General features: G+C 47.7%; 1 protein-coding gene across 5 annotated transcripts; it reads right to left on the minus strand.

Moving 5' to 3' along the window:
• Nucleotides 1–18,979: 18,979 nt before the first annotated feature.
• On the minus strand, nucleotides 18,980–98,869 carry NF2 (NF2, moesin-ezrin-radixin like (MERLIN) tumor suppressor). 5 transcript variants are annotated; one of them, XM_059140836.1, is made up of 17 exons: nucleotides 98,259–98,863; nucleotides 71,047–71,172; nucleotides 68,988–69,110; nucleotides 66,640–66,723; nucleotides 57,837–57,905; nucleotides 56,955–57,037; nucleotides 55,017–55,092; nucleotides 50,784–50,918; nucleotides 47,748–47,822; nucleotides 44,650–44,763; nucleotides 41,966–42,088; nucleotides 40,820–41,037; nucleotides 39,362–39,467; nucleotides 36,424–36,551; nucleotides 34,479–34,644; nucleotides 32,599–32,643; nucleotides 18,980–21,872 (listed from the first exon to the last, which is right to left on the minus strand). In XM_059140836.1, the coding sequence occupies exons 1-16, from the start codon at nucleotides 98,370–98,372 to the stop codon at nucleotides 32,608–32,610; spliced, it is 1,776 nt and encodes a 591-aa protein (XP_058996819.1). In that variant the 5' UTR covers nucleotides 98,373–98,863; the 3' UTR covers nucleotides 18,980–21,872; nucleotides 32,599–32,607. The 5 variants fall into 5 exon arrangements, with proteins under 5 accessions (XP_058996819.1, XP_058996818.1, XP_058996820.1 ...); XM_059140835.1 differs by lacking the exon at nucleotides 32,599–32,643; XM_059140840.1 differs by lacking the exon at nucleotides 18,980–21,872 and having other exon boundaries at nucleotides 25,300–32,643; nucleotides 34,472–34,644; nucleotides 98,259–98,864.
• Between the last annotated feature and the right edge of the window lie 16,027 nt (nucleotides 98,870–114,896).

Consider the following 114,896-nt stretch of genomic DNA (forward strand, 5'->3'; position numbering starts at 1 on the left):
TCCAGCCCCTTGGCCCGCCCCCACCCCGCACGAACAGAGCAGAAAACTGACGACCTGGCAACGAGGTGAGATGGGCCCCAGGCGCCTGGGTCCTGGAGGAGAATCATACAGTATTGGTGCCAGGAGGGGCTCCAAGGTGGGGAAACTGAGGCTGAGAGAGAAGGGCGTTGACCAAGGTCATAAGCCGCTGGTGGCAGGCAGGAGCTTGGGACAAATCTGGGGCAGGCTCTCCTGCCTCTGGCTGAAACTTGGCGGCTGACCTTGCTCCCCCCCACAGTAGAGCCCCAGTCCTGGCTCCTTTCCAAGCCCCCACCACTCTGCCTGGGGAGCTGCCAAGGGTCTGCTTCATGCCTCTCCCCACCCGCAACTCAGGGCACTGAAGAACAGAGAGGTGGCTGGGTGCTTGTAGGGCCTGGTGTGAGAGCCTGTCTGTTCACATGGCTGGTTAGACCCATGTGTGCTCAAGACTCACCCAGGTCCCAAGGCACGTGTGTGCATCGAAGTGAGGGGGCAGGTGTTTGTGGGAGCAGCATGTGTGTGCATATATCTGTTACCCAGGAGGGTGTGTTCATGTGTTTTTGAGTCCACACGCAGATGGATGCATGTTGGGAGTGTGTATGGAAACCTACGTGTGCCAAGGTTGTGAGCTGGCAGGGGAGGGGAGGGCAGGAGCTTCTGGGTAGGAGCCTGTGGGTGTGGTAGGGGGGTGGTGTGCAGACCCATGGACTAGGAGTGGCATGGGCATGGGAACACAGATGTGCATGCATATATATGGGGGAGGGCTTGACCCCCTGGCCTCTCCATGGCCCCAGCTGCTGGACCTGTTCCTGGAGGCCCTACTGGAATCACCTTCAATCAGCCAACAGCCCCAGCGGGAAAGCTGATTGCCACGGCCCAGCCCAGCCCTGCCCTTCCCAAGCTGATTACATTTTTCTGTTTGTTTCTGCTTTTGTCGTTGATTAATCACAGCCCTATCTTGGGGCCTGGGGAGAGGGGGCTCAGGGACAGATGTCAGCCCTGGCCCCCAGCACTCCTCGGGCATGGCTTGGGAGGGAGATACCAGCAGCGTCCCCAAACTGCAGAAGAGCCAGGAAAAACCTCAGCTCTTTGTCTGTCTCCCCAGCCTCTATGGATCAGCTGGGTGCCCCTTAGAACCAAGGGCCAGGGGTGGGAGAGGCCCCACAAAAGCCCTACCCCAAAGCCCTCCTCATCCATCTGTCTCCCGGTCTGACGATGTACTGTCAGACTGGAGTGTTTTCAGTTTCCTAGGTCTTCTGGTGCAGCAGAGGAGTGGGGAGGAAAGAACCCAGAACTTGGAGCCAGGCAGACCTGGGGCTCCTGTCTCTACCACCCCCTTGCTGCCATGGGACCTTAGTCACCTCCCTTAACATCCCGGGGCCTTGGATCCCCCCTTCATGAAGTGAGGGTTGGCAGTGCCACCTTCCAGGCAGTGGTAAGGATGGAGTGATGTAACATGGGAGAGGTGCCTGACAGAGTATCCCTGTAGCTCTTGGGAGTTTTCTATTAGCATGAAAATTCCCCCCAAGGAATATGAATTAATAATAATTATAGCTGCTATGTATTGATCAAGAGCTTGAGCTACAGTGGCTCTCTTTCGTTTTTTCCTGAGTGCTCAGGCTGCACCAGCCCAGGACAAGTAGTTCTAAATCAGGACCCCCGCACCAAGGAAGGCTGGGCTGGAGCTTGCCAAGGGGCTGATGGGAAACCCGGCTCCCAGCGGCTTCAAGAGGGGCTGTTAGAGAGCACGTGGTCACCCGCCTGACAGAGGGACAGTGCCAGCTATATCCTCTGTAGCTCCCAGCCCAGAGGAGAATTTCCAAAGGATGGGGCAGAAAGGGTCCCTGAATAAATTAAGCAAAAATCAAGTGAGTGGGTCTACCCAACACAGCCCAGTCCTGAGAATCTGCCCTGAGGGAGGGCATGAGTGTCTAGGGAGACAAAGCCCTCCTTCTGGTCTGTAGATAAGGGTCAAGTTCTACATCTTGTGACCAGGCTGCTTCCTCAGACTCCCATCAGGCCAGAGGGACAGGACCTGATGGGGTTTATAGCCCCAAGGTCTCGGTACGCCCCACCGCTTGGGCCATCCCTGACATCCTTGTCTCTGGTGACTCAGGCCAGTCCCTGTGTCTCCCCTGATCCAAAGCCATGACCCACAGAGCTGACTGTGGGCCCAGGCGACTTCCATGTGTCACCAGCCTCACCTGTCCCCCTTTCTTGATCTGCCCGTGGGTACTTGGGCTATGCACATAACCTGAAAGCCATCCCCCGAACCTCTGAAGGCAGTTTGTCCTTGCCTCCATGTATGGTTGAGGGAAACCCTGCTAAGGGACAAGGATGGGTCGTGTATCGTTGTGAGGCAAGGCAGGGGTTTGAGCCCAAGGCAAGAGCTGGGTTAGGGTAAGGGTGAGAGCTTCAGGAACCAGGCTCTGGGTCATTCTGATTACATCCCTCGGGGCTCGGAGGTTGGCTGCCTCTGCCGGGAGCCATCACAGACCTCCTCAGCCCTCCAGCACTGTTACCCTCAGGTCACGGGGCAACCCCTGGGTGCTAGGTCCTACAAACAAGTCAGGCCAGGAGTCAGAGGATGAGAGGGAGTTGCTTGTACCCGGAGCTCACAGAACAGCATCAGAATGTTGAGCAGCGTGGTCAACCTGGCAGCTCGTTGTCTGGTGAAGGGCGGGGGGAGGGAGGGCAGCTTGTGTAGAGGAAGGTCACAAAACCAGCTTGAAAAACCTTGGACATAGAGTGGGTGAGGCAGTGCCACAAGGTCGCCTTGAGAACCCAGGCCTGGGCATATGCCTTTGGGTGACTATACTTACCTCTCTGAGCCTTAGCTTACTCACCTGTTAAATAGAAACTGATCTAGTTCCCAGAATGAATGCTTAGATCCTTCATGTGAAGTGTTCAGCGCACAGTACTTGATAGTTCTTACTACGAGTCAAGGGAACTCTAGGAGGAAAAGCCAGGGTAAGCAAAAGTTCAGAAGTGTGAGAGGACCACCCTTAGCCCTGGAGGGCGGGCTCTGTATGCCCCAGATCTGCTGTCTGGCACATGACTCGACTGGGCTTGGGAAATTGACAGGGGCTGCCTGAACTTCTGCCGGATGAATGAAGGAGAGAACGAATGAATGAATGATCACCCACCAGCCCACCAGCCCTTCGGCATTGCAGCCCCGTCCTCTCCTCTGCACGTCACTGGGGAGCAGATGGCGTGATTGCAGGGTGTGAATTATGTCTGTCGCTCCCCCATCTGGGGAAGGTGCTGCCGCCATCACACTACACTCCCTGGGGTGCCATCGGGAGACTCAACTCATGGGCCCCTCCAGAGAGGGATCTCCACAGACTTTGCCCACAAGTCCTTGGCTCAGGCTGCTAGACGCCAGGAGAGGTGAGACCCAAGAGACCCTGGGAGAATCCACCCAGTGGCAGGGAGGAAGGGGAGAGGAATGGGGACCACCCTGTCCAGAGGCTAGGTGCCTCCCTTCCAGAGACTGGAGCCCTCTCCTCTAAAAACTAGCAGGCTTGCCACCCTCGCTGGCTTGGAAGCAACTCCTCCGAGGCCAACATTCTCTTGCCACCCACGTTCAGCACCAGGGAGAGCTCCTGGCAAAGCCCTGGGCCCAGCCACGTAGGGTGCAGTTGTGGAGGCATGTACAGCCTGACACGGCAACAAAGGGGCCCACTGTCCAGAAGAGGATATCAAAGTGGAGGGAGGGCAAGTGCCAAGCTCAAGGTCAATCCGGGACTGCTAACCACAATGCTGTCCAAACTGTGGGGCCTGTGGGGGGGAGCTGCTGAGGGGAAGGGGGTTTCCAGGGAGGGCAGAGGCTCTGGCCTCTGCCCCTTGGCTAGGGAGCAATATTGTTCCAAGAAACCTCTGGGGACAGTGTCTGGAGGTGAATAAAATATTCATCGTCTAGGCAAACTCACACAGTCACTTGATGAATAATGGAATTTATAGACTTGCAGAGGCCGACCCAGCTAGGAGGGTGTGTGGGCCAGAATCTAGGGGCCCCTGTCTGCTCTGATCCCGCCCTGCCATGGGCACCCAGTCTAAGTCTTCAGATTTCCAGCTGCTGTAGGTGACAGGGGTAGACAGGACAGAGCACGAGACAGAGCCCATCAGAGGGACGTAGAGCAAAGGGGACAGATCCTTGACTTTATTGCTCCTTGAGAGGAAACTTGGTGATGGAAAAAGAGCACTGGACTCAGAGTCCGATGTGGCTGAGATGAATGCTGACTGCTGTTACCAGTTCTGTGTCCTGAGTATGCCAGTTCTGCCTCAGTTTTCTCTGCTGTGAAATGGGGTTGACGCAGCCACCACACAATTAGGGTTGCTGAGATCTGATGGAGTGAAGAAGGTGGCGGTACCTGGTGCCCCTGTCCCTGGCACACAGTACTGAGACCTGTTGCTGAAAGGCTGGATCTTTAGAACCTCTTTCTCTGGCCCCAGACTCTCCTGAGCCCAGGAGCAGTCTAGAAGGCAGAGAGAGGCATGGCCACAGAAGTAGACAAGCTTCTAGTCCTCAGGGCAGGGTTTGCTGTCAATATGTGCAAAAACTTGGCCCAGAAGAGATGGGCACAGGCACTCATGCAGGCCCCCACCCCACCTCAAAGTCAGCTTCCACTGGGCTGGGCATGGGCCTGGGCAAAGATATTTTTAAAATGCTCCCTGGGAGCTTCTTCTAAGGTATAACCAGGGTTAGAACCACTGCTCCAGAGGACGAAGGCCTGGAGGGGAAACAGTCTAAACAGGGATAAGAAGAACTTGGGAATGTCCCACCCAGGAAATGACAGAGATCCTTGTCCTTCATCCCCTTTGGGCCTTTGGCTCCCCTTTTGGGAAGTGGGAGCCTATGCCCAGGGTATGGTCAGTCTGCTGGCCGGGAGTGGGACATGGGTACCTCTGGTCCAGACCCTGCTCCAGCCCTACTTCCTGAGTGACAGCTGTGGCAGCTGGCAGGAGACAAGGTGCTAGCCAGCTCCTAATTGCTCTGGGCTCCCAGTTCCCTGCCTCAGTCTGTTGCCTCTGATGAGACACTCAACTGACCTGCCCAGGGCGGCTGCTTCACCCAGAAGAGGCCCCATCTCTGGCTGGCCCTGGCATCATGGGGGTGGGTGGCAGAAGTTACCTCTCCTTGCAAGATCTTGCTACCTCTGGAGTCGGGTGAGGTCGAGACCCTGCAATTCCCCATGGGCCTGCCCCCTCCTCTCTGCCTCTCTCTGTGCAACATGAAGAGCTGGGTGTAAACTTCCCTTTGAACATCAGCTACACAGGGCCTGTGGGTGAGCTCTGCGGCCTCACCTGGCAAACCCCGCCCCTTCCAAGGGGGCTGGAACATGTCCTCTGGGGTCAGACACAAGAGAAGAACTGTGTGATCTCAGGCAAGTCATTGGGACTTGGAGTCTTGGTCTTGGTCTTGGCGCATTTATCTGTGAGGGTAAGCATGGCCAGAGAAAGGCACGGAAGGCGCTGAGCCCTGGGCCCGGGGTCCTTGAGATGCTGCAGACCGGCAGCCTTTAGCATACCCCCTGGAGCTGAGTTTTTAGGTTCCTTCCTACCTCTCTCTCTGGTTGCCTGGACCCCTCCCACTGCCCCCTCCCTGGCCCCTGGCTTTCTCTTTCTGCGGAAGCAGCTCTAGGGCAAGATGTGGAGAGCAGAGGACTGAACCCCCTGGAGATTCTCAGACCCTGATCTCTCCAGTTCTTTCTCAGATGGACCAAGTCATTTACCTGGTTGCAGCAATTGAGCCCCAGGCTTAGCCTTCCCCATGTGTAAGCTGCTGTCTCCCCCTGCTGCCACATGCCAAGTGGTAGCTGGTGTTTGCACACCTCCAGGGACAGGAAGCTTACCCCTCCTCTGAGGCAGAGCCACCACTTGCCTATTCCCTGGGCTCTTTGTCCTCCCAAGATCTCCCCTGTTCTGAGGGAGAGGGGCCCCAGAACTGTCATCTGGAGACAGTACTGACCTCTGAGCAGCTCATCAGAGTGGCACCCCTGCCCCTACAGTGGGGTCATGGAGTGAGAACGGCACCCCAAGCCTGTGGGCCAAGGAGAGGGCTCTACGGTGGCAGAGAGGGGGCAAGGGGAGTGGGGGCCAGACTTTCCGAGCCCCTCCTGCCCTGGCCACCACGAGTTCTCTAGGAAACCAGGCTGTGATCCTCTCTGATATTGAGAGACAGGTCTGGGACAGGGTCCCAGGATGCCGGGGGCGGTGGGTGGAAGACTTCCTTCTGGGTCTCTGTCCTCCAAGGCTAAACTAAGCCTCCTACCCTGGTCCCAGCCAGCACCTCCACCCAAAGGCCTCCTAATGGGCCTCTGTGGCCCACAGTGCCCTGGTCCTGTCGAGCCTAAGTGATGATAAAATCGACAGCAGTTTAATTGGTAATTTTAATCCTGGACAGAGCAGTAATGGCGTTACTAATTGGATCGTTAGAGATTTGTGCTTTATGGCTGTGTAATTAGAGGAGCTGTGGGGAGCCGGGGTGAATTGGGGGGCCATGTGGGGCCAGGGGCAGGGAGCAGCAGGCGGGACCCTTTCCCGGCTGGGGCTGCGTCACCACTGGGACCTCCTCCTCGTCGACTGCTCCTTCCCAGCAGGGCCCCTGGGGTAACTGGGTGAGGTCCCAGTGTGGGGGACTTGTGCCCCTCCCATGCCCCATCATGTTAGGAAGAGGAGGCCTTGGAGACCACTGCACAGAAAGACCCCAAAGCTCACACCCCAGCTCCTCATAGAACAAGCTGGAGGGGTTCCCACAAGCCCAGTCCTTCCCCATATCCTCATATGTGTGTTCCCGAAGCTCATGTGGGCTCACGTGGTTCTGTGCAGCCTTACCCGTGTGTTTACTGCATGCACCGAAGTTCCTGTCCACGCAGGTAGAGCCACAGCCCTGTGTCCTTGCGGTCTGGCCCCCAGGACTCTAGGTAGCCACAGAGTGTCCTCATTTAACATAGGGAAGGGTCTTAGGTCCTCTGACCCTGCTCGTTTCTCATACAGGGAAACTGAGGCCCGGGGAGGGGAGAGGACATTCTGCCTGTGTTCCATGCTAGTCTCATCCGTGCATGTGAGGCTTCCCTGCCCTGAACACCAGTGTTTGGTAGGTTTTCTGCACACGTGCCACTGTCATTCTGCACCTGGGTGAGGGACACGTGGGCTGACATGCGGGCCCAGCCCCCACCCCAGGCACCTGGGGCAGGCGTGGTGAAGTGTTCAGGGGAGGCAGGATGTAACGTCGTTTGGATTGAATTCACAAAAGGTTAGAACTGCGCCTGGTGCTCCACAAATATTTGCTGTATTAATTAATAAAGAAAAGAAAGAAAAATAGAAAAGAGAGGAAGGGATGGAGGGAGGACAGGGAGATCATGGGCCATGGCCCTCGTCACATGGTCCCTCTCCTTGGTCCCTAACCTGCCACTGTTTGTCCTTCTAAACTCTGGCGTGGTCCCCTTAAAACCCCACCATGGCATCCACCTTATTCCAAGAGAGAGTCAAAGTCACAAGGGGCCCAAAATGCCTCGCTCCTTAGCTCCTGGTCCCCACCTGCTCCCCGGCTCCCACAGCCTTACCCAGGTGCTCCCAGCAGAGTGCCAGGCCCATGCCTACCCCAGAGCCTTTGCACTGGCCGTGTTGTTTGCCAGGAATGCACTCCCCCTAGACATCTTCATCACTTGTGCCTTAAACTCTTTACTCAAAAATCACCTTCCTAATGGGCCTTCCCTGATCACCCTAGCTGAAAACATTTAAACACACACACACACACACACACACAGAAAGACAAATGGCACCTATCCTCCACAGCCTTGCTTGTCCAGGCTTGCACGTACTACAGTGTACCATATTGTGGACTCTTCTTTCTTGCCTGATCCTGGATTCTGCTCACTGCTGCATCCCTAGTGTTGTGCCATACAGGAGGTGCTCATACATAGTCGTTGGATGAGTGAAGGAAGGAAGGAGAGGCTCCCTCCAGACTCGGCCCTGGAAGCCGAGGGCAGGTTTTGGGAAGTGTGCCGGCTGAGGGGGCAGGAAGCCGATGCCAGGCGGAGAAAATGGCCAAAGTACCCCTAGCTGGGAGCCCTTCCCTCTGGCTGGCGCAGCCCCCAACCCTGTGCAGTATCTCAGTTAGGAGATGGCGCCCTAGTGACCCACATCAGCAAATGAGGCAGGTGGGCATGGGGGAGACAAAATGCTCTGCCACGGTGTCCTCCACCTGAGGGCCGAAGAGACAAAATGCTCTGCCTCAGTGTCCTCCAGCTGAGGGCCGACGGCCCAGCCTCCCCTCCCCTCTCGCCAGGTCATCCCATGATCTCTGACTGCCTCCGTCATCCTCCCCCCACAAGAAGCGACTACATCTGGGGGAAGAGGCTTGGGGACTCCCAGGAGACCTCTCTTCTGCTGGCCCTAGCTCCCTGTGCCTGAAGTGCCACCCCAGCCCTGAGGTGGCTCCCACATGGGCAGAGCACGGGGGTCTGAGCTCTCAGCAGTGCCCCCCCACCCACCCTGCCCGGCTTCCTTGGGCGTCAGGTGATGTACGGCCCACTGGCCCTGCCAGGAAGTGACAGCAGATGGATGGGCACTGCAGAAGGGTGGGCTCAGAGCCAGGAGCAGGGGGGAGGGGGAGGTGCCTGGCTCCAGAGAAAGCCATTCCCGGAATGCCACCCTCCCTGACTGAGGGCGGGACTGGGAGTACCGGAGTCCTCTCAGGCATGGCTCCCACACAGGGGTCCTTCTTGTGAGGAAGTACAGGAAGCTGGGGGGCTCTGGAGGCTTCAGGGCGCCTCTCCCCAGGCCTCAGTTTCCTCATCTGTAAAATGACAACAAAGCACCCCTGGGAGGTGGCAGGCGCCCCTAGAGAAGGCACACCAAACACAGTCCCCAGACTCGGGGTGCTCTAGTCACCACCCACCCACCTTGCTAGGCTTGTTCCCTAAAATTCTTCTTCCTTCTCCCAGTATCTTCTGACCTGACCCTTTTCCCCATCTTCTCTCTCCTGGCCTTCAGGAGACTCGCACAGCCAGAAATGTATAGGATCTTGGCAAATTTCTAGTTTGACTTCCCTCCCATTTTCGAGAGGGGAAGACTGAGGTCTGGAGAGAAGAAGAGCCCGCTCAGGGTCGGTTAGGAGGGCCGGTAAGGCTCACCATCCCTTGCGGTGATTCCTGAAAGAAATACTTTCTTCACCATGGACCCAGGAAGGTGGTGAGTTGGCAGTGGGCGGGTCAGGGGGAGCTTGTGCAGCTGCCAGCGGGTGAGAAACGGCTGGCAGGACAGGGCTGGGCACAGGGAAGGGGGCTGGGGGGCGGGGGTGCAGTGCCGTTGCTTCGGCCAAGTCCGGAGGCGCCAGACGCTGCCATGGGCTCTGTCTGCGTCCAAGGAGACCAGGACACTGGGCGGGCAGACGGCATGTCCTTGCTGGCTGGTCCTGGAGGAGGGATGGGGAGTGTGTGGGGGGGTCATTCTGGGAACCTGGGCTGCCTGCAGGGCCAGGCAGCATCTCCCAGCATCTGTTCACCTGCCCTGCTCCCCAGAGCAGCCTGGACCTCACATGGGTCTCCAGACAGTTGTGGCCACGTGACCCAGATGTACACACGGCCAGGTCCGGTGGACATGTGAGGGGGTGTGGGCATGCATAGGTGCACATGGGCATGTCGGCACAGATGTGTGCGTCTGGGGCCAGGTTTGTGTGCATGCGTGGGGCTTGATATGCGCGTGCAGGGGTCTTAATGTCCCGGCCCCAAAAACCTGGGGCATTGCACGCACCTGCAGGAGCATTGCACTTTGCACGCCCGGGCCTCTCCACACACTCCGGCGTGGATGAGAGGATGGCATGGATCAGTGGGTATGAGGCAAGACGTGTGTTCAGTTGACACCCTCCAGGTCCTCAGCGTCAGGCAGAAGGAGCGGTGTCAGCCCCCCATTGTCAGTGAGGAAACCAAGGACAGCAGCCTGTTTAAGGCCACTGGGGTTCCTGCCTATAAATCCTCCTTACCAGGTGGGGTTCAGACAGGAAAATGTCCCACCCAAGTGGGAAACGGGTTTGGCCCCGAAGAAAGGCTCTGCCCAGATCACAGGCCCTATTCTGGAATGTGAGGCTTGCTTTGGACTTGCTCTTCTGCGTAGGGACAGGGCGGGGGGCCATGGAATCCTAGGGTTGGATGGGCTTTTGGGGTCACTCAGGGCAGCCCTCTGCTGCTAACGTGGGGGCTGATGGCCAGGACCCTTGTAGAGGAAGGAGCCCCAGTTGGAGGGCCTCGCTTCCCCTACTCCTTGGAGGCTGCTTCCTCACCTGTAGAAAGGAGCTCCCCCTCTACTCCTTTGGGAGGGGGTGCCCTGCTGGAGGGCTGAGACCCAAGGTCAGCTCAGGGACAAGTGGGTGGTCCTAGCCTACTCTCCTGCCGGTCTGGAAGGGGAGATGAGCTGGTGGAGTCGTTGGGGGGCGGCAGGAAGAAGGAGACTGAAGGGTTCTGAGGCAGGGAGGCAGGCCTTCCAGTTCAGTTAGTGAAGGGATTTGTCATTTTAATGATGTGATATTTCTTGCCTGGCTCTGGGCCGTGGCAGCACGGAGGGGACAGCTGCCTCCTTGAATGAGGAGGCGCCTGTGGTGGGGGCTGTCCTCAGGCTTCTGCGCTTACCCCAGACAAGGTCTGGGGACAAGACCCGGATACCGGGGGTTGGGGGACCATTGACCATCACACGACCCCATCTCCAGTCCAGCTCTGCTTCTCCCTTCCTGGGGGACCTGGACGAGCCTTTCCCCATGTCTGAGGCTCAGTTTCCTCATCGACGAATTGGGGCCAGTACTGTCACCCCTGGCTCCCAGCACTGACCACCATTGACTCCAGAGGCTTTCACATCCTCCCCTTTGCTGTCTCTTCTGGTCCCAACACCCAGAACCCCTCTGCTGCCTCTATATTTCTGCAGACCCTCAGTAGGTCCCCTCCCCCAAGACAACAGGGTCTTTTGGAAGTGCTGACCTGGCTCCCTCTCCCCCTGCCTCCCTGGCCCCCTACCCCATCCCAAGTCCATGCGTCTGCCTCCCCTCCCTGGCATCTCTCACAGCCACCGTCTATTTGTCACATGGGAGAGTGACAGCTGGTTTCCCATTCAGTCTTGCCTGCCCCATGTTCCGGCACATAGTAGGCTCTCGATAAGTGTGTGTTTGTGGAACGACTGGAGGGGCCACGCAGCTGCCCTCCTGCCCCTGGTGAGCAGCGGCGAGGTTGAGGGCTGTGGCCGCAGCCAGTGGGGCCCGGTGGGTGGCCTATCCATCAGCTTGGCTCTGTGCCTGACCAGATGGCACGAGCCCCTGGGGAGGGGAGAGGAAGAAAAGATCCATCACCCAACCGGCTGGTCTGCGGGTGTGTGGGTGTGTCGCACCTGCCCCCCCACGAGATCCCCCATTCATCATGCTGTCCCTGGGATGCTGGGACAGGATGAGCAGGTGACACCCACCTCTGGCGGGCTCTGTGGGGACCCGAACCTTCAGGATGTCATCAGAGCTCTCCTAGGGCACGGGGGAAATTGAGGTCTGGAAGAGGGTGGCTGAAATTAAAAGTGGGGAACCTGGGGCCAGAATGACCAGTGTTTGAGTGACAGCTCTGGGACCCACTTCTGTGACCCTGGGTAAGTTCTCTGGCCTCTCAGAGCCCATGTCTTCATCTGTAAAATGGAGACACAGTAGTGTCCCCTCACCCAGAAGAGGAGAGGCTTCCCGGAGATGAGGCCCCCCGGCTGTCTCTTACCCAGCTGGCCCCCGCTCCTCTGGCTGATGGCAGAGGGGGTAGGCAGTAACTGGCCCACCAGATTCAGGTGGGACCCGCTCGTTGTCTGGGCATCAGGGAGAAGGAGACATTGATGGATGTCCCTCTGGGCCAGAGGGGCTGGGGAGGGGGAAGAGGGGCACTGAGTGAGGACCAGGTCCCTGGTGATTACAGCTCAGCGGATGGGACCAGCTGGCTAGGGGACATCACGCCCCAGACTCTCTCCCAGCCCCCCCTCAGCTGGTTTGCTGGGAAGTCACAGCCGTCCTCCTCCTCAGCATTTTAATGACAAAAGCAAACACTTTCTGAGCTAACCTTTCATCATAATCGCATAGCAGCCTAGGGAGTAGGGTAAGATCTTGGGCCTTAAGAGCTTCATTGCACAGACAGGGAAACTGAGACCCTTTCCCTCACTCAGCAAATATGGACTGAGCTCCTGCCTACTCAGAGCCAGGTACTGCGCTGGGCACGGGGGAAGTCGGACCAGGTTTTGGCCACCTGCTTGCAGCCGGGTATTCTGGAAGTTACAGGTGGATCAGGACTGAGTTTGGCATCAGTGAGGATGTGGCGGCAAGCAGCCCTTCGGGTAGCAGATACTGCACCCGGCAGTCACGGGGCGCACTCGGTGCCTGGCGCCTGAGGTGTATTGTCTCATTTCCTCATCCAAGGCAGGCACTGGCGACCCTGTTTTTCAGCCTCAAGAACTGGAGCTCCAAGAGCTGATGTGACTGGCTTGGAGCCCCCCAGCTGGGATGAAGCAGAGCCCACCTGTGCACCCAGAACTTGGGTTATTTCCACCCTCCCCCCGGGCCCACATATCTGGGCCAGGCCTGGCTCAATCAGGAGCTGCCAAGTGGGGGACTCAGGAATGAACTAGCCCAGGCATCCTAGCAGAGCTAAACCCAGCCCGGAATCCTCAATTCCTCCTGTGCCTTGGGGGGGCTTCCAGAATGTGATCCCACCCCCAGACAGCCCTTCCCACACCTGTCCTGTCCTGGGCTTGGCCCCACTGCTGGGTCCCTTCAGATAGCACATGGCCACCTGGAGGTAATGTAAGGAGGGGTGGGGGCTCTGTTCCATCCACTCTGAGCTGGGCCAGGGGGAGGAACTCTCCTCTGAAATTGAGAAGCAGAAAGATCCCGACGTGGCCCTCCTGGGGGCCACTGAGATTAAAGAGAGAAACCCAGAACGCCAAGCCAAACACAGATCAGTGCTATCCTTTTCACACTCCTTAGTGTCTGGCCAAAGCAGGGTCTCAGAGGACCCTGTGGCCCTGACCCCAGGCAGACAGGGTCGGTCACTGCTGGGATGGGGTTTTAGAATTTGCTCTCCTGAGCCAGACCTGGTGCTGAACAGGCCCGAAGGAGGTGGGGGGCTCTGGGAGGGGGCTGTGCTTGGCCTGTGCTGACCTACCCAGCGGTGCAGAGCTGGCTGTAATGAAGTGGGCTAGCCCCAGGCTGGTCCTGATTTCACGTCTCGGTGGCCACTTCCCAGCCTATAAATGTCATTGGAGAGAGCAGCCGTGGCACCTGGCATGGGACTGGTCGGGGGTGGGGGTGGACAGGCTGCCAGAGGGGCCGGGGATGCCCGTGGAATGCTGATGCTGGCTCGGGGTTCCCAGACCCTCCAGACACCCCTCCAGGTCCCAAGGGGCTGTGCCAACCAGCTGCAGCTGTCACCCACTCAGGCACCTTTACCACCACCAGCGCCTCTCCAGAGTCAATCTACAAATGGCCTGAGCTCCAGTGCTGGGAGGGTTCCCCCCGACCCCCACCCCTGCCATTGGCCCCCTCCCTTCCCCACCCCACACTTCTTTGGGGTAAGCTCAGGAGGTTTGGAGAGAGGCACAGCTGCCCAGGACGCCTGAGTGAGAGGCTGAACTCTAGGAGAGCCTCTTCCCGCCCATGACAGCCCCTGCTGCCCTGAGCCGTCTCCTCTGATCACTGAGTCTAGAACAAGCTAATAGTAAAGGGCTATAAACCACACGGTGACCGGTCTTGTTTAATAAACTCTCGCTGCAGCAGGCACTTGCTCAGAACCTGGTGTCCGTGACCCTGTTTGTCCCCCACGATGACCCTGTGGTCAGTGGGAACTGATTCCACTGTGCAGGAAAAAATGTGAGAGAGCTAAGGAATGTGCCACAGGAAGCAGGATCCCACCCCCTCCAGCTCTGCTGTGCTACCTGGAGTCCTCGAGGCACCCTCCCTCTGCTCAGCTCCCCACCCCAGAGGAGATGGGGCTGTCTGCCTCGCATCGTCTTCATCTCCCCCTGTCTCCTGGGGTTGCCAGGAAGCAGGAGTGGGGATGGGAGGTAACCTGCTGTACGGCTGTTCCACCGCTCATCTTGGACTCTGAGCAGCCCTCAGCTTCGAATCCGGGCCAGTGAGTGCTGTGGGTAGGAAGACGGGGCGTAAGTCCCTTCCAGGTCTGAACCCAAGGAGGAGCTGGGCCTCCTGAAGGACTAGAAAGCAAGAAGGGCTGATGTGTCACCACTTACTGTTCTCTGCCCCGTCCCTGTGTCCCCTTTCTCTCCTAGAACCTCCTTTGAAAAACCACAATCTGTCCAATCCACACCCAACCTAGACTCAACATTTCCTGGGTGCACCCACCCTAAGTTGCACAGATGGGATCCTGGCTGACAGGACATGGGGGTGGCTGACGCCAGCCCTGCTGCTGGAGGGTCTGGGACCAGTGCGCCTGGGGCAGACATGTGGCAGCCCCTGAGTCAGGCGTGCCTGTAATGCTGTGACTTCCACATCGTGACTTCTGGGGCCCTTCAGCCCTGTGGGAGCCACCCCCCGAGTTATCTGTATTTCCTGGCCCCCTTCCCTGCCCAGGGAGCTCCTCCTCTGTGGACACCTATTGCCTTCCCAGGCCTCTCCACCCTACACCCAGCACTGGCTGGCCCCAGCAGAGAGTGGCGGATGGGGGTCCTGGCTTTGGCTCAGGGAGGGGGCTGTCCCTGGCACGGGGTGGTCTCTCAGAGCGGGGGATTGGGGGGTTAGGGGGCAGCTCACAGGCCTGCTTTGTGGGCAAGCGGTGCCCACTCCACCTGGCAGCTGGTCCCTGCTCCCCCTTCCACCGGTTCCCTGGACGCTCCCACATGGGGCGGGGAGCCCTGGCATCCCCAGCCGCTCTCTCTCTTCCATGGGAAAGAGGAGGGAGGAGAGAAAAGCCGTATTAATAAAAGAATAGGATACTGCGGACTAACTCCGCAGCGTGTGCCGCTCAGAATAGCAATGTGCTTTCTCAAGGCAAACAGAACTCCCCAGGTGTTAATGCAAATTCACTCCAGTTAAGATGAAAGAGGGTTGTTTCCCCCTTTGCTGGCTAATATGAAGGACTTAATAGATTCAGCTTCGGGAACTTCAGGCTGGGAGCAGGAGGCTGGGGGAGGGATGGAGGCGTGGGCGAGGAACGGAGGTCCCCATGGGATTCAGGGCACCGCGACTGCCACAGCGCAGCGGTCCGGCTCCTGCCGCCTCATCCTCTCTCCCTGAAGCAGACAAGAGCCCGGGCTCAGGAGGAAGCCCTGGGAAAGCCCAGGGAGCCCTGCCCCGTGCCCGCTGCCCTTCATATTAACTTGGGGGCTTACACCACAATCGTCAGTCCTTCACTTGTGCCAGAGGAACGTGGAGCTTGGAGAAGGGACCGACTGGGGCGAGCCTGGCCAGCTGTGCAGGGCACCCGGTTCCAGGGTCCAATCCAGCTCAGTTGGCTGTGACTGCCCCTGTGGGAGAGAGGGTCCCTCACTTCCCATCAGGCTCCCTGGGTGGTGAAACTGGTTTGACAGGGCCTGGGGAGACCAGCCTGAGGAATTCCTTTAGAAACACGCGGTTTGAAGACTATTGGAACAAGAAAGGGCTTCACCAGAGTTCCTCTGGCCCAAACCTGACTTTTTATAGCTAAGGACTTGGAAGCCCAGAGAGTAGAGGGACTTACTCAAGGCCACACAGCTGCAAGCAGAGAGCCTCTCAAGGACCATACTCCAGACTCTGCTCTCCTGGAAGCCTGAGTGGCCCTTGTGGCACACAGTCTGGGGGACTCCACCAGCCACAGGCCCCTTCATCCCATGACAGAGGAGGGGAGAGTGGGGGCACCCTTCTCCCGCCCCGGGCTCCCTGGGCTAAGCTGCCTATCCCAGACCAAGCAGATTTGGCACACAGATTTCCCCCAGAATCATCCTCCATTGAAAATTGCCCGTGGTCCCAGCTGGGCCAGTCCAGGGAGGGGAACAGGGACACCACACCGGGGCTGGTCTGAGGCTGGGACCCTGAGAGAGTGTCTCCTGGCTCCGCCGGGGACAAAGGGCAACTTCAGGGAGATCAGGAGGGGGAGGGGTAGTGGGGGAGCGAGGCTGCCCCCAACCTATCCTCTTCTCTCATCTGCATTTGACTCCTTTCTCTCGGGGCAAATGGCACAGCAGGTTCCCGAAAGGAGACACCTCCGCAGCCTTTTCCCTTTTGTTTACGGACTTAATTCCTTCGGATCAAAGAGTGCCCCTTCCTCCCCTAGCAGGCAGGCGGGGGAATTACATTATTTATATTGGAAATGGGCAAGACTCCATGGGGACTTCTTCCTTATGCCTGATAAGAGAAAATCAGGTCACTGCCATGCCTCCTTGGTGTCTGCGGTTAGGTTCTGACAGCTCGGGCACCCACAGGCTGGGGAAGAGCGCCAGGTGCGGAGCCGGTGTGGCCCACCCAGCCCCTCTCTTGCCTTGAGCCTCCGGTAAATTATTGACCAGAGCAGCGGGCATTAATGTAACAACACTAGAACATCCTTTCCATGCAGCCCCAGCCTGGGTTATCTATCATCTCCAGGGCTTTGCAGCTGGCACTGGGCAAACACAGCGAGGACAAACAAGCCAGATGCAAGTTCATTAAAGCTCCCGGCACAGGTGGAGGGACGGCTCCCCCCACCCCCGACTGGGGGCAGCTGGTGGGCTTGACCCCTCGAGCCACAGCTTCCTCTGGTCACCACTGCTCTTTTCTCTGCTTCCTCCTTACAATGCCCACCCCAGCTCCCCCAACCCCCCTCCCCAAAGAGCCACCCTCAACCAAGTGGCACCGTGCTAGGAGCTCTCTTATTAATCCCCACAAAAGCCCTGTAACTTGCTTAGGGCCACACGGCTGGCAAGTCGCTGAGAAGGGATGGGGACCCAGGTCTGAGTTCCAAGTCAGGAAGGGCTGAGCCCTTCAGCTCTATGGTTTCCTTAGCCCTCTCCCCGGCTGGGTGTCAAGGAAAAAAAAAAAAAAGTGCCGCTTCTATTACTTGTAAATAATGGTGACACTGCCCCATGTCCTCCCTCTTTTTCTTAGAAATCTGAGTACTGCTCAGAATCTGCTCTTCACGTTATTCAGACAACATTCCAGAGGTACCTAGAGAGGTCACTGTCAACCCTCTTTTTAGAGGGGAAAGCAGGTTTGGAGAAGCAGAGCCCCTGGCCCAGCAGGGACGGCAGGGACAGGGGAGCCTCTTCCCGCTCTGAATGCGGCACTCCTCACAGGTCTGGATTTCTTCAGCTTGGAGGCAAGATGCCAGGTGCTATTCTGGGGCTGCCGCCCCAGTGAGACGGGCATCAAGTGGGCACCGGGAGAGGACGAGGCGAGGGCTCCGCTCTGAGTCAGCTCAGGGGCTGGTGGCGCTGATGATCCGCCCGAGCCGGCTCCCTGCAAGCGAGCTCCCGACTCCCCAGCCCATCGGGGACTGGACTGCGGCCGCAGCCACCTGCCATAATGCAGTCATGACAGGCTGCCAGGGAGCCCCGTCGCGGCGGGCCGGCCAAGTAGGGAGAGGAGAGGGAGACAGAGGATATGCGGACGGCTCAACTCTCCCTTCCCCGGATGTGCAAGAAATTGGATTTGACGCAGTTGCACCAATACCTTTCCACCCAGCGTCCTGCGGCCAGGATTCACCGTTGTATGTGGGTGGCACGCTATCCATTCCTCCAAAGCGAAGGCTTATGGGGCAGGCAGCTCTAGGAGCAGCCACCAGGCACTTGGCTCTCAGGCAATGACCAAAGGCAGACCAAGTGCTGGCAGGGAGGTCAGAAGGGGCCACTTGGGGACCCCAAGGGACCCTGCTGCAAACGCTTACCACTGAGCCCTTGAGGTCCGGCTAGCGGCTTTGGGTTTACAGCACAGTCAAGACAAACAAACAAAAAAAGCAGAGTAGAACTCAACCGGTGTCCCCAGTACCAAAATACCAGGTAATGTTATTGCTCTCACCCCATTTAATGGAGCTTTCAGGATCTGTATGGGAATATTACTATCTTTAGGAGGTTGGCTTTAAAAGGTCAGGTAAAAATATCGTCTGGGCAGCTTCAAATGACCAGTATTTACGAAGTACTTTCTCTGGCTCACACTATAAGGGGCAATCAAACTATTTCCAATCACTGAAAATAACAATCTACATTTTTTAAGAAGTGAAGCACCTCCATATTATTTAAGTCTAATTAGCTACTAATTTTATAAATTTAAAACAAAATAAATATTTTTGTGCCACATGGCTCGGCATTTCCTGGACTTGGAACACACACACAAAATAAATAAAAATTGTGGCCATTTTCTAATTCTATGCCTTCAAACATATCTTTCCAAAATAGATTTTAAAAACTATACTTATCTCCAACTCCTGAAATTTTTGTGAATTCTGATAGCTTATTTTCGGGATTGGCCTGTACAACAGAGACCTGAAATGTATTCCGATGTGTGGCAGGCCCCCGAAAAGGCCCGATAAGGCATTGTGCTGCCTGAATCTTTCATTTTAGGCTGCATGGTTTGAGATAGAGCTGTCCCATGGTAGTTGCAAGTCCTTATCTCCCACCCCCTCCTCTAGCGCCCAGAATGGGGACACCTGGACGCAGAAGCACCTGAAGGGGCTGCTGAGTCTAGCACCCTAGTTGTCAGGTCTGGCATTGAGGACAGGCAGGGAGGAAAGGAACCACAACGGGACCCTGTCCAGGGCCCTCTCCGAGCCACTGAGTGCCCCACGGGGTGTGGTAGGGAAGGAAGGGCATTCCCAGGTGAAAGTACAGTAAGGGGTGATCTCGTCGACCCGGAAAAGGTGATCCTTCTGTTACAGGTGAGGTCCCTGGGGCAGGCAGGGAAGGTGGAGGCCAGGTTTCCTCAGCGCCCACAAGAGCGAGCCCTGCCACACCCAGGCTGGGGCAGCAAGCAAACCAAAGAAGCCCAAGACACTTTTGACAGCTTAGAATTTTTATTAAAACAATCATTTAAATTACAACAATCCCCCGGAATAGAAAATAGCCTTCCGTGGTCAGGCCCTGACAGGAAACGAGACTCAGACCTCACTGGAACAAGTGTGGTCTGACATCTTTGAAAAGGGATGGAGATTCCCTGGAAGCCCACGGGGGTAAGGGGGGGGGGCTGCCTGGCCCCAGGACAGCTGGGAGGGGCTGTCCCCGCACTGAGGTGGCCCCTGCAGCCGCAGCCCTGGCGGCAGCAGCGAGTAGCACTCCGTCCCAGTCCTGGCTGTCGGCTTCTGGATTTGCTGTTCTGATTGGTCAGAGAGAAGAGAGGGAGAGAGAAGCCTGTCCCCAAGATTACAAAACACTATCACTTGAGAAGTGTTACATAATGGCACAGGGTGTTGTCTAGCGGGGCCTGGCAGGTACGTGAATAACTGAGTGGACACCACAGGTCAAAGCGCTGCTGGAGCTGACATAGGGCCCCGGTCAGGACGGACGAGGTGGTCTGTGCACAGCAGCAAAGGGCCAACGGCGTAGCCACAAGTAGTGTCACCAGTGGGGCAAGGACCGTCAGCAGCGGCCGAATGAAATTGCTGCGGCTAGGGCCCTGCTCTCAGGGGGGCTCAGAGGCCTCTACCTAATAAGATCCCATGCCCCCAAAATGTTCACTCGAAAAGAACACAGTCACCTGAGCCACAGGCACGAGTCCCTGAAAACCACATTCCTCTTTCATTCCTTTTCCTTCTGCTGTGGCTCAGGGCCTTTCGGAGGGCCATCACCCTCTCCGCCCACCCGTCTCTGGGAGGTACACGCCAGCTCCCGCCTCCAACGAGGGCTGAAGTGTTCCTGGTTGAGCGAGGCTCTGCTGCCCACCGCACCCCCCCCCCCCCCCCAGTCTGCTCTTGGGCCCGAGGGTGCTCCTGCCACAGCTCAGATGCCAGCTGGCTCCCTTGTGGCCACATGGCTCGGCATTTCCCGGACTTGGAACACACACACAGCAATTAAATAATAAAAAAAAACAAAGCCCGACAGCATTTATATAAACCACTACCATGCTCCTGTGCCCACAGCCACTGTTACAGATTCAATTTGCAGGTCGGAAAGAAAGGAACTCGTCATGGAAATTCAGGGGTGGGTGGTGAGGCCAGGGAGACAAAGCCTCAACACGAGAGCCAGGCCCTTCCTACATTACGAACGCCTCAGGACTCGCTTTACTGGGACCACATCTAGGGGGAAGAGGGTTTTGAGGGACAAGGAAACCCTGTCAGCCACAGCCATCCACACTTAGCACTGGAGGTGGAGTTCTACCCTGCATGCCCCAAGCTTGAGTACACACATGGTTGCCTTCCTCAGGGCAAGGGGGTCCCAGGTGTGTGTGTGTGTGGGGGGGGTGGCCAACAGGGGACACCATCAGGTCAGCCTGACTATGTAAAGAAGGCAGGATCTTTGTGAGTTTCTTGAAACCACAGAGGACAATCACAGACGCCCCCCTCTCCCAGGAAATCTCCAGACCCTCACTCACATGTCTACACTTAATAAGCCTCTTCTTGCTGGTTCTGACTTATCTCCTACTCTGTGTAATACCCCACTGGAGGGATTTGAATGGCCAGTGGGTCACAGCAGCACCACCAAACCAGAGAAGAGAAAGTGGCCCCGAGCTGAGCAGCACGGTGCCTGGGGTGGCTCTGGGACCTGCTGCTGCCCAAGCAGCAGAAAGCCATGCACAGCTGATGCAGAGCACCAACAGCGAGGGGACACCTGGCTTGTGCACCTGGCTTGTGCTGGGACCCCGTACGGCCCAAGGGGGAATATAAGATAAAGCCTGGGCTGCAAGGGCAACACCAAAAGGAGGCCCAGTACAATCAAGGCTTAGGAAGGGCTTGCTGGCGCTGGCCAGGACAGGTGATCTGGGTCAGCCGCACAGACGGGGGGCTCAGCAAGAAGTACCTGGGGGGACTCGAAGCCCTAATGGAGCCTGGCTGGGCTACCAGGGGCTAACTACCAGTGACCAGGGAGCTCCCCAGCCTGCCACAGGCAGGAAAGACTAAGGTTGAAGGGGGGTGAGGAAGACACACAGCTCCCGCCTGTGTCCCTTGGTCTGTGAGCGCGTGTTCTGTGGAGCAGATTCCCACAGCTCTGCTGGCCTCCCTGCCCCACTGCTGGCAGCCGGCCCCGTCATCACAGCCTCAGCCTGAAGTCTTCCCCCCGTCACAGCTGTCTTCCCCCTTGCCCACCAGCTGGCAGCCAGAGCGCGGTCTCGGGGGTGCCTGGGCTGAAGACCCATTGTGTGGCCTGTCACGAGCCACACGCCAGCTCGCCGGTGACATGCAGCAGGCAGGCCGCTCCGGGCCTGGGCCTAGGCAAGCCACACTTCTTTCCATGCCAGTTCCTCACCAGTGGAGATGAATGTTCTGGGACCCAGGGTGGGGTGGGGGCAGAGGCACCAGCCTCCCTGTCTCTGGGGCTCCCATGCACTGCACTCCCTACAGCCACTTCCCTGGGTTGGGGAGGTCAGCACTGGACAAGGACCCACATGCCCCAGGGTGCCTTTGACAAAGGAAGTATGGAACCCCACATCAGATGAGGAAAGACAAATACTTCTTTAAAAATTTTAAAAAGAGCTAGAACCCCATAAGAGAGCTCTCTGCAGGTCACAGTTCAAGGCAATTGCACATGAAGGGGGTTGGGCTCTCCACTCAGCTGGGGAAAGTTCCAGAGCTCCCACAGAAGCTCCAAGCCAGCACACCTACGAGGACTCCCACGGTGTCTGACCCATCCCTCTGGCGCCGGGAGCAGCAGACGTGACAGATCCTGGGGTGGCTGGGCACCTGCTAGAGCTCTTCAAAGAAGGCCACTCGGGACTTGGCGCTCTGCAGGGTGAGCTGCAAGGAAGCAGAGAAGAAGTTGAAAGGCAGCTGGATTCCTGCTTTCGTGACAGGTGCCGTCCTGCCTTGGGCACTAAGGGGTCCAACCTCAGGGCTGGTTTGGAGTGAAAGGGAAGACTGCTCAGAGACACCGAAGAAGCTGGCGGGCAGTCCCAAGTAAGTTTCCAGATTTGCCCAGGAACTCAAATGAGGAAGTGACAAATGAGGACATGCCAGGAGGGACGGCTGGTGGACAGAAGCATGTCAGCAGGAAAATGTCGTCAATGTCATCTTTTCACAGAGGGCAGGAGCTCCCTGGACACTGTAAGAGTCTCACGTCCCCATCTGCAGGAGTCTCTAATGTGCCTCTGTGGGGCCCTGCCTATGGTCATGTCAGCCTGGGATGCTCATAGTCTCCAGGGCTCAGAGGACCAGCTCGGCAGCACAAGCCTCAGGCAAGGCAGGCCTGTGTCAGACAAGGAGGTGTGTGTCCCTTCCACTGCTGGTTCCCCTGGTGGCCCCAAAGCAGACTTGCCCGTGACCCGGCAGCTCAGAGTGGGTTTCCATCTACAGGCTGGGAGGCAATGATCTTTCTAGCTAAGGCTGGTTTGGGCAAGGAGGATGGTGTCCAAGGGGCAGTGCTCTGTCTGGAAACTACAAGACCTTCCCAGGAAGGCTGCTGCCCTGAGATGCACAGGGTGGGGAAACAGCAGAAGGGAAGGGGAGGATCAGGGGTTGAGCTCTTGGCGTGCTGGCAAAGGCATGAGAGTTTGTGACCCCCTGGACTGCTGAGCCCCTATCCCCTGACTCAGGAAGCCACCTCCCAGATCTCCCCCAACAGAAGCATCCGACTCCTGACATCACCCACCTGGGTGAGACTGTGCTCTACATCCAGCTCCTGGACTTGGCAAAGGGGGTCTTTAGGGAAGGGGGACACTGATCACCTTCATATCCCCTAAACCCAGTTAGCTTACTGTTTCCTACCTAGTAGCAGCTCCAGTGTTTGCTGAGTGAATCAGACGTAGGCTAGAAAGGGTGGGATGCACAGGAAAGGCAAGAGCTCCACATGGGGCTGAGAAGATCTGGGCACTAATTCTCCTCTGTCACCAGCTTGCTGTGTGGCCTCAGTGGACCTCTCTGAGCCTCTTTCCGCTGGAGTTAAACCACAGAAGCCAGCTGGATGGTCTGGCCATTGCCTCGAGCTCTGGCAGTCTCTAAATCTGAAAAGTCCTTGGTACTATCTCTGCTCCCTAAAGGTGGGGGAGGAAGGCTCGAAACCCATCGCTTCGCCATCAAACACAGGCAGCGTCGGTGTGCTCAGATGAGACAGCTTGAGAGCCGGCTCTTTAAACCCTGCCAAATCTTGTGGCCTTGAAGTTCCTGACTAACAAGCTGAGTGTAGGGAGGCGTCTGAGCTGTCTTCTTTGGTGGAACCAATTTCAGAAGCCCTCTGGAAGAGCCGGCTCTAATAAGACTGGAGAGAGCTTTCATTTCTTTGCTTAAATGGAACTCCCTCTAGAAGGGAGCCAAGTTTGGATGGGTTTCTCCCTAAATGCAGTCAGAGGAGAACGGCCAGGAGTTATGTGCTCTCTGATAATGGGACTCACAATGGTAACCAGGAAAGAACGAGAACCCGAGTCTCACTGGGACAAAATCCTCTCAGGGGAGAATTTAAATCAAAAGGTGTGAAACCAGGGGCGCCTAGATGGTGCACTCATGAAGCGTCCAACGTGGCTTCTACTTGGGTCCTGATCTCAGGGTCCTGGGATTGAGCCCCGTGTCAGACTCTGCAGTCAGGATGGAGTCTGCTTGAGACGGTCTCTCCCTCTCCCGCTGCCCCCTGCCTCCACTCATGCTCACATGCATGCTCTCTCACTCTCTCAAATAAATAAATACACTTTTTTTCCCCCCCTAAAAAAAAGGTGTGAAAACCCAGTGTCTCCACTGAGGTTTCTTAGACCTCAGGTGGGCTCCTCAGTGGGACAGGGAGACACCCACAGCCCTTCCCCACACTGAGTCACACACAGGCACAGCCAGGCTGCCTGATCCAAAGGCACTGACCAGCTGGGTGGCCCTGGGCGGGTCACTCACTCGCTGTGCCCTCAGCAGTCGGCTGTGAAGAGGGGTGGTGGCGCCCCTTCCTCACAGGGGGACACACAGTTACTGGGAAGCACCGTGAGGCACTCAGCAACATGCGTGAGGTGCGCTGAGAACTCAACAGCTGTTGTTACTCATCACGACACCCCGCTTTCCCCCAGCTCTGGCTCCTCTCCTTCCAGGGGGGAGCAGGGCAGAGTGCAGGCTGGAGGTGGTGCAGGAGAGGGCAGGCTCAAGCTCTGTGCCGGCCCTCACAGCCTCCAAGATCAGGCACGAGGCTGCCCCCAAGAGACCTGGCCACTTCCCCAGGCAGGAAGCCCAGGCTGCGGGGGCCTCCGAGAGCCTTCCGCTCATTTGTACGATGTTGGCTCCAAGAATTCCTGGATCCTCTACCCAAGTTGCATGCTGGCTGTCCCCTTGAGGTGCCAGGGGAAGGTTTTGGCAGCTCCGGCAGCACCACATTCCAGTTACTCAAGCCTGTGTTTGTTGGGATGCAAAACCCTGTTCCGGTGGGCCAGAGGCTTCCCTAGATCCGCACCTGACACTGCAGGCCAGGGACTCGGCCTGACTTCTTATCTTGCGAGAGCAGAAGTGGCACCCCAGTCCGAGGAAGGGTTTGGAGTGAAGTCAAATACTCTGGCCACACAGAAGTAGGAAAGCACCGTAGACCCATGCCCTCAGCAAGAGGAGAGAGCACCACGGTCTTCCATAAGGCACTAGGCTGCTACAGCGACAGGCAGACCCACCAGACCGAGGTGGCTGACCACACTGCTGCCACTGAGGATGCTAGGAGCCTCCCGCATCGGGCACAGGCAGACTTGACTGTTGTGTGGCTCCTGGCGGTCCTAATTCCATTAGGGACCCTGCTGTCTGAGGAAATTACCTCCATAAGCCCACTTATCTGCTGCTGGAACCCATCCAGTCACCACCCTGGCCTCTGCCTGCTCCCCCTTTAGCAGCATTCTTTCTCTTAGACATCAAAATGTCCTCCTCCTGAGTCAGCCAGCCAGTTCTCCCTGTGCTCGTGCAGGAAAGCAGGTGGGGGAGGCAGCCAGTGAGAGAAGGGTCTGCAAGGAGAAGCCCTGGGGTTCCTTCCTCTGGGCGGCAACTCAGAAGCCCAGGGGCAGAGGTCAGGAGGGCCTCCTGGACACTGCCAACAGCAGCTCCCAGCTGTGCTCCGGCCTGCTTCCTCTCACCTGTGGGATCTGTCACCACCTGCTATTTCTAGAAACCTCACTGACTGTCACGTTTACTGTACAGCTACAGGCAGGAGGTATTCATAAGAGAGAAGGGGAGGGTTCAGAGGATCACAGCACAAAGCAAGCCCTTCAGAAAACAAACGGCCTCTGTGTGTCTTTGTGTGCTCATGAGAATTGGCTAACAAGCGTCCTGGTTTCCCTGCCACCCGCTCATGCCCTAAGGTGTATGAGCCCACATCAGTGTTTGGTCTGCCTTGTCGCTCAGTGACAGGACCGGCTCTCTCCTCACAGCACCACGGAGCTGGCCTGACGAATGCCCTCACCTCGCTCCTGCGGGTCAGCTCCCATGGGTCACACTGTGAGAACCGAAGCCAGTTTCTCAGCTCCCCCCCCACCACCCTGCACTCTTTAGCGGCCCAGCGCTACCCCTCCTCACCCTCCTGCTTGACCTGCTACGGGAGGGGGGAGCACTGCCTCTAGGAGCCAGGCAAATTCCCCAAGGGGCGTGGGCTCTATGACCACACCACCACGGCTTATCTCCACATCTGACCAGGAAGAGGTCTCCTCCGAGCTTCAGTAGGTGTTGAAGCAGAAAAGCCTCAGGATGCCTCGCAGACAATGGCTGCATCATTCTGGAGTGGGCTGAATCTGGTCCGCCTTTTCAGATTCTTCCTGAGTACAGGCGGCAAGAGCTCTGTCTGAACACAACTAGTGACCATGTCTGCCACGTGCCATTCAAAAGTCACACTGACTCCAGACAAGGGCCAGCCACGGGGCTCTTGGAGGTCATGCCCAGTGCCTCGGGGAAGCAGTAAACCACACAGGCCCTGCGCAAAGCCCCCAGCCCGCAGTGCTCTTGCCAGTTCCCTGAAGATGACTAAGAGAACATGAAGTTTCCTCACCAGGCACTGGGCTGACCCGCTTCTCTCTTCCAGCTGTCTCTTCACATCTGATTAAAATCAGCCGTGTGAATAATACAGGAGGAATTAAGTTCTCTCTCGACCGAACCGGCTGTTCAAGTCTGTCACTAATCCAATTCCACTCGGAGGAGACAAACTTCCTCTGCTTTCCCTGCCGCAGATCTATACAGCTTGGTTTTTATCTTACAGGGGCTCTGATCCACCTGTTGGGCCTGGACCCTTCTTCCTGCCCAGCATCAACAGCTTCGAGCCCGGTAGAGTCCCCCTCACCTCCTGCTCATTCGTCCCTCAAACTGCCAGTTGTCTGTGGCCACCAGGCTGGGAAAGGGCAGGAGAGGAAGCCACCCAGAGAGCTACACCTCTTCAAGCAATCACAGGTGTGTGTGGTGTCACCACGTGAACACATCCACGGTACTCCCAAGTTCAGATTCGGCAGACATATATGCCTCCTTAAAGAGACAGAGGAGGCTAGCTGCTCTCAAGCCTTGGCAGGACTGGGTGCCCAGCAGGCGCTCCCTAACCTGCGCATGCAGGCCAGATGCAGACTCAACCGGTTCCTGCTCAGGTCAGCATTTCGGGCAGCCCCTTGGGATACAATGATCTGGCACTTGCTCGCTCCTGAGAAATGGCTCCAGGGTCTGGGGACACCAAGCCTGGAAGGCACCTGTGACAAGCCCAGGCTCACCACCCCCCCTCCCGGGAAGGCTCCCAGCTACAAAGGATCCTCCAGCATCATTCCCAATAGTGCCCCCTGCTGGAAAAACACAACAGGAGGCGATCTGCCAACTCTCCTTCCAGCTCTCCTCTAAAAGTCCTTTTGGGGGAATCATTTCCCAAAGTGATGGGAGGGTAACGAAATGTATTCCGGCACGGAGCCTGCAGCAGCAAGGCTGCTTGATTAAGAATGAATTACACTTTCATCAGCACATAGGGAAAATTGATTCACAAGACTGCATTGTGATAATCTTGTTCCTAAAGCAAAAAGGGGTGGTGTGGGGGTGGGCAGGACACAGAGCCACTTCGGCTATCAGTGACGAGAGAAAGGAAGTGCTACAATTAAGCTGGGAGAACAAAACTAATCAGAGCGCCAGGATTCATCCAACTCGTCTCTGGAGGCCTTGCCTCTATCCACGCATCCCCAGGGAGGAGAAAGGAAGGTGGGAGGGGGACCGTCTAATTCATTTTCAACAATAAGACCCACAATGCTGAACCCATTTTAGATACTAACCTAATAACTCTAGGCTTGGAGACTCTGCTTGTCCCATAAAAATGCAGTGGAATTGAAATGCAAGCCCTAAAATCATGTTATACTTCCTCTCCGCCACTACATATTGAAAATGAAGGAGCGGGGGAGGGCACAGATTCAAAAGGACATGCAGATTCTCTGGCGCTGGGATCCTCCAGGAGAGAGCCAACTCTGGAGCAGAAAGGTGACAGCCAAATCCAGCAGCGGCAAATTCCAACATAATCTTTGGTTTCGGGTATAATCAACATTCCCCCTTCCAAATCAGAGCTGAGGGAGCAGGGCCAGGGAAAGGGGACAGTTGCTGTAAGGTGGCCAGATTGAGCATTTCTGTCATCTTGCTAGTGATGGCTTGCACCCAGATGCCATCTGGCGATGTGCACGGGGAGAGAGCTGTGCGCACACTTACCCCTAAGCAGGGGTGGGATGAAAGGCCAAGTCCATCCCAATTAACACATTCATTCAATTTGCTATTCGTTTCTTCATCTGCTCTGGAGAGAAATTGGCCAGAGAAAACCCTGAGGGCCTCTTTCATACACTAATCCTTTAGGGACCTAAAGCAGGAAGATGCCTGGAAACTGATGCGTGCCTGTGTCTTGAGCTGCCCGTGTGATGCTGGCAGGGCCCTTTGCTACCCCGTTCCTCTGTCTGGAAAATGGACTAATCAGCCTGATTGACCTCCCTGGGCAGGTAGAGGCTAACTCACAGCTAAGGCATACTCTGAGCGCCAAGTACCTCTGCAAGAAGTCGCAGATATCCTGGTGTTGTTTTCAAATCGCCACTATCAGAAGGGAAATCACGGCAAGGATCGTAAGAACAGAACCTCCAGCCCGCAGAATGAGTTTGCAGCCCGTCTCTTCCCTCCCACTGTTGCAGTAACAAATCAGGTGCTGGAGGAGAGCTGCACTGAAACACATCTCCAGTGCTGAGGGACCAAATGGGATGTTTTACTGCATCAAATAAGGCCCAATAATGTCCTCAGGCACTTCCAAATGGTTGTAAAATATCCTAGGAGGGCAAAGCAGGTTTTGTAGGCTCCTCAACGCCTCCCAAAGGGCAACTGCTTGACGGGGTAAAGTCTCCCCAACCAAAAAGAGGAACTAGGTCATGGTCTTTTGGAAGAGAGGTTGACAGAACCTTCTACCTAGAGAGCTACCTGAAACAAGCAAGAGAACAGTAAGCCCACCCCAATGGAGAGGCCCGTGCACATCTAGTTGGTGCGTGTATGAGGTAGGAGTGGCCCTGCTGGGGGGGTGAGCCCCGGAGCATCCAGGGAGACCACATTCCCTGAAACCAGGCTGAGCTTCCCAGCGCCTTCCCTGGGCTTCCCCCAGAGTGGGGAGGAGTTCGCCACTGCCCTCTCTTCCATGTGTTTTCTATCCTGCCTGCTGCTGGGCCTTGCTAATCCTTGCTTCCACCCTGTGCCCACCCCCCTTTCTTCTTCTGCCCCGCTCCAGCCTCTGCCGCCCTTCAACAGCAGCAACAATAGAAGATTCTGGAGCCAGGGAGCCAGTGCGCTGCCTCTTATGTCAGGGAGGAGGATGCTGCAGCGGTCAGGGCCCAGTCTGCAAAGCAGGCAGAGCCACTAGGCTTGAGCTACCGCGGTCACGGAAGGGCTGAACACATGAACCACACACCAGCAACAGAAACTGTTCAGAGGTGGCTGACCAGAGGTCACCAGGGAGGCTCTGGCCGTTTGTTTTAATTGTGGGAGATGCCTTTCACGCATACGCAGTCTTGCCCTGTGATTTATCACTTCCCTGGGTGTTTTAAGTGTTCTACTTCACTTCGCCAGCCCTACGTCTCCAAGGGGAGTCCGCGCAAATTGAAGATGACATTGGACTTTTATGTCTTCCTGATTCAAGAGGCAGCTACGGCTTCAGAGTACTGTCAGGGCTCCTCATTCCTGCTCTTCCACCAGCGCAAACCATAGCTGGACCTTGAAGGCTCAAACCATTTTACTAATAAAACAAGTGTTCTAAGCTCTATGACCCCCATGATTCTCATCTATCAATTTCCTTTGAAATCCCATGCTTCCTTGGAGATTGGGGGCACAAAACTGATGACAAGTCTGCGGGCACTCAGATCGGCTCGGGATCAGGGGAGTTGAAATGTGTCCCTTGAGAGGAGATGAAAGCAAGACCCTGAAGTGTGCAAGCTCCCAGACTGCATTTTCGCCTCCCAAGTGTGCAGCACAGCTGGCCACTGCTCACCTCATTAGCACTGTGGCTCTGAAGCCCATGACACCTGTGTTCCCCTCACCCCAGTCTCACTGCTAGACCTCGCTCCCTCACTCACAAGACTCAGAGGCCAGGAATATGTGTCACTGTCGCTCTCCCTGAGAATGAAATGAATCTTGGTTCGGGGGTGGGGGAGATGGCTTTTGATCACTACGTGCCAATCTGGGTCAGGCGCAAATGTCAAACCAACTAACTGATTGTCAGTTGAGGGGGAAAATGTAGGGAGTTAAGATCGGCAGGAGGGGCAAAATACACCCTCGCAAACTCAAATCAGATAGTAAAAGAACCAGGGAAGTTAATTCTGGCTTTTTTAAGTTTTTACCTACAAATTCCTGGAAATTAATTGCTGAAGTCTTATGGTGAGCTATTTCCTGTGTATTAACTCATTTACTGCTCAAAACAATCCTGGGGGTTAAGGACTGTTTCATTCACTTTTTATAGTAGGTGAGGACACTGGGCTTTAAGAGTAAGTAAGAATTATGGAGAAAGTAAGTGGCAAAGCAGTGGTAAGCTCATTTAACCAGACCAGACAGCCTCTTGGCATTTCTAAGGGAACATGGTAACCCCTGAACCAAAGGGTAAACCCCTGGAAATTAGCACCCCCGAGGGTACTGCGCAGACAGTGTCAGACACGGAAGCCTCACGGTTAGGAAGAAGAGCACTGAAGGCGAGGAGGAGGAGGAGGAACGTGCCCGGATCACGGTAGGTAGGTAGGCAGATCCATTCTTTCCTTGAAGAAATCAAGGATCAGAAAACATTAAAAACAAAACAAAAAGGAGGGCAGGCTGCTTTGAACCAAGACTCAGGAGTGAAACTCTCTAGTTCACCACCAGCCTTCCATATCCTGGACTTTGCAGATGGAGCTTTGCCCTTTACATTCTCAGCGGTCTCACTTCCAAAGCCCACAGTGGTGTTTTTTCTTCAGTTAGGCTCACTTTGGCCCAGATGGGAGCAGGCACGACCCCAGAGCTCCCTCTGAACAGGCAGGTGGCTGCTCGGCAAGTGTGGTCACTGGCTCCAGGGACTACCGAAGTCCAGGCAATGGAAAGGGTATCAAACTTCAGGTGTAGCAAAAACTCCATTATTTCATCTAGTGATCCTGAGATAAGTCCAGCTGTATTAAAAGCCAAGTACATGCTTTTATTAACCCTCGAGTAATCAGAATCCTTGATTAACTGGAACATGGCAGCCTGCTTTGAAAACAAGTTCACATCAAGATGTTTTTTAAAAAAAGGCTTCTGTGAATGTCCTAGGAGCAGTACAAATTTGACTACAAATCAAACCTCATTTGTCTATAATAAGAGCTCAGTGAGAACTGATGGTCAAAATCAGGCCCCTGAAGAATCTAACCGTTCTGAATCATTACAGAAAGAAGAAAGATGAAATCGTCTCAAGGTGGAATGGTAGGGTCATATGCAGGCATAGCTGACAGCACCGGCTGAGACAGGAAGGGACTTTCTGCTGGGCCCGGTGCCAGCCACAAAGTCCAGGAAACCACAGTGGATCCACCCCATGGTCTTCTGGGCACCACGGGGTCATGAGAACAGATGATCCCCCTGTCCTGCCTAATTCTGGGGTTCGGTCATATCGCCCTGCTCAGAACATGCACGTCTTGGTGCTGGGCCTTTGATGTCAATGTGTGGTATGAAAGCTGAAGAAACAGGAGTCTGCTAACTCAAAGCATCACACACAAATCGGGTTCATGCTATGGGATCTTGGAGCCACTGACAGATAGAATCCATCTTGTAATGCGATCCATCTGGGACTTTAATAGCGAACCTCTCTTGCTTGGATAATAACCGCAAATAAGATCTATCTTATGCCAGATCTCGCTTTTTGGTACAAAGCTTCCAATGTGGGGCGCCTGGGTGGCTCAGTGGGTTAAGGCCTCTGCCTTCGGGTCAGGTCATGATCCCAGGGTTCTGGGACTGAGCCCCACGTCGGGATCTCTGCTCAGCAGGGAGCCTGCTTCCTTTCCTCTCTCTCTGCCTGCCTCTCTGCCTACTTGTAAACTCTATCAAATAAATAAATAAAATCCTTAAAAAAAGAAAAAGAAAAAGAAAAAAAAGAAAGCTTCCAATGAGCTTATTTTATTCTAATAGCAGAAACTGTGCTGAGGACACCAAAGGACATGTCCTACGTGACCGTCGGGTGTCAGTGGACTCACTGGCTTTCATACCGCTGGGGATCAGGAGCACAGGGAGGGTGTTATGTTATTCTGGGCACTAAAATGCTCCCCTACTGCTGAGGCATGTTGGGAGGATGATGAAGCACTGCAGAAGGAAAGCAACAATCATTCCACTAATTCACTCAACAACCACTGACTCTGCTCATGTGCTGGGTGCCGGTGGCTGTCCCAATGTGAGTTCGTGCTGGCCACAGCTCTACCCCAGGCTATGGCGGAGCTGAAGCAGAGATGGCCTTTATGGTGCCGACGGACAGACGGTCCACTTAGACAGACTACAGATCAGACTGCTGTGCTGGTGGTTTGCTTGACTTGGAAAGAAAGAGGATGTGTACAGAAAGGGGAGGCTCTAACGGGAAACGAGGGAGTGCGGGCAGCCCCTTCATTCCACCACCAGAAGTGGCCCGCTATGACCATGGGTCTTTGGAAACTGTCACCACATGAAAGTCTTGATCTGGAGTTAAAGATGTCCCAATTTATCCCGTTTCCATGCTCGGGCTATTTGTCTAAGGACTACACCACTGAGACAAAGGACTTTTAGACAGACCTCACTGGACAAGAAGCCACGACCATCCCCAGCCCAACGATAACACAAGATGTGAAGGACAGCCGGTCCTACAGCCCCATGACATGCTCTTCATAACGAGGCAGCCTTCTGGACCCCTGGAGGCTGGTCTGGCCCCACAGGGTGGACGCCTGCTCTCAGGCTCTCAAAGCATGCTGCGGCCAGTACCCAGGTACCACCTGCCCTTGGGAGGGCTCGGCATGGCCCAGGGACAGAGACAGGCAAGCTCATGCATGGGTTAGTATCACAGAGGGTAGTACCATCACCACATACAGAGTACCTGGGAATAACCTACTTTGAGGGCTCAAATGCAGATAGGTCTTCTGCCTTGGGCTTGAGGCTAAACCAGCAAAATAAAATGAAGAAAAACAAAAACATACCCTGTGATATCAACAATGCCACATGTGCCATTTGCAAAATGCTCAGACAGGCCTGAAATTGTGACAAGTGACTTCATTTGTTTGTGTTTATGGCTGGGAAACAGGTCTCTCCGGCTTCCAGCACTCCAGGTCCCCATGGCTGAGGGCCCAGCTCACCGCAGCAGCTGCAAAGATGAGACTGCTTCGGGGGCCCAGACAGGGGATCCGGGGGCTGGGGAGGGGACGGTGCTGGGGTAGCTCCTTCAAGGGCGGACTGGCTCACTTGGCCCAGGGGTCATTTTACCTCTAGGCTCCCTGTGTGAGGCCTCACTTGACCTCTCCTTCTGCTAACTGTTTAATAATTTCATTTCGGAAGGGAAACCCAGTAAATGACGGGAGCAGAGGAAAGCAGAATGTGCACTGGGGTAAAGTCTTTCCTTTCCGGTTATGCTAGTAAAAGGAATTCTCTACCGGGTGCCAATACTAAACTGGAGTTCGGGAGAATTCCGGGCTCCTGACTATATCCATCAACAATGGCAAGGAGGTAAGGAGCCCTTGGGAATTTTCAGATACAGCTCAACTATTGAAAACAGATACTCCTGGGGCGCCTGGGTGGCTCAGTTGGTTAAGCATCTGCCTTTGGTTCAGGTCTTGATACCGGAGTCCTGGGATCAAGCCCCACAGCAGGCTCCCTGCTCAGTGGGAAGCCTCCTTCTCCCTCTTCCCAGCCCTTACTCATGCTCTCTCTAATAAATAAATAAAATCTTTTTTTTTTTTTTTAATAAAATCTAAACAACAACACCAGATACTCCTTAACCTGGGACACCACTTTAAAGACTAAGGTAAAGAATAAAAAACCTATCTAAACCATCAAGATCGAAACTGAATGAACAGTCTAATCTTAATGACACCTCTTTTACAGGCATGTGCCTGACCCTGGGCTATCAGTCAGAAGCAGGTGACTAGTAGGATAGGCCATTTCTGCTTTGCCCAATGTGAGAGAAATACACTCTTGGGCTGACATGTATACGGGATGTAACCTCCTCTAAAATGTTGAAAGCTCAAAGTATCAGTAGAGAACGATCTGAAACTACTAGCAACATAAATGAAATTTCACTTTTTAAAACGTTAAGCTTCTTCTAGATAGTTACATGTTAAGTATGAAAAAATGTTAAAAATTCAGGATTTAGGGGGCGCCTGGGTGATTCAGTGGGTTACAGCCTCTGCTTTTGGCTCAGGTCATGATCCAGGGTCCTGGGATGGAGCCCCGCATCGGGCTCTCTGCTCAGCAGGAAGCCTGCTTCCCACCCCCCCTCTGCCTGCCTCTCTGTCTACTTGTGATCTCTGTCTGTCAAATAAATAAATAAAATCTTAAAAAAAAAAAAAATTCAGGATTTGGTTTCTTTAAAACAAGAACAGAATTTTTTTATAGTCCTTGCATTTAAAAACCCAAAAAGACCATTCTCAACAGCCTCTGTTTCGTTTTGCTTTCTCAAGAAGTAAGACAGCTCCCTGGGCAGAACTCCCCTTGGCTTAAAAGACAGAATCGCTTTACTGCTAAATGATGGATCAAAACCCATCTCATAACAGTGATTCATTTCATCTGAGCTTTTAACACAGGCTCCCCTTCCATCAGGCCAATGGGTTCACAGTCATTGGTGGATTAAATTCCCTTTCTGGCATGAGTTAAAAAATTTCCTCAAGTACATATAAAAAATGGTAACAGTCTAATGACTCGGCTGCTCAGGAAACCAGATGCCAACCTCACATTTCATTAACAACCGTCCTGATCGGAGAAGGAATGGAGACTCCATACCTTTTTGATGGTATTGTGCTTGCTGCTGGTGCCACCCCGGTCGGAGTTCTCGTTGTGCAGAATATCCAAGGCTGTCTCCCTCTCTTTGAGTTTCAGGGCCTCGATCTCAGTCTTGAGTTCATTTAGCTGCTCCTGCAAATGCTTGCTCTTCTCCATGTACTCCACTCTGTCAGCAAAAGGACAGTGTGTGTCACAGCTTTTGGTGGCCCTGAAACATGGGATTCAGGGCCCCATGCAGTCCAGGGTCCACGTCTCTGCCTAGCCACTCCCAGGCTGAGAGAGCCTGGGCCCATCACCTAACAGGTCGGGGTAATGCTCACAGAGCTATGGTCAGAATTAAGTAAAAGCAAGTGCAGGAAAGGCCTCTGGTAAACTCTCATAAAGTAGTCTCTACAAATACCCATGACGGCAGAGAGCTTTGAGTTCTGCACAAGCAACGACACATGAATCAACATTCCCGGCAACCAAGACAATTTCCTTGTCTCAGTCCTGCCCTGGTAAGTGATTCTGTTCAAGTGACCTCTTCTGATAGGCCCTGGCCACATCCCGACTTGTTTTGCGATATCATCTCCTAAAGAGCATGCAACCCCAGGAAGAAAAAGATCCCCGCCATCGCCTGCAAGTAAATACTCTGTATCTGTGACGGTGAAAATCTGGAAATCATCCTCAAGGTGTCTGCCTTCAAGGGCATCAGGCAAACCACGCAACACAAACATAGGCACTTTCTGTAGCGAAGCCCATGGCTGGCATGTGGAGTCTGTCATGTACACCGGTAATAAGGAAACACAAAGTATAAAAAAACAGGACTCAACAGAAAGTAGCCTCACCTGCTCACAACCATGAAATGCTCCCTGTGCCTGGTCATCGGAGAAAGGCTGGAAGGGCAACTGGGACAGCAGATACCACAGATAAAGAGGCCGTGGCTGCTCAGCCTGGGCTCCAAGGAGACACTGTCCTGAGAGAGCAAGCCCAAGGATACTGGACAAGGTGAGAACCTCACACAGGCCTCACACAGAGACTCACATAGGCTTGGAGCTGAATCCTCGTTCTGCCCCTCACCAGCCCTGTGATGCTGGATGAGCTCATTAAACGATGTAGATCTCATTTATAAATGTCACACTAAAACCTACCTCTGATGTCAGCTTGATGTTCGTTAGCAGGAATGAAATGAGACAATGCTAGAAAGCCCCGCCACCCAGGCATTCTACATGGTTCTCCAGCAAGCCGTGGCACAAGCGGCCAATTTGGGGGTATAGCTCAGTGGTAGAGCATTTGACTGCACAAGCAGCCAATTTACCTACGGCTGGGAACTGGGGGAACTGCAGCCGGATTTCTTCTGCAGCGAGACTCCTTGCTTGCCTCGGTTCCACCAACCGGGAAAGGAAGGAGGAGCGCACAGCAGAAGCCGCTACGAACAGGGCAGGCAGGGCTCAGCTCAGGGCTGCCCCAAGCAGCAGGGCTAGCCTGACCCAGATGTTTGCTTTCCTCTGACCTTGAACCCAAGTCTCTTCCCTGACCCTCATTCTAAACCTGGGAAGTGCCACCCGCGCCTGTCTCAAGCGCCAGAGAAGACAACCAGGAAACCTGTTCTGTTCCCGTGTTCGGACATTATCACAGGCTCTACCTCCATGCGAACAGCAGTCTGACTAACTCGGAGATCCCTGACAAGCAGTCCTAGACTGTAAATGAGGTTTCAAGCCGCCATAAACTCCAGGTCACCAATCAAGGATCATTGTTAGCCTGCAAGACTGAATGCTGGCATGATGTCCTTCACTTCTGATGAGGAAATTCTTCCTTCAGAGGGTGGGAACAGAGCAACCCCTGCAGGGCTAGTGACAGGCTCCTATGGTGACCCTCCACATTCTCCAGGTCCAGATGGCCCCACTCTAGCTGGGGAGGGGACAAGGTCAGCGGGGAGGGGACAAGGTCAGGGGGGACTACGTACTTTTCTTTCTCTATCTCCATGGAAAGCCGCTTCATGTCAGTATCCTTGAAGTCGAAAGACAGGCTGTCACCAATGAGGTTGAAGCTTGGTATATCAGGAGGCAGTGGTGCTGGAATTGGGTTCATGGGCTATGAATGAGAAATCTCCAGTTAGGAGGGCCAGGTTCTATGAGAACTGAGCCACTGCTGTGTTTACCATCCCCCTCCAGCAGCCACAGAGGCAATGGGCACAGCTCGGGCCCTGCTCCCACCCAGCACCACCATGGCCTCGCATCACCACTGTCACTCATTTCTCCTCCTCCAATCTACCCATGTTGGCTGCTGCCAGGTGATAGACCCCAAAGATCTCAGATCCAGGTAAATCATTACATTCCTCTCCCCTCAAACCTTTAACAGCTCTTCATGCTCAGCCAAATTGAAAAACAAACTCCTACTCACTTCTTCGTTGAAGAAGACCCCGGGCCCTGGGCTAGGAGCTGGAGAGGCAGAGAACAAGACAGAGTCCCTAGCTTGGAACAGCTGAAAGTATTATCCAGTCAACAGAGGTGCTCATAGACCATCATGGTTAGGTAAGAGAGATGCTGTAGCCAGAGAGTAAACAGTGGCCAAGGGAGCTGGAGAAGGCTTGCTAGAAGAGATGCTGCTTCTGCTGGCACCAGATGATGTGCCAGAGGAAAAAGCTTAACCGGCAAGAGGCATGGAACTGGGCAGCGCAGAGAAGGCTCAGTGAGAACGCTGACGGAGGCAGGTGGGAGACAGAACCAGACCCTAAGGAGCTACCCTGCATGCTGAGGGGCTTGGGTTCAGATGGAGACAGAGGAGGGCTTGAAGCAGAGGATGAAGGGATTAGATGTGAGGACTTTCTCATCCCAAAACAAAGGGTCATCTCAAATATGGTCTCAATCTAGTCTAGCTTTTCCGAGGAACTGGTTGCCCTAACCAAACGTGAACAGTACCATTTCTGTTCCTTTGCTGAAATCACTGCTCTCCCTATACACAATCTCTCTTTCAAGGCCCTTCTCAAATACTAGGATTTCTCACCAAAGCCTTTCTAGACCCCTCTTGGCCAGATGGCAACTCTCTGCTATGCGTTAACATTGTGTTTCTGGTTCTGTTAGGGCACTTCCCTAACTCCGCCCTGTAAAAAAAAATCCCTTTTGGCTATGTCTTCTTCCTCACTGTTGGCAAGTTTCCTAAGGGCAGGAAGATCTGCCTCTCTCTTCACCCTTGGATCCTTGGCTGAGTCTGGGACAGCATCTGGGAAAGGGGAGAGGCCCCGAGTACTAATCTGAGATGATGACAAGGCCTGAGGCAGACTGCCTGCGTGGGTGTTGAAGGTGGTGCAGAGAGGGGGCTTCTGGGGTACTAGAACGTTCTGTTTTCTGATTTGGGTGCTGGATGCATGGGTGTATTGAGTTTGTGAGAATTCATCAAGCTGTACACTTATAATCTGGGCACTTCTCTGTACATACGCTATAGTCCATCAAAATTTCCGAAAAGATGGGCACAGAGTGCTGCACTGTGGGTGAGAACAGACACTGGTACGACCCCTGTGGAGAGCATCTCGACGGAAAACCTAACCCCACGGCTCTATTTATGAGAAGTTATTCTACCAGTATATTCACCGTATGTGCGAAGATTTGTGCTCAGGGGTATTTTCTGTAGTTTTGTTCACAACTGCAGAAGAAAACAGACTAAACACTCATCCACAGAGAACCACTTAAATGAATTACAATCCATCCGTACTGCGAAATATGATTAAAAGACTGATATGAACTCCTCCACAACTTATTTATTTACTGCGTGTAGAGTGTATAAAGTTTGCTCCAGTGTGCGTTGTTTTATTTATTTCTAAGATTTTATTTTTGAGTTATCTCTACACCCAACGTGTGACTCGAACCTGCCATGGCGAGATCAAGAGTCACATGCTCTTATCGACTGAGCCAGCCACGAACCCCCCACATCTCAGGTGCCCAGCCCAGACAGTGGCAACCTGCGGCAGGACCAGCAGCCCACTCAACCCACCGGGCCGTGAGAGACAATAAGGAATGGCTGGCTTGGGGTAACCTAGAGAACCGGAGCAGATGACAGGAGCACACTGCTCACATTTCCCTCCACCTCAAACCCTGGGCTACTTCAGTCGCTGTGCACCTCTTCACTGCCTATGCCGTACGAGTGGCCAGTGCGTGTGTTTGTGCCTGTGGGTTACACGCGCACACCTGTGTGGTGGCTGAAAACACCCCCCCAGTCTCTTGCCCACCTAGCTCGTTCTGACATCCCCTCTAAGAGCCTGCCCAGGTGCCACCCTATGCCTCTCCTGCTGCTCCTCAGGCTGGGCTACATTCTCCTCCAGGCCCCTGTGCACCCTGTCTGGGTACAGACTGAGCATCTGCCTGGTATTACATGGAACAGAATAGTCTACTGAACTGAATGCACAGAGGAAGGGGCAGGGAAGACTTCTCTATTCACTGTGTGGCCCTGTTAAATTTAAGTCTGCCTCCTTGTCCCAAAATTGAGTCTGGAAGCTTGTTTTTACGTGGCAATCATTCATTCTGAGGTACATGGGGTACCCCTTCCCAGAACTACAATGACAATATATGGTATATGCAGGTAGCTGAAGGTTACATTCAGCTTGGCATCCAGAGCCTATCCTCTTCTGAGGATAACCTGGGACTATACTACTTAGAATAAGAAAAACATTTCAGAGCTGGGAAAGGCCCTGCTGCCTGTTATCTAAGTAACTGAACAGGTGACTTGTCCAAGGCCAGACGGCAGACCAGGCATCCTCTCCAGTCCCCAGCTGCAGGCCCAAAGCAGCACTCACTCTGCCATGGCCACCCGGGGAACCAGAGAAAGCAGGGGAGCAGAAGGGCTGGGAGGGAAGGGAAAGCTGTGAGGTCTGCAGCAGCTCAAGGCTGGCAGCCCCCAGCCAGGCTCACCGGGTATGTGGGCTTGGTGGTGATTTCCAGGAGCTTCTGCTTGGCTCTTCGCTCTGCCTCACGGGCTTCCTGCAGGTCCTGCTTCAGCTGATCAGCCTCCTTAGCCCTGCAAGGAAAGGAGGAGCCAGTCAGCTCCACGAAGGCGACAGGTGGCAGAAAGCAAGCCCTCTGCGCCACTATTCCCCTGGAAATGAAGGTCATGGGTTAATCCTGAGGATGGCACCAGATCAGGCAAACAAGGCCAGTGGCTGTGGGGGCATTTATATGAAAATCAGAACTTCCAAAGCAAGGACAACATTCCTGAGTTCTGTTCATTGCAACAGTAAATCTAAACCAGAAGAGCAGGGAAGCTAGTGGGCAGAAGTCAAGTTCAAACCTTTGCAGTTGGTGGAGTGGGAGGAGAAGTGGGGGAGGAGCTAGCAGCTTCCTCTGCTTCACTTCTGGGTGAGAGTGGGCTGGGCAAAGGTACAGTACAGTGGATCGGAGGTCTTATATTGGATTCTGAAGGGCAGCATGGGAGAAAACTGATTCTTCACAGCCCCTAAGTAAAACACCTGCAGGCCTGGGGCCAACCTCAAGCAAGATGACGAGCACCAACGCTGAGGGCGTCACACCTCACCCTGCAAGACACAGGACCCAGGGGGCCCGGCCCAACATGCATCAGTCAGCAGGGGAAGTGACCTGCACACAGAAAGAAAGGGGCCCGAAACAGGGCAGGAAACCAAGAACCATATTCCCAGAACGACATGCAAAAAATGGAGAGGAAACTGTAGTGAATGCACCTTGGTAGCAAAAAGCCAAATTCAAGTTTTCTGAATCAACAGAGCCAAACACTGTGGGGAATGCGCCAGTGTTAATCTGAAGATGACAGGGCCAGAACAATCCCGAGCCTAGAATAATCTTTGGGAAGTAGAGACTACAGTTGCATCCTTCAACCTGGTTGTGAGCTGGCCACAAAGAGGATCCTGGCCCTCCCCTCCTATCTGCCTCAGGAGCCTTAGCACCAAGAAGGGATGCAGGGAAGGGGGTTCCTCCTTACTTCGTTAAAGGTAAATAGCTGCTGTCTCCCCACAATTCCCCTAAATGAAAAGGGAAAAGAACCACATTTTTTTAAATATAAGAAAAGCCTGCTTACAGCTCCTCAGCTGAAAGCAGCTGGCAGCTGTGCTTGATGGCTTTCCTGCCAACACAACTATCAGAGGGACGGCGGTTTATCACAGGCCCAAGCATGACCAGAGATCCACTCAACAAGAGAACTGTGTTCCTGAGCCTTTTTACTAATTCCAGCCCTCAAACCCTCTATCGGCTTAGGTACCAGTTCTCACCAACCTGTCAAGGGAGGAGCCTCCCCCCGCCCCAGAAGATGGAGAAGCAGCTTGCGGACAAGTGCAGTCAAGCTCTGCAAGACCGGATGGGCCTTCGCCTGAGCCCCAGGGCCCGGGACTCCCGACCTCTCACCTCCTCTCTGACTCCTCGGCCATCTTCAGTGCCAGCACCTCGGCCTCCAGCACCTTCTGCTCCATCAGGCGCTTCTCCTCCTCTGTCCGAATGGCTGTAGCCTTGATGCGCTGCATTTCCTGTTCAGCCTCTGCAGCCTTCTGTGCCAGGAGTTTGGCCTCCTCCTCTGTGATTTGGGCCTTTTCTGCCAACAGGTCAGCCGTCTCCTCAGACCGCATCTGGAGAAGAGCACTGTCAGCTGAGAGGGGGACCACGTACCCATCATCCCCCTCCAGCTGTGGCCTCAGACATTCAGGTCAGCGAGAACCAGGGTCTCCAGGGCCCTGCCACTGAATGTCCCATCAGAGGACACTTGGGCACGGGATGACAAGCCACACTTTCAACTGTTTGGAAAGGTTCTTCAGGTTCTGCCTACGGGGAGCAAGAAGAAAGTGCCTTTCTGAGTGTCCACTTGAGTTGAGGCATATGCTGTATGAGGAAGAAAACCAACTTTACCTTGTTTTTTCCTTTTAAATCAGTGGTTTAAACCAGTAGAGACTGCTCCCCTGGGAGACAGGTAACAATGTCTGGAGGCATTTTTGATTGTCACAAGTGGTGGGGGGGGGCGTGCTACTGGCATCTAGCGGGTAGGGGTCAGGGACACCGCTAAACATCCTGTGAGCCACTGGACAGCTCCCACCATAAAGGGTGATCTGCCCTAAGTATCAACTGAGAAGCCCTGCTTTATTTATTTATTTATTTATTTTTTTTTTTTTTTGAAAGATTTTATTTATTTGACAGACAGAGATCACAAGTAGGCAAAGAGGCAGGCAGTGGGGTAAGCAGGCTCCCTAAGAGCCCAATGTGGGGCTCGATTGTGATCATGACCTGAGCAGAGCCAAAGGCAGAGGCTTTAACCCACTGAGACACCCAGGCGCCCCAAGAAGCCCCACTTTAAAGGCGAGGCCCAGTCAAAGTGGGGCTTGGCCGCACATGAACTTCACCAGTCCGCCTCCGCCGACACAGGTGGAACTGATTTTTTTTTTTTTTTTTAGCTGAAATGTCAAAGCATATGTTAATAATCTGTGGTCGTTGGGAGGCTTAACTTCCTAAACCCACGTGAGTCCCCATGTAGCCTCCAGGGGCCCAGACCCCCAAAGCAATCACCAGAGCTTCGTTGGCCATTGTCGCCTCTTCTTTCATCTGCAGCAGCCTCCTCTCCAGCTCGTCCCTCGTGCGCTCTGCCTCCTCCCTCATCTGCTTCTCTCGAGCAAGTCGCTGCCGCTCCATCTGAGGGCCAATGACAGTGGCCACTGAGTCACGGAACCCATGGCCTGCAGTGCCACAGAGGCCCGAGAATGCCCAGTGTCCAGAGTCCCCCAAGGAGACCCTCTTCTCTCCCCTTTACTTTAGGTTGCCAGTGTCATTCTTGTCACCCGCCACCCTTTGTCCTTCGAAAACAGCTGCAGGATCGAAGGCTGTGTCCCTTGAAAAAACGTCTAGAGGTGAGAGAACAAACACAACAATAAAAAGGCAAGCCCTGTCAAGTGTACCCAGATCGAAGGTGCCATTCTTCCACACTGTGTGCTGAAATGGCCACCCTGCCAATATCCCTTTTTGTTGGGAGACCTCATGTGGCTCTGCCCTGCAGCTGACAGGACACAATGCAGGTCCCTTCTCCCTGAGACAGAGCCCCAGAAACACACCGCTCACTTCTGGCTGGAAGAGCCACTTTGCCATTTCTCTTCCACACGGACCCCTCCCACATCTCTAATTTCTTCCCCAGTCGCTCCTGCCGCTGACCCACGGAGAAGATGGAATGGTTCTACGTGAGACATCGGGAGTTCACACAGTGTGTGTCATGGTGGGGAAGCTGCAATGCCACCATACAGGGGCCCAGCCTCACGCAGAGGCAGCTCCTGGCCAGGACTGTGACAGGAGGGAGCTGAGCAGGGAACACAGCAACCTCCCCCAACCCCGTCCTTAAGGCACCGGTACAAAGCCACTGCTGCCTCCCATGCCTTCTGGATCACTGTATTAATTGGGCCACATGCAGAGCTTAATAAGGGGAACAAGCACAGGACAAGTGCTATTCTCTGTGATCGCAGGGTATTAACTGAGTTCAGAAAGCAGAAGCCAGAAGTGACCACAGCTCTATTTTCTTCCTTATATAGAGCACATTTAATTACTTCTTGCTTCAATCTTCTCCCAAACACAAGATTTTTAAGACTGCTGCCTTTTCTAAACACTGAGCCAAAAAAAGGGCATTGGGCCTCAAAGGAATAATGCAAAGACAGCAATAAAATACTGTAAATTCTTCTCCAATTTTCCACCTGCAGATCAGTGAAAAGCTTGGCCAATTTTTTTTTTTCCTAATTTCCACTGCATTATGATTTCCATTAGGTAGATTACTGTACCTCCATTATTCTCCACTTGAAAAAAATCCCAGGAAACCACCTTCTGTTCCCAGCACTGCACTTTCCTGAGACCGCCACCCACTAATAAGGGGCCTCCTGCCTACAAGGTCGTTTCAGTCTGCAAAGGCTTTCAGGGGCAATGGTCCTTTGATCTGAGACCGAGAAGACATACCATTAGCTCCACTGGACAGATGGGAAAACTGAGGTCTGGGAGGTAAGTCATTTACTAATGTCACATACTAAGTTTCCCATCTGGCTCCAAGGTCTGTGTCTATTCCACTGGGCCATGAAGTCCTCAGCCTGTGGCTGCCAGATGCCAGGGACATGTCTCTGGTGTTCTACAAGCAGTGCAGGCCAGGGCCGTTTGCATTCTATTATCTGCCAACAGCTCCGAGGCTGTCGCACTCATTGCCATTTTCAGATCTCTCACTTCTAAGCTTTGCTTGTCTGAAAAGAGGTCAAAGAAGGCTCTTCTTGAAGTTGCCACCTAGACCTGTGCTGGCTCAGGAGTATTTCTTTGTCCAAGAAAACCCACTCCACCACCGTGGCCCCCAAAGCAGCCCAACAGTCTGTCGTCTCACAGAGCAAAGGGATGGAACGCTGAAGGCATGCTGGCTAAAACTGGGCATTTCGTTCCAAATCTCAGGGCAGGGAGCCAGCCTCACTGGAGTCCCCACATCAGAAAGCTGCACACAGACTAATGATTACACCTCTGAGCCTACAAGTCCTGAGGGCAGCTGACTGCAGCTGCTGCTACTCTGTCTAGGAGTTGGTCCAAAACCACAGTGGATATTCTCGGCAGCGAGGCTCAGATTAGTTGTGTGGATTTCGGTGAGTCAACATGATTTGAGTAGAAAACAATGATGCGGACTGTCCAGTCTGCTGATAAGCACTCCCAGCACCTCCCACCATGGGCAACATGCCGCCTGGGCTGACCTGTGGCAGGGAAGTGGGGCCGGAGTCTAATTAGCATTCCCTCAGCAAGCATGAGACGCTGCTGTGCATTCTATCACCATCTAATTAGAAAAGGACAAGGCTGGGCAAAGGAGACAGGCAGGCAGAAAGAAAGCAAGCTAGTTAGGTGGACAGACTATGGGTGGACGGATGGATGGATGGATGGATGGACGGACGGATGGACAGATGGATGGACATAGGCTTGCCTATCCCTTCCCAAGCCTGCATTAATCACACTTCACTTACTTAAGTGGGGAAATACTAGAAATGTTTCTTTTACATATGCTGTCAGAGTTTATTCCTCCTTTCAGAGCAGACACCCCATTGGCTGGGCATCAGCCAGTGAAGATCCAACAGAGATAAAATGAGAGAAGGTGTACCTATGGCTGAACGACACCTGTCAGCCCATGACTGCTGCTCACCTCCCAGGCCAAGACCACGAAGCAGCGACAAGGGTGGTTCAGACACGGTCTTGCTCACCTGCTTTCTAGCCTTCTCCTCCCTGGCCTGGGCTTTCATCTGCTGAACTTCCAAAGAATCGGCCTTCCTTCTCCTCATAAAAAGGTCATGGTTCCCGATACAGAGCTGGAGAATCTGTGGTTGGAAGCAGTGGCAATGTTAAAGCCAGAAGTTTACTTCACTGCCTACCAGCTCACTCGCCCTATGGCGTATTGGTTTCAGGGCTCTTGGGGTCAGCAGAAAACCTGAGAAATAAAGCACGGAGTGAAACACTGAGGCCCTCCCTACTACCGGCCTCCAGGGCTCTCTGCTCCGGAGATAGGCAAAACGGAGGTGCCTTAAGGATGCCAGGGGGGCAAAAATCACAAGTGAGGAGAAGGACAGATGACACTTCTGCATGTCTTCTGGCTGCATCTCATTCTCCTAAGATGTAGCTCTGCAGAGGAGGGAGGGTAGGAAAGTTCATTCAATAGATTGGGCTGGGACAACAGGTGATTCACATGGAGAAAAAGAAGCTGGGCCCCTCCCTTACACCATACACAAAAATCAGAAGGATTAAACATTTATTTATTTTTATTTTTTAAAAGATTTTATTTATTTATTTGACAGAGACACAGTGAGAGAGGGAACACAAGCAGAAGGAATGGGAGAGGGAGAAGCAGGCTTCCCTCCAAGCAGGGAGCCTGATGCGGGACTCAATCCCAGGACCCTGAGATCATGACCTGAGCCGAAGGCAGATGCTTAATGACTGAGCCATCCAGGTACCCTGGATTAAAGATTTATATATTTATTTTATATTAAGATTTTATTTATTTATTTGACAGAGATCATAGGTAGGCAGAGAGGCATGCAGACAGAGAGGGGGAAGCAGGCTCCCTGCTGAGCAGAGAGCCCAATGCAGGCTCAATCCCAGGACCCTGGGATCATGACTTGAGCTGAAGGCAGAGGCTTAGCCCATTGAGCCACATAGGTGCCCCGGATTAAAGATTTAAATGTGAAGACTAAGCCCTTGAAATTTTTTAAGAGAATGTAGAAGAGGGGCGCCTGGGTGGCTCTCTGCTCAGTGGAGAGCCTGCTTCCCCTTCTCTCTCTCTCTGTCTGCCTCTCTGCCTATTTGTGATCTCTGTCAAATAAATAAATAAAATCTTTAAAAAAAAATGAGAGAGAGAGAATGTAGAATATCTTTATGATCAGAGGATAAAAAAAAGATGTCAAGGGGCGCCTGGGTGGCTCAGTGGGTTAAGCCGCTGCCTTCGGCTCAGGTCATGATCTCAGGGTCCTGGGATCGAGTCCCACATCGGGCTCTCTGCTCAGCAGGGAGCCTGCTTCCTCCTCTCTCTCTCTCTCTCTGCCTGCCTCTCTGCCTACTTGTGATCTCTCTCTGTCAAATAAATAAAATTTAAAAAAAAAAAAAAAGATGTCAAACAAGACACAAACAGTACAAATGACTAAGGAAAAGATGTATATATTTGTCTATATTAAAATCAAACATTCTTTGTTAAGACCTTAAAAAGGGAGGGAAAACAAGCCACATGATGGGAGAAGGTATAACCAATATAGAGTACAAACATCCCTGAAAATGATGACCGAAGGGTATCAAATGCTTGACAAAAGAGACAATGAGCTCAGGGAGGGCATGTGTTGTAATAAGCACTGGGTATTATATACAAGACTGATGAATCACAGATCTGTAGCCCTGAAACAAATATATGTTAATTATTACAGACAAATTATATGTTAATTAATTAAATTTAAAATTTTTTAAAAAGACAATAAGCTTGACCAAAAAATATACAAAAAGATGTTCAACTTCATTAGTAAATAGATAGATGCACATTAACTTGCACTGAGATACTATTTCATATGCACAAGAGTGACAAAAAAAATGTTAAAGGCTGATAATATAAGCACGGAAGATTCAAAAAAGGAAGTTGCACCCACTGCATGGGATCTGCCAATTAATTCACCTTCTTTGAAAAACAACATGGTGTAATCCTGAATTTGGACATACACTACAGCCTTGCATCTGTACTCCTAAGCAGATACTCTCTAGAGAGACTACTGCAGGAGGCAGGTACAAAAATGTTCACAACAGCCTGGTTAAAATGGCAGAGAACTAAAAGCAATTATTCATTAATAGAAGAATGACAAATACACACACACACACACACACACACACACATATATCCATAAAAGGAATACTATATAGCAATGAAAATAAAGGGATCGTATCTTGAAGCATCAACAGAGATACACCTCAGAAAATAATAATGTATGAAAAAAGGTGACAGAAGAACACAGACAGTTGATAGCACTTGGTATACTTCAAAAGGTCACAAAACTTAACAGTATATTCATTTTGCTATATATGAAGTCAAGTTCTGAGGAAAAGCAAGGGAATAATAGGCACACAGCTTAGAATGGTGATCACCCTTGGGGAGGTGGGTGGGGGAAGCCAGCGGGATGCTAACATGAAGGGTTCTAACAGTACTGGAAGTGTGTTGTTTCTTAAAGCTGGGTAGTGGGTACATAGATGTTCATTTTTGCCCCTTTTTATACCTAATACACATACTTATCCTTTTATATGTATAAAGTACCTCCATAAAAATAATTTTTAAAAATTTCACATCATGGGCACCTGAGTGGCTCAGTTGTTAAATGTCTGCCTTCGGCTCAGGTCATGATCCCAGAGTCCTGGGATCGAGGCCTGCATCAGGCTCCCTGCTCAGCAGGAAGCCTGCTTCTCCTTCTCCCACTCCCTCTGCTTGCATTCCCTCTCTCACAGTCTCTGTCAAATAAATAAATAAAATATTTTTTTAAAAACTCCACATCATAAAATCTAGGTTTGACTTGTTAGGTTAAGCTAAAGGGAAGAGTCTTTCAAGGTCTACTGGAAAAGCGTGTAGCAGGTGAGGTATCCTTCTACACTTCACTCGAGGTTATGGGGCTCTCTGCTCGGCTAGAAGCCTGCTTCTCTCGCTCTTCCACTCCCCCTGCACTCTCTCTCTCTGTCAAACAAATAAATAAAAAATCTTAAAAAAAAAAAAAAAAAGCACTCAGAAAAAAGTATCTCAGAAAAACTACAGTTATCAGTAACAAAAACCGGGATCTCAACTTACCAGCTTATTAACACGAAGCTTTGACGAGTTAAATTTGAAGACATCGATTTTCTTATCCAATGGCTTAATAGTAAACTGAAAGAAGGAAGCAGAAAACAGTTTCAGTCTCACAGCCTAGAGTGTGAGCACCAACTGGGAAATTCCACAAAAGCAGTAACCAAGCTGGCAAAGACCCAGCATGAGGCTGCTGTGCCTTGTCCTGGCTTCCTGGTGCCTGGGCACTAAACCATGGTAAATTATAAGCGGCTGAGGGCGCCAAGTCTGGGGCTGTGGAAGTCCAGGATCCTGGAAGGTGTGCTGTCAGCACCATCTTGGGCTTTGTAACTTGAAACACCAGCCTTCAGTGGGCCCCACTGTGAGGCCAACAAATGGGAAGCCTATTGCAGAGCCACAGGCCCAGTTCTGCCTTCAGGAAGCTCACCACCTAGCAGGAACCAGACTAATGACGGTCAGTTACTCGAGAAATTACATCATCTATTAGTGCCTCATTGGGAAGCACAAATCACAAATGTCATGGGGGTTCAGCATCAACCTACCATAAGTGGGAGGGGAACTTCAGCTGGTCAGACAAATAGAGTATGAGAGGGAAGTTAAAAGGTCGGACGGAGGGCCATTCGGGACAGGGCAAGCAACAAAAATGAGGGAGAGATAAGGAAATGAGCTGTGTGTGTGTGAGAGAGAGAGAGAGACACACACACACACACACTATTAGCTCTCTGATGACTAGCTGTCATGAGCTCAGACTGGGAGGAAGGCAGGGGTAGGCTGGGGTTTGATGGGGCAGCACACAGGTCATCACTCCAGGTTCTGAACATGGGGATTCTCAGCTAAAAGCTATTAATAAAAGGAATAAAGTGTGAAGAACAGACTGTGGTAGAAGAGGGAAACTGGTCCTGAAATCAAAGGGGAGAGAAAGCTGAGTAAGGACAGAGTGGTAGCCAAGTAGGAGATCCCAGGACCAGACCACTAGGCACAGAAGCATACGAAGAACAAATGGCAACCGCTGTTCTCAACCATTCCTGATCAGACCAGTCGGATCCTCAGTTGCAAAGATGCACTGAGAAAAATGAGTACCTATTCCCAAGAAAGATGTGCTAAGCAGATAAATACGTCTGTGAAGATAAATTCTTGGGTATGTCTTTTGCATGTTATTTTGTCCGGGGAGGAGTCAGCACATGGAGGAAAATGATCCTTCGGTTAGCTTTTGGTCAAGCCAACTTGGAAGCACTATTGCTTTCATGTAGGTTATTTGTAAATTTCGTGAGCTTATTTTTGGCTTTGAAGTCAAACCCCGGAGCTGTCAGTGGGAAACCACAAGTAGTGGGGAAACCACAGGCTATGTGCTAGGTCCGGACATGCACAAAGAATCAATGGATCACTTAAAATAAACCAACATTTCTGTTTTGACAGCACAACTGTCATGCATAACTACTAAGACTACTTCCTATTATGTCAAGTCAGCTTGAGGTCCTCTTACTGCCTGAGTTATTGACGTGATGGAACATGATGGCACCCTGCCCCTGGAGAGGGTGTATTAGGGTTTATTGTGTCAGGCTATACTAGGGGAGACTTTAAGCCTTGGATTCTGTGAAAAACGAGTGTCTTGGGAGCCTTTAGCACACAAATGTGTGGATATGCAGTAAACAGACTTTATGAAATTAGAGATAAAAAACTACCACACCATAGCATACCTACTGCTTTAAGTCACGGGGATCGTTCAACTGAAGTACTTTAAAAAAGAAACACCTAAGTGCTGCTCTTCTGGGCTACTTACAGAAAATTCGAGAGCCAGCATGTTTTGAATTACGCAGCTCGATCTGTTTCATCAAGCATGGCTGAGGAGATCTCAACCACATTACTGGAAACCAGGGGCCTGGGGTTCTCTTTCTCGAGTTACTATTAGGGAAGGGAAAACAGGAAATCTGTTCCAGTGGGGGCTCCACACAAGCCGTCACCATTCCTCACTCCACATTTGGCTTCCCAGCTCTGCAGGTGCCAATACGTCACTGAGCACCATCCGGGCCCGCTGCCTTCTGCCCAGTTCCCTGTGTTCTCAGGACTCATGCTCTGCACCCCCACCACCAAAGCCCCCCACCCCACCCCGGGGCCAGGACTTCAGGGAACATGGAGCCCAGCCCCTGCTAGTCCCTTCACAGATCACAGCTTGCCTGATTCCTCTGCAGCTCCGCTCCCCGTATCAGGCCCCTAATCTTGCTGCATGTTTTTAGGAGAAGGAATCAGAGTTGGGGTGAGAGCACCCGTGAGTGGTAAAACAGAAATGTACTGGGTCACCATCACCTGCACCATCAGTCAGGGCCTTGCTTGATTCTAACGTCCCTGGGGGCTGAAACTGGATTTCCTATATCTTTGTTATAAAACCTAACACAAAGCAGATGCTTGATAATTCCTTGAAAATTAACAAAGAATAAACGAGTGAAGAACTGAACATAAGATGACAGTGTTTGGGAAAGGTCACCATTCTGCATTGAAATATCTGACTTCTAACTTAGCATGTACAGCCAAGTTATTCGAACTGAATTATCCTCAGATTTTCACAAGTAGTTCTGATAGCCTTATTTGTACCATTGCTGCGACACACAGAGATAGACAGGTGGATAGATAGATAGATTAGATAGATAGATATCCCCACATGTATCAAGCACTGGACACTGAAAGAGGACTTAATGTCCCCCACACTTAAATGCACATAGCGAATTTCTCACTAGAAATAGCAAGGCAAGTAACAAGAAAAAGTTACTTTCTGGTTTGTTCACTATTCTTTGGAGGTTCTTCTGGACAAGCTGAGCTCCCCAGCCTCTTGTTAGTCAGCAGGAGGGGTTTAGTGATGCCAGTTGAATAAAAGATGCTGATACCATTCTCTAAACAGAAAACAACAACCCCAAACCCAAAGCCTGGGGATTAAAGGATTTTACTGGTAACAAGGAGCAGTCTGGCTGGGGACCGCTACAGCGAGGAGAGATGGGAAAAGCCCGAGAGTGGCACTGCTGGTGGGTCTGCATGCAAAGCACGTCCTACCTCCTTGTCGCTGTACGAGATGTTTCGGATTTCATTCCACGGGAAGGAGATCTTGGGGGTCAGCCTGTTCTCAGGGTCATAGATGTGAAGCCCCAGAGCATCCACTCCAAGCAGCAACTCGGTGCCCTTTTTATTCTGTAGATTCAATCAAGAGCAGCTACCATCAGCTCCAGCGGAAGTCTGAGATTTTATTCAACTTCCCAAAGAACCTGGCACACACTATTATATGTGACGAGTTCCAAGAGGTCCCAACAAAAGTCACAGCTGCTGTGTAACCCAGGGGGCCTCCAGCTTCCTGAAACTGGGGCAGGCAGAGACAAAATACCATTCTCATGACTCGTGTCCCAGAGAGGGATCACGGGGGGCTTCTGTTACTGGCTCAATGGCTTTAGTCGCAACCTAAGCACTGTTACCTCCAGTTAAACACAGTGGTCGTCCCCAGCCCCCTTATCTGTGGTTTGGCTTTCTACGGTTTTGGTTACAAGGTCTGGAGGCAGATGATTCTCCTTCTGACTTACTGTCAGGTCAGTAGTAGCTTAATGCTGCACTGTAACACCTAAATCAGTCATCTCACTTCATCTCATCACGTAGACACTTTATCATCTCACATCATCTTAAGAAGGGTGAGTACTACAGTAAGATGTTTTAAGAGAGAGAGAACGCGTTCACATAACTTTTATTAGGGTACACTGTTATAACTATTTTTTATTGTTATTGTTAATTTCTTACATTGTGCCTAATTTATAAATTAAACTTATCACAGGTATGCATATATAAGAAAAAAAGCCATAGTATATATAGGGTTTGGTACTATTCACAGTTTCAGACATACACGGGGGAGACTATTAAAACCAGGTTATCATAGATGTAGAATAAAGACCTGTAGGATTGAATCTCTCTTCCATTAAAAGAAAATATTGTACTATCAGAAAGAAAATTCTTTTTTTTTAATTTTTTTATTTTTTTATTTTAAAGTATGCTCTATGCCCGAAGTGGAGCCCAACATGGGGCTTGAATTCATGACCCTGAGATCAAGACCTGAGCTGAGATCAAGAGTCAGAAGTCTCGGGGTGCCCGGGTGGCTCAGTGGGTTAATGCCTCTGCCTTCAGTTCAGGTCATGATCTCAGGGTCCTGGGATCGAGCCCCGCATCAGGTTCTCTGCTCAGTGGGAAACCTGCTTCCTTCTCTCTCTCTGCCTGCTTCTCTGCCTACTTGGATCTCTGTCTGTCAAATAAACAAATAAAATCTTTGGGGAAAAAAAAAAAAAGAGTCGGATGTCTAACCAACTGAGCCACCCAGGTGCCCCACCAGAAAAAAAATTGGGATCAAAGTGCTGGGATCAAATGGTTTTATGTTAAAATGTATTCTCAGTGTGATAAAGCAAATATAGTAAAATGTTAAAGAACTCAGAAGTGGGTATATATGGGTATCCACTGTAAAATTCAACTTTCTTATATGTTTGAAATTATTTATAATAGGATGTTGGAAAAAAATTTAAAAAATGAATTGTATATAAATGATACCTTGGGGTGCCTGAGTGGCTCAGTCAGTTAAGCATCCGACCCTTGGTTTTGGCTCAGCTCATGATCTCAGGGTCCTGGGATCAAGCCACAGGTAGGGCTCTGTGCTCAGTGGGGAGTCTGCTTGAGATAGTCTCCCTCTCCCTCTGCTCCTCCCACCATGCTCTCTCTCTAATAAATAAATAAATCTTTAAAAAATAAATTATACCTCAATAAAGCTCTATGAAAATTTAACTGCTGGCATATACATTGGTCGGCAGTCAGAGTAGACAGAGGACAAGTGCCCTTCACCCTCAGGTCACTGACCCAGCTGTGGGCCTGGAGGCTACCTCCTTAGGCTGGAGGCCCAGTCACCTATGCTGTGTAGTGTGTCCCTTGTGTTGTGGTGGAAGGAAGCTCTCTGCACAATGACCTAAAGCGCCTGACCCGTTGCTGACAACTAGGACATCGAACCAGTTTCAAGGACAGCAAAACAGGTCTGCAAACCAAGAAGATGCTCAGACTGTGATGAAAAGGACCAATCGAAGAGCAGAGGTCAGGTGGACAAGTGAGCACTCCAAGATACATCTTTTAGTCCTTCTAACACTCCTTAAGTCAGGTGCTGTTACCAAACCCTAAAAGAGATTCCTCTTAGTCTGCAAAGCTCTTAAAAATACTGCATTTACATAAGTGAGGCTTTGTACTTTTAAGTGCTACAGTACATTTTGGAAAAGGAGATATTTCATTACGTTTGTGTCTGGTTTAAATTATTTAAAAAAAAAAAAAAGGGTTCTACCCTTTGATTCCTATCATGACCCCCAATACTTCTACAGAATAAACAGAGAGGCAAAGTTCAAGCAGTCTCTTCAATTGTTTTAAGCACTTAAGTTCCTTAGTTGATGTGAAATCACAGGAACTTGAACACAAAAGATACTAAAATGTCTACCAGCTATGTCTACTGTGTAACACAAAACACACACACAATTGTGTATTTTAGTCTGACTACTGAGAAATATTTCCTAATACACTGTTTTTTAAGGGCTGTAAAACACTACTTTTCTAAAATCTAGATGGTGGACATATGGGCCAAGAGGAGTTATGTTGCCAAAACCACAGAAATGTGTTAAACTAGCCTGCCTTTAAACAAACCAGACAATTAGCAAATAGAAATTAGTAAAACTTAAGAAAATAACCTTTTGCATTATTATCGAAAATCTTTTAGGCGCTTGTTTACTATGTGAAATAACAAAACTTACCAGTGTAATTTTATACAAACTAATCCGTTTTTTAAAAGTCTATATTTAGAAAACAAATCAGGGGCGCCTGGGTGGCTCAGTGGGTTAAAGCCTCTGCCTTTTGCTTGGGTCATGATCCCAGAGTCCTGGGATCAAGACCCACATCCAGCTCTCTGTTCAGCAGGGAGCCTGCTTCCTCTTCTCTCTCTGCCTGCCTCTCTGCCTACTTGTGATCACTGCTGTCGAATAAATAAATAAATAAATCTTAAAAAAAAAAAAAAAAAAAAAGACAAATGAGGTAGAAAGCTATTATTTAAAATGTATTACAATTTACTCAAATTTCATACAAATTTTTTTTTAAGATTTTATTTATTTATTTGACAGAGAGAGCACAAGCAGGGGGAGCAGCAGGCAGAGGGAGAAGTAGGCTCCCGACTGAGCAGGGAGCCCAATAGAGGGCTCAATTCCAGGACCCTAGGATCATGAGTTAAGCTGAAGGCAGATGCTTAACCCACTTTGCCACCCAGGTGCCCCTCATACAAAATTTCTGCAACCCAAAAAAGGAAAGCAAACCATAACTATGGTGAGAAAGGTGGACCACAGGGGCACCTGGGTGGCTCAGCTGGTTAAGCATCTGACTTCTGATTTTGGCTCAGGTCATGATCTCTGGGTCCTGAGATTGAGGACCACCACCCTACCCCCACCCCATCCCAACCCCCACCCCATGTCTCTGCATTGGTCATGGAGTCTGCTTAAGATTCTCTCTCCCTCTCCCACCCACCTCCCCACCCTAAAAAAAAAAGAAGGAAAAAAGGAAGGGGCGGGGAGGGAAGCAGGCCAGCCACTATGGGCAATTGTTCAACATCTACTTATCTGCAGTCTGGAACCAGCAAAGAAATGGCTGAGCCAATGGCCTGAATTCCTTTAGAGGGAGCTTGTAGGTCCTGCATCTAGCAGCAGAACCTTGGGAGAAAGATGCTGAAGGGGCCCACCCAGCCAGGACTGAAAACCGAAGCCTCTGGTACGGAAGCAGTGGGCTCCCAGAGGACAGTGGGACCATTAATGGTCGGAATAGAAAACCAATTAGCCTGCTAGTGAGAAGAAGAGTCCCACCCACAAATCAGTAATCTATAAAAGCAGCTTTACTCGCCTTGTGCCCTGGAGGAAGAAAGTATTTACAGGTGCTCCCTGTGGGCCAGATCTCACAGAGCCAGAAATAATCAAACATTACACTCAGAGCATTCAAACAGGTTTCTGCTGAGCACTGGACAGGCCCAAGTCCCCCTGGGGGCTCAAACGACACTTAATTATCAAGGATCTAATTAAAGTCCAAAAATAGAAAATGAGGCTGTAAGACCCTCTCCCCTTCCTCTTCTCTTGTCCTCCACTGAACCATTAAAGAGTGTCACTCTGGAATAAGGAAATAACCCACTTTAGCTGTCTGCCTCTGATTCAGTCTCTGTTTCTACACAGGGAACTCCAAGGGGCTTCAACACACCCGGATTGCAAAGTAGTTCACACCGTACATCTCCAGGTCTTGAGCTATCTTCAAATATTCCATTTCAGCTTCGTCCCTGAGAGAAGAACGAAAGACAGTGTCACCAGAGCTAAGTGAGAAAACAGAGGGCGGGGGCACGCCAACCTGCACGCCGGAACATGCCAGCCAATGCAGACACCAACACGGCTCTTCCGAGCCCTGAGTCTATGAAATACACTGAGGTCAAGCAGAATTTCCCATCCCCATAAAAGCCAGAGAACAGATTCATTACAGCGTCTCTTGGCTTCAATTTCACGCTTTGCCCTTGGTAAATAATGACACCCGGCTCAAGGATTCAAGAAAAGCACGTGGTGTTATGTTCTTCCCCGGAATGGATTTGTACATGCAGATGTGATTTAAGTTGTTGCTTTATCTGATCGTGAACTTTCTTCACCTAGGTTTTGGTATTGAAACAATTCTCTCTGCAGGCTACCTGAGAGCTACCTTCCTGATTTCATTTCTTTGGGTGCTGTCAGAGGTCAGGCCAAGAGCTATCTGGGCTGTAAAACTCAAGCCACATCACCTACTTGTAAGCTGTGAGTCAAATTTAAAGTAAGCTCTTAAAGCAGCAATGACTTGCAGAAAACTCCCAAATAGATACACTCTTGAAATATTTTAACTGGATCTCCTGATGACCTTGCTCTTCTCTCTCTCCAGTCTCAAAATGCTCTCAAATGAATTTTTTAAAAAATTCAACCTGAGAGAGAACACACAGTATTGGCAAGCATGTGGAGCAACTAGAAATCACACACACTGCTAATGTTAATTGGTACAATTACTCTGAAAAACTGTTTGCTGCTATTTATAATAGCAAAAACCAAGAGACAGCCTGACACCCTCAAGGTCCATCAACAGTGGAGTGGACAATTCATGCCTTAATATAGTGGAGTTCTGCACAGCAATGAAAATGAACATTTCACTGCTGTTACATACTACAAACCCGAATCTCACAATATGATGAGTAAAAGTGAGACACAAAAAATAGAGGCTGTCCCCCTGCATTCATGTAAAGCTTAAAACAGGTACCACAACTCTGTGGAGTTAGGGATCAGAAGAGTGGTTAGCTTTGGGGAGGAAGGATGTGGAGTTATGGCTGGTGGCGGGTGGAGGGCGGTGTCACATGCTATCTTGTCACCTGGTGTTACCCAGTGTTTTCACTTTGTGAAATTCACTGAGTGGTATGTTTATGTATTGTCCACTTTTCCCTATACATACTAGGAAGTTGATTTGAAGAAGAGGAAAGTATTTTAAAGGCTAATGAAAAGATGATCAATTCCTACAGTGATCAGGGAAATGCTAACAAATACTTAAGATACATTTTTTAGATTACAAAAATTAGATTGATAAAAATGAGTGTTGGGAAGAGAAACAGGGGAGGGGGGAAGACACGCACATACACTGCTGGTAGAGGTAGATAAGTATGACCTTTACCAAGGGCGATTTAGTGGCACCTGTCAACACAAAATGCTCACATCCTTTGACTCAGCAAGTCTTGTAAAGAATGTATCCTCAGAACTACTCATCTAATTATATAACAATATTAGATTGTATACTGCAGGAAGCAACAATCTATAGCTATTGCAAATGTCATCAGTAGAGGAATAGACACAAAAGCTATGGGATATCCATACACTCTAATTCTTAACATGAAACTGAGTCACCAGTGGAAGCAGTGGGGCTGTACATCTGGACAGGCTGTGCTCCTGCCTATCTTACACCATATGCGCTTGAGGGAGGACACACACAAAACTGAAGAGAGAGCTACTCCCAGCTCTCCCTTTTCCTTCTAACTACCTCAGGTACTGCCTTTTGTTCAACAAGCATGTCCTAATTTTGTAGTTCTTTGGAGAAAAAAAAAAGCCCATATGGAACTGTAAACCGATAATGAAGCAGCCTCACCTGGCTCGTCCTCGGTGCTCTGCATACCAGGCTGTAATTCTCTCCTCCCACATTTCTGGAGTCATTTGATACAGATTTATTACCTACCAAAAAATAGAGCAAAATAAAAAACCCACACACAAAAAAGTTTGGGTATTGTTTGCCATTTTTATAATTATGCATCATTTTTACAGAACAGCAAAGCTATTTATTACAAAGCCACATACAGGAAGAGCCAGTCACATTGCAGGGGTGGGCGTGTAAACAAGCGCCATTCAATATGAGTCACAACTTAGAAGGGTGTACCCTTCCTTGGGCCTAGGTGCAACCCTCACCCAGCTGAGGCCCCTCTTGCTCAGGCTGCATGTCCCAGAGGGAGGAGCTCAGCCAAGTGGAGTGTGCTGCTGCTTCCTCCCGCAGGAAAGCCATCAAAGGACCAGGGAAAGTCAGGGAGAGGTGAGAAGCAGGGCTTCATTACACAAGACAGATGAGTGGGACTATAAAATCAAGAGGAGTCAAAGGGTGGGAAGGCCTGCTTCTGCGGCTAATGAACAAGATGAACAGCACCAAGGATTAAAAACTACAATATCCCCCAATTCATCTTAACCCCCCCGCCCCTCTGCAAACAGCTCAGCTCTCTGGGCAGAAGATAAGCTGCTGCCCTCTTCCCCAGGAATCACATTCAAGGCCCTGCTAGCTCTGGCAACTGCAAACGGACTCCATGAACCTTTGCTTTTTAATATTCTGAACAGAGACTCTACATTCTTTACTCAAGACTGATTACAAAATATTTATTTAAATGATTTCGCCGTGTACTTCCAATATTCCTTCAAGTCCCTCAGTCAGCTTTTTCATAGACCACATCTCTGCTGTGCTTTCCCAAACAGGGGATTGATCTCTTACCCTTTTTGGAAGCAATTCCTCTTGGGCCAAAAATCCACGCTTGTGAACAGAGGGGTCGTAGTCACCGTACTGGAAGGAGAAGAAAGGGAGGGCAAGCGATAGAGATTCTCGAGACAACTGCCATTTCTGAAAAGAGCTTGACTATGTCTTATCCCCTCCTGGCTTGGGGAGCAATTCCATTACTATTCAGTTCCGATGACAAATCAAGATTTCAACCTTGCTAGTTTGTTATCCTTGAATGAAAATACAAAGCTGATTATATCTATGAACAGCGTTGCATAATCCCAAGAGGGATGGATGGGTGATGTGCTCATGTGACATTTGTATGGAAATGTAGCTGTTTTCTAACCCACAAAGAAAGCAGTCACTGCCAAAACATTAGCTTTTGAAAGGAAATAACAAAACACAACTGTGAAAGTTGTAATTAGCAATGTGTGATAAGAGTCTTACCTACAAATCCTTCTAAGTGGCTGGTAATTGGAGCCAATTGCTAGGTTGGGAGTTGGTAATAACGCAGGCAATAGTTTTAATACCTTTCATTCAGGCTCTGAAAAAAGCTTTGGAGAAATCTGATGCCAACGTTGTCATTCCCATTGCAAAGACAAAGAAAGGAGTCAAAGGTTTAATGAGTCAAAGGTTAACTGATTTTCCCAAAGCTGCAGAGCAAGTCACTACCGGATCCAGAAATGGGCCCTGTATTTGAAGGTACCCACCATTTAGGGATAATAACTTGGAAATTTGCTTTCTGATTTAAGAAAAAATATCCTCTCTTTCCTAGAAAACTTAAGTCTGACCAGGAAATAATAAAAATGAAGGGATCTTTAGCTCTTTCTTTTTTTTCAGAGAGAGAGAGTGTGTGTGCATGAGCTTGCAGTGAGGAGTGGGGGAGCAGGGAATCTTAGGCAGACTGCATACCCAGCGCTGAGCCCAACACCGAGCTCAGTCTCACAACCCTGAGACCACAACCAGAGCCAAAATCAAGAGTCAGACACTTAACTGACTTAGCTTCCCAGGCGCCCCCTAAAATAAAGCCATTTTTAAGAAGAAATTATAAACATATAAATGTAAAATCAAAGCTTATCTCTTGGGATAGAACAATGTTTATCAGCAACTTTAAACTGTGCCTCATTCCCATACCACCCTGCTAAAAAAGCACTGTAAATTTAATGTTTTTTAAGAATCTATGGGGGGGGGGGGGCGCCTGCGTGGCTCAGTGGGTTAAGCCTCTGCCTTCGGCTCGGGTTGTGATCTCGGGATCCTGGAATCGAGCCCCGCATTGGGCTCTCTGCTTCTTGGGGAGCCTGCTTCCTCCTCTCTCTCTGCCTGATCTCTGTTTGTCAAATAAATAAATAAAAATCTTAAAAAAAAAAAAAGTCATCATTATCTTTCAAATAGCAGAACTGTACTGCATCATTTTTTGTGTTAAACCAATTAATTCACCAAACTTAAATATTTAAAATATGCCAGTTTCTGTACCCCTGTCTAGGCACGTCATTTTAAAAAACCTGAAGGAACCTGGTCTCTCTTGATTTCCCAAAGGCCTGAGGGATGTAATGAGTTAAGTAACTAGATGGAGTTTTAAGGGCACTCTCTCAGGTAGGAGCCTGACTCTGGAGGCAGGCTGCGAAAAGTTCAGTCCCAGCTTTTCCACTTTTCAGCTGGGACCTTGGAAATTTTTGTGTCTCGGTTTTCTCATCTGTTAAATGGGGGATAATAACAGTATTTGTCTTATAGGACTCTGGGGGGATTAAATGAAATAATACCGATTATTAAATTAAAATTGTGAAAATATGCTTGACACAACACTCGATACAACCTGATACCAAAAGACAAAAACTCAGATTGTATTACCTCTGAGTCTGTTTCCTCATCCATCACGTAAGAGCATCAGTCTTAGCGGATTTTGAATGGGGAGATGCTCTGGTATCCCTCTGAGGCCTTAAGTAAGGATTCCTCTCTCTCAACCTCAGCTTTCTCATCTGGAAAGCCAGGGTCATAAGCGTGGCTGCCTCGTAAAAGGGTAACGAGGATGAAGATGATCTGGAGAAGCATTTTCCATACTGCCTGGCTCATGTAAATGTACTAGCGTTACCCTCTGCATTATTTATGACATTGGTCACTGTTTGCTTCTCTGATTTCTGAAGGGGTAGGATGCTAACGCAAGCCCTTGTTAGTCACATTTGCAAACCTCTTAAAGGTGCTGACCAAACTCTAAATGCAGAAGTAAGCAGATATGCAAAGTTAAAGCTGTAAATTCAGGTTTCAAAGGCTTACGAGATTAACGACCCACATTATCATACTGAGCTCCCAGCTACTTCAGTGATCAAATGATGCACATCTGAGCAATGAGGAGGCAGCAAAGACCCTGCTTAAAGAACTTCTGCCACTGGACTAACTCCACTTAAAACTTTAAAGCCACCTTGATGCTTGTATCTACTCTCAAATGTCTCTTTAAAAAATAAAAGAAGGAGAAAATCCTTAAGTGGTGGCAGTTGGTTAATATAAAAGAAAGTCCTACCACTCCATAGACAGAGATGGCTGTTCCTCATCCTCGCTGTACAGATACATTCTGATAACATAACCAGGAGTGAATTTATTTATTTATTTATTTATTTATTTATATTTCTTAAAATATTTTATTTATTTATTTGACAGAGAGAGACACAGTGAGAGAGGGAAACAAGCGGAGGAGTGGAAGAGGGAGAAGCAGACTCCCTGCTGAGCAGGGAGCCCAACATGGGGCTTGATCCCAGAACCCTGGGATCATGACCTAAGCGGAAGGTAGACACGACTGTGCCACCCAGGCACCCTATAACCAGGAGTGAACTTACTTTGAAACTAATGAAGTTTGGGTGTGAGGTCTCTGTATCTGTGTGGGCTTGACCCTAATTTTATATTCACAATTTGGTATTCTTACATTGAAAAGAAGACCCCTAAGTTCTATCAATGTCAGGCACCACAAAACCTGGATCCACCCCTGATATAAACCAATTGAATTTAAATTCAAGAAGGGAGTTCACCATTTAAAGGACTCTTGAAGTCAATTCTTAGGTTAAACAGATGCTCTTTCTGGTTCTGAAATACTATCCTCTGCCAAATACATGAAATATCAGACCAAATGCTCTGAACAGGATTTCACAAATCTTTTAAGATTTGATCAATACATACACAGAGTAAATAGTCAGATTCCTACCCACGCACCAGTCTACTAAATTCCAGGTGGATTAAAGGTCCAAACCTATAAATGAAAATCCATAAAAATACCAGAACAAAATACAGGGCATGTGTATAACAAAACAGCTGGTGAAACCACTCTAAAATCACTCAAAACACAAAAATATTGACAAGTCTGATACATGTAAGAAAAGACAAAAGGTTAACACCCATACTATATGGCACTCCTACAAATCAATTAGAAAAAGATAAACAATACAGTATAAAAATGGGCAAGCTGCAAAAACTTGATGCACAGAGGAAAGAAATACAATCACCAGTAAATCTGTGAAAAGGTTCTCAGCTCACACGGTTATCAGGAAATAAATACTTAAAAAAAAAACCTGTCAGATTAGCAAAAATTTTGAAAGACTGATAGTATCCACTGTTGATGAGGATGTAGAAAAACAGGTATTCTCACATGCTGTTGTTAAAGGTTAAATTAGGATAAAACTTTTCGAGGTCAATTTGGCCATACATATTTAATGTTTTTCATTCTGATAAATACACAAAATTCACCATTTTAAGCAAACAATTCAGTGGGTTTTAGGATATTCAAAATGTTGTACAACCATCACCACTCTAATTACAGAATATTTCTATCACCCCAAAAAGAAATCCCATACCCATTAGCAGTTAAGTCCTGATTTCCTCCTCCTTCCAGCCCCTGGCAACCAGTAAATCGACTTTCTGTCTCTATAGATTTGCCTATTCTGGACATTTTATAGAAGTGGAATCACACAACAGGCAGCCTTTTGTGTCTGGCTTCTTTCATTTGGCATTATTTAAATTTTAAAGGTTCTTACCCTTCGGCCCAGTTATGCCATTTCTTGGTATTCATCCTAGAGAAAGACTGTTCATATGTGCCCAAAGAGGCATATGCAAAGATGTACGCTGCATTCATTTAAATAATAGGAAGAAAAACAAACGTACATATCTACCAACAAAGAGACATTTAAATAATCCAGTCCCTCCTTTTCAGGAAATACTGTTCGGTACTTTAAAAATGAAGTGGGACGATCTCTTTTGATGGTTTTCAGTAAAAATGACAGCTGTATGGGAGTTCCTCTGGAGTAGCCAGAGAAACTAGAACCAGAGCTAGAAGTGGGATTTCAGGGACTCGGAGATGGGGTATCCCCTCTTCTGATGGGTTCTTACTGCATCCATCACTCTACAGAGGTCATGCCAGTTCATAGTCCTTTTCCACCAGCACATGAACTCAAATGCTGCTCTCCTATTTAGAAATCCTGTCAACCTTATGGGTTTGAAATGGTATGTTGGTGAGGCTTTTAATTTTTCTTTTTCTTGAGTACCAGTGAGATTGAACATCTTTTTGTATTTACTGACCATTCTCACGTTCTCTTCTATAATGTACCTGTTATGCATGCCCTTTGTACCCACTTTTTTTGCTGTCTTTTTCTCATATACTCAAAAGTTCTTTATATTCCGGGATATAGCCACAATTCTGCTAGTAGAAATCAACCTTAAGCGGAGAAAGCTTTTGCACATGTACACAAGGACTCATATAAAAAGATTTTCAGTAAAGCACTGTTTATGATAGGAGGAAAAAGGAGGAACTAAACCTACCTCTTCCTTAAAGGGGGGATGGATCAGTAAATTAGGTTTACTCATCAATGTCCACCACATAACAATTTAGATCAGCGTACATCTACACATACAACATAATACATCTCAAAATCAATGCTGAGTGGGGAAAAAATGTCAATGTCTAAAAGCACAAGCCAAAAAGTGGGGAGGGATATGCAAAGTATAGCACCATTTATATTCAACTTTTACATCCTGGATATTTTCAAGTTGGTCTCCTCCCATCCAACTGAACAATGCCTGAAGTGCGACCCCAGAACCTCTTACCAGTTCGACCACGATATAGCCTTCTAACAGGTCTCCCTGCTTCCAAACCTGCCTCACTCCAATCTGTCCTTCACAGAGCCACCAAAGGGTCTGTCTAAAATATGAACCCTTCACTGACTCTGCACCACCCACATGATCAAGTTAAGACCTGATCATAAGACTTTATGACCTGGCCCCCTTACAGACCTCTCCAGCCTCAACTCTTCACCTATACTTTACATATACCCAACCTTTTTTTTTTTTTTTAAAGATTATATTTACTTATTTGATAAAGATCACAAGTGGGCAGAGAGGCAGGCAGAGAGACCGGGAAGCAGGCTCCCTGCTGAGCAGATAGCCTGTTGTGGGGCTTGAACTCAGGTCCCTGAGACGATGACCTGAGCCAAAGGCAGAGGCTTAACCCACTGAGTCCCACAGGTGCCCCTATACCAACTTCTTCTTTTTTTTTTTTTTTTAATTTTTAAAAAAATTTTTTAAAGGTTTTATTTATTTGACAGAGATCACAAGTAGGCAGAGAGGCAGGCAGAGAGAGAGTTAGGAAGCAGGCTCCCCGCTGAGCAGAGAGCCCGATGTGGGGCTTGATCCCAGGACCCTGAGATCATGACCTGAGCCGAAGGCAGAGGCTTAACCCACTGAACCACCCAGGCGCCCATATACCCAACTTCTTAATTGCCTTTTGGCACTCTGTCCCTAACTGGCATCAAAGAGTACCAAGAAACACTAAGCCTCTTCTCCCACCATTCATTTCTCTCTCTGAACCCTAGGAGTCTATAGGCCAGCGCTACATAGAACTCTCTCCCAAAGTCATTTTTAATAAGAAAACATTTCAAACACCAAAATCCAACAGGTGGCTTAAAACATTGCAAGATGGCTTGCTGTGTCATATCAATGGATCCAAAAAAAAAACCCCAAAAAACAAAAACCAAAAACCCAACAAAACCCAGCTCAAACATTTTGATTCAAACATTCAAACATAACTCAAACTCTAACCAAGAAATACGGTTCTTGTTAACTGAACCATGTGATTAATATTTGTATTTATACTTTGAGGGTAATTGTTTCTTTATGCCTTGGAATTAGCTGTGTCTGTATCATTCGAACAGCTGAAATACTGTAATGAATACATTTGTGCATAATTACATTCCATGTGTTAATGAGCCCGATTCCCTTTCCGCAACCACACTTCTAAAGTTCCTTTCTGTTTCAGAAAGGTTGTGGAAGAAAACAAACTGAATATGATGGAAGGAACCCAGTATGGTTTGCTGAAAAGTTTGGATTTATGTGACCCTATAAATGAATTGGAATTTGGTACGAGGCAGTGCGTGCTTCCCAGAGACCTCCCTCACACGCTACACAGGGAGGCAAGAGCCGAGTGCTGAGTTAGGCAACTCGGATGTTAGGGTTCTCATCCTGGCTCCACTCTCACGTTCCGTTCTGCTTCAAATCCTGTCCATCAAGAAGTGGGCTATAAATTCCATTAAAAAGGAATTAACAGGGACGCCTGGGTGGCTCAGTTGGTTAAGCGGCTGCCTTCGGCTCAGGTCATGATCCCAGCGTCCTGGGATCGAGTCCCACATCGGGCTCCTTGCTCCGCAGGGAGCCTGCTTCTCCCTCTGCCTCTGCCTTCCACTCTGTCTGCCTGTGCTTGCTCTCACTCTCTCTCTGACAAATAAATAAATAAAATCTTAAAAAAAAAAAAAAAAAAAAGGAATTAACATAAAGTATTATGACATTAGACAAATTACTAATCCTTTCTGAGCCTTCAATTCCTCATCTGCAAAACGGGCATAATAGTCTCAAGCTGTGGCTCATGGAAAAGACGACGCTGAGTACAGCACGAAATATTCATGTGTAACACTCTGTAAAACTGTAAAACATTACAGGTGCGTCAGATCATATTAATACTGTAATCAGAGGCACCTTTGTAATATTAACCAACAGTCCTAGAAACCGGAAGCAAGCTATAATAATCTTTTGCAGACTTGAAGCCATAGATTACCTTTATTTGTAAGATCCTGAAAATTTACACCGGAAAAAACAGTTAGAACATCCTCCTCCATATGAACCACATATGCTGTCTGTGAATCACTTTCATCTCTAAATTAGTAGGATCCAAATTAGTAGGGCTTTCCTACAGTGAAATCTGTTTAAGCAAACATCTGCTGGTTCCCTGAAAATTTTTTTTTTTTCCACAGGTGGCCTTTGAATTTGTGGCCCAAAATCCATGCAAAGGAAATGTAGCCTTTGAGGCTGAAGCCCTTCAAAGAGAGGTAATGTCCTTGAGAGTTTGGGTCTCCTCTCAGCTGGGGAGAAAGCGCTAAAAAGGAACTCGGTTCTGGGCCAGGAAGTGCTCGGATTTGATGAGAGTGACAATGACTGCTTCATCACTGTCGGGGCAATACTGATTGAAAGGACACATTTTTCCTGTTATTAATATTCTTAATCAAAGCATAAAAGGAAGCATATGTTTTAGTTGAATCAAGGCCCATTTTCTGTTTTTTCAATTACTCATTTTTCTGGGCAGCAGAAGAGGGGAGGCACAAAACACAATCCCAAAGCCATGAATTCTGCCCTTAGCATTACCCAAGATTGTCCAAATGACCTTGGGCAAATTGCTAAGAGCAGATACTCGCTTTTGTGTCTGTATCTATGACAGAGTCAACAATCCCTCCTCAGGCCTGATGAATACTCAGCAAATATTAGACGAGTCATCAAATCATTGAATTGATTCTGGTGCTTCTGTTAGTCTAACCAGCATGAACAGACTCTTTTTTCCCCCCAAATGACAGGCCAGTCATTTCCTGGCTTTGATCTGAAATTTTATTAAGCTACCCTAAAGAAGTGGGCTAAGAAGTTAAGAGTGTCTTATTAATTTTTATAACGCCCCAGGGAAATGGCTTTGTGGACACCTCTAACAAAAAAGGAAAATAAAAATGGAAAAGATTATGCAAAATCACAAAAGTAATGAAAGTGCCCCAATTCTGGGGACCTTTCCTTATGCTGCCGTGGGAGACAGGAAGCAGCACAACCAAATACAAGGGGTACCTGAGGGACGTGAAGCGCCCCTGACTGCCCCTGCAGTTGGTCTTTTTTTTTTTAACTTTATTTTTTATTTACTTTTATTTTATTTTATTTTATTTTTTGGAGTTGGTTTTATGAAAACAGAGAGGATAAAACACAAGAGCGGTGTGATCCTTCACCACAACTCCCAATCCGTGGTTACTTCTTCTCTGTGAACAACACCCCGGCAGCTCCACTGGGCTCAGGGCATCAAGGGGCCTGCCGTATCCAGCCAGGCAAGCGCGTCCGTCAGGGACCGATGAAGGAGGGCACTCTCTAGGCATTAGTGTGGTTCCCGCATACAGGGTGGCTGGTCCTCGAAAGATGAGTTTGGGGCCTTTTTGACCTAAAGGTTATAGTGGGGCCCAAACTGGAGACCATAAGTTCATTTTCCCTGGTTAATAAAAAGTCCTGTGACTGTAATTAATCACATGTGCATAATGAGATTACACAGACAGACTTCTCACAAGAATTCTCATAAGATTACACAGAATCTGGGACAGGGATAATGGTTTCCCCCAGCCCACAAGTCCTAAACCTCTTCCTCCTGCAGAAAGTTTCTCTGAAGCCTAGAAAACCCAAAGAAACAAAAGATTCAGTGATTCCCGTGACACACATTAATGCCAAGGAGGGAGGCACTTGCCTTCTTCAAGCCTACCTTGGCCTGGACGGCGTAAGAAGCCAGGAGCACAGAAGCCTCAGGAGGGCAGTAGATCTTTTCATCTAGAATCTGCTTCTTTACCTAAAAGGGGCAACAAGGGAGACATGACACTATGTGCGCGGAAGTGAGCTGTGCATGCTGGTCACGGCAGATGGCTGCAGGGTGTTCTAACGAGGGCTGCCAACCCAGCCTGTTAATGATTTTCTGACAAAGGGTACAATTTTTTTTATTGCTGCAGACAGGTTGGGAGTTCAGGAACTGAGAAGTTATTGGTAAGATGACTACGCATAAGAAAAACCCTTATCTCTTCTGTTCCTGATCAAATGCTGAAGAGGAAAAACACTTTTCTGTGGTTAAAACAGAGACTGATCTCCGGTCTATGACAGAGGGGAGCTGTGAATTCGGGAAGTGTGAGGAGCATCTCTGGTGGTGATTGTGGCCTTGGCCCCTGCTGAGCGCACACAGCACTGGAGGAAATGGAGTCTACTTTAAAGTCTTAACATAAGAGAAAAGTCAGCAAGGCCACTGAGTTATGACTGCGGGGTGGTGGTGGGGAAGTCTATCACATTCAAAATGCCTGCTCTAAGGAAAAAGGAAGCAATAAAGTTTGATTGATTAAACTTTTAAGTACATGTGAGGTCCAGGAAATATAATTCTTAAGCTATAACGTCGAATTAACATATCTCATTGCATTTAACTTCTTAGAATGGGGCAGCGTGTGATGTTCCAGACACAGAGGCAATGAGAGCCTCATGGGGGGGCGGGGGGCACAGTGAAATAAACACAACAGGAAAGCCAACTTCCTTGTCACAGATGTCAACAGTCACCAGATTCCTAAGAGTAGTAAATTTTGCCTCGCTCAGCCACGAAAACACTCCAGTTTTTCAGTATGAGGGAAAATTAAGCCAAAGTCACATGTGGGATGGGCACTGCTTCTAAGGAAGCACTAATAAGAAAACCATCTCTGTAACGCTAGCACATTCTGGGGCCTAGGAGATCATTATGTGGTTTTAGTCAAAGCACTGCAAGTTTCTAACCCCTTGGTTTCTTTTCAAAGGGGGAAAAAAATCCACACTACAGAAAAACTGCAAGGGTATCCTTTTGAAGGAAAATATCAGGGAGAGGGATGTATGCATACATGTGTGTATATGTAAATATATATGCACTTGTGCTTTTTTTTTTTTTTTTTAATTTGACAGACAGAGATCACAAGTAGGCAGAGAGGCAGGCAAAGAGAGAGAGGAAGGAAAGCAGGCTCCCTGCTGAGCAGAGAGCCTGAGGCGGGGCTCGATCCCAGGACCCTGGGATCATGACCTGAGCCGAAAGCAGAGGCTTTAACCTCTGCAGAGCCACCCAGGCGCCCCACTTGTGCTTTTTTTTTTGCAAAATAAATTATTTGGGGGTTTTACTACCTTTAACTTAATATTTACTGGACGTAATAATCCAAGGCTCAAACTAATTATACGAGGACTCTGTGACAACACACATACATCCACTTTGGGAAGTCATGTAACTTACGCCCCGGGCAGTCTTTTCTGTCACTGACAGCAAGCACCTTTGGGCACACGGGCAGCTCCAGCATCAATCACTACAACTACCCATGAAACCGGAGCAGCGCTCTGATCAAGCAATAAGAACACCAGCAAAACTGACAGGGTTTTCATCCTCCCACTAACGCCCACTCACTGTGCTCCCAACGGCCAACTAGCAGTCTTTGAACCCACAATTACAGAGCTCCGCCTTTCTTCAATTCGGTTGAGCAGTTACTTCTGGAATGCCCACTGGGCACTCGGTGAGCCTTGCCTGTAAGGGGCTTACACTCTAATGAAGGAGCGGGAAACGAGTAAGACATTTATAGATAATGAGCGGCATTAAGCACAGTGTTTGAATTTCCACCATGTGTGGGATTAGCCATATGGAGTTAAACTCCAGCTTACTTGCATTGTGAAGTCCTGTCTCAATGACAGCAGATTTCAAACTTTTGGAAGAACTACTCTTTCTAAGACCCTCTCTTTGGACTTCCTTTGTCACTCCCAGGTACTTTCCACTCAGTGACAAGAAAAGAGGATCCATCCTCAAAGATGCTTCTGGTCAGGTACCCCTTCATACGTCACCACGGTTTTGCCATCTCCTCTGACACCCATCAACATCACTTGAGCTTAGCTCTAGCCTGAAGACTCTTCCCCATCACTACGGAACCAAACGGACTGACTTCCCAGAGGCAGAACATCTTCACACCGCAAAGGAGTCTGTGGTCAGCTCTGAGGGAGCCATCCAGGCTGTCCTGGCGACCAGGACTAGGGGAGTTCTCGCAGAATGAGCGGGACTAGCATGCACTTGTGTACCTGCAAGAAGAAGAGATGCTGCGTGATCTCCTGAACCAGCTCCTCCTCTGCATTCTCAGGATAAAATTTGGCCAGGAAGTGAAAAGTGACCGGCTCTTCCTTTGAAACATCATGATCCAGTACCTGCGCAGTTACAGAGCGAAGGAAGACAAGCTATGTTGGCACCTGTTCCTCCCCTGCCACCACCAAAGAGCCTTTTACAGGGAGCATATAAACATTTTTCCCTCTCTAAATTCATCACATTTCCCAAAGGTTATGATCTTACGGTTTGAACCATTCACAAAGCCATCTATAACAAGGGGGAATGTTCACCTCCCATGGCGTTTCTGAACCAAATTAATCAATATCCCCGAGGGGTGAGTGTCACTGAGATTATTAAGGCACAGATGTTCTTAAGGCCACAGAGATAGTTAAAAACTAGAAATTTTTAGCTCAAAGGTATTGGGCACTATCTTTTATAGTAGAATGAAGGGTTTTTTAATTTTCTAAACTCATGGAATCTTCCTTTTTTCTTTTTTCTTGCTGCTAACCACCAATGTTTAGGTCCATATTGGGAGCGAGCTTAGAGATGATGGACCTTATCTTTGTGAAATCCCCTAAACATTAAGTGAGCAACAAAAGACAAACGTGTCCGTGGTGGCAACCCTTTGCTTCAAGGAACCTCTAGAGATGCCCTACGAAATAATTGAGCACAGTCAATAAACCAGGCTGCCTTTAATCTTCCAACAACTTCATCCACCCACTGAAAAGCCTGGACCATCTGCTCTCCAGAATGAATTTCATTTCAGGACATAAACATGCCATGTGACAGGCTACAAGGCTCCATTAACATGTGTCATAATTTATTTCCTTTGAGCAGCAAGGTTCCACGGCTCCTGATGCCCCCAATCTAATATCCATTTGGCCAACACTCAGGTATGATTTAAAATTTACTTTGCGAAAGAATCACAAAAACATACAGAAAATTCTGCTGTCTTAGATAGGTAGCTCTTTGTGCCCCTACCCAAATTCTAGGGGGCAATGTCCAAGAGACCCACAATAAGCCAGATCTAGGACACGCTCACTGACATTGGCACATGGTGGCACTCTGATGTTCATGATCGTTGGCAATTACCATAGGAAATTTATTATCAGCGGAGAGTCCAACATGAAGATTCAGATTACTGTGTACATATGGAAACACAAGCTTAGAGTCAAACTTGTAAAAAAAAAAAATAGGAAGCATTCATTGTCTATCATGCCATGCAGCAGATGATGATAAAAATCAATTGCTGATGGTACCATTTGGGGTAAGGATTAGACACTGACTTACTTTGAGAGGGGTCTTTTAGTGGCTACTAACAAAAACAAATGGCTCCATTCCCAAATATCTTCCCGGTTAGGTAGGCAGGTAAGTAGGTAAGTGTGCCTCTGTGTGCACATGTGAATCCACACAGACAGCAACAATTCCCTATTCCCAGGCAATATCCATTTTTAAGCCACATTAGAACTGCCAGGAGCTCCAACTTGTCTTTCAAGCCTTAGAAGCCCCAGAGAATAATAAAGAAAAAATGGATAATTTCTTTCTTCACCACAGGAACCAGGGCACTCTCTATTCCTTAGATCATGTGAATGACTAAATTGAGTTGGGCCACAGTATTTCTCAAAGACTTAAAAACATTCCCTAAAGAACAGGAGTCCCAAGCAAACCTTTCAAAGATATAAACTATTAAAAAAAAAAAAAAACAGGTTATCATAGTAATTTTTATTCATAAAATCTGACTAGTGGTTCAATAAATTGAATAGCATAAAGCCAGAAGCTTTAGTGATGACGAGTAAAGAAGCCAGGGAGGGCAACAGTTTCCTCCTGGTTGGTTCTGTGGGCCTAGGAGAGTGTGTGAGGAGCAGAAAGCCTGTGGCGTCTCAGGGACCTGTTTTCTACACGACTTACTTCAGGACTTGCCCCCTTCTCTACTGGGTGTCCCTAGTGCCCCATGATGAGCAAAGAAGCTAGGCATATGCTCAGGGAAAAACCGGAGCACACACTAGCCTCACTGATCTCATCAAGTTCCAGCCCAACCTTCTTGTCCATTTTGAGCCAGGCCACGGTGTCCTTGATCGTGTACTGCAGTCCAAAAAACCAAGTTTCCCGAAGCCCCAGGGTCCGGCATACCAAGTCGAAGAGGTCCTTCCCTTTCCACTTCATCTGGAATGTAACAGACCAAAAGGGAGGGTGTTGTGAGCAAAAGTCATAATCCACTTGAGCAAAAACCTTTTTTTTCTGCGCTCCCTGCTCTCAGGTTCCAAAACATGGGGATGACACTAAGACAAGCACAGCAGAATCCCTCAATAATTTTAAAGCTTCCTACACAAACCATGAGTGGGGAAAATACCAATTAGAGCTTAATGGCTTAATCACTGCAAAGCATACACAATACCTCCCTTGGATAGTTCCTTATAGATCTTAATATCCCCAAAGCTGCTAATTTAGGAAAGCTGGTAAATAAGCACCTTCATTTAGGAGAGTCCAGCCTCTTGAGTTAACCCAGGAAGATGGCTAGCTTCTAGGACATTAACTGATTTTTTTTTTCAATTGATTAATTGATTTTTTTTCCCCTTTTAAAATCATGACACTGTCCTTTGATAAAAAGCTACCAGGGGGATGCCTGGGTGGCTCAGTTGGTTGGATGACTGCCTTCGGCTCAGGTCATGATCCTGGAGTCCCGGGATCAAGTCCCACATAGGGCTCCCAGCTCCGTGGGGAGTCTGCTTCTCCCTCTGACCTTCTCCTAGCTCATGCTCTCTCTCACTCTCTCTCAGATAAATAAATAAATAAATAAATCTTTAAAAAAAAAAAAAAAAAAAAGCTACCAGGTTTTTTGTTTTGTTTTAAAGACTAGACTTCCTGCAAGTTTTTTTTTTTTTTTTTTAAAGCAACAGAGGAGAGGAAATGGTAACTGAAGTCCTAAATCATGCACAAAAAGAACCATTAGCGACCAGTCAGCCGGACCACAGGTCTCTCCTAACCCAATGAAAAACTGAGGCTAAAGGAGAGGGGACTCAGCCACAGTCACACAGAGCAATTTCAGACTCTTGGTATTTAAACTTGGGGATGAAGAGACACCAATATACTGCAGCAAGCTTACCCCATAGCTTCACTTTCAAAAGAACCTAAAGCAAGGCTACTAAACCCTTTTCTCAGCTTCAAGCTGAGAAAATGGAAAAGCAAGTTCAACATCTCAATAAGAGAGGAAAATGCCCAGCCGTCTTGGTAAATGTTGCCACCTTGTGGTTTCCAAGTTCAATCACGCAGGATGTTCCCACACTAGACCCAGGCTTGCCCCTGGGCCCCCAGCTCCATTCCCAACCCCTCCATCTGGTGCACATTCAGATACACACCAGCTGCAGCTGTGAGCACATGAGACACATCCCAGAGATGGAGGTCACAGAAAGAATAATTTGGGGATTCAAATGCAAAGTCGCCAGACACCGGAAGGGCAAGACCACTCGGGTGCAAAAGCATCTCTCCTTCTGCCCTCATTAGAAATCTCCAATGTCCTGGCACACGGAAGATGCATAATGAAAAGGACTGGGAGAAAATCTAGGGGTTAGAGACAGGTTATAAAAGCAAAAGGAATAAGTAAGTTAGACTTCTGATACCAGATTGACTTTTGCCAAAACCTGATTGTACAGAGGATTTTTCAAGTAGGCCTTCTATTTTTAATATATATGAATGAACAGTATGTTCTTTATGAGGTACTCAACAGGAAAGCCCATCCCTTCTCTGTGTTTACAAAGAGCAAAGTAGCAAGAGAGATGGAAGGGCACCAAAACCGCAGCAGACAAGTGGCTGAGATATGAATTGGCTTTTGTCCTTCACTGGGGCCATTTCTACTGTCTGCCCTTCCAACTCCGCCCCATCAGCTCCCGTGACTTCAGTGAGGCCCCTGGAACACTATAAAGGTTGAGGTCTTTAGAAATGATTTTGAGTAGAATAAAATAAAATAACAAGTTCTATGTATAAAAAAAAAAAAAAAAAGATCTGCAAGGCTATGAAATGTTGGCACACCCATTTCTCCAGTCTGATAACAGCCCAAAGGGTTTTTTAATTCACAGCAGGTTTTAATACCTACAGGCAGACTTCACTGAAGAAATGTTACTTTGGAAAACTAGAAGCTTCAGGACGCTGATTATCCTCTTGTCTCTATTTTAAGCCAGTACATAGTACATAAATTATAAATGACTACCTTTCTACAAGATAATGTAGCGCTAAAGAACAGACATTAACTTGGAGAAGTTGAACACCCAAGGGCCAGGAAGATCATGGTGTCGATTCCCAGGCTGCCATAACTCACAGCCACAGTGGGGCCCAAGCTCGGCCATGGAGGGGCTGTCCGAACACTGCAGGACGAACACTGCATCTCAATCAAGGCTTCAAAGAGGATGAGTGAGTGAATTTCTTGACATTGGGGGAGTTTAAATTCTCAAGCATAGTATCATATGAATGCAGTTTTCCTGTATTCCTTTCTACTTCTTTGTTTTTAAAATGCAAAACAATCCCTGCCAAATGCAAACAGACAAAGTCTTTGTTCTCAAGAAGCTTCCAATACTGGGGGGGGGGGGGGAGGGGGGGATTCTCCCACCAATTCAGAATGCCCTATTTAGATTCTTTTTTTTTTTTTTAAAGATTTTTTTATTTTTTATTTTATTTGACAGAGAGAGATCACAGGTAGGTAGAGAAGCTGGCAGAGAGAGAGAGAGGGAAGCAGGCTCCCTGCTGAGCAGAGAGCCCGATGTGGGACTCGATCCCAGGACCCTGAGATCATGACCTGAGCCGAAGGCAGCGGCTTAACCCACTGAGCCACCCAGGCGCCCCCCTATTTAGATTCTTAACTTTGACTCTAAGGATCACAGAATGTCAGAGTCAGATGTGACAGCCAGAGTAATTACCTACTGTTAGACCCTTCCCTTTAATTATAAATAAGGAAACTGAGTCACAGGTTCTTTGGCAGCTTTCTGAGTCAGACACTGGTCTTCTCCCTGGTGATCTAAGGTGGGCAACCCCTCAGTTCCTCAGTGGCCTCTCTGCCTGCTCTGAAGGCTTCCGTTTGTCTGGCTCTCCACCAGCACTTCCCAACCACCTTTTCCAGTAAGAAACTCATGTTGTAAACTCTTCTCCTGCCCTGAAACCAAACCCATTCTTGGAAGAGCCAGATACTGCTTCTTTACAGCTCAATATGAATTAAAGCCTCAGCTATCTCTTACTCTTTCAAAAAGCACTACAGAGCCTGTCCTCTGTGCCCAGCAATGCCAGTTATGGAGAATGCAAAATGTTGGACTCATGGTCCCTGGGAGACACAAGGAAGGACACTTAAGTGAGAAAAGGTGTTAGAGAACAAGTGAGAGCTAGACGAAGGAGGGAAGGAAAGAACTCTAAAAAAGAAAATCATGATATCTACAGGGAAATTCAAGTCATCTGATAGAGCTGAGACAGACAGCCTGAACTCAAGATGGGGTGTGGTGGGAATTCGGTGCCATGTGGGGCCAGGTGGCTCACCATGGAGTCCTTGAAGACTCTTGGGAAGAGAGGTGATAGGATCAGATCAGCGTTCTGGAATGTGCCTCCATCAACAAGGCAGAGAACAGGTTGGAGGAAAGGAGCCTAGAATCAAGAAAAGAAAAAACAGAGGCCAACTCTGCCTGGATGAAGGAAGTGGGAGAGAGGGAAGACAGACTGAGCACTGGAAAGGAGGGAGTCGCCGAGCTGACTCCTGAGTGCCGGTGGGGACTGAGGGAACAAGAATGACGAGTGACACCTGCATTTCTGGCTTGAGCATGAGAGATAGCAAACAGGAGAACTACACGTTTCAGGGGGAATAGATAAGCAACCAAGTGTTAGGATAAGTTAAAGTGCTGGAGGAAACCAGGTAGCAATGTGCTAAAGGCTTTTGATTGTAACTCTTATTAGCTCTACTTATAAAAGAAGATGCTCTATCATTAAGTAATTACAAAGTTTTTCTTTTGGGTTAAATCTAACCTCCAACATGTTGTGTACCTACATGAGCTTCTACTTTTCAACATGTCCTTCCCCAAGTGTATGAGGTTCGCTTAGTCCTCCTAATTTGGGATTCTCCTTCTTCACAAACAAGAACCACTGGTCACAGTTACTTTAGGTGGTTCCCATGACACTCTGTGAAGAGAGGTCCTAGGTTGTGAATGGGCTTCTCTGGTGCCCGCTGACTCACCAGAATGTGACCGTGCCTGTCTTTACAGTTTTATCAGTGATCCCCTGCACTGTGCTGATGCTGTAACATGATCTGAATATCTCCTAAGATTGTAGGCGCCTCAGAGCAAGAGGGACATCGGTCATCCTCTGTTGCCCACAGCACCCAGCTGACTTTGTATATACAAGACACAGCAGGGGCGCCTGGGTGGCTCAGTGGGTTAAAGCCTCTGCCTTCGGCTCAGGTCATGATCCCAGTTCCTGGGATCGAGCCCCACATCGGGCTCTTTGCTCAGCAGTGAGCCTGCTTCCTCCCCTCTCTCTCTGCCTGCCTCTCTGCCTACTTGTAATCTCTGTCTGTCAAATAAAATAAATAAAATCTTTAAAAAAAAAAAAAAAAAGACACAGCAAACAACGACCATCCAACAGAAGACTTGTCTAATTCAAAAACCCAAAGCTCAAAAACTTAAAGCAAAAATTAGCCCCCATAAGGGACACCTGGGTGACTTAGTCGGTTAGGTGTCCAACTCTTGATTTCGGCTCAGGTCTTGATCCCAGGGTCATGAGACTGAGCCCCACATTGGGCTCCACACTGGGCATGAACCTGCTGAGGATTCTCTTTCTCCCTCTCCCTTTGCCCCTCCCTGGTTCCCCTCCCTCACAGCTCACACACGCTCTAGCCCTCTCAAAAAAATAATCTGGAGCACCTGAGTGGCTCAGTAGGTAAAGCATCACCTTTGGCTCAGGTCGTGATCCCAGGGTCCTGGAATCAAGCCACACAATGGGCTTCCTCCTCAGTGGGAAGCCTCCCTCTCCCTCTGCTCTTCCCCCTGCTTCTGCTCTTTCTCTCTCTGTTAAATACATAAAATCCTTTTTTAAAAAAATGATTTTTTAAAAATCCTTCAAGAAATACTTGGTGAACACAGATTGTGTCTAAGCACCACCCAAGGTACAGGAGATAGAGAAAGAAGACAGTCTCTGCTCTTACAGAATAGGACTAGGGCATGAGTCAATCAGGAACAGATAATCACCTCCCTCGCCCTACACACAATAATCAACTCCAGTTATGAGAGCCAAACAGGGACCCTCAGAGGGTGTAGGGACCCCTGAGAAAGAACCCTCTATCCTGGAGGGGTGGGAAATGGTATCTAAATCAACTATCACGGTAGGAGAGAAGCATCAAGTAAACACTGGACTTGGGGAAGGAGCGAGCCGGGTAGTGTGTTCCAGGCACAGGGAATAGCATATGCAAAAGTCTAGAGGCAAAAAGCTCAGATGAGGGCACCTGGCTGGTTCAGTCAGTGGAGCATGTGACTCTTCATCTCAGGGTCGTGAGTTCTAGCCCCACACTGGGTGTAGAGATCACCTAAATGAACTTAAAAAAAAAAAAAAAAGTGGGGGGGCATCTGGGTGGCTCAGTGGGTTAAGCCTCTGCCTTCCGCTCAGGTCATGATCTCAGGGTCCTGGGATTGAGCCCCACATCGGGCTCTTTGCTCAGCGGGAAGCCTGCTTCCCCCTCTCTCTCTGCCTGCCTCTCTGCCTACTTGTGATATCTCTCTGTCAAATACATAAATAAAATCTTTAATTAAAAAAAAAGAAACAGCTTAGATGGTCCTTGTAGGAAATGAAAGCATTTATAGTTCAGTTTGACTGGAGAACACTGCTGTACTTCTAAAAAGACCAAAAGTACCACCTAAAACCAATTCTTTGTCAAAAAACTCCACCTCTTGTTCTAACCACAGAAAGTGGTTACCTACCAAAAAGTTATTCAGGTGACTGTTTTCTCCTTTTTTTCTTCCAAAGGATGGAATATAACCATATCTAGATATTCTAGATACACGGGAGAGAAGTGAAATCATTACTAAGATGGCTGCCTCTGTCTACTAGGGTTTAATTCTTTCCAGGAGCCGGTCTAAGAGGCAAAGACAGGCGATAGTTACCTAAGATCAGTATGAATCTCAGCGCTGTCACTGTGTGACCTTGGGCAAGTTATTGAATTTCCTTGTGCTTCGCAACGGGGCTGATAAACAGACCCTGTCTTAGCAGACTGATCTAAGGATTAAGTGCATTAATATATTTTAGAAGCCTAAATGCTTTAGTAAATATAGTGCCCAGCCCATGGCAAATTCTCAATAAAGGCTGGTTATTATTCACTCTAAGCCCTCCTCCTCTCCTTACATTCTCAAGTGGTGCCGTGTCAAGCCTCCCGGTCCTGTTTCACTCCAGGGATGATGGATGACAGATCAGAAAGGGCACCATCAATTCTCATCGAGCTACCCATGCTATCACTCATTTGACAAACATTTATTGAGCACCCACTACGTCCTAGTCATTGTGCTCGGCACAAGAGATAAATGACAAGACACTGTCCCCATTCATGTCTGACAGGGAAGAAAGGTAGGTAAATGAATAACGAAAACGCACCCTGGGAAATGCTAACAGAACAGGGAACACAGTTCGAGCCTGAGGGATGGGGGTCAGGGGCTTCACAGAGGGGACACTGTCTGAGCTGGGTCTGGGGAGCCAGGCAGTAGCTGGTACCCTGGTGAAGGGGCTAAAGAAAGGGAAGTCATGCCAGCTGGAGGGAACAGCATGTCTGCCACTCAGGTCCAAGCTGTTGCAAAGTGAAGGAATGTTCTTTGCACTTTTCTGGTATCTGACGAGCAGCCTAATTACGCTATCTGCAGTACTGAATGTTCAATGCGGTACTGAACATGCTTCTGCCCGATGCATGTGACGCTTCGGACTCCACAAGTTGACGGCAAACTACGCTGCTCGGTCCTCCGTTCTGAACAGCCATGCATCCCGTAACAATACCTGCCAGGTCTCTAAGGAGCTATGGCCAGGGGGATGAGGCTCATGTTTATTTTGTTACTAAAATATTTCCTTTCCTGATACCTTTTAGCCCATAAGCCTTTCAGGATTTGCACTTAACACTACTTAAAGGTCTTCTGCCAAAAACAGAACAGCTCCTGGGTCTATTAAGTGTTCACTGAGGCCCACATCTCCACCTGGCCAGAGTGTTTGAACTGCTCCACACACACCAACACTGCTCCCCTCTCAGCCCCTGAAGAGCAGGGACACTCACAGGCTGGTGATCATTTTGCCGACAGAAAGAGACGGCAGGACTGAGAAAGGCGATCTGCAGGGAGAAGAGCAGGGAGGAGTGCAAATCTGGACTCCACAGTGTGTCAGCTCCAGCTCCGTGGGCCTCGTCCTCAAGGTGCCCTTCAAGCGGGAGGGGGTTAATGGTAGCAAGCCTGGAAGTACAAGGCTTCTCACTTTATGCCTCTGCTCTCCCATTACTTTAACAGGCTGCAGTGCTATTTCATAGATATATACTTGTGCCTGTATCAGAGATAGATGCGTATGAACTTTATAAACAGGACTAAGTGCTATCAGCTTGTTATTTTTCGTAGGGGCTGGATTTATGAGCTTTACCCAAAGTGAAGTGCTTATAATTTATCAACCTAGAATGTTTTAAGTAAATAGCACTAAGCACTCACCCTCTGCAGCAGGGAACAGAGAGCTTTTCTGCTGTAGGAAGCAACTGGCATCAATAAACTACATGCTGATTGGGGTCTATTACCCCAGGAAATGTTATGAATAGCAACCACAATGGTCGTCTTACAGTTGGCCAGGTTTGGACACACAGCCCTAAAATTTCTTTCTTTTGAGCCTTCACACTGCATTCTCCCACTCCTTTCTCTGGGCCATGCAGCCATCAACAATCAAATCCCTCTCCTTCTTACGGATAGAACCAGGGAGGGTCAACAGGAAACCAGCCAGCCACATGGTGGGAAAAGGCCATGGCTGAACAACACGATTAAACGACAACTTTTTTGAAGAAAGAGAATCGAATTTGGCCGCCATATGTGAAATGCCCGAGAATTAGGCCACAGAGAAACTTCGACTTTACAGAGAAGACTCAGATCTGGGAAAAGCTACAGAGAAACAATACTCCATTTCATAGAGGTCTGGGGGACTACATATTTTGGCCACACAAAGAATGCTATTCGATTAGCTATCTATTACACAAAAGATGAAAGAGAACAACAGACCAGACAAACCCAGCATTCACTTCTTAGGGTTTAGCTCACAAGCTGCCCTAGTATTTGCCATAAAAACTGTAAAGAGGCTGGCCCCCTTACATATAGAGTGATGAAGGAACTGGGTCTCTCTGTGCTCAGGATATGTGCCACGTGTCTACCACTTTCAGAAACAGAAAACCAAGGATGACTGTGATTTCCCCTCTCAATATTTATCCCTGACCGACTTCTGCAGTCATGACTAGCCTACAAGAACTGGTTTATAAAAGTCTAGAAAACTTAAGATGTTAACCTAAAACAACTTTTATTTAACCATTTTGGAGGGAAAAAAACCTAGATGACAAATACTTCTATTTATAAGATAAACAAAATGGAAAAAGTTACAAAAAGGATTCTGCTGTGCAGTAAGTGAATGAGGAGCTCCATTAACATCTATTCTGGTTAATCAATGAGGATAAAAAAGTGTAGTAATGCAGAGGTAAAACCGACAGGACCCATTTCAGGATGTGGTATCATCACACTACAGAAGCGGGTTCTTGTGTTTCATGAGCCGAAATTGCAAAACTATCGAGTCATGTCTTGGCACAAGTAAAGGATATCCCAAGCCTAATCAGCCATTATTTCCCAACACAAGGGAAAGGGGGATCCTCCAAAAAAGAGACTAATTTCTTTGCTCTATCAATCACAACCCCTACATCCCTCATCTAAATCCGAGCAAAAACCTCTTTGCAAAAAACCCCACCTCCAATCTCTTGCCTGTCAGTTTCTGCCTTAACCCCAGCCAGTAAATTTCCTCTCCCAGTCCTTAAATCATCTGCTGTTTGCCAAATCCATTTAAATTAATGGTTTCAAGGCCCTCCACCAATTACTTCCTCCCTGCAACCAATTACCCTGCTTGTTAAAACCCAGCCTGTGCCCTCCCCAGTCAGCAAACCTACGTGCTTCCATTTATCCAGAACCAGATTCTTCTAAAGTCCATCCCTCACCTCACTACTGTCCCCTCCCCCATCCAACTCCAGATAAGAGAGTCAGTATGTACTTTACATACACAGAAAAAGGAGGTGTTTGTCTTTCCCCAAGGTTCCTGTCTTTCCTCCAGTCTTACAGGTCACAAACTCCTTGAAGGCAAGGGTTACTACGCACACATCACACAGACACACACACTTTAGGTCTCCCAGAACCCAAGCAGGTGTGGCTTAACCTGTGGCCACCCTGTGCATGCTTCTGGTTGCCTGATGATGTTCATGGTGATGATGATGATGATGACCAGATGAGGCTTCTGAGGGGAATAGTCTTCTAAGTCATGATTGTAATGAAGAAGCAAGAAATTTATGACACTCCGTGTTAAAATTCAAACTGCAGAATTGGGCCTTAAGGTATGTATTTTCCCCCCTTTGGTGACACATACTAATTTCTTCTCTCTAAAAATTCCTTGGCAAGGAAATCCAAATCTCAGAGAACCAACCAAGAAAAATTTCCACAGAACCAAAGAAACGAGTAAGAAACAAGTCACAGACCCTTGGGAAGCCACAAAATGGAGGTTTTAAACCCTCAGTCTTTTGAAACTAAATGAATGATAGTTTTCTAGGGGAAAAAAGAAGTCCTTATTTTTGTAGCTTCTGGCATGTTTCCTGCTACAGTGGAGAGAGGTTATGTGAGCAGCAGTGAACCTAGAGAATGGATCTGGATCCTAAACTCCCTCCCTTTACCACACACACAAGCCCATATATAATCCTGAGTGAGTCACACAACTCCACTGGGCTTCGGTTTCTTCTTCTGTCAATCTCTTATGCCCCATGCAAGGCCCCAATTCTATGATGTTATGAAAAAAGATGAGGCATTTCAAAGTCAGCTGACAGATGACAGAGCGAAAAGAAACAATACAGTTATAGTGTTATAAAAGCAATACAGTCCCCCAAAAGCCAAGGAGACAATCTCTATCTTTGGAATTTAGCTCACAACATGAGAGCAATCACAGCCTTGTCAAATAGCTACAAAACCCCCAAACCTGCTGTGTTGGGAAAGTCACTTAACCTCTCCGGGTCTCAGCTTCCACAGTCATCAAGTGGTCTTGGAGAATTAACACCCTCTGAGTCTATGAGCTCGAGATGGTTTTGTATAAACCATGTGGCACTTTGTCCACTGCTGTAATAATTTTCTGGGGGTATTTTTTGTGTTTTTTTTTTTTTTTTTAGGTTTTCTTCATTTATTTGAGAGAGAGCAAGCGAGAAAGCATAAGCAGGGGGAATGGCAGTGGGGAGGGAGAAACAAACTCCCAGCTGAGCAGGGAGCCCTCAATGTGGGGCTGGATCCCAGGAGAGGATGCTTAACCAACCAAGCCACCCAGGCGCCCCAATACTTTACTTTTAATTCTGTAACATTCCATTCTGTATCTTAAAGTCATTTCAGGCATGTAAATGACACTTGACACTTAATTTATGTGTGCTTTCTATGTGCTTTTTCCTTACTTAGGTCCTACTATTGCTGCTGTGTTTCTTACTCATAATAATCAGGAGCTGACTATATTAAGAATAAACTCTCTAATGTAACAAAAGTGGTCATTGTAATGCTGCTGAAAAATAACCTTCTTTTAGCACCTAGCACCCTGCTGATATTCAGCAAATATCAACAATCACAAATGTTGAAATACTGAGAATAATTCCGCAGAGAGCTACAAATAGGAAACAATCGTAGATTCAATGCAGGTAGACACAGAGCTAAATTTTAAATGTCTAAATAGGTAAAACCAACAGACCGAAATAAAACCCATGATAAAGTATCAACCAATTGATTAACTCCTCCTGCCCTGGACATCACAAAAATTACAGTCTGTATTTAAAAGAACATTCTTTAAAAAAACTTCCCACCAAAACAGAGCTAGAGCATTAATCCATTCATGCAAACCGGCTCATGAAGAACCCCAGCTCTAGCCTGGAAAGAAATTTTTTAAAAAGATTTTATTTATTTGACAGAGATCACAAGTAGGCAGAGAGGCAGGAAGAGAGGGGATGAGGGAAGCAGACTCCCCCCTGAGCTGAAAGCCCAATGAGGGGCTGATCCCAGGACCCCAGGATTACAACCTGAGCCAAAGGCAGAGACTTTAACCCACTGAGCCACCCAGGTGCCCCTGGAAAGAAATTTTAAACATTCGGGTTCCATTTCTAGGATGACTTTTTAATTCCATTTCATAGTCATTGGCGATGTTGACACTGGTGTAACAACGCTGGAAGGATTAGGTATGAGTGCACAGGGCTGGTAAACACGTCTGCAAATGGATGAGAACTACTGTGAGTTGTAAATTTCTTTAATACATTTATGAGACCTTTTTTTTTTAAGACTTTTATTTATTTGACAGAGGGAGACACAGCAAGAGAGGAAACCCAAGCAGGAGTGGGAGAGGGAGAAGCAGGCTCTCCGCTGAGCAGGAAGCCCGATGTGGGGCTTGATCCCAGGACTCTGGGATCATGACTCGGGGACTCAAAATGATGACTCAAAGTCCAGGACTCTGGGATCATGACCTGAGCCAAAGGCAGACACTTAACTGACTGAACCACTCAGGCGCCCCTCTGAGACTCTTTTTTAATCTCCAGTCAATCTCCAATCAATATACTAGATAAAGAAACTGTTGCTGAATTTAAAACTTTAGATCAGTTCAGATAAGTTTAATAATGACTCTGGGCTTTGGTTTTAAGTTTTACCTGAAAGTCAAATGATCAAAACAACTACAACTAGGAGATTAAAACTGGCAAGGTGGATGGGGAAACTGTAAGTAACGTAACTCACTAACAGAGAACTTTTGGAAATTTCCAACGCTCAGTCCAAATTTGGCAAAGAAGGAAAAAGTCGGATGGTAGTGAGGGCTGGAAGAGGAAAAGGACCCAGTGACTTTATAATGTGCTCTGACCCCACCTAGTGGCGATTGGAGTGATTTCTAACACCTTCAGTCTCCGCACTAGTGACTGAAGATTTGATTCGAGATTTTTTTCCTTCTGAAGTCAGCACTAGTTTGGTAATAAATTTTTACGTGCTAAAAATGTACTAAAACATGTGGATTTAGAATCTAAATTAGACAAAGCATAGACAGGAGGATGGAACACATCATCCTATAACAAACCAGAGAAGCCTCATCACCAGCTGGCTAAAAAGATTAGCAGCTCTGAGAAAACTCAATTCTGGGTTTTTAAGACCTCAAATGCCTTTAACTTCTAAAATTGAAAATAAACAAGCACCAAAAATGTTCTTGGACAAGAATGCAAAACTAGCAGGAATAACTGGAAAAGTCATTAGAAACAAAAAAAAAAGGGGGGGGGGAATTGACACACTGGGGACAAAAGAACAGGGAGTAAAAATGGCAGAAGAGAATCCTGCTATCACAGTGGATATCAAGCTAGACAGAGATCAATTACAAATAAATCTTTAAACAGAAATATGGTGTCAGATACAGTTTATAATTAGAGTCGAAGAGTCTACAATTGCAAAGGCATGGATAATCTGAAAAAGATTAAAAAAAAATGAAGATGATTAAAGGAGAAAAGTCAGGGGCGCCTGGGTGGCTCAGTGGGTTAAGCCTCTGCCTTCGGCTTGGGTATGGTCTCGGGGTCCTGGGATGGAGCCCTGCACTGGGCTCTCTATTCTGCGGGGAGCCAGCTTCCTGACCCTCCCCCTGCCTGCTGCTCTGCCTACTTGTGATCTCTCTCTCTCTGTCAAATTAATAAATAAAATCTTTAAAAATAATAGTAAAAATAAAAAATAAAGGAGAAAATTCAGAGTGCCTTCTAACATGAGAGCCTTCCGCTTTACTCCCACACTCCCATCTCATGATAACATGAGAAGCTAGTATTTACCAAGAGCTTCCTAGACTCAGGCCCTGTGATAAGTGCCCATAAAGGTCCACCTCATTCATTCACACTTTAAACAATCCTATATGAAAAATGGTATTTTTCTCGTTTTATAGATGTGGCAACTGAGGCTTAGAGAAGTAAGTCCAAGATCACTCAGACAGCAGGTGGCAGTGGTAGGACTTAAACTCAAACCAACATACCCCTTTTATTGGGATGCCAGCTCTTGTTCCCTAAGCAATATCCTTCCTGTCCTCCAGCAGATTTTTCTCACACCTACATGCTCAAATCCTGAGATGGTTTCCTACTAAGAAGGAAATATGAAAGGGGGAGTTGTGCAATGAGCTTCTTCCGCCCAGATCACCTAAAATAGGATGCTAAAGCAGAAGGCCTTTGGAAATCAAGTTCTTTCCTCTCATTTTTCAGACTAGGAACTGAGGCCTAGAGTTGGGGGAAAGAAGAGACATGGCCAAGATCACACAGAGGAACTCTGCCTAGAAGCTAGGGGTTGTTCAAATACCAGTTCAGGGCTCTCAACGGGTTTATACAAGTAACATCCTGATTACACACCCAGACCAGATACAGGAAGTGTGCTGACCTCCTGAGCACTATGCTGGCTAGGCTTGACTGAAAAATTGCCTCCTGCTTGGCTGGCCTTGAGGCCTGAGGACCGGCTCTAGACCTTGGTACCGCCTGAATCTGGGGCCTAGAGTTCCCCTACTCATTCTTTGTCACAGAAGGCCCTGATCCCTGGCCTCATCCTCCTAGTGCCCAGGCCTTTGGATTCAGTCCAGTTTTGTCCCAGGCCCTAGCTAGTTCAGGTTTTGGCGTGACACCTGGCCCAGAATGTTTGTCTTCTAATTGGGCTCTTTGTTTCTAAACTCTTCCCATTCCCACCCCCAAACATTTCAAGTCAATCTGCATGGAGACCACTTTAAATCACCATGATCACTATGGAAATCTGGGACCTTCCCTCTTAAATATCTTTCTGTGTGCCAGAATGCCTTAAATATTGGCTATTCTAAACCTGAACTGAAGCAGGGGGTGGGGGAAAAGGAGGTGGATTTCAAAGTTAAATAACTTTTCAAAACACATGAAAAGGTCTCAGAATAGAGAGGTTAACCAATTGCTATTTATGTGCACACACCAAATTTAAGAAAATATCAGGCTGAATAATAGGGAAGAATATTCGGACCACAAAGCTTATTAAATATGCAACCAGAAAATACTGAACTGTTGCAAAAGAAGGTCAAAGGCAAGGAATATTAAGCCAAAGGCAAGGAATTGCAAACAGGATCATGGCAAGTGAAAAGGATTCACTTATGGAAAGTGTCCATCTGATTCAAAGGAAAACCAGACACTGATCCAATGCAACAGAGGTCATCAGTAACATCATCCACTGGCCAAAATTTAAGTCCACTGGCAAGTTCACAAAATGTTTTGAAATGGTATCTTATGGCAAATGCAAAAAAAAAAACAAATAATAATGCCATAGACAAATGATTGAGTTAGAAAGTCTAAGTACTTTACCAACGACTCAGTTTTAATCCCTGTAACAATCCCTTGCAGGAAGAATTATTATGCTCCCCATTTTACAGATGAGGAAACAGGCATCTGAAGAGGATTAAGGAACCTGTCTAAGGTCATTGAGCTGGTTAGGGCAGAGCCAAGAATCAGGCTCCTGAGACCAAGCTCTCCCCAGATGCTCATAACCTCCAGGCTGTGCTGCCTGTCTGTCAGAGTCCAGACAAGTAAACTGGAACTTGAGCTAAGACCTCTCCAACTAGGGCGCCTGGGTGGCTCAGTCATTAAGCATCTCTCAGGTCATGATCCCAGGGTACTGGGATCAAGCCCCGCATCGGGCTCTCTGCTCAGTGGAGAGCATACTACTCCCTCTCCTACTCCCCCTGCTTTGTTCCCTCTCTCGCTGTGTTTTTCTCTGTCAAATAAATAAAAACCTTAAAAAAAAAAAAAAAAAGACCTCTCTAACTGACCTGAAAACTTCGTTGTGAGGTTCAAATAAGCACTGGTCATTAGTGAGATTCTCCCGCTGCTGTCTAACAGTCCCTGTCCTCTTCTTTCTCTTTCAGAATAGACAGTGGCTCTGCGGGGACTTTAAGCAAGCTATGTACCCTGCTGGAGTCTCCAATTCCCACTCTGAAAATGAAGCCAATGACAAGACCTCCATCCTAAGTAGGTCTTGATCACTGCTACGTCCACACGGGTACTCAGTAAATATCTGTTGAATGAATAAGTGAACGAGTCTCTGTTGTATCAAATGAGATAGTATATGTAAAGCATTTAGCATGGGACCTGGCACACAGTAACTGTTACTCCCTAGCCCTTCCTCCTACAAAAGAGCAGACATGGGGGCCAGCAGATGGCAGCACCAGCCAGTGTATGTCCGGCTTCCTTCTATCTTCACCAGCACAACTATATCCAGCATTCACCTGACTGCCGATGTCCCATATCCGCAGACCCAGGCCATCTGCGGGCATGCAAAAACCCCATGGGAAAATACGGATAAGGCAGAAACAATCTTTCTTCTGAAATAAGAAAAAAGGTTTCTCGGGGCACCTGGGTGGCTCAGTGGGTTGAGCCTCTGCCTTCAGCTCAGGTCATGATCTCAGGGTCCTGGGATCTAGCCCCCCATCGGGCTCTCTGCTCAGCAGGGAGCCTGCTTCCTCCTCTCTCTCTGCCTGCCTCTCTGCCTACTTGTGATCTCTGTCAAGTAAATAAATAAATAAAATCTAAAAAAAAAAGAAAAGAAAAGAAAAAAGGTTTCTCAGTGCCCTCATATAGAGTCCCATTACTATACACAACAAGCAATGAAATGACCACCACTGCCCTCCAGAAGTCTGCATCCTTAGAAGGGAAGCATTTGCCTAAATCTTCAAGTGTCTGGGTTGTAACATCTTACTGAAAATACCAGGGTCGTTCTTTCTGTTTTCCCCTTTCAAAGGTTTCTACTTTTTGTCCACTTGTATGTTGGAATGATCTGTAATGCTGGTATTTAATCCAGTCATATTCCCACTTGGGTATGTGAAAACATTTGGGATGTCAACCAACAGAAGAAGGAGGCTTTGTTTCCAATATAAGATGGTATTAGAATCTCTCACAACTCAATTCGGAGAGCTTTTTCATATTTGGCTCTTCTTACTGATAGATTGAATTATTAGAGTAAAATTCCAGCCTAGATAAGAAATAACATAACCGTTTAGCCTCCTGGCAAATTACGTTCAGCACCCACTTTCTCAAAATGACAAATATCAAATCTCTCAAGTGGAAAAATCCTCTGAAACAACAAGCCAACTGTGCAATGCAGCAAGTAGTGCAAGAAAGAGATTTATTCCCTATCTCTGCAGCAAAAAAGTCTGAACTTATTAGCATAAGGTAACATGATTCATATGTTAACTACCACTGAAATTGAATCCTTAGACCATCACCTACCCTTGACCTCAAAAAAGTCAAGAATTCATCAAATAACATCTCTCCTCTTTTTTTTTCCAAATGCATCTGTCATCTCCTTGCATTAGTACCTTCCTCAGTTAATGTACAACATAAAAATAGCAAGAGAGAAAGACTGATAGTTTCTTAGAGCTCTATCCTCATAAATCAAACTACTGTTACTGGCTTTTTTTTTTTTTTTAGATTTTATTTATTTGACAGAGAGAGAGAGAGAGAGAGAGAGAGATCACAAGTAGGCAGAGAGGCAGGCAGAGAGAGAGGGGAAGCAGGCTCCCTGCTGAGCAGAGAGCTGATGTGGGGCTCCATCCCAGGACCCTGAGATCATGACCCTAGCCAAAGGCAGAGGCCTAACCCACTGAGCCACCCAGGTGTCCCTACTGTTACTTTTTAAACAGAATATTTGAACATACTCATTTACAAACAGGTATTTACACTGAAAAGTCACTGAAATGCAACGGCTTGACAAATCATAACAGGGCAGTAACCATGGTGACCTGAGCTGCCTCCTACTTTTAGCCAACTATAGTCCCTTCTAGTTCTTACTTTCTGCCTGGCACTATGCATTCCATGAATCCTTATAAAATCTTGCAAGGCCAAATAAATAAATAAAACAAAAATTCCATTTTACTGACGTGGAAACTGAGGTCCAAAGAGCTTAGGTATCTTATCTAAGCCAGGAGTAGGTTAGCTGGAATTCAAGCCCAGACCTATTTTATTTCAAAGCCTATACACTTTCCACTAATGCTTTGCTACTCAAGGGGTGGTCCCTAAATCAGCAGCCCTGGCATCATTTGAGAATGTGTTAGAAATGCAGAATTCTCAGTCATACTATAGAAGTACAGAGTCAGAATTCTCATTTTATCAAGATCCCAGGTCATTTACTGGCACATTTAAGTTTGACAGACTCTAAGCTATACCATTCTGACTCTCTAAATATCACTACTCTTACCTTCTTCTATAGATTAGTGGTTCTCAACACGATGGCAGGGAGAGGGGGAGAAGGAAGGGTACTCCTCCCCCCCAGGGACACTTGATGATGTCTAAAGACATTTTTGGTTGTCTCAGCTGGGAGGGTGGGGAGGTGCTACTGGCATCTAGTGGTGCTTCTAAACATCCTACAAGGCACAGGACAGCTGCGGCCCTGACAAAGAATTATTCAGCCAAAATATCAATAGTGTCAAGGTTGAGGGGTGCCTGGGTGGCTCAGTGGGTTAAAGCCTCTGCCTTCGGTTCAGGTCATGATCTCAGGGTCCTGGGATCGAGCCCCGAATCGGGCTCTCTGCTCATCAGGGAGCCTGCTTTCTTCTCTCCCTGCCTGCCTCTCTGCCTACTTGTGATCTCTGTCTCTGTCAAAAAATAAATAAATAAATAAAATCTTAAAAAAAAAAAAAATAGTGTCAAGGTTGAGAAGCCCTGCGATAGCTGGTAATATTGTACATTCTCTTTGGGTCTGGGGTCTGTTTAAAGAAAAAAAGAAGGGTGCCTGGGTGGCTCAGTGGGTTAAAGCCTCTGCCTTCGGCTCAGGTCATGATCCCAGGGTGCTGGGATCGAGCCCCGCATCGGGCTCTCTGCTCAGTGGGGAGCCTGCTTCTCCGTCTCTCTCTGCCTACCTCTCTGCCTACTTGTGACCTCTGTCAAAGAAATAAATAAAATATTTAAAAAAAAAAAAAAGAAGAGATTTTCATGGTAGAATTGTGAAGAATTCTCATACAAAATCCCTTTCCCTACCGGTCAGTCTCTCATAATCTCTCACAGCATTTGCCAAACAGAAACTTAGATCAGGGGGTCAAATGGCTGGCTCAGTTGGTAAAGCATGTGACTCTTGATCTCAAGGATGTGAGTTCAAGTCCCACACTGGGTATGGAGATTACATACATACATACATACATACACACATAAATAAGATATATTAGGGATCAGCAAACTATGGCCCACAACACAAACCTAATTTGCCCTCTATTATTGTACCATCTGAGAGCTGAGAGTAATTTTTCCATCTTTAAATGTAAAATTTACTCATTTATTTATTTTTAAGATTTTATTTCTTTATTTGAGAGAGAGAGAGCACAAGCAGTGGGAGAGGCAGAGGAAGAGGGAGAAGCAGTCTCTCCGCTGAGCAGGGAGCCAATGTGGGGCTCAATCCCAGGACCCCAGGATCATGACCTGAGCCGAAGGCAGACACTTAATGACTGAGCCATCCAGGTGGCCCCTTAAGTGTAATTTCTGAAACATTTCATCACTTGTGAAAATTATATGAAATTCAAATTTCAGTGTTCACAAATAGTTTTACTGGAACAAAGTCATGTCTTTTGTTCCCATTTTGTCAAAGGCCACATCTTCCTTCACACAGCCTGAGATTTAACTCATGTACCTTAAAAATTCAGCTATTTAAAATGCACAGTTCAGGGAACCTGTGTGGCTTAGTCAGTTGGGTGGCAGCCTTCAGCTCAGGTCATGATCGCAAGGTTCTAGAATCAAGCCCCACATCGGGCTCCCTGCTCAGTAGGGAATCTGCTTCTCCCTCTCCCTGACTCATGTTCTCACTCACTCTGCTCTCTCTCTCTCATAAATAACCTTTTTTTAAAAAATGCACAATTCAGGGGCACCTGGGTGGCTCAGTGTGTTAAAGCCTCTGCCTTCGGCTCAGGTTATGATCCTGGGGTCCTGGGATTGAGCCCCGCATCAGGCTCTCTGCTCGGCGGGGAGCCTGCTTCTCTGCCTACTTGTGATCTCTGTCTGTCAAATAAATAAATAAAATCTTTTTTTTTAAATGCACAATTCAATGGTTTCTAGAATATTTACGGTGTTGTGCAACCATGGCCCCTGTCAATTCTGGAATATATTCTTCACTCCACAAAGAAACCTTGCATCCCCTGGCTATCACTCCTGTATCCCTGTACCCTTTTCCCAGTTCTAAACAACCACAAATCTACTTTTCATTTCCCTACATATCCCCACTCCAGACTTGCTGATGAATGAAATAATAAGTGCACTTTTGTGATTGCTGCTTCCACTTAGCAATAATGTTTTCAAGGTTTATCCATTTGTAGCATGTATTTATTATTTCATTCCTTCTTAGTGCCAAATAATATTTCATTGTACTGATATACCACCTTTTATTTACCCTTTCATCAGCTGATGGACATTTGGGTTGTTTCTACCTTTTGGCTCTTATAAATGTTGCTATAGATACCTGTGTACAAGTTTCTCTGTAGATACACATGAATTTCTCTTGAGTAGATACCTAGTAGTGGGATTGCTGGGTCAGATGATAACTCTATATTTAACTGTTTGAAGGAATGGCCAGACTGTTTCTCAAAGTGGCTGTACTGTTCTACAGTCCCATCATCAGTGTATAAGGGTTCCAATTTCCTCATATTCTCACCAACATTTATTATTATATGACTTTTTTTTAAAGATTTTATTTATTTATTTGACAGAGATCACAAGTAGGCAGAGCAGCAGGCAGAGAGAAAGAGGGGGAAGCAGGCTTCCTGCTGAGCAGAGAGTCCAGTATGGGGCTCGATCCCAGGACCCTGGGATCATGACCTGAATCGAAGGCAGAGGCTTAACCCGCTGAGCCACCCGGGCGCCCCATATTATATGACTTTTTGATTCTAATCATCCTAGTGGTTGGCTCTTATTGTGGTAAAGTGGTATCTCATGGTGTTTTTTATTTTCATGTCCCTGATGACTCATGATGTTGAGCATTTTTCATGTGCTTATTGGCCATTTGTGTATCTTCCTCAACAAAATGTCTATTCAGATCCTTTGCCCATTTTTTTAAAGTAAACTCTATACCCACCATGGGGCTTGAACTCACAACCCTGATATCAAGACTCATGCTCTACTGAAAAGCCAGTCAGGCACCCCTCAGTTGCCCACTTTCTAATTGAGTTATTTGCCTTCTTATTACTGAGCAATAAGAGTCCTTCATATATTTTAGATAGAAGAGCCTCATGAGATACATGATTTCCTAATATTTCTTTTCAGTTCTTGATGGCATCCCTCAAAGCATAAAAGTTTTTAATCTTGATGAAGTCAAGTCTATTACTTTTTCTTTTGTTACTCATGCTTTTGTTATATCTAAGAATCCTATGCCAAATCCAAAGTCATGAAGGTTTATCCCTGTTTTAACGGTATTATAGTTTTAGCTCTTATATTTACATCTTTGATGCATTTTTAATTTTTGTATGTGGTATGAAATAAGGGTTCAACTTCATTGTTTTGCATGTGGCTCACCAGTTGTCTCAGCACTGTTGGGAAGTCTATTCATTCCTCCATTGAACGGGTAGTAAGTTTTGAAATAAGGAAATAAGAGTCTTCCTACTTTCCTCTTCTTTTACAAGATTGTTTTAGCTATTGTAGATCCCTTGCAATTCCATATAAATTTTAAAATCAGATTTCCAATTTCTACAAAGAAATAAACTGGGATTCTGATAGGGATTATGCTGAATGAGTAGATCAGCTAGGGGAATACTGCCCCCTTAACAATGTTAAATCTTATGATCTATGAACAAGGGATACCTTTCCATTTCTTTAGGTCCTTTAATTTCTACCAACAATGTTTTAATAATTTTCAGAGTATAAGTTTTACACTTCATTGGTTAAATTTGTTCCTAAGTATTTTATACTTTTTGATACTATTGTAAATAGAATTTTCTTTTCATTTTCATATTGTTCGTGGCAAGCATATAAAATTACAAGTGATTTTCGTGTATTGCTCTTGTATCCTGCCACCTTGTTTAACTCATTTATTAGTTCAAATAGTTTTATAGGAAAATCCCTATAGGGGATTTCTTAGGTTCTCTATATGTGATCATGTTATCTCTGAATATATTTTTATTTTCTTCCTTTCCAATATGAATGTCTTTTATTTCATTTTCTTGCTTAAGTGTCCTGGCTAGAACCTCTAGCACACTGTTGAACTGAAGTGGCAAGATAGGGGCGCCTGGGTGGCTCAGTCGGTTAAGTGGCTGCCTTTGGCTCAGGTCATGATCCCCAGTCCTCAGATGGAGCCCACATAGGGCTCCCTGCTCAGTGGAGAGCCTGCTTCTCCCTCTCCCTGCCACTCTGCCTACTTGTGTCCTCTCTTTCTGTCAAATAAATAAATCTTTTTTTTTTTCAAATAAATAAATCTTTAAAAAAAAAAAAAAGTGGCAAGATAGGGGCACCTGGGTGACTCAGATGGCTAAGTGTCTGCCTTCAGCTCAGGTCATGATCTCAGGGTCCCAGAATCAACTCCCACAGCAGGATACCTGCTCAGCAGGGAGTCTGCATCTCCCTCTCCCTCTGTCTCTGTCTTTCCCCTTGCTCATTTTATGCGCTCTCAAATAAATAAAATCTTAAATTTAAAAAAAGTAGCAAGATATCCTTGTCTTATTCCTATTCCTGATCTCACTATTAAGTATGATAGTTAGCTGCGGGTTCTTCACAGATACTCTTTATCAGGTTGAGGAATCTGCCTTCTATTCCTATTTTATTCAGTGTTTTTTTCATGAAATGCTGCTTGATTTTGTCGAGTGCTTTTCTGGCATGTATTGAAATATGTGATTTTCTTTTTATTCTATTGATATGATGTATTATGTTAATTGATTTTCAGATATTAAACCAACCTTGAATTCCTGGAATAAATCTCACTTGGTTATGATGTACGATATACATATATATGTATATCATATAGATAGATAGAGAGATGCTAGATTCAGTTTGCTAATATTTTTGTTAAGAATTTTTGCTTCCAGGGGTGCCTGGATGGCTCAGTTAAAGCCTCTGACTTTGACTCAGGTCATGATCCCAGGGTCCTGGGATCGAGCCCTGCGAGCCCCTGCTTTCCCCTCTCTCTCTCTGCCTGCCTCTCTGCCTACTTGTGATCTCTGTCTGTCAAATAAATAAATAAAATCTTTAAAAAAAAAAAAAAAAAGAATTTTTGCTTCCAGGAGTACTTGGGTGGCTCAGTTGGTTAAGCATCTGCCTTCAGCTCAGGTAGAGATCCCAGGGTCCGGGGATTGAATCCTGTGGTCCTGCGTTGGGGCTCCCTGCTCAGCAAGGAGTCTGCTTCTCCCTATGCCCCGCCCCCCCAGCTCATGCTCTTTCTCTCTCACTCTCTATAAAATAAATAAAATTTTAAAAAATAAGAATTTTTGCTTCCATATTTTTTTCTAAGTAATCTACACCCAACATCGCTGGAACTCAAAACTCCAAGATCAAGAGTCACATGACCTACTGAGACAGTCAGGCACCCCGTTTTGCTTCCATATTCATAAGAGATCTTAGTCTCTAGTTTTCTTGTGATTGCTTTGTCAGCTTTTGGTATCAGGGTAATGCCAGCCTCATAAAATGAGTTGGGAAGTAGTCCCTGCTCTCCTTTTTTTTTTTTTTTTTTTTTTTTAAGATTTTATTTGGAGCGCCTGGGTGGCTCAGTGGGTTAAAGCCTCTGCCTTCAGCTCAGGTCATGATCCTAGAGTCCTGGGATCGAGCCCCACATCGGGCTCTCTGCTCCGCAGGGAGCCTGCTTCCTCCTCTCTCTCTGCCTGCCTCTCTGCCTACTTGTGATCTCTGTCTGTCAAATAAATAAATAAAATCTTTAAAAAAAAAAAAGATTTTATTTATTTGACAGAGAGAGATCACAAGTAGATGGAGAGGCAGGCAGACAGAGAGATAGAGGGAAGCAGGCTCTCTGCGGAGTAGAGAGCCTGATGTGGGACTCGATCCCAGGACCCTGAGATCATGACCTGAGCCGAAGGCAGCCGCTTAACCCACTGAGCCACCCAGGCGCCCTCCTATTCTTTTGAAAGAGCATGTGAAGAACTGCTATTAATTGTCCTTGAAATGTTTGGTAGAATTCAGTAATAAAGCCATTTGGGCCTTTAGTACATACAGTCTGGACATTTCTTTGTGGGCGTTGTTATTACCAATTTAATCTCTTCACTGGTTATAGGTCTGTTCAGATTGTCTGTTTCTTCTCGAGTAAATTTTGGTAGTTGGTGTCTTTCCAGGAATTTGTCCATCTCATTTGAGTTATCTAATTATTTGGGGTACAGTTGTCATTTTATTTTTGTTTTCTATGTGTTTCACGTTTTTGTTTCTCCATCCCTCCTTTACTACTTGTTTTTACATTAGGTGAATATTTTCTAATGAAGCATTTACATTTATTTAGTGATTTCTTCATCATACTTTTTAAGTGTTTTGGGGGAATTTTTTTAGTGGTTGCTCCAGAGTTTACCAGATAATCTTATCAGAATCAGCTTGAGATTTATACTAGTTTAATTCCAGTGATATATACATCCTATATATCTATATATAGAGATCCTATATCTATATATACCTATATATCCTTTCACTTTTCACCTTTTTTGTAGATTATTTATATTTGAATATTAAAATTATATATGTTGACAAGTTTTTTCTTTGAGCACTTTAAATATGTTATCCCATAGCCTCTGGCCTCCACAGTTTCTGCAGAGAAGACAGCTGTTAATCTTACTGGGGTTTCCTTGTATGTTATAAGTCCTTTTTCTCTTGCTTTCAAGATTTTCTCCTTGTCTTTGACTTTCTGCATTTTCCCTTTTTCTATTTGTGGATCTCTTTGTGTTCATCCTCCTTGGAGTCTACTGAGCTTCCTGAATGTCTACGCTATTGTTTTTCAATAAATTCAGAAAGTGTCAGCTACTGTTTTTTAAAATATTTTTTCTCTCTCCTCTCCTGGTATTCCCATACATATGTACACTTATGATTTCCCACATTTTTCTGAGGCTCTGTACATTTTTCTTCATTGTTTTTTCTATTTTTCAGCTTGCATCATCTCTATCATTCTATCTTCAAGCAGGCTAATTCTTCAATCTGCCTGTTTGAATCTACTCTGAGCCCCTCTAATGAATTTTTAACTTCACTTGTGCTGCTTTACAACTCCAGAATTTTCATTTGGTTCTTTTCTGTAATTCCTACCTTTTAACTTGATCTTCTCTACTTGAGGTGAAAATGTCATACCTTCCTTCTTTAATCATGCTTTCCTTTAGTTCTGAGAATGTATTTGTAATGGTTATTGGAAATCTTTTCTGCTAAATCTGACATCTGGTCGCTCTCATGGCAATTTCTACTGCTAGTTTGTTTCCATCGTCTGGGTCATATTTCCCTACTTTTTTGCAAGTCTCACAATTTTTTTGCAGGAAACTGGACATTTTAAGTAATATATCATCTAAATAATATAGATACTGGACTGGTTCTCCCTACCCCAGCCCCAGGGCTTTTTATTGTTCTTTGCTTATTTAGTGATGGGCTGGAATGTTTTAGTGAAATCTATTTCATTCACATAGTGTTAAGGCCTATGATGTTGTTGTTCCTCAAAGACACACAAATTGTGGTTTCAGCTGGGCACTTTCTCTTCCCCTGATCACACCTAGCTGTTAAAACTCCTTTAATGGTGTCTTACTATTCTATTATTTTCAACCAGACCCTGGGGCATAACTTGGTCTACAAAATAATCCAATCAAAGGTGACTCTTTTGAGGGAACAGTTTATTCAATCCCATGAGGGATCTTCCCCACCCCATCTTAATCTTTGACTCTCTCCTGCAAAGTAGTGGGTCTACAGCCTAGGCTGTATCTTCATTAAAGCCATAATCTCCTCCCAACTCCCCTTTTTTTTGTTTGTTTGTTTTTGTTGTTTTTAAGATTTAATTTATTTGACAGAGAAAGAGAGAGACAGCGAGAGAGGGAACACCAGTAGGGGAAAGGGAAGGAAGGCAGCTTCCTGCCCAGTGGAGAGCCAGATGTAGAGCTCAATCCCAGGACCCTGGGATCATGACCAGAGCTGAAGGCAGACACTTAACACAGACACTTAACAACTGAGCCACCCAGGTGCCCCCAAATCCTCCAGTTTTTAAGAGTTCCCTTAGTCATAAACTTCTCCACATTTTGTTGCAAATGAAGTAACTGTCTTTGGGAAGAGAGCAGGAGCCACAGGTTTTAAAGCCTTCTTCTTCTAGGTAAAATCTCTGAATCCTTGATGGAAGGGGTGGGATGGCACACAACAGCCTGAGATTTTCTCAGTTTGCCTCCTCTGGCATGGAACCACCATTATGCAAGCTGGGTCTGGGATGAGAGCAACTGGGGAGCCCCAGTAGTCATGTGCCATGCTCAAGGCACAGCTCCCATTCTGTGAGTAGGAGCTGGATAGAAGAAGGAAGACTCATATTTCAACTACACACACCTGGGACTGTCTCAGTAACAAGTAGGCTTGAGCAGGATAAGAAACACTGAAGTACTGCTCCTCCTGGGAAGAAAGTGGTCTGACAGGGAGCTAGGGGAAGAGGGAGCCCTGTGTTCTGGACTGCTGCAGTCTGGAATGGAATCTCCACCTTGCTGAGTTGGAAGTGGGGAAGAGAGGTAGCAGCCTTGGTTCAAATACTATAGACTCTGGGGCGCCTGGGTGGCTCAGTGGGTTGGGCTGCTGCCTTCGGCTCGGGTCATGATCCCAGGGTTCTGGGATCGGGTCCCGCATCGGGCTCTCTGCTCAGCAGGGAGCCTGCTTCCTCCTCTCTCTCTCTCTCTGCCTGTCTCTCTGCCTACTTGTGGTCTCTCTCTGTCAGATGAATAATAAAAAAAATCTTAAAAAAAAAAAAAAATTCTCAAATACTATAGACTCTCACCTTTCTTAGCAAATTTTCGGATTTTCTTGAATAGATGTTTAATTCATTTGATAAATGTTTGCCCTTAGTGCCATTTCCAGATGGTTTAAATTGTTGAGTTTTTTTAAGTAATTTTCACCAGTCTTACAGACGAGCAACATCAATGACACCCCTCACACTGTCATGCTGGAAATGAATCCTAAGCTGCTTTTGTGCTATAATAGCTGAGCTGAAGAGCTAAGTGGTTGTAACAGAGATCCCATGGCCTGCAAAGCTGAAAGTATTTACTACGTGGCCCTTCACTGAAAAAGTTTGTCAATCCCTGACTTAGGTCACTACTGTCAATGCTGCTGTTTCACAGACCACACTTTGTACTAGCCAGGACTTAAATTACTTGAGAGACAGTACTTTTGGCTAAAAGTTTGACTTAAAATCCCACTTTGTCACTTACTAGATGATATATGGTTTGGGGTACCTACCTCATTGGGTAGTTGTGAGAATTAAATGTAGGAGCATCTGACACTTAGAATATATTCAACAAATAGTAACTGTTAATCATCATGATGTAAACTGCATCAAAAGTATTAGTCATCAACAGTTTCCTTTAAGGCTTTTGGAAAAGGGAAAGAAGTACAGACTTTCCAATATACAAGATGCAACTTTTAATGCCTGGGGCACATAATAATATCTAATGAAGTAAAATAAATAAATAAATAGACCCACAGAGCTGGAACTTAAGCCTGACACTGGAAACCAGAATTCGCCACCACGGATGCTTCCAGCCTCTTGAAGCAACAATGAATGAAAACCTTCAGGAAGTGCTTCCAAACCCAAAGCCCTAGGAAAATTAGCAGCAATTATCTTTAACGTGAGTGGGCCTAGATGGCTCCTTCCGGTTCTGGTCACCTCTGTCTATGCTCAGAGATGATATAAGCTGAATCCCTCAAGCTTCCACCTTGACTGTCAACGCGGCAGGGGCGCCCCAGTTGGTGCCCGACCCACGACGGGGCCCGGGCGAGCGGGGATTCCGCCGGATTCCCCCAGGCTCCCGCTTGCCGCAGCCCGTCGGGGCTGCCAGCCGGTTACCTCGCAATTGAACTCCATCTCGGCGTCCATGGTGACGATCCGCACGGTGAACGTCTTGGGCTGCTTCCTCTTGAGAGAGCTGAAGCTCATACGGGAGGCGATGGCCCCGGCCATGGCGCGGGGCTCAGACCCGGGACCCTCGCGCCCCGAGGCCTGCGCTCTGGACCTGTTAGCCCCCCTGGAGGAGTCGCACAGGCCTCAGGGCCACCATGGTAGCCAACTGGCCGGCCTGGGAGCTGTCTGGTCGGCACGGGCCCCCAGCGGCCAGCATGGGCCGTGAGGACCCTGCCCCGGGAGCGTAAAGGGGAGTTGGGGGCGGGCCCTTACGGCCACGGAGACGAAACACGAGCCAGGACCGACGGGGTGGGCTCAGCCCGGCGCTCAGGAACTCGGGCCCGGGACGCTGGGGACGCCCCGGGACGGGGCCCCTAAACGGCAGCAGCCTAGCCCCCGCGCGCCTCTCAGCGGCCGGTGAAGGTCTCGGGGCCGCGCTGCGGCCAGGCGCGCACGTGCGCGCGTGGCTGTCACCGTCTCCGCTCCGCGCGCCCGCAGGAAGCGTCCCCTCCCCACAGACCCCAGCCTGCTCCCCGCCCCGCCCTCAGGCCCCAGATCATTACACACAGCGCAACCGAACAGGCGGCTGCCGCCCGGACTCTCCGGTTGGCCGAGAACCCCTAGGGAGGCGGGACTTTTCCCTCCCGTCCGCCCCACTTCAGAAAGGCCTCACCAATTGGAAGTTCCGCTGTGATTGGAGGCGCGGGCCTGGGCTAGGCGTTGAGTGGTCATAGAGGCAGTCACTCCGAGCGCTTTTGTTCGCAGGGAGTACGCCTACTCTAGCAAGATTGGTTGAGGCATCGGAACTCGGCGCGCCTTCTCCCGGGAACCACGTAGCGGCTGGTCAGCAGTTGCGTGTAGGTCAGTGAGGGACTGCCCGTCAGACCAAGTACCTGCCGAGTGTGGCGCCCCAGCAGACTGTGTTTCGGACACCCGGCGGATAATCCTCCTTGGCACTTAATTGCATATACTGAGCTCTGTGTTTCTCAACTTTTAAATCACGTGGAGGCTGCTTAGGTTGCCGGTGCTCTCTCCCAGATCCTCTTTTAGGGAGAAATTGTATTATTACCAAGGGAGGATAATAATTTTACCTACCTCGTGGGGTTGTGGAGGAATTTAAGGTAGTTAAAACATATAAAGCTTTAAAGCGGTGGCTGGTACATACTAAATTGAAACCCATGAAATTGCGCTTTTTTGTAGGTATAAATTGGTCGAAAAATGAAAGCTTTTCTCGTTTTGTACTCTGACTTCCATTTTCAAACCATGTATGTGATTTCTTTATTTCTTAAGTGTCACCAAGTTAAAATGGGTGTGTTGTGAGATGGGGAATATATAGTTTTCTGTATTTAAAAAAAAAAAAAAAAAAGCTTACTTTTAAATAACTCTTTTTTTTTTTTTTTTTTTTTTTTGACAGATAGAGGTCACAGGTAGGCAGAGAGAGAGAAGGAAGCAGGCTCCCCGCCGAGCAGAGAGCCCGATGTGGGGCTCGATCCCAGGACCCTGGAACCATGACCTGAGCCGAAGGCAGAGGCCTCAACCCACTGAGCCACCCAGGCGCCCCTTAAATAACTCTTAATGGTTGAGTAGAGACAATTTCCTGTGTTTTGACTGAAGAATAAGCAGTCCTTAAATGTTAACTATCATTAGCATCACCTCAGTACAGTTGGGAAAAGTGAGAGAAGCTCAGCAGGACAGAGCCACATGCTAACTATTATCTAGATAATGAGAAGCAAAGATGGGACTGAAAACCCAGATTTATCTCATCCAGAGCTTGCTAGCATTACTATTTAAAAAAAAAGAAAAAACGATTTTATTTATTCATTTGACAGACAGAGATCACAAGTAGGCAGAGAGGCAGGCAGAGAGAGAGGAGAAAGCAGGCTCCCTGTGGAGCAGAGAGCCCAATGGGGGGCTGGATCCCAGTACCCTGGGATCATGACCTGAGCCGAAGGCAGACGCTTTAACCCACTGAGCCACCGAGGCCCTCCAGTGTTACCATTTCACTGCCCTGCTTCCCTAAGTGTGGCTGCCCAGTTGCTCCCTGTCGCAGCCCCCCAAACCATGAACTACCATTCTGGAGCTCGCAGCAGACACCATTGCTGTAACCATACCATAGCATAAATCTAGATCTCTACAGGCCCCTTTGGGGCCATGAATCACCAGCGTGTGCTGCCCTACCCAGCAAAGCTGCTGTGGGGGAACTTTACATCCTGTCTACTGCTAGCAAATTCTCCCCACCAAAATGATTGTTCAGAGTAGTGTGGACTTGAAGCGAGAGTGTCTTCATTTTAATTGCTTCAGTTCTCCCCCATAGGTGGGAGAATGAGGGTGGATTCTCCTAAGGGCTCCCCCACACATGGTCAATGACTCAGGGCTTTAACCCAGGGCCAGGACTGCTGACAAAAAATAAGTGATTCTGGGATCCTACTGAGGAGTAGAAAGAGGATGTAGATCAGATGGCAGGGGTAAAAATGACATTGATGGCCAGTAGTAGCTCCTTTTTATGGAAGGCTTACTAGGTGCTAGGCACTGGGTTAATAGGCCAAACATGCCAAATTTAAACATTCTTGGGGAGACCCCAAGATAGATACATGGGTCTGGATCTCAGAAGGGAGGCCAGGATGAGAAATAAAAATAAATGTAATGGAATATTATGCTAGCATTAAAAGGGCCAATCACAGGAAATAAACACAAATGATAATACCTACCAGCTAAGGGCTTGAGAAGGAATAATTCAATCAGAGCTCATTAAGAAAGATCTGGGGGACCCTGACTGGCACAGTCAGTAGACCATGCAACTCTTTTCTTTCTTTCTTTTTTTTTTTTTAAGACTTTATTTATTTATTTGAGAGAGAGAGAACACAAGTGAGGTAAAGGGCAAAGGGAGAAGCAGACTTCCCCACTGAGCAGGGAGTCTGATACCCTGAACCGAAGGCAGATGCTTAACCAACTGAGCCACCCAGGTGCCTTGTGCATCTAACTCTTTTTATTTATTTATTTGACAGAGAGAGACATAGCAAGAGAGGAACACAAGCAGGGGGGGTGGGAGAGGGAGAAGCAGGTTTCCCGCCAAGCAGAGAGCCTGATGCGGGGTTCCGTCCCAGGACCCTGGGATCATGACCTGAGCTGAAGGCAGATGCTTAATGACTGAGCCACTCAGGCATCCCCCTGAGCATGTAACTCTTGATCGTGGGCTTGTGAGTTTGAATCCCACATTGGGAGGTAGAGTGTACTTAAAAAAAATTTTTTTTTAATTTTTTTTAAAAGATTTTATTTATTTGACAGAGACACAGCAAGAGAAGGAACACAAGTAGGGGAATGGGAGACAGAGAAGCAGGCCTCCTGATGAGCATGGAGCTGGATCCCAGGACCCTGGGACCATGACCCAAGCCGAAGGCAGGTGCCCAACAACTGAACCACACAGGCGCCCCCAAAATATATGCATACTTTTTAGAAAAATAATTAAGGGCCCCCGGCTGGCTCAGTGTGTGGAGCATGTGACTTTTGATCTCAGGTCATGAGCTCATGAGTTCATGAGTTCATTGGGGTTAGAGAATACATAAAAAAGTAAAACCTTGAAAAAGAAACAAAGAGGGGCACCTGGGTGGCTCAGTGGGTTAAGCCTCTGCCTTCAGCTCAGATCATGGTCTTGTGGTCCAAAGATCGAGCCCCTCATCGGGGTCTCTGCTTGGCAGGGAGCCTGCTTCCTCCTCTCTCTCTGCCTGCCTCTCTGACCACTTGTGATCTCTGTCTGTCAAATAAATAAAATCTTAAAAAGAAAGAAAGAAAGATCTGGACACACAGAACCCAGTTAGTAAATACATGTTGAATGAAGAAATAAAGGACATAAGGAAATACCTAATGGTCTCACCTATGGAAACAGTATTAATAGCTACAATATCTTAAGTGCCTACCATATACGGTACTCTGGAAAGGGCTTTGCACACTTTATTTCTTTTGATCTTTATCAAAACCCTGTTTGGTAGGTACTGTATCCTCAGTTTACACATGAAACTGACTAAGGCTGAAAGGAGGTAATTTACCCAAGATCATAACTGGAAGAGATGCAATTTGCATCCAGGACAGTTTTTTTTTTTTTTTAAGATTTTATTTATTTATTTGACAGAGATCACAGGTGGGCGGAGAGGCAGGAAGAGAGAGAGGGGGTAAGCAGGCTCCCCGCTGAGCAGCGTGCCTGATATAGGGCTCAAACCCAGGACGCTGAGACCATGACCTGAGGTGAAGGCAGAGGCTCAACCCACTGAGCCACCCAGGTGCCCCTCCAGGACAGTTTCTATCTAGATTTCACCTTAGTTACATTTGGTTCCTCCGTTCTTCCGGAAGATCGGTGGCTCTCAAAGTAAGGTCCATTCTCTCCAGGAGACATTTGGCAACATCTAAAAGTTTTTTTTTTTTTCTTTTTGATTGTCACAAGTAGGGGATGTTCCTGCACTCCATGGTAAAGGCTGAGAATGCTCTTAAACATTGAACAATGCACAAGACAACCTCCCACAATGAAGAATTAGGCAACCCAAAGTATCAATAGGGTCCAGCTAAAGAAATCCTTCTCTAGAGCAATTATTCTTTTTTTATTTAAGATTTATTTATTTGAGAAGAGAGAGAGAGCACAAATGGAAATGGCAGAGGAAGAAGGAGAGAGAATCTCAGACTCCGTGCAGTGCAGAGCTGGACACTATCACGATCTGAGTTGGTTTAACTTACCATGCCACCCAAGCACCCCTAGGGCAATGGTTCTTTAACTGTTTTTGTGGGCTTTTTTTTTTTTTTAAGTCAAAAATACTCTAACAAAAATCTGATAAAACCATTGACTTTCTCCACAAAGTTACTGCACATACACACACATACACACACACACACACACACATATATGCACAAAACTTTAGAATGTTCATAAAAAGACTCCTCCAAAGCATATATTAAGCCCCAACGTAAATCAGCTCATCACCAAGATCGAATCAACTCTTACCAGATGCTGCATGTGAATGCAAGATTATAAGCTGTCTGCCAAAAATTGAACTTTGTTGTTTCTGGAATTACTTTTACTGTAACTTGGCATGATGCCATTGTCCCGTGCCATTGTTCCCATGAGGAACAGCCCCGTGGAGCTCTGTCTTCAGTAGAGATTTAACTGACAAAGGTACACGCAGCATCTTTTCTAGGAAGACTTGCAAGAGAAATGTCTCTTAAACTCTGGCACTTATATTTCTCATGGGAGACTGGTTTTCTTTCTATTTTTTTAATAACATTCATGGTGTTTTCCTTATCTCAAAAGTAATCCATATGTGTTACAGAAAAGAAATAGAAAGTACAGATAAGCAGTGTGGTAGACATAATTCTAAGATGTTCCCCACTGAGGCACCTGACATGGTTCAGTTGGTTAAGCGTCTGCCATCAGCTCAGGTCATGACCCTGGGATCCTGGTGTCCATTGAGCCTGGACTCCTTGCTTAGTGAGCATTCTGCCTCTTCCTCTCCCTCTGCCCCTCCTCTTGTTTGTGCTCTATCTCTCTCACTCAAATAAATTTAAAAAATCTTGAAAAAAATAACTAAAATTTTTTAAAAAGCAAAAAACAAAATGTCCCCCATTGATCTATAGACTTGCACAATCCTCCCCATTGGCCATGGGCAAGATCCAGTAGATATGATGGAATATTATTCCTGTGATTATGTTGCTTTATACAGCAAAGGGAATTTTTGCAGATAAAATGCCCTAATCAGTTGTGTTTATCAAAAGGGAGATTATCCCAGGAGGATACCGAACTCATCAGGTGAACTCTTTTTTGTTTTTTAATTCCAGTATAGTTAGCATACAATGTTATATTAGTTTTAGGGGTACAATATAGTATCAGGTGAATTTTTTTTTTTTAAGATTTTATGTATTTATTCAAGAGAGAGAAAACAGAGCCAGGGGCAGGGGCGGTGGGTGGTGAAGAGGGAGAGGGACAAACAGACTGTGCCCTGAGCACAGAGGCCTGAGCAGTGCTTGATGCAGGGCTCGATTCCATGACCCAGAAATCATGACCTGAGCTGAAATCAAGAGTTGGACACTTAACCAACTGAGTCACTCAGGCGCCCCTCCAGGTGGACTCTTAAAAGGAGATTTAGGGATCAAAGATAAAGGAAGTCCAAGAGGGGCGCCTGGGTGGCTCAGCAGGTTAAAGCCTCTGCCTTCGGCTCAGGTCATGATCCCAGGGTCCTGGGATCCAGCCATCCATTGGGCTCTTTGCTCAGCAGGGAGCCTGCTTCCTCCTCTCTCTCTGCCTGCCTCTCTGCCTACTTGTGATCTCTGTCAAATAAATAAAAAAGTAAATAAATAAATAAATAAATATAATTAAAAAAAAAAAAAAAGGAAGTCTAAGAGATGAGCTCCTCCTGACCTGGAAGAAAGGAAACAATATCTATGCTGTGACGCTGCTTATAGGGCCTCATAGCAAGGAACTCTGGGTGACTTCTGGGAGTGGAGAGTGCCAGCTGTTGGATTTGACAGCTAGCAAAAAAACAGGGAATTGAATCCCACAGCCGTAAGGAGCTTACTCCCGAGTAAGCTAGGGAGGAGGATCCTGAGGTCCAGGGCAGAACCACAGAATGGCTGACAGTTTGATTTTAGCTTTGTGAAACCCTGCATAGAAGATCATACAAAGCCATGCCTGCATTCAAGACCCACGATCACTGTCAGATAATAAATGTAATTACCACTAAGTGTGTGGTAATTTGTAAACACAGCCGTAGAAAATTGACACCAGCAGAGAGAAATAAACAAACAAAAACAACTAATAAAATGTTTTATTTTGAAGTAATCAGACCTCTCCCATCATGTCCTCTACCCAGTTTCCTTTTTTTTTTTTTTTTAAGATTTTATTTATTTATTTGACAGAGAGAGATGACAAGCAGGCAGAGAGGCAGGCAGAGAGAGAGAAGGAAGCAGGCTCCCTGCTGAGCAGAGAGCCCCATGCAGGGCTTGATCCCAGGACCCTGAGATCATGACCTGAGCCGAAGGCAGCGGCTTAACCCACTGAGCCACCAGGCGCCCCCCCCCCCTTTTTTAAGATTATTTATTTGAAGGCGCCTGGGTGGCTCAGTGGGTTAAGCCGCTGCCTTTGGCTCAGGTCATGATCTCAGAGTCCTGGGATCGAGTCCCACATCGGGCTCTCTGCTCGGCAGGGAGCCTGCTTCCCTTCCTCTCTCCTGCCTCTCTGCCTACTTGTGATCCCTCTCTGTCAAATAAATAAAATCTTAAAAAAAAAAAAAAAAAAGATTATTTATTTGACAGAGAGAGGAACACAAGCAGGAGGAGTGGGAGAGGGAGAAGCAGGCTTCCCACCGAGCAGGAAGCTCCATGTGGGGCTCAATCCCAGGAACCCCAGATCAGGACCCAAGCCAAAGGCAGACACTTAATGACTGAGCCACCCAGGCGTCCTTCTACCTAGTTTCCTTGATGGCAAAACCATCAAGGAAGCTAGAACTAGAGCCAAGGCCACAACTGGGATCAACAGGCCTTTTCAATGATCAGAAACACATAGCAACACCCAGCAGATTTAAGTTACAGCTAATGATATAAAATGTGCTGGTACAAACCATTAAATCCTTTAAAGACTAATTTCCCCCCAAACTCCCTCTCACCAAATTGTTTGGCTAAACTAACACGTGAGTGATAGTTGCTCCTTTGTACTGCACACATGGGATAATTTCCCCCATTCATTTCGTTTGCAGTTAATTTATTAAAATAATTTCAGGGGCACCTGGGTGGCTTGGTTGGTTAAGCACCTACTCTTGATTTTGGCTTGGGCCCTGATCTCAGGGTTGTGATCTTGGATCAAGCTCCACACTGGGCATGAAGTCTGCTTAAAATTCTCTGGGGGCACCTGGGTGGCTCAGTGGGTTAAGCCTTTGCCTTCTGCTCAGGTCATGATCTCAGGGTCCTGGGATCAAGGCCTATGTCCGGCTCTCTGCTCGGCAGGAAGCCTGTCTCCCCCTGGCTTTGCCTGCTTCTCTGCCTACTTGTGGTCTCTGTCTGTCAAATAAATAAATAAAATCTTTAAAACAAAACAGAACAACAACAACAAAAAAAATTCTCTCTCTGCCTTAGGCATCTGGGTGGCCTAAGTTGGTTAGGTGTCTGCCTTTGGCTCAGGTCATGATCCCAGAGTCCAGGGAATTGAGTCTCATATCAGGCTCCCTGCTCAGCTGGGAGTTTGCTTCTCCTGCCTGCCATGCCCACTGCTTGTGCTCTCGCTCTCTCTCCCTCTTTCTGTGTCAAATAAATAAAATCTTTAAAAAAAAATTTTTTAAACATATTTTCTCTCTCTTTCTGCTCCCCCCACCCAATAATAAAAAAATAATAAAACACAGCCCATGGGGCGCCTGGGTGGCTCAATGGGTTAATGCCTCTGCCTTCAGCTCGGGTCATGATCTCAGGGTGCTGGGATCGAGCCCGGCATCGGGCTCTCTGCTCAGCCTCTCTGCCTGCTTGTGATGTGTCCATCAAATAAATAAATAAATAAAATCTTTAAAAAAAAAAAAAAAAAAAAAAACACATCCCAGATCTCAACATAGCCATATTTGTGTGGTTGGCACAATGCCCTCCGGGGTCCTGGGCTGATGCTGAGAGGGGGCAGATGCAGAAAGAAACAAATTCTTTTTTTTTTTTTTTTTTAAAAGATTTTTATTTATTTATTTGACAGAGAGAGATCACAAGCAGACAGAGAGGCAGGCAGAGAGAGAGAGAGGAGGAAGCAGGCTCCTGCTGAGCAGAGAGCCCGATGCGGGACTCGATCCCAGGACCCTGAGATCATGACCTGAGCCGAAGGCAGCGGCCTAACCCACTGAGCCACCCAGGCGCCCCAGAAAGAAACAAATTCTAACTTGCATCATCCCCTGGCTAACTTTTCATATAGTCCATATTGTTTTGTGATTTGCTAATTGTTACTCATCAATATGTTGTGAATATTTTCCATATCATTACATATTCTATAATAAAGTCTTCTAAGGGCTGCATAGGATCCTATGTATGGATGTAATTTAGTTTTTCTCTCTTAATACACATTGTATATCGTGTAACCAATCCCGTTTCCTTCTTGGAGTTTGCTGTTAGGAAGCTCAGAGTCAGATTTACAGTCAGCCTCTGGCAATTGCACAGGCCTTGCCTTATCTGTGGCTTTCCTGCCATTATTCCTTACTTTGCAGTAACTTTTTCCCTACCCACTCACTGTTTATTTGTTGCACTATTTGTTGTATTTTTACTCAGTTATGGATCCCTTAACTAAAGCTTTTTTCGATTATTTTTCTTAAGTTAGTATATATATTATATAAAATTATATTATATATTATATAAAATTAATGTATTATATAAAATTTATAAATATATATAAACAAAGTATTGTTTACATGTATCTAATTTTTTAAAGTAAGCTTCATGCCTAACATGGGGCTCGAACTCACTACCCTGAGATCAAGAGTCATGTGACCAAGACAACCAGGCACCCCAGCATCTAATTTTTTAACTTTTATTATTTAAAAAAATTTTTAAAAAAATTCTGTTTATTTATCGGAGAAAGATATGCACAAAGATACACACACAAGCAGGGGGAGCAGCAGGCAGAGGCAGAGGGAGAAGCAAGCTCCCGGCTGAGCAAGGAGCCCCACAAGGGACCTGATCCCAACACCCCGAGACCACGACCCAAGCCAAAGGCAGATGCCCAACAAGCTGAGCCACTCAGGAGTACCTACAAATTGTTTTATTTTTTAATTTTTTATTTTTTTAAAGATTTTATTTATTTATTTGACAGAGAGAAATCACAAGTAGACAGAGAGGCAGGCAGAGAGAGAGAGAGGGAAGCAGGCTCCCCGCTGAGCAGAGAACCCGATGCGGGACTCGATCCCAGGACCCCGAATCATGACCCAAGCCGAAGGCAGTGGCTTAACCCACTGAGCCACCCAGGCGCCCCCTTACAAATTGTTTTTAAAATTTATTTCACTTTTTAAAGATTTTATTTACATTTTTTTTTTAATTTGACAGAGAGATACAGCGAGAGAGGGAACACAAAGCAGGGGTAGTGAGAGAGGGAGATACAGGCTTCCTGCTGAGCAGGGACCCCAATGAGGGGCTCTATCCCAGGAGTCTGGGATCATGACCTGAGCCTGTAAGGGCCTATTTAGCCAGAGTGACTCCATCTCGGTTGAACAGCCATTTTGTTGTTTATGCAGTAAAACTTAAACTGACCCTGCTCCCCCCACCCCTCCAGAGGACTTACTTAAAAGAAAGTCCGGGAAACTAGTAAAATATGGTCAACCAGTCCCAGGTAACAGAGCCCAAATACAAGGGCGGGTCAGGCCAGGTGGAGACATCCAATCAGTGGGGCGTGCATACTGTCATCCTAGCTACCAAAGAGTGTGGGCCCTGCCTTTTGGGCTCTTTTGGGGAGCCTTTTGGGCACCAATACTGACCAAGGTGATAGGCTAGTTCAAATAGCTACTATGGGGTGAATTGTAATTCAATTGGCCACCCATGTGTGACCTAGCATGGCTATGCAGCTTTCTATGTGTGTTGCAATCTCATTGGCCACCTGTGTGTGGCCAGGATCAACCACATGGCACTTGCTCTATAAAAATTAGTCTGTGAAGCTGGGAGGGGTCACCCTCTCTGTAAGAGGTGGCCCCGACCCGTCGGTTTGATTCTCGATGCTTGGTGTGAAATAAAGCTTTGCTTGACCTTCGCTTTGTATCAGTCTTGCTCCTTTGATCATGGACCCGTCAAGCCTAAGGCAGACGCTTAATGACTGAGCCACCAAGGCACCCCTAAGATTTTATTTTTAAGTTACCTCTACAGCCAACCTGTGTGTCAAACTTGCAACCTCGAGACCAAGAGTCTCACACTCTACCAACTGAGCCAGCCAAACGTCCCTTAACCTTTTGAAAACTAATATCAGACTTAAGGTTTGCAAAAATAGTAGTTTCTCCATATCCCTCACTCAGCTTTCCCTAATGTTAATATGTTACTTAATCATAGTACAATGATCAGAATCAAGAAATTAACACTGATGTACTACTATTAACTACAGACCATGTTCTAGTTTCACCATTTTCCCACTAATGCCCTCTTCTGTTCCAAGATCCCAGCCAGGATTCCAGGTAACATTTGGTTATATCTCTTATTCTCCTGCAGCCTAGAACAGTTGCTCAGCCTTTCCTTGTTTTTCATGACCTCGACCCTTTTAAAGAGTATTGGGCAAGGATCTATCAAATGTCTCTCAAGTTAGGTTTGTCTTAAGTTTTCTCATTCCAGATATATTTTTGTAAGCTGCACCATATTCTTTTTGGAGTGGGGTGGAAGTCAAAATCCAAACAAACTGGGGGGCCTCGGTGGCTCAGTTGATTAAACATCTGACTCTCGGTTTCAGCTCAGGTCATGATCTCAGGGTAGTGAGATCAAGTCTCGCTCAGTGAGGGGTCTATTTGAGATTCTCTCTCTCTCTCTTCTCCCTCCCCCTTTAACCCTCTCCCTCTTCATGCATGCTCTCTCTCAAATAATAAAATAAAATACAAAGAAAGAAACAGAACAAATGAACAGGTTCTGGCCTGTCTGCAGCCTGAGGCTCAGGGAAGTGATCTGATTCATGAAAATCACCCTGCGAGGTGATCTGAGACCTAAGACTTCTGAGGCCATGGCCAGGAACCAGTGTTCCAAGGTGCCATCCTGAGGCACTGAGCCTAAAGACAGGCAGACTGCAGGGAACAATCCTATCTGAAATAATAACAGGGGAAGGAACCTGGAACAGCTTAGGAAATCACTAGCACTCATCCTGTTCCCTTTGGGCCCAGAATTGAAGATCTTCGGATTTTCCCAGGATGTCCCTTGCAGTGTTAGAGAGGCAGGCAAACCTGAGTCAGAATTTCTACTTTTCTGTGATCTTGGACAGCATAGCTTCTCTGAGCTGCAGTTACCTCATCTGTAAAAATGGGCATTAATAATAGATGATTTATTTAAGAGCCCTTTTAAAAATAAGAATTGATGGGCACCTGAGTGGCTTAATGGGTCTTGATCTCAGGGTCCTGGGATCAAGCCCCACATCAGGGGCTCTGCTCAGCAGGGAGCCTGCTTCCCCCACCACCCCTGCCTGTCTCTCTGCCTACTTGTGATCTCTGTCTGTCAAATAAATAAATAAAAATCTTAAAAAAAAGTAAGCCTGGGTGGCTCAGTGGGTTGGGCCTCTGCCTTGGGTTCAGGTCATGATTTCAGGGTCCTGGGATGGAGCCCCGTGTCTGGCTCTCTGCTCAGAGGGGAGCTTGCTTCCCCCTCTCTGCCTACCTGTGATCGCTCTCTGTGTCAAATAAATAAAATCTTTATTTTAAAAAAAGTAAATAAATAAATAAAAATTTAAAAATAAGAATTGATAATTATTGAGCGCCCTCTAGGTCTAAAGTGCTGTGTCACCTTGCAAAGGTGTTTTATCATCTCTGGAGCTCCATTTTACCATCACTTAAAATGGGAGAATAGAAAATGGGGTTGCAAGTAGCAAAACCTCAAAGCACACATTTATTGCACTTTTACTGAGTGATCATTTCTGTACCCATGCATTCTCATTAAATTCTCATGGTTAAATAGGTTATTATGCCCATGAGACAGTTAAGACAACTGAAGAGTCCAAAGCTGGCCAAACATAACAGAGAGACTGGATCCTAAACCCAGGTTTCTAGCTCCCAGCCCATGGTCTTCCAAGGATAGCATACTGCCGGTAGCAAGCATCCCTTTGTCTATAGCAAGTACTGAAAAATGGCCGTTGTCTGGCCTAAAATTTATAACTTGCCTAACTGGCATTTGATGCTATTTCTGTGTTCCTTCCTGCGGTAGATACTTTTGAATCTCAAGCTAACAGTATGTATTAACTTCCCAGAGCTGCTATAACAAAGTAACACAAACCAGGCAGCTTGGAACAATAGAAATGTATGGCAGCATTCCTCCAGCCTGTACATGGCCTTTCTTTGTGTCTGCATATCATCTTTCTTCTGTGGATGCCTGGCCCATGTTCAGATCTCCCTTCTCCATGTAGACACTGGTCATGTTGGATGAGGACCCTCCCTAAAGACCTCATTTTAACCTGATTACCTCTGTAAAGACCTTATTTCTTTTTTTTTTTTTTTTTTTTTTTTTAAAGATTTTATTTATTTATTTGACAGAGAGAAATCACAAGTAGTTGGAGAGGCAGGCAGAGAGAGAGAGAGGGAAGCAGGCTCCCTGCTGCGCAGAGAGCCCGATGCGGGACTCGATCCCAGGACCCTGAGATCATGACCTGAGCCGAAGGCAGCGGCTTAACCCACTGAGCCACCCAGGCGCCCCTAAAGACCTTATTTCTAAATAAGGTCACATTCTGAGGGCCTGGGAGTGGGACTTCAATATCTCTTATTTAGGGGGCATGAATGGGTAAACACTCTTATGTTTCTCCTTTACTGTCACTCTCCCTATGCTTCTGACACTAAATCTGGGGCTTTTCCACACCAGGACACCAGCTGGATGTCCCACAATTCAATTCAATTCAATTCTGACACTAACTAGAGTTAACGCAGACCCTGTTGGGTAAGGACACAGTCCTATGAGACTACTCCTCGTTCAGACACCAATTCTAAGTCCTGGTTGTCATCTGTACTTCTAACTTATTGGCTACAATTTGGGGTTCTTGTGACCTCCTCCTTGGACTTGGTAATTTGCTAGAGGCTTGCAGAATTCAGGGGGAATACTTGGGTTGTTTTCTTATATAATAAAGGATACAGATGAAAAGCAAAATGAAGAAGTATATAGGGAAAAGTTAAGAAGGATCCAGGGAGCAATAATTTCTGTTTCCACAGAGTTGGGGATATATGGATATGTTCACCAAGCTGGAGGCTCTCCTAACCCCTACTTTTGGAGTTTTTATGGCAGTTTCATCTTGTAGGCATGTTTGGTCATTAACTCAACCTCCAGCCCCTCTCCCCTTCCAAGAAGGAGGGGGCTGGGGCTCAAAGATTCAAGTTTCTAATGATAGCTTCATCTTTCTGACAACCCACCCCCATCCAGGATCCCACAGGCATTGCCTCATTAGAACAAAAGATGTTGCTATCACCCAGAAAGTTCCAAGGGATTTAAGAGCCCTGCATCAGGAACCAGGGTCAAAGACTAAATATTTGAACAAAAGGCGCTGGTAGCACTCTTATAACTTAAGAAATAACAAGGGAGCTTTGTGCCAGGAACTGAGGATACAGATGAAACATATTTTCTATAATCTCACAGGATGCAATTCAACCCTTAAGACTCCCCTTCCAAGAGCAGGCCCAAGGAGCTGCATTTAGGCCAGTATAGCTGGGAGATCCAGGAAAGTCACATTTTCCAGGAAGGATGCCTTCTGTAAACTTCTCATGATTCAAAACTTCGTATTCCAAGACCCGTTTTCCCACCCTGGGAATGAGTGTAAAGTCGGTGATGGAATGTGCTCCCACAGTTCATTAATCTAGGACCGTCTTACTAAATATTAGTTTTTGATGCTTCTTTGTATCTTTGCAGCATTCTCTCTACCAGTGAGGACTCTTCTAAATCAACAGCAACACCTGTCCAGGAGGTGATTAAGTCTTCTTTTGTAGTGTTTTTACATATCAAGTGTCTACTCCAAAGGTATGGATCTGAATGTGTTTTTCAGCACTAGTATCTCTACTTTGTAAATGCTTGGATGATGTTGTTACAGCTTTTTCAAGTGGTTTGTAGGGGCGCGTGGGTGGCTTAGTCTTGAAGTGTCTGCCTTTGGCTCAGGTCATGATCTCAGCGTCCTCGGATGGAGCTCCGCAACAGGCTCGCTGATCAATGGGAAGCCTGCTTCTCCCTCTCCCACACCCCTGCTTGTGTTCCCAACCCCAGGTCTCTCTCTGTCAAATGAATAAGTAAAAATCTTAAAAGAAAATAAAGTGGTTTGTAATGACCGTTATGGCAAAAATAACAGTTTAATGGGCACAAAAACAGTTGCTAGAGTCCAAGACATGTTAACAACAGTGTGATTTGCTCCATAAGGGCGCACAAGGTGGTGATTTGTTTCACCACCACACCCCCCGCCCCCACCCCCCACCCCCGCCCCCGCTGAAGTGGCGCCTCCTTGTGGCAGCAGCATAAACAGTTTTTCATTCATTCTATCCCCCGTGGCTTTGATGTTGTTCAATATCTAAGGAGTAAAAATGTTTTCTTTTTCTGGCATATGTGTGATTTCCAATTTACACATGGAGTGGCATTTTGTTAACATTTTTGTGGCACTGTGTCAGAGTCACATAATTCCTATCTGCATATGATGGCTAGAAATTGGCAGTGTGGCTCGTGCCCTCGATGAAACATAAAAGCTTTCTTATACCTGTCCTTCCTGTTTGGGGTCCCATAGGAGCTAGGGGATGCAGTTCTCAGAGAGCAGTTGGGCCTGAGCAAGAAGCCCATCAATAAGGAAGAGGTGACACTGCCACAGCTGGGTAATTTGTCTCTGCTCTTCTGCAGCCCATTTGGTGATGATGTATTTGTCCCAGAGAATAGATGATGGCAGGTTTGTTCATATTTTACACTTATGAACCTGCCTGTTCCTCTCCGCCTGCCTCTGCCCATTTGTCTTTGTCCCTTGCTCCTCTCATTTTATTTCACAGATTGGGCAGCAGGCCTTGGCCATGAGTTATGAAGGTGGATTCTGTGAGGGCAGCTTTGGGAAAGGAAGGAGGAGAAGAGATGGGTCAGCTCTCTGCAGAGAGGGGAAGGATGGACAGGTCTGGGAGACAGAGATGTCACAGACTTGATGGTGGGCAAGAAGGGAACTCAGAGAGGAAGAGGAGGGAGAGATCCTAGGACAGAAGACAAGGATACTAGGGTGGCCTGCTCACAAGAGGACGGTTTGGAATGCTAGGTCCAGTCCCAATAATTAATTTGGGCCTAGTACAAAACCTAATCACAGTAGCCATCCTCCCAGGTTGCCCCCATGACTCTTGCATCTTGATATTTATACCCTTGTAAAACCCCCTCCCACACTGAGCAGGACTGACATGCGTAACCAATACGACAGGCAGAAATGAAAAGTGCGATTTCCAAGGTCACAAGAGTCCTTGAAGGTTCCACTTAACTCTCTCTTGGACCACTTGGTTTAGGGGAAGCCCGCTGCTATGTAGTAAAGATACCCAAGCAGTGTCTAGAGAAGTCTATGGTCAACAACCAGCACTCACTTGTCAGGTGTGTGAACAGCCTACTTGGAAGCAGATCCCATAGCCCGAGTCAAGCCTTCAGATGACCACAGTGCGAGCTGACACACATACATATTTAACAAATACATATTAGTTTATTTATTTATTTAAATAACCCCTATACCCAAGGTGGGGCCCAAACTCACAAATCCAAGGCCAAGAGGCCATGCTCTTCCAGTTGAGCCAGCCAGCTGCCCCAACAAGCTGACATCTTGTAGGCTGACACTGCACCTTTGTGGGAGATGCTGAGCCAGAACCACCAGCCCAGCTAACTACTCAATTCTGAATTATTTCTGACCCATTTGGAACCATGTGTGATAATAATTGTTTATTATTATCA

Source organism: Mustela lutreola, chromosome 11 (assembly GCF_030435805.1).
Source record: "Mustela lutreola isolate mMusLut2 chromosome 11, mMusLut2.pri, whole genome shotgun sequence".
Taxonomy (NCBI): domain Eukaryota; kingdom Metazoa; phylum Chordata; class Mammalia; order Carnivora; family Mustelidae; genus Mustela; species Mustela lutreola.

Excerpts from the sequence above, each read along its gene's own strand:
- NF2 (XM_059140840.1), bottom strand. The coding sequence starts at position 98,372 with ATGGCCGGGGCCATCGCCTCCCGTATGAGCTTCAGCTCTCTCAAGAGG. Across the intron at positions 44,764-47,747 it reads AGCTTCGTGTTAATAAGCTG|ATTCTCCAGCTCTGTATCGG; the intron begins GTAAGTTGAGAT and ends TTCCAACCACAG. Across the intron at positions 32,644-34,471 it reads TACCATCAAAAAGGTATGGA|CCTCAAGCCCAAGGCAGAAG; the intron begins GTCTCCATTCCT and ends TTGCTGGTTTAG.